The 122370-nt window shown below is 40.0% G+C and overlaps 5 protein-coding genes, 3 long non-coding RNA genes, 1 pseudogene and 1 gene segment (V, D, J or C); 4 read left to right on the forward strand and 6 right to left on the reverse strand.

Moving 5' to 3' along the window:
- Window positions 1-6806: 6806 nt before the first annotated feature.
- LOC125138960 lies at window positions 6807-9112 on the reverse strand. The segment is given in 4 exon segments: window positions 6807-7154; window positions 7375-7428; window positions 7581-7922; window positions 8011-9112. Coding segments are annotated over 4 exon segments (576 nt in total).
- Window positions 9113-13071: 3959 nt separating this feature from the next.
- Window positions 13072-13972, reverse strand: LOC125138972. The gene is made up of 2 exons (XR_007138059.1): window positions 13649-13972; window positions 13072-13362 (listed from the first exon to the last, which is right to left on the reverse strand). It is a non-coding gene; the product is annotated as an uncharacterized LOC125138972 (long non-coding RNA).
- Window positions 13973-15994: 2022 nt separating this feature from the next.
- On the reverse strand, window positions 15995-27866 carry LOC125138961. 3 transcript variants are annotated; one of them, XM_047801452.1, is made up of 6 exons: window positions 27557-27866; window positions 27124-27468; window positions 26916-26972; window positions 26687-26785; window positions 26553-26590; window positions 15995-16664 (listed from the first exon to the last, which is right to left on the reverse strand). In XM_047801452.1, exons 1-6 carry the CDS (start codon window positions 27606-27608, stop codon window positions 16545-16547), a joined length of 711 nt encoding a protein of 236 aa, XP_047657408.1. In that variant the 5' UTR covers window positions 27609-27866; the 3' UTR covers window positions 15995-16544. The 3 variants fall into 3 exon arrangements, with proteins under 3 accessions (XP_047657408.1, XP_047657409.1, XP_047657407.1); XM_047801453.1 differs by lacking the exon at window positions 15995-16664 and adding an exon at window positions 16689-16787 and having other exon boundaries at window positions 26513-26590; XM_047801451.1 differs by lacking the exon at window positions 15995-16664 and adding an exon at window positions 25701-26389 and having other exon boundaries at window positions 27557-27863.
- An 8435-nt stretch (window positions 27867-36301) lies between these two features.
- Window positions 36302-38096, reverse strand: LOC125138955 (vascular endothelial growth factor receptor 1-like). Its single transcript, XM_047801438.1, has 4 exons — window positions 37843-38096; window positions 37416-37733; window positions 36946-37287; window positions 36302-36854 (listed from the first exon to the last, which is right to left on the reverse strand). The coding sequence occupies exons 1-4, from the start codon at window positions 37880-37882 to the stop codon at window positions 36733-36735; spliced, it is 822 nt and encodes a 273-aa protein (XP_047657394.1). The 5' UTR covers window positions 37883-38096; the 3' UTR covers window positions 36302-36732.
- A 3202-nt stretch (window positions 38097-41298) lies between these two features.
- Window positions 41299-44241, reverse strand: LOC113656586. Its single transcript, XM_047801428.1, has 6 exons — window positions 44129-44241; window positions 43662-43991; window positions 43192-43533; window positions 43003-43098; window positions 42874-42908; window positions 41299-42494 (listed from the first exon to the last, which is right to left on the reverse strand). Exons 1-6 carry the CDS (start codon window positions 44166-44168, stop codon window positions 42375-42377), a joined length of 963 nt encoding a protein of 320 aa, XP_047657384.1. The 5' UTR covers window positions 44169-44241; the 3' UTR covers window positions 41299-42374.
- A 14960-nt stretch (window positions 44242-59201) lies between these two features.
- LOC125138450 lies at window positions 59202-84779 on the forward strand (annotated as a pseudogene).
- Window positions 78846-80545, forward strand: LOC113647998 (vascular endothelial growth factor receptor 1-like). The gene is made up of 4 exons (XM_047801440.1): window positions 78846-78953; window positions 79063-79380; window positions 79508-79849; window positions 79941-80545. Exons 1-4 carry the CDS (start codon window positions 78914-78916, stop codon window positions 80048-80050), a joined length of 810 nt encoding a protein of 269 aa, XP_047657396.1. The 5' UTR covers window positions 78846-78913; the 3' UTR covers window positions 80051-80545.
- Window positions 84780-101610: 16831 nt separating the features above from the next.
- Window positions 101611-101846, forward strand: LOC125138967. Its single transcript, XR_007138052.1, has 2 exons — window positions 101611-101671; window positions 101760-101846. It is a non-coding gene; the product is annotated as an uncharacterized LOC125138967 (long non-coding RNA).
- A 683-nt stretch (window positions 101847-102529) lies between these two features.
- LOC125138974 lies at window positions 102530-102971 on the forward strand. Its single transcript, XR_007138062.1, has 2 exons — window positions 102530-102672; window positions 102836-102971. It is a non-coding gene; the product is annotated as an uncharacterized LOC125138974 (long non-coding RNA).
- A 2387-nt stretch (window positions 102972-105358) lies between these two features.
- Window positions 105359-107354, reverse strand: LOC113647947. Its single transcript, XM_047801550.1, has 5 exons — window positions 107203-107354; window positions 106587-106688; window positions 106385-106453; window positions 105989-106069; window positions 105359-105856 (listed from the first exon to the last, which is right to left on the reverse strand). The coding sequence occupies exons 1-5, from the start codon at window positions 107352-107354 to the stop codon at window positions 105541-105543; spliced, it is 720 nt and encodes a 239-aa protein (XP_047657506.1). The 3' UTR covers window positions 105359-105540.
- Window positions 107355-122370: the final 15016 nt, after the last annotated feature.

A 122370-nucleotide genomic window follows, 5' to 3' on the forward strand; every position in this document is an offset into this window, starting at 1 on the left:
ACTCAACAGTATCACCACCAAGTTCCGCTGCCCCCTTCCCCTCGTACCAGCTATGTGACTGCAAGATCTTCACTAAGCTTGATCTAAAAGGTGTGTACAACCTGGTCAGAATCCACTCTGGTGATGAGTGGAAGACGGCATTCGTAACCCCGTCAGGCCCCTTCGAATATTTGGTGATGCCGTATGGCTTAGTGAACGTGCCATCTGTCTTCCAGGACTTTATGCACCATGTGTTCTGGGTATTCCTGAATCAGTTCATGATTGTCTATATCGACGATATCCTCATCTTTTTCAATTCTTTACCAGAACATATCCAACATGTCACTGCAGTCCCTCGGAAGCTCCGGTAACACTATTTGTATCTCAAAGCCAAAAAGTGTGAGTTCCATACCTCCCATATAGCCTTTCTAGGCTATGAGGTATCATCGCCTGGAATTTCTATAGATGAAGAGAAGGTAACAGCTGTTCAGAATTGGCCAATTCCCAACACCATCAAGGAGCTTCAGTGCTTCCTGGGATTTGCTACAGATGCTTCTACAGATGGTTTATCCACAACTTCAGCCTCATAGTCACACCCTTCACCTCACTCCTCCGAAGCAAACCGAAATCCCTGTGCTGGTCTGCCTTAGCTACGAAAGCATTCGAAGAGCTGAAAGAAGCCTTCACCCAAACTCCAGTTCTCATTCATCCCAATGCACAACTTCCCTTCACCGTAGAAGTTGTAACCTTGCTACATTATTAAGGCCCACACAAAAAAAATATATATACTTTTGCTTTTTGTTGTTAAAAAGAGGCAAAGTTTTATATATATATAAGATTTTATTTGTGTTTCAGCTGGTTTTGAGCTGGTGGTGTTTGAGTTTGTATGCCTTATATATTGTCTTCTGGTAAAGTAGGTTCCTGACTTTTGTATACTATCTGCTTAACTCACTTTGTTCTAGAATAGTGTGAATTGAATTTTTTTATATTCCATATTATTGTTGATTTTTATAGTGTTGCTCTTTTTTGTTCTCTCAGCTGATTAATCAGGAGTAGTTTCAGTCTCCCTTAAGGTGTGAATTGTGGGCAGGGCTTAGCCATTGAGGGTTCTCATTTGTAAGTATGCAAATATGTGACTGCAAATATGTGCGTCAAACCTATCTCTGTACTCAATTCTGTGGACATTAACTGTGGACAATCAACTGTCCTTTTCCTCTCATGTTGCTATTGTGACTCGCTCATGTCGGTTTCTTCTCTACAACATTAGAAGGATTCAGCCATTTTTGTCCTCACAGGCTGCTCAGGTACTTGTTTAGTCTCTTGTCATTTCTAGACTGGATTACTGCAACACACTGCTGGCAGGTCTGCCTATGAATGCAATCCGTCCTCTGCAAATGATCTAAAATGCTGCTGCACTGCTTGATTTCAACCTGCCAAAGTTTTCATTGCCACTGGTAGATCGGAGGATGCGGGGTGCAGTGCGAGGAGTGATGAGGGCTTTGATGTAAGTGGGAGCTGGTCCATTTTTTGGCTTTGTAGGCCAGCATCAGTGTTTTGAATCTGATGCGTGTAGCTACCGGAAGCCAGTGGAGGGATACGAGCCTGCGGCCTCTCACCGGAGCTCTACACACCCCACTCTTTTCACATCAGAGCCGTGACAACTGCAGCCTCGGTCACCACGATTCCCACCTTAAAAAGTCTGGGACGATGGTCCTCGTGCGGCATACAAATGGTACGTCCGTCCGGGAACTAAGGACATGTTAAATGCTCAAAATGCCATGGACCTCCTGATCATGTCTGTCATCCTAATGTGTGTTCCCTTCACTCTCTCTCTCTCTCCTGCTATTGCCTTCGCTCTCATTTCATGCCTCCGCTATGCATATTAGCTCCCAGCTCCAGAGTTCTCTATAGGGTGCGCTGCCCCTTCCGTCCACACTAGCTGGCAGTTATACACACGCCTTCGCCCCCGCTGCGGCAGGGATGCGTCAGTCCCTCTCACGATCCACCTTGGCAAACGGTCTCAGCAACATGCTCGCCGCCGCAAGCCTTTTCAGTATTATGATTTACCATTGTTCATGTTTGTATTGTAATTTCATGTTGTACACACAAAGTTTGACAAGAAATGTTTTCTTCCAGGTTTTTCCCAAAGTATGAATGAAGTCAACTATTTGAGTGAACAAAAATAATTAGTTCATGTTTCAGTTCATAGTTAAGAACACTGATACATTTTGTCAGGTTTATTTGGAGAATTCTGAGTCGCCCTGCTGTCGCCTTGCTATCGCTACCTCTGAGCTGAATTCAGGGAAAAGAGACACACTGTGTTTGTATAGTGAAGCTCTTCAAACATTACTGAGACCTACAGGGAGTATTTGTACAGAATAAAGGTGTAGTATTCGGGGTTAACGCATTTACTGATGTTGAGGAGCCTGTTATGAAATTTCTGGGTTTGGCTCATTTTTAACAGAACAGAAATAATGTCCAGATGAAGTCAAAGTACACCACAATCATAGACAAGGACAAAAAAGTAGGTCACAAACAAATGATATCATACAGTCTGTGGAGCGGAGTGTACAGAGCATGCCAATATATACTCATAATATATCAATGCCTGCTTACTTCTAAACGGAACCTGTGCATGCTCTTAAGGATCACCAAAGACAGTCTCACTGCTCACTGGGCCATCCCACAGCCCCAACCTCAAACAACAGTCACCCTTTAAGTCTGTGCATGCTAGAGATCAGAGGGTAGAACTAAGAACCATGACCTACTTTATCAAGTTGAGTCAGGCACCCACATAAATGTCGTTAGATATGGCAGATAAAATACAGTGAATCACACATGGTAACAACACTAAAAGACAAATCATTGACCTCTACTGCAGTATATTTCTCTATTGATAATGATGAGCACTGAGCACCAATAGACTCCTGAAGACGCGGAACGCCGCCTTCAGAGCTGGAGATGAGGTGGGCCTGAGGACAGCCAGGGCTCCTATCCCATGGCATTAGAGAGGCTAAAAGGCAGTACTCCAGGAGGATAGCCTATCAAATCAGTGACAGCAGAGACACTCGGAACCCGTGGCAGGGGATACAGACCATTACGGACTACAAATCTCCACCACGGACCTGTGACAGTAACATCTCTCTGCTGAATGAGCTGAACGCCTTCTTTGCTCGCTTTGAGAAGCAAAACAGCACCACTGCTCAGAAGACTCCACCTCCTCCCGGTGACCAGGTGATGATGCTGACCCCGGATAGTGTGAGGAGATCCTTCAGTAGGATCAATGTACGCAAAGCTCTGGGTCCTGACATTATTACTGGGCGTATACTGAGATACTGTGCAGTAGAATTCACAGACTTTTTTAACATCTCACTCAGTCAAGCTGTTGTCCCCACATGCTTCAAAGCTGCCACCATCATTCCAGTCCCGAAAAAGCCGTCTCCATCATACTTCAATGATTACCGTCCTGTTGCACTTACTCCTATCATCATGAAGCAGAGGTGGCAAAAGTACACACATCCTTTACTGAAGTACAGATACTCATTTTTTAAAAGACTCCAGTAAAAGTAGAAGTAGTGACTACACTCTTTTACTCAAGGTAAAGTAAAGAAGTATGGGCTCTGACATGTATTTAAGTAAAAAGTCACCGTTACTACTACCTGTTTAGTGTCATGCTGGTAACTGGACGTCATGTTATATATATATATATATATGTGTGTGTGTGTGTGTGTGTGTGTGTGTGTGTGTGTGTGTGTGTGTGTGTGTGATGTACTGATGTAGGTGAGGTAGGGTGGAGTCAGCGTTCACATTCATCCCAAAGGTGTTCAGTAGGGATGAGATCAGAAAACACTTTTGGAAAATACAATATATACCAAGTGTATCACCAAGGCCATATCCCAAACTGTAGGGAGATTCCAGCTCTGTCCTTGAAAACAACTCAAAATTATTGTGATGTTTTACAAATGACAAAATTAATGTTAATTAAATTAAGCACTTCGTGTTTTTTGGGTTGACACCAGGGGCGGTTCTAGGATTTCATCTTTAGGGGGTTTTAGCCCCCAGTGAGAATAATTTCATTGCTTTTGGTTGCCGTCTTTGCGTCTTTCCGCCGATTAACGTTATAGATAAACGCCTCCAGCTCTGACTGCGCGTGCACGCTGCGCGTACCTGTGCTTCTCCGTTCAAATAAAGCAGACAGCTGAAGACGCACTTTTGAAAGACTACAACACACTCGTGTAAAAGCAAAGTAAAAAATAAATCGCTCTTGGATCAAACTGATAAATAATTTTCTTTCCATTGACGACATGTCCTGCATTTTAACGTAATTTTTATTGTTTATTTATGAAAGTAAAAATTATCCTTATAGTTTTAGGGTGGCTGAGTTTACAGACAGGGGGCTGAAGCCACCCTAAAAAAGGGCTAGAACCGCCCCTGGTTGACACAATTCGCATTGCGTCAACTGATGATGCCATCTCAACTGCCCTCCATTCAGGACTCACTCATGTGGACAAAAAGGACTCGTACTTTAGAATGCAGTTCATAGACTTTAGTTCAGCATTCAACACTATCATCCCTCAACACATCCAGCACCATCATACTGAACACTGCCCCCCCCCCCCAAGAATGTGTGCTGAGCCCCCTTCTCTTCACCCTGCTGACCCATGACTGCACACCATCACACAACTCCAACCTCTTTATCAAGTTTGCAGATGACATGACTGTAGTGGGTCTCATTAGCTACAAAGATGAGACAAACTACAGGCATGAGGTGAGACGCCTGGCTGGGTGGTGCACTGACAACAATCTCTCTCTGAATGTGGAAAAGACAAAGGAGATTGTTGTCGACTTCAGGAGAGCACACACTCAGCATGCTCCTCTGACTATCAATGGTGCCACTGTAGAGAGTGTGAGTAGCACCAAGTCCTTGGGTGTGCACATCACAGAGGACCTCTCCTGGACTGAAAACACAGCAGCACTGGCAAAGAAATCACAGCAGCGTCTCTACTTCCTCCGCAAACTGGGAAGAGCCAGAGCCACACCACCCATCATGCACACCTTCTACAGAGGCACCATCGAGAACATACTATCGAGCTGCATCACTGTGTGGTACGGTGCTTGCAACGCATCCTGCCAGAAGACGCTACAGCATATAGTGAGAGCAGCTGAGAAGATTATTGGTGTCTCTCTCCCCTCCCTCCAGGACATTTACGAGACCCGTCTCACTTGCAAAGCCCTCTGCATTGCAGGTGATCCCACCCATTACACAGCTTCTTCAGTCTGCTGCCATCAGGGAGGAGACTGCGGAGTCTCCGGGCCAGGACCAACAGATTGAAGGACAGCTTCATTCATGTCAGGAAGCTGAACTCGCTCTCAAACTTGCCTCCACTTCTCTTTTCTGCCCCAGGCACCACAGATCTATGAACCCAACACACCCCTCCAGATCCCACATCCCCAGGTCCTTCCACTCCCCCCTCCGACTAACATACGGAAACCTGCACCAGTCACTTTGTGCAGCATTGGTCTGCTCATTTTTCACTTTATCTGCATACTGTATGCTTTAATTAAATTCCATTGTTAATATTTTGCCCCTTGGGACTGAGAGAAATACATTTTCAATTCTCTATGTTTGTACTGTACATGTGGAAGAGTTGACAATAAAGAAAAACTTGAACTTGAACTTGAATATGACAACAACACTAAAAGACAAATTATTGACCTCTACTGCAGTATATTTCTCTAGGGATAATGATGACCACTGACACCAATATGGTAACAGACCCAACTAAATGCTTTATGAATGTATGAACAAACTATGAGCAATTTCCAGGGAAAAAATTGGAACAAAAATACCATAACAATGGTTATACATTCAATTATTAGATATTGGATTAGACTGGTCACTTCCATGCATTCCTACAATATACAAAGACACAAAGACAATTAAGACACACAGACGACAGAGTTAGAGGAGCTTGTGCAGCACAAACAGCAGGACAAAGTCAAATTTATCTCTAACATATTCATGATCTTCTGTCATAGCAGAGAATGAGCAAACCTCCTGGTAAAACGAGGAACGAACAAATCTCCTGCTACTTAGTGAAGATTAACAACTAATCGACTCCTTTCAGTCACTTTTTACATGATTCAGATGATAGAAACACTGCAGTTTAAGAATATGTTATTTAACTGAGATAACAGATGATCACCACATGGTGGCAGATAGTAAGAAGAGGCCTTTATTTGCCACATACACATTACAGCACTGTGAAATTCTGTCTTCACGTGTCCCAACTTTAGATGTTAATGTCATTTAAAACCAGTCACGACGGGAAAAATACAGAAATCACAAAATGGCAAAAGGAACGTTTTTTTTCTGCCTATAACAGAAACATGTGAAATCTATATGTTAATATTAAATAAATGTATTGGATGTGGCAAGTGAAAGATTCAATTTTGCTGGTTTGGAACAGAAATGTGTTTAAGGGGTTCAATACTTTTTCATGCTGCAACAATTTGAATGATTTTCTTTGGACTTGACATCTTCCTACAATCATGTTAAGATAAAAAAAGAAAAAAATGATGATGACTCTGAAGATCTTATTAAAGTCTAATTTTATTGCATTGTTCATGAAACACTTCAGGTTCAGCAGAATCAAAGCAAACCCTGAACAATATCAGTTCAGACATTTGTTTTTAATCGACTTTTCTAGATCAATATAAATGAACATTCACTCTCACACACACACACACACACACACACACACACACACACACACACACACACACACACACACACACACACACACACACGTACGCACACACAGACACACGCACAAGCACACACACACACGGACGCACACACACACATGCACACACACTCAATCTAACACACACACATACACACTGGAGTAAAATAAAAAAAAAAAAAAATGTCATGTACTGGAAAATACAGTTAGAGCGACACAGACAACAGTTAAAAGACAATTATTATTAATTATATATTATTATATTCATTATATTATATATTATTATTAAACAAGATAATTATCAAGTTTGAGATCCTGACTTTAAAACCTTGTACCATATTGTAATTATAATAACTGTAACACTGAGAACTCCGATTCTTGAAATGGAGAGCCAGAAGAACAGACGCATGTTAGCAGTACAGCTCTCACCTACAGGGAGAAACACAATTATTGTTAGGAATCGTTCAGTTCTGGATTCTGATTGGTCAGAAGTTTGTTAAGTTTCTTTTTTTGTATTAAATTGTTTTATTGCACATTGACTTGTGTTGTTTTGTGTTGGTAAATTGCTGTCAAACAAAGAATAACTAATAAATCTGCAAAAATTTATCAAATTCATACATTAAATAAATGTAGATCTTAAAGTTCTTACTCATTTCATTGCACATGGGTGTTCCAAGTGTTGGACGGTGTGTCGTCTCTTTATCTTTACAGATACATCAGTAAAGGAGAAAATAAACAGAAATTATGCTAAATATAAATAAAGTGAAATATTCAACATTTAATACATATGTAGACATTAATTCTGGTTAAAGTGTTGATCTGGAATTAGCAGGTTATCAGAGTAAAACTGTTTACCTTCAAATTGCAGACGTGTTCCAGATGTGAACGTCACTGCACTTCCTTCCATTTCTCCACAGAAATATTCTCCTTTATCATCTTCTCTTGTTTTTTTAATATTGAGATCAAATTTATTGTCATTTACACTAATACTGAAACGAGCATCATTAAATCCATCACTAAATTTGTAGCCCGAATCGTCCTTGTATGGTTTTGCAATATACTGAGGTAATTTTCCTGAAATCTGTCTGTACCAAACTACTTCTTTCTTTTTGACACTGCTAATGCTACACTCCATAGTGACATCTTCTCCACGCTTTACTGTTATCACATCAATCTCCTTGATGTCAGAAGTTTTCACTGTAAAAATGTTTAATATTTAATGTCAGTAAATGAGTTAAATATAAAATATTATAGTTTTACATTAAAGTTTCAGAAAGTTACTCACCAGCTGTGAAGAGAGAAAAAAGAGCACAAAGAGCGACAAAGAGTCTGATCATCGTTCCTGTTCACACCAAGTGATCTAATGAACTTGTGTGTTCAGTACAAAACCAGGTCCAGACTCACACCTGATTGGATGATTTGAAGCTGTGGACTGATTTGATTGGTCCATTAGCTGTAATGAGGTGTGAAGCTCACAGTGAATTCTTGTCTATTCTGATGGTGTGACGAGTCACATGACTTTACAGATATGATACACTGGAGCTTTATCAGTCCTGTGTGCTGAAATCTCTCTGATAGAAGAAGTTTAATGAAGAGCAAAAAAGTTATTTCCTAATTATGTTTATCTTTTACTTTGAATCAAACTTAAGAACGCAACTTTACTTTAGAGCTTCCAGTTTAAGCTTAAGCTCCAGTTCCCAGTGACAAGCATTTAAAAACACACCACTGATACGTGTTAATAGCATTTTGTTTTCTTTGAAGTAAACACTAATAATAGCATAAAACATGTCCTTGTCATCTGAACCCATAGGTTCTTAACAAAGTCATGAGGATGTAGCCTGGACTTTTGCCATGTGCCTTTTGTTTACATTTTGTGTTCATGCATCTGCCCCATTCTTGTCTATTCCTTCCCACCTCAGCACACCTGTCCCTTATGTGTCTAACTGTCTTTCTTATTTATTTGTGCTGTGTTGCCTTTGGCAGGGCAGAATCTTTGTTTAATTTTATTTATGAAGACACCCCTGTTCTCTGACAGAAGGTTTTTTTTTTTTTTCGTTGGACATCACGCATCTGTTCTGGTGGAGGACGCCACCTCACTTCCTTTTTTCCCATGGAGGAAGCCGCCTCACTTCCTTTCTGCTGAGGATGTTGCAGGCCCATATGTTTTCCCTTTTTTGTTGTTTATTTTCTTTTGCGCCATGGCAGAGGATCTGGTTGCGGCTTGCCGGGGTTGCCGCTTGGTGCTTCTACTCGGCTGTGGATGTTGCTCGGCGCTTCCCTTGTCTATTCCTTTCTGCCGCAGTACACCTGTCTCTTATGTGTCTAATTGTCTTCCTTATATATTCATGCCTTATTCTGAATCGTCTTTATTTTATCTCTGTAATATATTTGTGGAACGGTAATATATTCCACAGCACTGGTATAGAAATGTACAGCACAGTAACAGTAGTGTAATCCAAATCATTGAAACAGTAATATTCTACACAGAACAGGAACAGTAATATTATCCACAGCACAAGAAGAAATAATTCACAGCACTGGAACACTAAAATTAAAAACAGTATAAAATCTGAGAAGCAAAGTCTTAAAACTGTCCAGGTCGACTGTTCGTCAAACAGCAGCAGCAAAGGAGATGCAGGAGCCTGACAGGGCTTATTGTACTGCAGACTTCAACAAACCCAAAGTCAGAACTCCAAAATACTTCCACACGTCACATGTAGAACATGTGGGGATGATTTTATATATATATATATTGTACATTTACTGCATTTGGGAGATGCCTAGAGCACACAGACAAACAATTACAAAAAATACTAGTTTAATGATTTTAGGAAGATGTAGGCCTTTACCTGTCATTTAACCAGTTTTGACATTTAAGGGAAGGTCATTTTACTGGCTAGGTGCCAGGAGAAGAGTTCTGATGGTTAACTACCTTGTACTCCGAGATATGGTTGGACCAATCCTGCACTGCTAAAGGTCAGAGAGAGCATGGTGCAGTGTGAGGAGGGATAAGAGCTCTGAGGTAAAATAGTTCTCATCCATTTTTGGCTTTGTTGGTAAGAATCAGTGTTTTAAACCTAATGCTTGCGCTACTGGAAGCCAGTGAGGGAGCACAGCAATGGGGTGGTGTATGAGAACTTTGGAAGGTTGAAAAATCCAAAGATCCTTTCAAAGGTCAAGTTGTGCTTAGATGTAAACCTGCCATCAGAGGGTTTCAGAGACTGAACAAGCACCTGAGTGGCTTAAAAAATATGGATAAAATTTGGATAAAAAATGGCTGATATCCTTCTGATGTTGTGAAAGAGAAATCAACAAGAACATGTAAAACTGGCAATGTGTGAAGAACAGGACATTTCCTTATTCATGGTTACTCCAAAGTTGAGTGCAATGGATAAAGGGGATATCAGGATATCATCCAGGGAGAGCACAAGATCCTGACATGGGGATCAATCACCTGGGATAAACAGCAGTTTGGTCTTGCTAGGATTGAGTTTCAGTTGATTAGCTGTCATTCATGATGATATGTCAGAAGATGATATGTAAGTGAAGAAAAGTCAGGGTGGGGGGTGGGAGGGAGTGGATGAGGACACATGACAGCTTGTGTGATCTAGCACCATGTAATGTTTCAGTGACAGACTTTAAACTCAACAACTAGAAAGGCAGCCATGTTCATAGTAGATTGTTTTCTTCTGGAATGCCTACAAATCCCAACCCTGCCCTTTCTTCCAATCAGATGACTCTTCCAAACTGCTCCTGCCCATTTACACCTGCCCTCAACACCACCCAATGCTAATTAAACAAATCGGGAATCTACGCCAAAAGACCAGATCACATTGACAGATCACATTAAGGTGGAGTTTTAATCTGATACCAAATATTCTTTCTTCAGGAAAGTGTTTATTTCCCTTCTTCCCTCTTCTTAATCCTCTTCTACCTGGTTGATATTTGCTGTTTTTAATGTTGACTGTTGACTCTGTTGTGTTACACTTTATAATATAATAACTGCATATTCATTTAAAAAAAGCTCTCATTTTGACCTCTGACCTTTTCTTACACAATGAGTTTATTTGGCACTTAATGTGTCAGTGTTACAGAAGAGTTGTCTTGTTGGGCAGGTGTAAGGTGTAAGTCAGGTGTAAGTCAAGTGTAAGGTGTAAGTCAGGTGTAAGGTGTAAGTCAGGTGTAAGTCAGGTGTAAGTCAGGTGTAATGTGTAAGTCAGGTGTAAGGTGTAAGTCAGTGCAAGGTGTAAGTCAGGTGTAAGGTGTAGGTCAGGTGTAGGTCAGGTGTAAGTCAGGTGTAAGGTGTAAGTCAGGTGTAAGTCAGGTGTAATGTGTAAGTCAGGTGTAAGGTGTAAGTCAGTGCAAGGTGTAAGTCAGGTGTAAGGTGTAAGTCAGGTGTAAGGTGTAAGTCAGGTGTAAGTCAGGTGTAAGGTGTAAGTCAGGTGTAAGGTGTAGGTAAGGTGTAAGTCAGATGTAAGGTGTAAGTCAGGTGTAAGGTGTAGGTAAGGTGTAAGGTGTAAGTCAGGTGTAAGGTGTAAGTCAGGTGTAAGTCAGGTGTAATGTGTAAGTCAGGTGTAAGTCAGGTGAAAGTCAGGTGTAAGGTGTAAATCAGGTGTAAGTCAGGTGTAAGTCAAGTGTAAGTCAGGTGTAAGGTGTAAGTCAGGTGTAAGGTGTAAGTCAGCTGTAAGGTGTAAGTCAGCTGTAAGGTGTGAGTCAGGTGTAAAGTGTAAGTCAGGTGTAAGGTCTAAGTCAGTTGTAAGATGTAAGTCAGGTGTAAGGTTTAAGTCAGGTGTAAGTCAGGTGTAAGGTGTAATTCAGGTGTAAGGTGTAGGTCAGGTGTAAGGTGTAGGTCAGGTGTAAGTCAGGTGTAAGGTGTAAATCAGGTGTAAGTCAGGTGTAAGGTGTAAGTCAGGTGTAAGGTGTAAGTCAGGTGTAAGGTGTAAGTCAGATGTAAGGTGTAAGTCAAGTGTAATGTGTAAGTCAAGTGTAATGTGTAAGTCAGGTGTAAGTTGTAAGTCAGGTGTCAGGTGTAAGTCAGGTGTAAGTTGTAAGTCAGGTGTAAGTTGTAAGTCAGGTGTAAGTTGTAAGTCAGGTGTCAGGTGTAAGTCAGGTGCAAGGTGTAAGTCAGGTGTAAGTCAGATGTAAGTTATCATTGTTTAATAGAGAACTTTTATTCTAGTGTGAATGTGTTGGTCACTACAACACCCTCATTACAAGAAAGATACTGACATGTCCATGTGTTGAAGTGATGAACTATATTAATTTTATCTTTAAAGTTTTCTCTCTCTACTTATTACTGAAGTTTCTCAATAATGAAGTGTGTCTCTGAGCTTCAACTTCTGTTCTAATGTTCTAATGGCGGCTTTATAAAAGTCTAACAATTCTTTGTGTCATTTGTTTGTATCTCTCAGATACAAAACCACAGAAATGTTTCCATTAACAGTCACACACACACACACACACACACACACACACACTATCTGGTGTGATGGAAAGTACAGCACAAACATCTCAAACAAACAGCAGCATGAGGCCATTAATGTTTTAACCACAAACAAAGGTGAGAAACTGCTGGACTTATAGACTGCAGCAGCACTTTGTCTAAACATTTTGCATAAATAACACTGAATATGTTTTATTCAGGTTAATCCTTAATTAAGTTATAAAGTCAAACCTTTTGTAAGATATGAATCATTTAATTCCAACTGTTTCTCTGTTGTTAAGTCCTTTAGGGTGGATAACAGGCCTTATATAGTTAGAGCACAGTTTCTAGCACAGTCTGAGTAAACAGTGCTCTTAGTATTCTACATGATATTTATTAAAGACTTTTTATTAATAAAGTCAAGCTTTTGTGTTTTAACCTGAGATTCTATTGTAAAGACATTTAGACTGTTAACATGACCCAAAATAGCTACAGTCTAAAACACTTTGAAACACTCGTCTCTGAAACTCAGAAACCACATGTTATTGCTGTTAAACTGAAACTACTGCATGGTGTGACAGAGAGCTGCTGCAGCTAATAACAATGACTGAACATATGACCTTTACCTTCACTTAATATTTATAAGTCCTGTTGATTATCACAAGGAGGTGAAAGCCAGTGTCAGGCTAAAAATGAACCTTAGACAGCCTTTCACTCAACCATCATGTTCTCCAATGTTTACTCCCTTAGATTACATCCAAGTCCAGCAGGTTACACACTGAGCTCCGGATGACATCATTCACCTACCAGACAGTGGAGGCTTACAAACTTCCTCCTGCTTTACTCTGACAGGCAGAAGTGCTTGTGTAATGGGTTTTCTTCTGCGTTTTGTATTTTTAGAATTAAAGAGATGTCACACCATGATGCAGTTGTCAAATGGTTTACTTTTGGCCTCTCGGGATCTCTCCTCTGTGTTACACACAACAGACAGCATCAGGCAGTAACAGGATTACGTCTGATCGAGAAGTGCCTCTCATCGCATTGAAATCCCGCGAAAGAGAGCATTAAAACAAAATATCAAACATACAATTGTAACATGAGAAATAAGAAAATCTAAGAATAGGAACGAACACTGAAATTATCTATTTACATACCTGTGTTACACACAACAGACAGCATCAGGCAGTAACAGGATTACGTCTGATCGAGAAGTGCCTGTCAATCATTACAGGTATATTTATATACGTGTAAATCTCTTGGATCATTAAGAATAAATACAACGTTATACAACAAAGTTTCAGCAGCCCACTGCACGTGTCATGGCAGCCATTACGTGAATTCGCACTTTACATTAAACATATTTTTACAATGTGCATAACTCAGATTAATAATGTCTTAACAAAAAAAAAGTACTAAACAATCACATTTTGTACAGAACGTACATAAACAGTAAATAATTAACTACTTTTGAACACTTTCTTGGGGAGCTGATAAAACATACCTCTCATCGCATTGAAATCCCGCGAAAGAGAGCGCACACCGGAAATTACGTCAGCTCCACCCTCACGCTTGCACATGACAACTTATACAATTCTTAATAAACATTTTTAAAAAGGTGAACAGTTTCAAAAAGGAGAGAAAACAAAACCAATAAAGAAATAATTATGTTTGTAGAAAAAGAAATAAAAATAATATTTTTCTAGTGGTCACGTGACCATTCATCACCGTGCCATCTCTTCTAACACGAACTTCAAAATAAAAGCCTTGTGTTAGTACAATTAATTAATAATAATTTAAATAATCTAGTGTAACAACATTACCCTCGCCACACTTGTACTAGGACCACATGTAGACAGAAGTAAGCTTTCTGATTCCACAGGAACCCTGGTCTTTGTTTCATCATGTGCAGCAGTAAAAGACCTTGGTGTGATTACTGACTCCTGTCTCTCTTTGCTGACTGTAGAGCAGTTGGACACTTTATGTCCCAGGAAGCCCCCATGTCTGTGTCACATCTTGGCTCTCACTTTTAATTATGATGTCATAGTCTTGCTGGAGTTCCTGCCTGCACTTTGCACATAATGTACATATTGTCTTTAACTATCAGATAATTACAAGCATAATCTATCTATCATTTGAAGACTTCAGCAGGAAGGAATTAGTGTTAAGTCTATAATGAACTCAGAAATTACCCTGACCTATTAGTTTCTCAGGAGGACTTGGTTGCAGAATTGGACTTGACTTCGAACTGTTGTAGTCACACAGTTGTATGAAGGCTCTGTGGGCACATATGCACTTTGTTAGGGGGATACGGAACGTCATCAGCCTCTCATTCATTGTAGTGGGTGTTTAATTAAAGCTGCGTAACAGTTTTATTATTAATTGCTAGTCCAACACCATACTGATATTAGCAACCAGGAGGTAGACTTTCCAGAAGAATGTATAAGCACCTCCCACTTCTTTCAGCGAACCTTTGCATAGGAGCCTTCACTGAGAGCAGCAATATCCATACTTTTCTATTAGAGTGTGCTCCCTTAGCCTTTGTCTCAGAAGTCTTACCTAGCAGGTTAGCAGGGCAGTGGCAGGCCATAAACAACCTCTGGGCACTACTGCAAAATGCCCTACCAAATGTAGCCTGGGGCATCAAAGCTCCCAGTTACAGCGTCTGGAAGCAGTGAGGGCTGGCAGGAGTCTTGTTGAAGATGTTATGTACTGGCAAGAGGAGGCTTACACTCAAGGCTGTTCCCCAATTCACCACAAGGGCTAGCCAATGGCAGCAGATTAGCAAGTTAGCAAGAAACCATGCCCTTTCACACTAGTTGCATCATGTCACCACACACACACACACACACACACACACACACACACACACACACACACACACACACACACACACACACACACATGCACCTACATTTCTCATTTAGTAACAGCTTTATTTCTGAGAAATGTAGATTTTTAGAACTCTGTTAGTAAAGACAGCAGGATAAAAAATCCATATCCAGACCATAGGGTGACAGCCATGAGAGAGAGTGACATCATTTCATTAGGGGAAAACTTTAGAATGAGAGCGTGAACTTCATTATTAAAGCCTAGACAGTGGAGCAAATAGGTGATGATTAGGTGACATAGCTGCAAAGCCAAAGCTAATGCTAAGGCTCACTTCACTGGAACTGAGAGGCTCAAAGCCGTTCCATCAGGACTTTGCCCCTGTACACAATATGAGCTCCATGGACACTCAAGTTCTTTCACTCAACCTTATCACACCGTGTCTTCATAGAGCTCACTTTGTGCACAGGGACATTGTCATGCTAGAACAGTGTTTGTCCTTAAAGTCTTACTTCCAGTGAAGTGGAATCTTAAACTACACCATTCATAGACATTCTAGACAAGTCTACACTTTCACCTTTGCTCTGTGTGCATGGTTTCTAGGGAAAGATGTCAACAGTAAGTTGTGAAAGTATGGTGTGAGTGGGTAAGCTAGCATCTCATGGTTTGGTTGTTAAATCCTTTTCACATGCTCCACTATTACCTGAGGTTTCTATTTTTGTGCTGTGACACTGGGGACAACAAAATGTTAACCGGTTCTACAAAATATAAAGGTTGCATTCGTATTTATTCAAAACTTGCACACAAACTGTTGCTGAACTTTAATACCTTTGGCTTAAAATAAAACCACACACTATCCTCATGCTGGTGTTTAGTTTGAGATCATCTCACACTAGACGATACATGGGAAAGTTAATAGAAACAACAAAGCTGCTAAAATGTGTTTAGTGCTTAAAATAGAGACCAGAGATTATTCTGTGTTTTTTGGGGCTATAAATGATGTCACAAGACAACTGTGGACTGAACTGTAAGATTTGTTTATTAATTCTCTACTAAACAGAAATTTTAATACAACCAGTGAAGTCATTTAGAGACATCTGTGGGAATGAACATGTTGCTAAAATTAGCTTAAATATGAACACAAAAAATACACTGTGGTATTTGTGAAATTTGTTAATGTAAATAGTCTGAAAACATTTAAAATAAAGCACTTCTTGGCACATCATCGGTCTCAACATATATTTTTAATCTGATTTAATGTTCAGTGTCTGAAATTTAATTTCAGGTTAAACAGCCACATCTCATCAGTAATGTTGGAATCTTTATATTCAGCTCTCTTTCACTTACAGGCTCTTAATATTTCTGGAAAAGTTAATGTTTTATTAATCTGAAATAACTTAAAAATGGACAAAAACTGTAGTTCACAAAAACAAAAGCTCAATTAAAAACCTTCAATATCAAAAACAATAATAATAGTTGGGTTTTTTTTTAATTTTAGAAATCATCTGAACTATTTCAAGAAAAAAATGCTAAGAAAAACTGAAGAAGACTTCAGTAAAAAAAAATTATTTCTATTTTATTTTAACTTGAGCGTAAACGTCTTCATGTCTTTTGGCTCTGGATGTTCTGGAGGATGAAGGTTTTTTAGCAAAACTCACAGCTGCATAGTTCAAGACATCATCATCAGCAGTCTGATGAAGAACAAGAGCTGTTTGTTAATCAGAGCAGATTAAAAGACTAAAATAATGACTACACTGATATTTAGGTGAATAGATGTCTATTAAAATTCTCTGTGCATTCAGATGTGGATTTATTTAACAGAACAGAATCCCAGTTAATAAAGGACTGGATTAAATAGAAGACAAAATGCAACGTTGTGATCATTGGAGACTCCATCGTGTGCCACATCCGTGCTACTGCAGCTAAAGGTAAGGTACACATTAGCTATTTACCTAGTGCTCGTGTTCTTGATGTCGCTGCACAGGTACCTGGGATCCTGAGCAATCAGACCGGAGCTGTGGTTCTTCATGCCGGCATGAACGACAACAGCCTGAGGCAGTCAGATCACCATTCACTCACTCCCCCACCCCCCATTGCCCCTACACTGAATAAATTGCGCTACCGGCATTGTTTTCATCTGTCAAGTAAAGTCACTTTTATTGTCACATCACCACAGCACATGTGCCTTGGTGAGTGAAATTCTTAGGACCAAACTCCAGAAATTGCAGAACAGTTGTACAGATATACCGATAAATATATAGGCAAAGAGTTGACAAGTGAAAATGTGCAATTTGCTCATACATATAGTTTTTTTTATAGTGCAATGTGTGTGTACAATATGTACAATTAACAAACATAATGAATTCAACAGGTGAAATGTGCAGTATGCTCATATACTGTATATAGCCGGCACAATGTGTGTACAATATGTACAATTAACAAACAGATAATGGAATCAGCAAATGAACATGTGCAATATGCTCATACGTGTCAGTACACACAGTGTGCTATTGGGCCTCCTTTCAGTAGCACTACACATTATATTCAGTATGCATTTATATATGTATATGTGTAAATATATGTAAATATATTATATATAAAATACTATAAGGTGCAAAACAGATTGTACAGGTACAGAAGTGTGCATCGGATGGTATCTAGTGGTAGCAGATGGATTATGGCATTGAATCCAGTGTTTATGTAAAGTCCAATGTGTCTAGTGCAGTGTTAGTGTATAGTCCAGTGGATAGTCCGAAGTTAAGGTGCAGTGTGTGGCATACCATATTGTAAAGTATGCTGTAGGGTGAATTAGTTGTGACTGTCTGATAGCCTGATGGAAAAAGCTATCCCATAGTCGACTGGTGCGGGATCGGATGCTGCGGAGACGTCTTCCTGAGGGGAGCAGAGAGAGCAGTCTGTGGAACGGGTGGCTGGTGTCACTGATGATCCTTCTGGCCTTTCTTATACATCGCCTTGTGTAGATATCCTGGAGGGAGGGAAGCTCACCTCCAACAATGTGGCTGGCAGTTCGCAAGACCCTTTTCAGAGCTTTACGGTTGCCAGCGGTGCTGTTTCCAAACCAGGCAGTGATGCAGCCCATCAGGATGCTCTCTATAGTGCAGGTGTAGCATGTTCTGAAGATGCTGGGGCTCATTCCAAAGTTCCTCAGCCCTCTCAGGAAGAAGAGGCGTTGATGTGCTTTCTTCTGTATGGCCCAGGTGAGATCCTCGCTGATGTTGACACCGAGAAACTTAAAGCTGCTCACACGCTCCACAGGTGTCTTGTTGATGGTGATGGGTTTGTATTCAATCCTCTGTCTTCTGAAATCCACCACCAGCTCCTTGGTCTTGTCAATGTTGAGTGAGAGGTGGTTCTCCTGACACCATGTAGTCAGGGTGCTCACCTCTTCTCTGTAGGCCGTCTCATCCTTGTCAGTGATCGGCCTGTCACCGTTGTGTCATCAGCGAATTTGAAGATGACTTTGGAGCTATGTGTGGCTGCACAGTCGTGTGTGTACAGGGAGTACAGGAGTGCGCTGAGGACACAGCCCTGAGGAGCACCGGTGTTGAGGATCAGCGGGGATGAAGTATTGCTGACCATTCTTACCACCTGACTCCTGCCTGTCAGGAAATCCAGAATCCAGCGGCACAGAGATCTGTTTAGTCCCAGAGTCTGGAGCTTCGCATAAATGTGGGAGGCACTATAGTGTTAAATGCTGAGCTGTAGTCCACAAACAGCATTCTCACATAGGTGTTCTTATTTTCCAGGTGGGAGAGAGCAGTATGAAGGGTGAAAGCGATAGCATCGTCTGTGGAAGGGTTGCTACAATATGCAAATTGTTTCTCTGATGAGTCTCTCAAAGCACTTGCTGAAGATGGGTGTGAGAGCAACTGGTCTCCAGTCATTTAGGCATTTTATTTATCTTTGGTATGGGCACAATGGTGGATTTTTTGAAGGATGATGGAACCACAGACAGACAAATGGAGAGGTTGAAAATGTCTGTGAACACACCGGCTAGTTGGGATGCGCATGTTCGGAGCACACGGCCTGGGATGCCATCAGGACCCGCAGCCTTGCGGATGTTTACTCGTCGAAAGGATCGGGTTACATCCGTGACAGAGACGGAGAGTGCACTCACATCTTCTGCAGCAGCTCTGTGTGGGTGGGGTTGTGAGCCTCAAAACGAGCGTAAAAGTTATTTAGCTCATCCGGTAGAGAGGCGGCAATGTCCACAGTCGCTGGTTTGTTCCCTTTAAAGTCCGTGATGTTGTTGATGCCCTGCCACAAGCTTCTTGCATCATTGGTGTTGAATTGTTCTTCAACTTTGTTTTTTTATATTGCCTTTTTGTAGAATTGATGGTTTTCCTGAGATCGTAGCTGGCTTGTTTGCGATCATCAGGATTCCCGGATTTAAAAGCAGACGTCCGAGCTGTGGCGGGCTGGTGTGGGCTTGCTCATAGCCCCCCAGCTCAGCAGCCATGTTTTGGAGTTCACCCCGGTGAACGAGAGGGTCGTTTCCCTGCGCCTTCGGGTCGGGGAGAGGTCTCTCACTGTTATTTGTGCTTATGGGCCAAATGGCAGTGTAGAGTACCCGACCTTCTTGGCGTCTCTGGGAGGGGTGCTAGAAAGTGCCCCGACTGGGGACTCCGTCGTTCTACTGGGGGACTTCAACGCTCACGTGGGCAGCGACAGTGACACCTGGAGGGGCGTGATTGGGAGGAACGCCCCCCCCCCGAACTGAACCCGAGTGGTGTTCTGTTATTGGACTTCTGTGCTAGTCACAGTTTGTCCATAACAAACACCATGTTCAAGCATAAGGGTGTCCATCAGTACACATGGCACCAGGACACCCTAGGTCGGAAGTCGATGATCAACTTTGTGGTTAGGTCTCCGGTGCCTGTCTCCGGTGCCTGTCGTGGCGGCAATCCTCGAACCCGGTGGTGGACCCCGGAAGTAAGGGATGCCGTCAAGCTGAAGAAGGAGTCCTATCGAGCCTGGTTGGCTCGGGGGACTCCGGAGGCAGCTGATAGTTACCAGAGGGCCAAGCGAGCTTCAGCCCGGGTGGTTGCAGAGGCAAAAACTCGGGTCTGGGAGGAGTTCGGTGAGGCCATGGAGAAGGACTATCGGTTGGCCTCGAAGAAATTCTGGCAAACCGTCCGGCGTCTCAGGAGGGGGAAGCAGTGCCCTGCTCACACTGTTTACAGTGGGAGTGGGAATCTGCTGACTTCGACTGGTGACATCCTGAGACGGTGGAAGGAGTACTTCGAGGATCTCCTCAACCCCACCAACATGTCTTCCATTGAGGAAGCAGAGGCGGAGGGCTCGGTAGTGGACTCGTCGATCCCCCAAGCTGAGGTCACTGAGGAAGTTGAGAAGCTCCTCAGTGGCAAGGCACCGGGGGTGGATGAGATCCGCCCTGAGTACCTTAAGTCTCTGGATGTTGTGGGGCTGTCTTGGCTGACACGCCTCTGCAACATCGCGTGGCGGTTGGGGACAGTGCCTCTGGACTGGCAGACTGGGGTGGTGGTCCCTCTGTTTAAGAAGGGGGACCGGAGGGAGTGTTCCAACTATAGGGGGATCACACTCCTCAGCCTCCCCGGAAAAGTCTATGCCAGGGTACTGGAGAGGAGAATTCGGCCGATAGTCGAACCTTGGATTCAGGAGGAACAATGCGGGTTTCGTCCTGGTCGTGGAACACTGGACCATCTCCATACCCTCACCAGGTTGTTGGAGGGTTCATGGGAGTTTGCCCAACCAGTCCACATGTGTTTTGTGGATCTGGAGAAGGCATTTGACTGTGTCCCTCGTGATGGCCTGTGGGGGGTGCTCTGGGAGTATGGGGTCCGGGGCCCTCTGTTAAGGGCTGTCCGGTCCCTATATGACCGGAGCAGGAGTTTGGTTCGCATTGCCGGGTGTAAGTCAGACTTGTTCCCGGTGCATGTCTCCGGCAGGGCTGCCCTTTGTCAACAGTCCTGTTCATTATTTATATGGACAGGATTTCTAGGCGCAGTTGGGGCCCGGAGGGAGTCAGGTTTGGAGACCACAGGATTTCGTCTCTGCTTTTTGCAGATGATGTTGTCCTGTTGGCTTCTTCAAATCAGGACCTTCAGCATGCACTGGGACGGTTTGCAGCCGAGTGTGAAGCGGCGGGGATGAGAATCAGCACCTCCAAGTCCGAGGCCATGGTTCTCAGCCGGAAAAGGGTGGCTTGCCCTCTTCAGGTTGGTGGAGAGTTCCTGCCCCAAGTGGAGGAGTTTAGATATCTTGGGGTCCTGTTCACGAGTGAGGGAAGGATGGAGCGGGAGATCGACAGGCGGATCGGTGTATCTTCCGCAGTGATGCGGTCGATATACCGATCTGTTGTGGTGAAGAAAGAGCTGAGCCGCAAGGCGAAGCTCTCTATTTACCAGTCGATCTACGTTCCTACCCTCACCTATGGCTATGAGCTTTGGGTCATGACCGAAAGGACAAGATCCCGGATACAGGCGGCCGAAATGAGTTTCCTCCGCAGAGTGGCTGGGCGCACCCTTAGAGATAGGGTGAGGAGCTCAGTCACTTGGGAGGAGCTCAGAGTAGAGCCGCTGCTCCTCCACATTGAGAGGGGTCAGCTGAGGTGGCTCGGGCATCTGTTTCGGATGCCTCCTGGACGCCTCCCTGGGGAGGTGTTCTGGGCATGTCCAACCGGGAGGAGGCCCCGGGGAAGACCTAGGACACGCTGGAGGGACTATGTCTCTCGGCTGGCCTGGGAACGCCTCGGTATTCCCCCGGAAGAGCTGGAGGAAGTGTCTGGGGAGAGGGAAGTCTGGGCATCCCTGCTTAGACTGCTGCCCCCGCGACCCGGCCCCGGATAAGCGGTAGAAAATGGATGGATGGATGGACGTCCGCGCTGACAAGGCCGCTTGAACATCGCTATTAATCCACGGTTTTTAGTTGGGGAAGCCTCTATGTCGTCATCATCAGACGCTGCCCGGAACATGTCCCAGTCCACGTGATCAAAAGAGTTCTGTAGTATAGCGTCTGATTGGTCCGACCAGCATTGGATTGTCCTGAGGGCAGGTGCTTCCCGTTTCACTTTCTGACTTCCTGACTCAGTGCTGTTGTTTTGTGCCCTACACAATGAACATATTTTGTGTTAATGTTTTTAAATAGAAACACAAAAAATGGTCACACTGTGGTATTTGTGTAATTTGTTAATAATTTTAAAATACTCTAAAAATCATTTAAAATAAAGGACTTAAACAAACATTTTTAATCTGATTCAATGTTCAGTGTCTGAAATATAATTTCAGGTTAAACAGCCACATGTCACAGAGTAACCAGGTCCTTCCCTCACTCACCAGCATTCACATCCACCTGAGTACTAATCAGCACCACCTATTCCGCATTCACCAATCGACACCCCCCTATATAAGCCACTCTCAGTCACTCGCTCATTGTCTGGTCTCTTATGTACTAATGTGATTTTCTCTGCAGTCATTCAAGCTCCAGACTCCCGTTTGTCTCACAGCTGTCGGCTACCCTTCCTTCGTGCTCACATTTGGAAAGGATTTGCTCCTATATATATATATATATATATATATATATATATATATATATATATATATATATATATATATATATATATATACTCCCTCAAGTTAAGGATTCAGTTACTATATCCCCTGCATGTGTGTTTGTGTGCTGCAATGTTTTGGTGCTTTCTACTTTCTTCCCTGATATACTGTATATGTTCATGGACTTCAATAAACCGCACTCTATTTTGCTTACCTTGGTCTGTAGGGATGGTCTGCCCTTGGTCTTTCCCTCCAAGGAAAGGCCCTCCAATGGGCAGATTTGTTGTGGCAACAAAACTCTCCGACAGTACAGTAATACAAACTCAAGTGTTATATCTTTTCTCCATCACTCTATTTCTATTTCAGCTCTCCTCAACTCCGGTTCAGCAGGTAACTTCATCTCCTTCAAACTATGTATCTCCCTTCAGATCCCCAAGATCACAGCTCAGTTTGTGCGTCACATGGCAAGTGAGCATCTCATGGTTTGGTTGCTAAATCCTTTTCACATGCTCCACTATTACCTGAGGTTTCTATTTTTCTGCTGTGACAATGGGGACAACAAAATGATAACCGTTTCTACAAAATATAAAGGTTGCATTCATATTTATTCAAAACTTGCACACAAACTGTTGCTGAACTTTAACACCTTGACGTGGTAAAAAAAAGCACACTGTCCTCATGCTGGTGTTTAGTTTGAGATCATCTCACACTAGACGCTACATGGGAAAGTTAATAGAAACAACAAAACTGCTAAAATTGTTTAGTGCTTAAAATAGAGACCAGGGGTCTCATTTATAAATCTGTGCTTAGGATCCCTACTAAAAGTTTACGTATGCCCAAAAGCCAAAAATGGCGTACGGCAAAAAAAATTGCAATTTATAAAACTGTGCGTACGCACACCTGTAAGCGATTTTCCCTTCATAAATAACAGATCACCCGCAGATACACGCCCATTTTTAACCATAAATAGTCAATGCAAATCACTGCTGTACCAACTGATGTACCAACTACCCATATTAAGTATACCATTCAAAACGACAGATATTATGGCACTCAGGGACGGCTGTAATATACCAGACCTATAGGGTGTGATGATAGATTCCAATAGAATTATTTCATATACGGAAAGGTTTTAGACACAAAGGATTACTTATAGGTTTATATGTATATATATATATAATTTACCTGGCTGCCAATTCCCGCTGGAAACAGCCGGTTGCCAAGAACCCCAGAGTGGTGAGGACTTGTATTTGGACTGGGATGGCATGGTTCCGGCATGTTGCCCTCTCTAATACTGGACCCAATTCAACACATAGATCTAAGAGCACAGCTCTAGGGAATCTAAATCGGCTTATTAGCCAGTCATCATCATGGGACAGGAAATCATCATGGTCCCTGAAAACTCGTTCTCTCCTTATTCTCCCATTGCGTAATCCTCCAACAGTGCCAGCAGTGCCATCATGTAGCATTACATACCCTGGTCACCGGAGGATTTATATGTTTCTAGCAATTAGACTGATCGTTAACACCTTGACAAAATCACAGAATTAATTTGTGGGAGAAAATTTAAGACGAAAATGTTATAGTGAACACTCTTCTTCAGGAAGGTTTTGTAATGCACACCGTAATAGTTAGGACCAATGATGAGCAGCGATTGTGCTTCATGACTGTATTTGCAGACATTTTATGATATATGTATGTAGTTTTTACACTGTGTTCTGCAGTTCTCTAATAAAAGGGTATTTCATGCTATTCTGTATCACATGAAGTCGCGCCATCTCCTCCTGCGCTCCCGTTGTGGACAATGTGACTGTAAGGCAGCGCTGATTATTCATTCATTTATTCATTGTGATGTGGCACACACAGTGTAAGTTAAATAAAGACCCAATAGAATTTGGCAAGTTCTTTATTTTGTTTGTTTTACTATTGAAGCAGTCACATGAAAGGTGCACATTCCATGTTGACTGCTAGTAACATCCAAAGTAAGGTAAAATCAATAAATGGTTGTATTAATGTGAATATTTGTCTTGCCGATTCAGGAAAGGCCTAAAAGGGAGTGACCCGCGAACAGGAAGCCAGTGTTATAGCATCCTGAAGGGGAGGAGTCATCTGATCAAGCATGCAAAGATTATAAATGTATTTATGTAGAGATTTCAGTGATTTTGTTAAATGATAATGCCTTTGATTACAGGTAGACTTCATTTTGGGTGTGACTTGTAAAGTGTTAAGATCTAGAAACATAGTGTTGCTAACAGATGGAGTGTTATGATTGGCCCGTTTGAATCTGAAGGGAGGGGACCAGGATGATTAAAAGACAAAGGAAATGCTGCAGAGGGAGAGGGGTGTTGGTTGGAACAGTAGCCAACAATTTAGTTATTCCCTTTTGTGTTTTGTTAAGTGTTGAGTTGTACTTTGAATAGTTTTTTTTTATTTGTTTATTTTTTGGTAAATTTTGATTTTTCAATGGAAATTTTGCTTTGGCTTCTTTCATACCTGTCTGAGAATGGTGGCTCACATAAATAAAAAGACACTTCACTGAATTTTTCGAGAGTTTTGCCATTTCTTTTGCTGCCAGTTTGCCACTGCACCGACCATCTTACCACATTCATCTTCTACCGCTTATCCAAACTACTCAGGTCATGGGGAGCCTGTGCCTATCCTCAGGCGTCTTTGGGCATCAAGGCAGGATACACCCTGGATGGAGTAGCGCTGATTATTATTATTTTTTATTTTTAATACATTTTGAATTACGTTTGAATTTTACTAGAATCATCTGCACAAATAACACTGTTGGATTTAATCCTCATGATAATGTGGATATAACGTATGAAATGGAGTGAAAATTGAATGTCATTTAATTCTATAATTATAATTTAATTCTTATAATCGTTCGTCTCACATGAATTTTCTACAATCTAACTTCAGTTCACGGAATCACCATCTGTGTCGCCAATTCCCTTTGTCTCCAGAATGTGCGTACGCACGTCTCAAGTTTGCTTAAAGGTGCGCATATTTTCCCGTCAAGTTTGTTTTTTATAGATCACAACCTTTGCGCGAAAACTGGCGTACGCACGTTTCCAGCCCCGTTTTGTGCATACGCACGCTTTATAAATGAGACCCCAGAGCTTATTCTGTGTTTTTTGGGGCTGTAAATGATGTCACAAGGCAACTGTGGACTGAACTGTAAGATCTGTTTATTAATTCTCTACTAAACAGAAATTTTAATACAACCAGTGAAGTCATTTAGAGACATCTGTGGGAATGAACATGTTGCTAAAATTAGCTTAAATAGGAACACAAAAAATACACTGTGGTATTTGTGAAATTTGTTAAAGTAAATAGTCTGAAAACATTTAAAATAAAGAACTTCTTGGCACATCATCGGTCTCAACATACATTTTTAATCTGATTTAATGTTCAGTGTCTGAAATTTAATTTCAGGTTAAACAGCCACATCTCATCAGTAATGTTGGAATCTTTATATTCAGCCCTCTTTCACTTACAGGCTCTTAATAATTCTGGAAAAGTTCATGTTTTAGTTAAAACAGAAACAAAAGTTTAAACAAAATGTGCACCAAGAACATTTTCTTGACAATTTAACCTTCAAAATCAAACAGTAATATTAGTTTTTCTACATTTTAGAAATCATCTGCACTATTTCAAAAAGAAATGCTGAGAAAAACTGAAGAACGCTTCAGTAGGAAAAAAAAAACACTAAATTAAAAAATATTATTTCTCTATTTTATTTTAACATGAGCGTAAACGTCTTCATGGGTATTTTTGGCTCTGGATGTTCTGGAGGATGAAGGTTTTTTAGCAAAACTCACAGCTGCATAGTTCAAGACATCATCAGCAGCAGCAGTCTGATGAAGAACAAGAGCCGTTTATTAATCAGAGCAGATTAAAAGACTAAAATAATGACTACACTGATATTTAGGTGAATAGATGTCTATTAAAATTCTCTGTGCATTCAGATGTGGATTTATTTAACAGAACAGAATCCCAGTTAATAGAAGACTGGATTACCTGATTGGTGGGAATTTGATGGTTGCTTGATGAAGCATCTGAACAATAAGACACACAAGTAAAGATGAAATTCACATCATACAACAACTTTATACAATAACTCTATAAATAACAACAAATAAAAATAAACAAACCTTTTCTGTGATTTTTATATAAAACTCCAAGCAGAAGTGTGATTACGATAACAGAGAATATATTGGAGGCTATTAAGGGATTAATCCAGTTGTATTTGCCTGGAATGTGGAAAATACACACAATGTATAAATCTACAACTTGTATAAATATTGTATGATTTATAAACAGTGAGAGGTTGTCACTATGGAACATTCTGTTATAGACAGTGAAAGGAAACCAAATTATTACCTGTTTCATTGCTGCTTTGTGTAATTTTAGTTGTATTACTGTGTGTCGTCTCTTTATCTTTACAGATAAATCAGAAAAGCAGCAAATAAACAGAAATTATACTAAATATAAATAAAGTGAAATATTCAACATTTAATACATATGTAGACATAATTCTGGTTAAAGTGTTGATCTGGAATTAGCAGGTTATCAGAGTAAAACTGTTTACCTTCAAATTGCAGACGTGTTCCAGATGTGAACTTCACTACAGTTCCTTCATTTTCTCCACAGAAATATTCTCCTTTATCATCTTCTCTTGTTTGTTTAATATTGAGATCAAATTTATTGTCATTTACACTAAAACTGAAACGAGTATCATTAAATCCATCAATAAATTTGTAGCCCAAATTGTTCGTGTATGGTTTTGCAATAAACTGAGGTAATTTTCCTGAAATCTGTCTGTACCAAAATGCCTTCTCTTTCTTTGTGTCACTGCTAATGCTACACTTCATAGTTACATTTTCTCCACGCTTTACTGTAATCACGTCAATCTCCTTGATGTCAGAAGTTTTCACTGTAAAAATGTTTAATATTTAATGTCAGTAAATGAGTTAAATATAAAATATTATAGTTTTACATTAAAGTTTCAGAAAGTTACTCACCAGCTGTGAAGAGAGAAAAAAGAGCACAAAGAGCGACAAAGAGTCTGATCATCGTTCCTGTTCACACCAAGTGATCTAATGAACTTGTGTGTTCAGTACAAAACCAGGTCCAGACTCACACCTGATTGGATGATTTGAAGCTGTGGACTGATTTGATTGGTCCATTAGCTGTAATGAGGTGTGAAGCTCACAGTGAATTCTTGTCTATTCTGATGGTGTGACGAGTCACATGACTTTACAGATATGATACACTGGAGCTTTATCAGTCCTGTGTGCTGAAATCTCTCTGATAGAAGAAGTTTAATGAAGAGCAAAAAATGTATTTTCTAAATATGTTTATCTTCTACTTTTAGTCAAACTAAAGAACACAGCTTTAATTAAGAGCTTCCAGGGGCAAGTCGTAATGGTTAGAGAGTCTGACTCGTAATCCTAAGGTTGTGGGTTACGAGTCTCGGGCCGGCCACGACTGAGGTGCCCTTGAGCAAGGCACTGAACCCCCCAACTGCTCCCCGGGCACCGCAGCATAAATGGCTGCCCACTGCTCCGGGTGTGTGTTCACTGCTGTGTGTGTGCACTTTGGATGGGTCAAATTCAATGAACGAATTCTGAGTATGGGTCACCATACTTAGACGTATGTCACTTTCAGCTTAAGCTCCAGTTTTGTACCTTCAATGACCTTAAATATTTATTTACTTTCATATTTTTGTAGCTAAATATACAAAAACTATCTCTTAATGGTTCCATCCCAGTGAAAGCATTTAAAAACACACCTCTGATACTTTTAATGGCATTTTGTTTTCTTTGAAGTAAACACTAATAATAGCATAAAACATGACCTGGTCATCTGAACCCATAGGTTCTTAACAAAGTCATGAACTTATGTAGGTTTGCATTTAACAAATGAACTACAACAGTTTAAGAAACCTTGTTCAGTCTCAGACACGTCTCAACGATCAGTTACAGTATGAACTGGTGTGATTTGGGGGATGTCAGGATGTAGCCTGGACTTTTGCCATGTTCCTTTTGATTATGTTTTGTGTTCATGTGTCTGCCCCACTCTTTTTTATTCCTCCCACCTCAGCACACCTGTCCCTTATGTGTCTAATGCCTCTTTTCCACCGGAAAGAGCCGGGTGCTGGTTCAGAGTCGGTTCCACTGGTGAACCTTCTAAGATCCGGTTTGCCTTTCCACCGGCTAGTGAGCCATCACAGCGCCGAGTGTGACGTCACTGTATACGTGTCACGTATCCCAGCAACGTTAGCGCAGCAGCGGCAAACACAAACACAACAACGATGGCGGATGTTGCTTTACTGTTAATGCTCATGGCTTTGTGAAACCTACATTGGCATCCAAACGCGGCGAATAAAACGTGTACGTGCGGCTCCGTGTAATCTGTATAAACGGAGGTTGTAATCGAAAAAGTACATAACGTTATTTTATCATTAACACAGAAAAAAATATAGCCTTAGCATGTAGCTACCTACTATCATGTGTGCTGATAATGTATCATATCGCGGTAAAGTAAAAGTGTATTAAACATTAGTATACTTAAGGTACATTATCAAATGCGCTAACAGTAGCCCCGCCCCCAGCTCCCGCCCCAAGCGGTTCTTAAGTCTAGACCAGCAACGTTTTGGTGCTACTTAAGAACCACTTTTCCTGCTTCGGAGCCGGTGCTTTGGCGGTCGAAACAGAAAGAACTGGTTCTAAATTAGGCTCTGGCTCCGAACCAGCACTCGAACTGCCTCGGTGGAAAAGGGGCATAACTGTCTTTCTTATTCACTTGTGCTGTGTTGCCGTTGGCAGTGCAGAATCTTTGTTTTATCTCTGTAATGTCTTCGTCTTTTGTGTCTTGTTTTTTGAATCTGTCTTACACAAAAAAAACCCTGTTCTCTGACAGAAGGATTCCGCAGGATAGTGTCTAGCAGGATGGCGTCTAGCCTGGCATTGGATAATTATGGGAGCATTTCTTTGGATTATTCTTTCTGCCCTTTACTTTTTTGGTTTGTTCACTGAAGTTTTGGGTTATTTTATTTATTTATGTTTTTTATTTTTTTTTTCGGTGGACATCACACATCTGTTCTGTTGGAGGATGTCGCTTCACTTCCTGTTTTCCCGTGGAGGACGCCGCCTCACTTCTTGTCTGGCTGCGGCTTGCCGAGGTTGTCTCTCTGTTCCTCTGCTCGGCTGTGGACATCACTCGGGCCTCTGCTTGGCTGTGGATGTCACTTGGTGCTTCCACTTGGTTGTGGACGTCACTCGCCTCTTCCCTTGTCTATTCATTCCCGCCTCAGCACACCTGTCACACCTGTCTCTTAAACTCAAGAAAGGCGGCGATGTTCAGAGTGGATTTTTTTCTTCTGGAATGCCTACAAATCCCAACCCTGCCCTTTCTTCCAATCAGATGACTCTTCCAACCTGCTCCTACCCATTTACACCTGCCCTCAACACCACCCAATGCTAATTAATCAAATCAGAAATCTAAGTAAAAGACCAGATCACAATGACAGATCACATTAAGGTGGAGTTTTAATCTGATACCAAATATTCTTTCTTCAGGAAAGTGTTTTTCCCTTCTTCCCTCTTCTTAATCCTCTTCTACCTGGTTGATATTTGCTGTTTTTAATGTTGACTGTTGACTCTGTTGTGTTACACTTTATAATATAATAACTGCATATTCATTTAAAAAATTTCTCATGTTGACCTTTGACCTTTTCTTACACACTGAGTTTATTTGGCACTTAATGTGTCAGTGTTACAGAAGAGTTGTCTTGTTGGTCAAGTGTAAGGTGTAAGTCAGGTGTAAGTCAGGTGTAAGGTGTAAGTCAGATGTAAGTCAGGTGTAAGGTGTAGGTCAGGTGTAAGGTGTAAGTCAGGTGTAAGGTGTAAGTCAGGTGTAAGGTGTAAGTCAGGTGTAAAGTACAGGTCTTCCCGGGCCTAAAGAAATGTACCCGACCAGAAGTGACCCGAATCACTTTTTACCCCTAACATGACGTGCGTATTTTATTATTTTTTTAAAGAAAGACCCGACCCGAGACAAACCCGAAAAAATTAGACCCATGTCCAACTTGACCCGTGTGCAATTTTTTTTAACCTGATTGGACCCGAACGTTGCATAACTCTACATTAAAATAACCGCTACAGCATGGATTAAAAATTGATTGACAGGTCTGTTTCAACGAAAATTAGCTTACCACCAGCCACACGTCACCAGCCACATGTTGCAAGCGGTCTTGGCAAACAGAGGAGAGGTTGGAAAAGGACTCAATACACAAGCGAGATACAATAGTTCGGGTCTACTCGGGTCCGTTCGGTAAAAACACATTAATTTTAAATTACCCTAGACCCGATGCCGTGCAACGTTTAGACCCGAACCCGCTCAGGTCTCGGGTCGGACCTCAGGTTTTCGGATCTAAGTGGACCCGTGAAGACCTCTAGTGTAAAGTGTAAGTCAGGTGTAAGGTGTAAGCCAGGTGTAAGGTGTAAGTCAGGTGTAAAGTGTAAGTCAGGTGTAAGGTGTAAGTCAGGTGTAAGGTGTAAGTCAGGTGTAAGGTGTAAGTCAGGTGTAAGTCAGGTGTAAGGTGTAAGTCAGGTGTAAGGTGTAAGTCAGGTGTAAAGTGTAAGTCAGGTGTAAGGTGTAAGTCAGGTGTAAGGTGTAAGTCAGGTGTAAGGTGTAAGTCAGGTGTAAGTCAGGTGTAAGTCAGGTGTAAGGTGTAAGTAAGATGCAAGTTATCATTGTTTAATAGAGAACTTTTATTCTAGTGTGAATGTGTTGGTCACTACAACACCCTCATTACAAGAAAGATACTGACATGTCCATGTGTTGAAGTGATGAACTATATTAATTTTATCTTTAAAGTTTTCTCTCTCTACTTATTACTGAAGTTTCTCAATAATGAAACGTGTCTCTGAGCTTCAACTTCTGTTCTAATGTTCTAATGGCGGCTTTATAAAAGTCTAACAATTCTTTGTGTCATTTGTTTGTATCTCTCAGATACAAAACCACAGAAATGTTTCCATTAACAGTCACACACACACACACACACACACACACACACACACACACACACACACACACACACACACACACACACACACACACACACACACACACACACACACACACACACACACACACACACACACACTCGCACTATCTGGTGTGATGGAAAGTACAGCACAAACATGTCAAACAAACAGCAGCATGAGGCCATTAAGGTTTTAACCACAAACAAAGGTGTGAAACTGCTGGACTTATAGACTGCAGCAGCACTTTGTCTAAACATTTTGCATAAATAACACTGTATATGTTTTATTCAGGTTAATCCTTAATTGAGTTATAAAGTCAAACCTTTTGGAAGATATGAATCATTTAATTCCAACTGTTTCTCTGTTGTTAAGTCCTTTAGGGTGGATAACAGGCCTTATATAGTTAGAGCACAGTTTCTAGCACAGTCTGAGTAAACAGTGCTCTTAGTATTCTACATGATATTTATTAAAGACTTTTTATTAATAAAGTTAAGCTTTTGTGTTTTAACCTGAGATTCTATTGTAAAGACATTTAGACTGTTAACATGACCCAAAATAGCTACAGTCTAAAACACTTTGAAACACTCGTCTCTGAAACTCAGAAACCACATGTTATTGCTGTTAAACTGAAACTACTGCATGGTGTGACAGAGAGCTGCTGCAGCTAATAACAATGACTGAACATATGACCTTTACCTTCACTTAATATTTATAAGTCCTGTTGATTATCACAAGGAGGTGAAAGCCAGTGCCAGGCTAAAAATGAACCTTAGACAGCCTTTCACTCAACCATCATGTTCTCCAATGTTTACTCCCTTAGATTACATCCAAGTCCAGCAGGTTACACAGCATGAGTTTAGAAACTGCTGTGTCTTTGCACAGAGACGTGGCTCAGTGACAGAGCTCCGGATGACATCATTCACCAATATGGGCTCAGCTGTTTTAATGCAGAGAGGAATGCACCTCTGTATGGTAAGCACATGGAAGTGGCTTGTATGTTTACCTCCTGACTGAATGGTGCAAGAACTTGGTGCTAGTTTTATAGTTACTGCCCATTGCAGCTACCAGCCTCCATCTGGACTGGATATTCTACTTGATGTACTCAAAAATGTTGGTGTTAAAAGGACAGCCCTCTCCTGGCCCAGGCCTTATTTGACTGACCGTTATCAGCTCGTAGATCTAAATGGTGATTTATTTACGCATGATATGGTTATGATCTGTGTTCCACAAGGTTCTGTTTCAAGCCCACTGCTTTTCTCCTTGTATATGCTTTCCCTTCATACAATGATTTATAAACTTGGGATTAGCTTCAGTTATGTCAGATGTGAGTCACTAGCTTAATAAGATTGAAGATTATGTGAAGGACATCAGACAGTGGAGGCTTACAAACTCCTCCTGCTTTACTCTGACAGGCAGAAGTGCTTGTACTAGGACCACATGTAGTCAGATGTAAGCTGTCTGATTCCAGAGGAACCCTGGTCTTTGTTTCATCATGTGCAGCAGTAAAAGACCTTGGTGTGATTACTGACTCCTGTCTAAGCTATATGTGTAAGCTATATATGTTTGCAATGACAATAAAAGCTACTTGACTTGACTCAGTGTTTTATTTGGGCTTATCACAATTATTCATATGTTTACAAAATTGTCAGTTTATACTTTACTCTGTTGTTGAGTCCTTTAGGCTGGATATCAGGCCTTACACAGTTAGAGCACGGTTTCTAGCTCAGTCTGAATAGTGCTCTTAACATACATGTTATTTATTAAAGATATTTTTAATGTATGAATTCCAGCTTTTGTGTTTTGGCCTGAGATTCTAACATAAAGACATTTAGACAATTAACGTGACCCAGAATAAGTGTGTGTGAGCTGCTGGCTAAAACACCCAGCCTCTGAAACTCAGAAACCACAATGCTATTTCATTTAAACTGAGACTACAGCGTAGTGTGAGAGAGATCGCTGCTGCAGCCAGTAACACTTCTACACATGTGTTAAGAGTATTTTCAGACATGGCTTGAACACTTCAGTCTACTCTCATGACTGTTTCTAGGCTTGTTAGGAGCTTCTGCAAATAATCCCAGGTTTATTCTCACACGATTATTTCTACTGGACGATCTTTTAAAGTAAAATATTACAAGGACATCCTTCTAGCTCTTTATAGCGCTTTGTGCACAGGTTTGTATTAAATAAATATGGGCATGTTTTATACAGTTACTTATTAAATGATTCATATTTATGAAAAAGGATATGAGACTATTATATCACATTTATAAAGGCTTCATAGAGTTGTAACACATTCTTGCTGTTCATTCAAGCTGTGTAATATCCAAGCCTGATTGCATCATGTTCAAACCCTTGTCTAGTGTCTCTGGTTTACCGTTTGACCTTTTTTATTGCTTGTAGCCTGTAAACCAACACTAATGTATAGAAAAATAAACAATGTATGATTCCTCATGTGACAAGCACTTTTGCGGTGACAGCCATCTTGGACAGAGCAATTCTGGAGCTGACTGCCATTTTGTATGCCTCTGCATTATTTAAGGACACCGTCTCTCTTCTGTTTTTGAGTATCACACCTTGGTCCTGTGTTTCTCTGCTTGTTTTTGACCCCAGTTTCTTCCCGTTTTCCTGCTATAGCCACGCTTTTGATGCCCTCTTTGTCGATTACACTGTCTACTGTTTACAAGTTTGGAGTAGCTTAGGATTTGTTTGCCCTGGACTATTTACCCCACTCTACCTGAGCTTGGATATTTGCCACTGTTTAACCTGTGCGATGGTTTTTTCATGAGTTCTGCCTGGAAAATGTATTTTTACTGCTGTTTTACCTGCCATAGCTGTAGTAATATGTTTTTGTGCACACCATTGTCTACCATTTGCTGTGACTGTTTTCCTGAACACTGTTTGAAAGTTCTGTTTCTGTTGGTTGTTAATCTGCCATAGAGCTCATTAAAGACTGTGAGGTTTTACGTCTGTCTCACATTTGGGTCAGCTGTCCTTCCTGACACAAAGGTGTAAGTAAGAAATTTTAAGAAGGGCCAAACTGTGATGACTAGATAACGAGGCCAGAGCATCTCCAAAATGACAAATCTTGTGGGGATTTCCCTAGTATGCAGTACTTAGTACTAAATGTGGTGTTACCACTTGTGGTCTGACACAGTTATGGTCACCCAAGGCTTGTTTATGTGCATGAAGAGTGAAGGCTAACCCTTGTGGTCTGATCCCACAAAAGACCAACTGTAGTCAAATTGCTCTAAAGGTTAATGGTGACTATGATAGAAAGGTGGCAGAACACACAGTGCATTGCAGTTTGCTGTACATGGCACTGCATAACGTCAGACAGGTCAGAGTACCCAGGCTGACCCCTGTTTATTGTCAGATGTGCCAACAATTATCATGCTCTGGGCCAAAGCCCCTGTGAATGCCTCCATGTTTCTCCCGTTTTTCATTTTTTCAAGTGTTTTCTTTAGGATCCACTGAATTATGCCATTTAAATTGCAGCCTCTTCACAGTTTAATACAAATACAATGCGTTAAATTGTTAGTTACTTGCAATGAAGGTAACCCTGGAGGAGTGGAGGGATTAATTATTAATTGTTTAGTCTGACTTCAGTTTGTGAATAATATCCAGACTGAATAAGTTGGTCTTCATCCTTCGTTTGAAAATACGTTCTTACCAGCCATACTGAATGCCCTGTTCCTTCAACCTCTTGATGCTATGACTGAAGTTGATGGTAGTTCTTGCGTTCGTGTAGTTCTTGAGTTCTGATACCATCTACCCTCCTTCAAGCATGGAGGCCTTCATGTGGGAGTTTGAGCTCTCCTGACCTCTGCCTCAGTGCATCTAACTCGATCAAACCTACTGGTCCCCCTGGTCATTTGTTTGTCAACGATTACCTGCTGCTTCCCCAGGTCCACCAGTAGGCTTCCTGGTTCACCTGACACACCAATTCCAGTAGCACTCTGGGCCACGGACCATGAAACAAAACTCAGAACCAAAAGAAACATGAAAATAATGGCTGGCAATTTTGCATAACAGTGAGCAAAAAGTGGTGAAACTGCAACTGATCCACAGTTGAGAAAGAATTCACACAAGAGATGAATCTCCTTGATGAAGATGATGTACAACCTGTGTCTCTGCTAGAGTGTGCATAAATGTCTATGAGGACTTGTCCTCCTTAACTGGTCTAATAAATAAAGGGTAATAATTAATGAAAGCTCTCACACTATGTGATCACTAAAGAATTAAACTGTAAAACACATCTTGACTTATGCTCGCAAAACCTTTAGACAGAGTGATGCTGCAGTCTACGAGTCCGGCAGCTTCATCACCTTTAATGTGGTTAAAACCTTAATGGCCTCACGCTTCTGTTTGGTTTGAGCTGATTGTGCTCTGGTTTCCATCACACCAGAGAATGTGTCAGTGTTAGTGGAAACAGCTCTGTGGTTTAAAGTGGTATAAAGTAAAAAATTGATTCTTTCTTTATCAGGGCATTAAGAAATGTTCATAAAATAAAATACAAACAAATGTCCTGACATGTATTCATGATTCTACATTAAGAAGGTTAAATATAAAATAAATAAATTAATAAATAGATAAATAGATTAAGAAAGAAAGAAAGAAAGAAAGAAAGAAAGAAAGAAAGAAAGAAAGAAAGAAAGAAAGATACATTTAAATCATGTATTGAATAACAATTTATTTTTCAGTACAGTTGAGTTAGTATTTATTCAGTACATTCATTGCAGCTCTACATGACAGTGAAGCATCTGAGACTTTCATCATTTAAAAATATATTAAAGCCAAAATACAAAACTACAAGCAAAATGTAAATGAAATCACAGACCAAGATGGGATATTAAGATCTCAGAAATAAAGAGGACTTTTTATATTCAATATAAATATTAGTCAATTATCTGAATAAAATTAAAAAAAAAATTAGGTAGAAAAACCACATCATGGATCAATGTGTTTGCTCTGATCAGGGACTCAAACTGTGTCTGACACTTAAGAAGTAGGCTGTGATGTCTGCAACTTTATTATTGTGATTTTTCTCGCTATACAATTATGAAAACTGAGTTTTATTATGTCGAGATCACAAGAAAACAAGAAAGACAATATGTAATAATGCATGTGAAAGTACAGCAAAAGTGAAACTAACAATTTTTTCTATTTCTTTTTACAAAAAAAATGATTGTAAAGATAATAACCAGAAAGGCAAGAACTCCAACTCTAAACATGGAAAGATAGATCATCACCTGAATCTGGAAACAACAACCTGTATGGAAAAATACAGATGTTTTAAAACACTTATTTTTGAAGATAATGAAAGTTTAAAGTTAAACTTGTTTATGAAGAAGAGGTCTTACTTTTCTCTGCAGCTTTATTTCCATTCCTGAAGAGGATTTGTCCACACTCAGCCACAGCACAGTAGAGCGTTTCTTTACCAGAGGTTGTGAGCTTCCTCTTGGGGAGAGTGTAGACACAGCTCTGTGGAGGAGAACCAGCCTCAGAGCTCTTCTTACACTCATCACTGGTGTTTCCATGAGTGTAAATGATTCCTGGATCAGATTCTCCTGAGCCGTGTCTGAACCAGTACACGCTCGGTTCTTCACAGCTTGAAGTAATGGCTTGTACTGAACACTGGAGTGTGAGCGACTCTCCGTTCTCCAACACAGTTACAGCTGGAGGAGATCGTTTCCTCTCCAAATCTTTAACGTAGTAAAAATATTACTATAAATAACGAGTGGTGTGAAATTACAGAGAATTCTACATAAAGTCTTGATCTGGAGCTAGTTATTAGTTATAGTTAGCAGGTTATCAGAGTAAAACTGTTTACCTTCAACAACCAAAAGGGTTCCAGATGTAAAGTCTGGTGAAGTGTTCAGCATTTCTACACAGAAGTATGTTCCTGTATCCTCTTCTGTCACATTTGTAATGTTGAGATTAAACAATTTTACATCACTAACACTGAAGCGTTTATCATTAGGTCTGAAATCTTTCCCCACTGTTCTCCCTAACAACTGAGGAACCTTTCCAAAACTCTGTTTGAACCAAAAAAAGTTATCTTTGTCACTGGACACGCCGCATTTTATAGTAACATCTTCTCCACTCTTTATTGTTTTAACTTGAATCTCCTTGATGTTAGAAGGTTTCACTGGGAAACAAAACACATTGTTTAATTTTTAGTAATAAAGTCAAATTTGTCATGAATTTTTTTAGTTTTATAAAATTCATTTCTATAAAAATATAAAAATGTAACTCACCTGATGTTAAGAGGCAAAGAGCAACAAAGAGTGTGATCATCGTTCTTGTACAAACAAAGTGATAGTGATGTTAGGAACTCAGACAGTTCAGTAGAAAACCAAGTTTAGAGTCAGCCCCTGATTGGATGATTTGAAGCTGTGGTCTGATTTGATTGGTCCAGTGGCTGTAATGAGATCTCAGTAAAAAACAGACTGAAAAAAACCTATTTACCTAGTAAAGTTTATACTCTCAAGATTTTCTTAAGCCCACACACAAAGCATAATATGATTCATAGCCGTCATACTATTTGAAAAAATTTTGGAGAAAACTAACGTAGGTGGCGCTAGACCGGTTTTTCCCTTACATTTAGACGCTTCCCTTTCTTCACTGGGGTAATATATTCCAAAACAAATATTCCACAAAAATCCACACAGGTCCAAGGAACTGGAATCTGTAAGCCTTTTAATCCAAAACACTTTGGTCGCCTCGCAAAAAACTGGAAACAGTAGTGCGCCACCATCTGGTTTTTCGGCTCTAACTTCTCATCGGGGTATTCAAAAATTCTAAATGTATGTCATATTTATAGCCCAGGGCCTAACGAATCAAACAAGCCCTCACTTGAGCCAATCGGTGCTTGTATTGCAGAGATAGACGGCTGAGAAGCCAATGATGTCATGACATCATTTTTTGGGAACCCTCATTTGACTGACAATTACTCCTTCCAATAGCAATGAAATGGGCCGGGACCTATACAGCTCTTTAGCCAATAAGGAGACGATTCCAACGATATGCAACATCCCCCATCTCCGCTGCCTGGATCTGCGTGAACAAGCTGCGCAGAAGAATTCTTGCGTAATCCCTGACATTTTGTCACTCTCACAGCTCAGGGTGTCAAGTTACAGGCCTGTTTTCACAGCAGACTTGTAGACAGAGAGTCTCTGCCTGTTTTAGGCCTTTTAAACTGAGCATGCAGCCTTTTAATTCAAAGTTATACAGTAAACAAGTTCACAAAAACACATGACCGGACGGACATGTCCGAAGAAAAATATTTTTATTGAAGCCATTTTTGGGTCTTTTGACTTTTTTGGTGAAAGCCAAGACATGTGGCTATGACCCTCAGTTGTTATTTGGTCCCTAACATGTTCCAGAAAAATAAGATTAATCAGTTTATCAGGTAAACAACTCAGACGGAAATGAAAAACTTCCATTCTAGCCTCTGTAACTTTGTAAGGCCTAGAATCAAGCTGACACTTGTATCTGAAACTAGAGAATCTCTTCTTTCCAATGAAACCAGGCTCCTGTGTGTCAAAGTATGTGGGAGCTGTACCACTTTTTGTTGGGTAGGTCATGTAGGCGAAAACCTGCAAAAAGGGGGCGAGGTCCTGAAGAGGTTAAAGTTAACTACATTTCAGCTCCATGTGAATTTATCTACATTGAGCTACATCAGTGTTTTTGATCCATGCGGTGATTTTGTTCTCAGAGTTTTTACAATTTGTCCAGTTTGACTTTTAGTGTAATAATAATAATAATAAAAATTATAAAAATAAAAATAATATAATATAAAAATAATCAGGATATTTTGTGTTTGTCTTTCATTCATGAGAATTTATTTTATTTCACTATATTAATATTTATTTCACTACATTATAAACAAATTCATGTTGTTGTTTTTTTTTAAATAACATTAAGATATGCATTTTGCATAGGGAGCGGAAAGCCATGCTGGAAGCTTCCCGGTCAGTCGCTCACCTGTCTCAGGTTAATTCCCGGTGTGAAAATAAGTCCTCCCTCCACCTCTACTCCATCTATTTCTCTGGCCCAACGGAACGCAACGCTGTGATCATCGGAGACTCCATTGTTCACCACGTCCATGCTGCTGTGGCTAAATGTAAGGCTCGCACTCACTGCTTACCTAGTGCTCATGTTCTTGATGTCGCTGCACAGGTACCTGGGATCGTGAGCAGGAACACCGGAGCTGTGGTTCTTCATGCCGGCACAAACGACACCAGCCTAAGGCAGTCGGAGGTCCTGAAGAGGCTATTTACTTTAAATAAATGGTTACAGTCATGGTGTCAGGCTCAGAATTTACTCTTTATTGATAACTGGAATGTTTCTGGGAGCGTCCTAGGCATTTCTGTGACGATTGTCTGCACCCCAGCAGAGTTGGAGTGGAGATCCTCTCGCATCACATCTCCAGGGCGCTGAACACCTTCTGACTGGTAAACTACGATTTAAATCTAAATTTCAATAGCCATCCTTCATCTCATCACATTGACACAAATGCACATACTGTATAGCTCATCCTATAGAAACTGTGTCTGTTCCCCGAAGTTCTCTAAATAATCTTATCGTAATTACACCAGAAAAATACCAAAGAAACAAACAAAAACAGTTCCTAAAGTTTGGGCTTCTGAACATTAGATCATTTGCAGATCTTTTGTTCTATGTTTATGTTCTGTAAAGCTGCTTTGAGACAATATCAATTGTAAAAAGCGCTATACAAACATATTTCTAATGTTCTTTGCAGGAGACAAATAGTGCTGTACTTGGTGTATTGGGAGAGATCCAGGCTGGAGGAGTGAACGCAGGTCTTTCATTCTAGACCCCTTCCTCATTCACAGAGCCCACCCAGATGGACACGTGAGCATAACAAATATATATACAGTATTTTCCGCACTATAAGGCGCAGTCTCAGTTATGGGTCTATTTCTGTACTTAACCCATACATAAGGCGCACCGGATTATTAGGCGCACGTCCGATTTTTGAGAAAATTTAGGGCTTTTAGGTGCACCTTATACTGCGGAAAATACTGTATATATACAATTATTATATAATTGATTGATTATATGTTAGCTTTATGAGTTTGAATTATGATAAAAGTTCTTGATTATATTGATTATGTTGTATTGCTGTTTTTGCTAAGCCCTTGCTCTTATAATGTTGCTTTGTATATAAGTGGAGTTCTATGTTAAGAGTCCTTAAGCTTACTAAACCTATGAGCTGAACATTGTTATGATCTCAGTCTGTCCCTGTCCAGACTGGGCTTGCACGCACATGCATATTTTAAGCCTTAGTTTCTCTATTTCCACTAAAGGTCAGGTTCCCCTTAGACCCTCAATCTCAGATTCAGCCGGTCTGTCCATCTGGTCGCCTGATTCAGCTGTCTCGCCCTTCTCCCTACATGACGCCTGTTTCAGCTGAACTCTTGACTTTCACTTCCTCACACATTGTTGATCAGAGAGCTCAGACTGACGAGGCCTGACAGCACTGAGTCTGGTTACTTTTACTAAGTTTATGATTACAATAAACATCTTTTCTTCTTTACATCTGGCCTACAACATCGCCTACATATGTCCTATGACACAAAATGTAATATTTTGCAAGGCTTAATACTTTACTTTGGTTATAATATTGTAAGGAATAATACCTCAATTATTTTTGCTAAATAAAAATACAACAGTCACCGACTCATTTCTTTTTAACATGATTTATTTTTAAAAATTGTTTAAACTATACAGCAATATATATGACGATACAGAGTACATGTCTGAGGCTCTGAGGCTTCTGAGGATTCACTAAAACATTTTTACTAAATCTAACCAGGACATGATTACAAGAGAAATGGAACAATTCTAATATTTCTTGGTTTGAGTAAAATTACTGAACGATAATTTAAATGACTCCCCACATATTTCCCCACATTACATCATCACATGTTTAACACATTCACACTTAATTCTTCAGTGAGACTTCAGGGAAGCGTGTTAGATACAGTGATAATTGTTATGTTCCTAAAGATTTATTTACTATTTAAATCTGAGTCTTAACTCATCACACCGTACAATATTTAATAGATTTAATAGAAATGTCATGAAAGTAAAATCTGTATTAAAATGTAATTGGAATTGAATTTCAGGTTCAGCAGTAATAAGTAACACAGTAAACACTAATATCACTAACATTAATATTCAGATTTATTTCACTTTAAAGTCATTAATATTTATGGAAATCTGTGTGGGTTAAACATCATAATGTGCATTATATTTACTTATAAACTGCCTACAGCTGGGAAATGTGATTTAGCTCATTTACAGTAATTACATTATCCACAGATTTATTTATCCTCTCACATCTGACATGTTTTAAAGAAGAATAAAGGCCTGATGTGAGACCTGAACGGTCATGAAGGTAGCTTTTAAAATCAAACTATGGGTTTTCTTGCAATTCTAGAAATCAGGTTCACTATTTTAAGAGAAAATGCTAAGAAAACATTCCAAATGTAAGGATTTTATAAATTTAGGAAATACATTTATGAATATAATTTAAAGACCAACTGATCAAATCCTAATAAATACAAATGAGAAGATTACACAGTCTGTAATGGTGAAAGAACAGAACTTTAGACCACAAATAAGAAGCTTTAGTCTTAAACAATTAAAGCAAACTAGTACATTCATGGTTTAAAAATCTGTCTAGTTTTAGTTAAGAATTAAAAATTAGGGAAGAATTACATTTTGGTTGTGTTTTAATTCTGAATTAATTTCTCTTTCTTTATTTTACTTTAACTTGAGCATAAACATCTTCATGGCTCTTGGCTCTGGATGTTCTAGAGGATGAAGGTTTCTTATCAAAACCCACAGCTGCATAGTTCAAGACCTCTTCAGCAGCGACCTGATAAAGAACAAGAACTGTTTATAAAATTTCTTTGATTTACAAAAAAGTTATATGTTGTATTTTCTAAGGTGACGTCAGTGTACACTTTCTGACACTGATCCATATTCATAATACTTTTTAATATTTTCTTTCCTTTGCTACTGTAAAAGTGATTCGATTCCTATTTTTCTTTTTAATATTTTCTATTAGTGTTTTTTTTTTTTTACATTGACAGTCAAAACATTTCACTGCATGTCATAATGTATCTGATTGTGTGTGTGTGTGTGTGTGTGTGTGTGTGTGTGTGTGTGTGTGTGTGTGTGTGTGTGTGTGTGTGTGTGTGTGTGTCCAAAAATGTGACAAAAATGTTAATATTGATGATAAAACACGGGATTACCTGATTTATGTTATTTGGTTGGTCGTTTGAAGCCCCTTTATACAACAGTAATAAACATAAGGATTAATTACCATAATTGTTTGTGATACTGATAAATTAATTTTAAAAACACAATAAAAGTAAACAAACCTTTTTGTAGTTTAAGTAAACGTCCGAGCAGAGCAATGATCACGATAACACATATTACATTGGAGATTGTTAAGACAACAATCCACTGCCTATTTGCTGAGAAGATTAAAAACAAAAGAAATTTGAATCAGTATCACTGTAAGTGTCTCTGACTAATCAACAGGAACATAAATGTTCTCCAAGTCTTACTTTTTTCTGGAGGTATATTTCCATTCCTGAAGAGGATTTGTCCACACTCAGCCACAGCACAGTAGAGCGTTTCTTTACCAGAGGTTGTGAGGTTCCTCTTGGGGAGAGTGTAGACACAGCTCTGTGGAGGAGAACCAGCCTCAGAGCTCTTCTTACACTCATCACTGGTGTTTCCATGAGTGTAAATGATTCCTGGATCAGATTCTCCTGAGCCGTGTCTGAACCAGTACACGCTCGGTTCTTCACAGCTTGAAGTAATGGCTTGTACTGAACACTGGAGTGTGAGCGACTCTCCGTTCTCCAACACCGTTACAGCTCGAGGAATTTGTTTTGTCTCCCCATCTTTAATTTAGTAAAAATATTACTATAAATAACGAGTGGTGTAAAATTACAGAGAATTCTACATAAAGTCTTGATCTGGAGCTAGTTATTAGTTATAGTTAGCAGGTTATCAGAGTAAAACTGTTTACCTTCAACAACCAAAAGGGTTCCAGATGTAAAGTCTGGTGAAGTGTTCAGCATTTCTACACAGAAGTATGTTCCTGTATCCTCTTCTGTCACATTTTTAATGTTGAGATTAAACAATTTATCATCCCTAACACTGAAGCGTCCATCATTAAATTCTGCATCAAGTCTGAAATCTTTCCCCACTGCTCTCCCTACCAACTGAGGAACCTTTCCAAAACTATGTTTTAACCAAACAAGTTTAGTTTTGTCATTAAACACGCCACATTTCATAGTAACATCTTCTCCACTCTTTACTTTTTTAACATGAATCTCCTTGATGTTAGAAGGTTTCACTGGAAAAAAACAAAACAAAAAAAAAAACACATTGTTTAATGGTTTTTTAGTAATAAAGTCAAATGTGTCATAATGTTTTTTTTTTAATATAATTTTATAAAATTCTTTAATATAAAAATATAAAAATGTAACTCACCTGATGTTAAGAGGCAAAGAGCAACAAAGAGTGTGATCATCGTTCTTGTACAAACAAAGTGATAGTGATGTTAGGAACTCAGACAGTTCAGTAGAAAACCAAGTTTAGAGACAACCCCTGATTGGATGATTTGAAGCTGTGGTCTGATTTGATTGGTCCATTGGCTGTAATGAGATCTGTTTGTGGAGTTTATACCCAGATATGACACGATCTCATACATGCAAATATTTTACTAAACTGACAAATCTTCCCATGTGGCTGTTTTCTCTGACTCCAGTGATCATAGAACTCTATCCAGATAATCACAGTGCACTGGAAAGTCCGAGATGACCTGCAAAGCTGAACTCAGCAGTTATTGGCTTAGTTTATGTATTAATACATTTTTTTCTAACTTACTTTAAAGCCATAATCACAAATAAATGTGAACAATACAAAAAGAGTGATGAGATCTCCACTAGAGGTGTGAACATGTGTGTAATTCCCATTCCACCTGCTCCAGAAGAATTCATCGAAAAATGATCACAAAGACTAATAATAAGTGTAAAATATTTGACATGATCAAGATTGAGTTTGTTTACTGTGTTGAGTGCAGGATTGTTATGTTTCCCAAGGCTCAGGTAGGAATAAGGAGATGGGAGGCTGGCTTGGGACAACTGAAGGAATCTTTTTTTTTTGATATTTTTTAATTTACTTTTAAAAACTGTTATGTATTTTCTACTAGAATATGATTGAATTTCATTGGTTTCATGTTTCCTCCTGGTTCCATGCTGTATGCCAGTGCACCCAGTTACCATGTGTGGAATCAGAGAGAGTTTGTGTGTGCCATCTTGGTGAAGATGTTATATACTGGGAAGGGGAGGCTTACACACAAGTCTGTTTCCCAATTCACCACAAGGACTAGCCAGCAGAAGCAGGCTGTAAATGAGAAGATTAGCAAAAAAGCATGAACATTACTGCACTAATACACTAGTCACATCACATCATCCTGTGGTCAAAGCTCTATGGAGGCTTGAGTTCTTTCACTCAAACTTCACACAGCATGTCTATGATCCAATTAAGTGGAATCTACATCATTCAAAGACATTCTAGACATTTCTGTACTTTCACCTTTCACTGTTTCTAGAGGAAGATGTCAAAGTATGGTGTGAGTGGGTAATCTAGCGTCTCATGGTTTGGTCACTAAATAAATCCTTTTCACTATTATAGCCTGACATTTCTATTATTTTCCTGGGACACTGGAGACAACATAATGTTAACCATTTCTACAAAAGATAAGGGTTACATTCTTATTCATGTAAAACTTGCACACAAACTGCTGCTGCATTTTAACACCTTTTATGTGGTATAAACCACACGCCGTCCTCATGCTGGTGTTTGGTTTAAGAACATCTCACACTAGACAATACATGTTAAAGTTAATGGAAACATCACACCTGCTTAAACTGTTTCAAATCTGAGGAAGTGTTTAGTTGTTAAAATTACAACTATAGTTTATTATTTTTTCATTGGGGCTGTAAGTGTTGGCACAAGTCAACCCTGAACTGACCTGGAAGATTTGTTTATTAGTTATATAGTTTTAAAAAGTAATAATGAATTTTGAATAAAGATGAACATTTTATTCATGTCTGGACCATTTCCCATGTACCAATGAGGAATCGAGAGGTTCAGTAGACTTTAAATGAATGGTAATGGTAATGTTAATGGTGACCTCAATCTTCCTAAGGCTTCCTGGGCTAAATTCTGCTGAAGCATCTCTCTCTCTCTCTCTCTCTCTAACCATTCACTCACTCCCTCACCCCCATTACTTCTACACTGAATAAATTGTGCTACCGGCATTGTTTTTATCTCACAAGAGACGAAATCCCGTGGTCCCCAAACCAGACTCCCTCCGGCCCCCGACTACACCTAGAAATCCTGTCCATATAAATAATGAACAGGAAAGGGCAGCCCAGCCGGTGTCCAACATGGACCGGGAACAAGTCTGACTTACTGTGGGCTATGCGAACCAAACTCCTGCTCCGGGCATATAGGGATCGAACAGCCCTTAGCAGGGCCCCGGACCCTATACTCCCAGAGCACCCCCACAGGTCACCATGAGGGACACAGTTGAATGCCTTCTCCAGATCCACAAAGCACATGTTGACAGTTTGGGCAAACTCTCATGAACCCTCAAAAAACCTGGCGAGGCTACAGAAATGGTCCAATGTTCCACGACCGGGACGAAACCCGCATTGTTCCTATTCCGTGTCCAGGGATTGGGTTGCTGAGGTCCCCGCCTTCCACTGCCACCAAAGCCACAATGTACCGACCCCTTACGGTTCCTCCTGCAGGTGGTGGGCCCATGGGAGTTTGGCCCCACGTCGCTCCTTCGGGCAAGACCCGGCCACCAGGCGCTTGCATGCAAGCCCCAACCCTGGGCCTGGCTCCAGGGTGGGGCCCCGGTTGCGCCATACCGGGCAACATCACGGACCTTGATTTTGATTTCTTCATAAGGGGGTATTTGAACCACTCTTTGGAGGGGTAATGAATTAAAAATACTCTAAAAATCATTTAAAATAAAGGAGTTTAACAAACATTTTTAATCTGATGTAATGCTCAGTGTCTGAAATATAATTTCAGCTTAAACAACCACGCCATGGAGTAACCAGGCCCTTCCCTCACTCACCAGCCTTCACATGCACCTGAGTACTAATCAGCACCACCTATTCCACATTCACCAATCAACACACACCCTATATAAGCCACTCTCAGTCACTCACTCATTGTCTGGTTTTGTAAGTATTAACGTGATTTTCTCTGCAGTCATTCAAGCTCCAGATTCCTTTTTGTCTCACAGCAATCGGCTACCCTTAATTCGTCCTCGCTTTAGGACAGGATTCGCTCCTATATATACTTCCTCAAGTTAAGGATTCAGTTACTCGGATTCCTGTGATATCCCCTGTATGTGTGTTTGTGTGTGTTGCAACATTTTGGTGCTTCGTACTTTCTTTCCTGATAGATATGTTCATGGACTTCAATAAACCTCACTCTGTTTTGCTTACCTTGGTCTGTAGTGTCTGTGTATCATTACAGAAGGCCAAACGTAGTACCAGAAGTAAGCTAAATGTTCGAGCATCGGATCCCATTTGCGAACTAGTGGATCTTCTTTGCTCATCGCTACAATCCAGCACCTGTCACGGAACTGTCCTCCTCTGCCCCTGTATTCACATCCCCCATGGCCAGCCCGGCACCCTACTCTGGTTCAGCAGAGAATTTCACCAGATTTTTCCTGCAATGATCACTCATGTCCGAGATGCAGCCGCAGCAATACCGCACCAAACGCTCCAAAATAACTTTCATCAAATCACATTTCCAAGGGAGGTTCAAGAAAGTTTTTCATATTTCTGATGCTGATTCCTTGGCACGTGACAAATTGTATCACTTACAACAAGGAAAGATGAATGTGACTGACAATGCCTTGAAGTTTCGCACCCTAGCACAATGGATTGAATCTTTCATTACGGATACATCTCGTCTTTTATGATGATCTAATGGGATTGGAGAGATTCATTCAACTGTCCATTTGCACGGATCATGGCCACTAGGTTGTCTGACGATGGAAAATTCACCACCCGTTTGAGCCGACCAGAGTTCGCTCCTCCATAATTTACAAACATGCAGGTGGACTCTACTCATCTCTCATTGTCAGAGCATCAGCAGAGAATTAATCGAGGATTGTGTCTTTACTGTGAAGCTTCAGAGCATACTATTACCTCATGCTCCATCCACCCACCATGACACCCGGTGAGTGTTATCCAGTCTGAGCCATCCCTTCACTCACCATTGCAAACTCATGTGTTATATTTTTTCTCCATTACTCTATTTTTATTTCAGCTCTCCTCGGTTCAGCCGGTAACTTCATCTCCTCGAAACTATGTAACTCCCTTAAGATCCCCAAGATCAGAGTTCCTAAGGCACTCCAAGCCCAATCCATCACCGGAAAACCATTAAACAGAGCCAACAAACACCATAGTGCAGGACCCGTGGCGCTGACAGTGGGAGCACTGCATGTGGAGAATATCACCCTTCTGGTCCTGGAGAATTCCACCTCGGATATCATCTTTGTGCATCCGTGGCTTATACAGCACCACCCGAAGCTCTCTTGGTAAACCGGTGAGGTAAAGAGGTGGAGTTCTCACCGGTTGTCGACCTGTTTTCCTCAACTGCCTTTACGACGTAGTCCATTGATATTCAAAGTCTGAGTATGTACTACTTCTATTGAAAGACCTCACCAGAATATTCTCTCCAGGATTCCAGTCAAATATCAGGAGTATGTCAACATATTCTGTCCCAAGTGAGCTTCGCAGCTACCACCTCATAGGCCATGGGATTGCGCAAATGATCTTCTACCAGGTGAACCAGTGCCCAGGGGAAGGATCCACCCGCTATCTATGCCCGAACAAAAGGCCATGGAGGAGTACATTCGAGAAGCTCTCGCTGAAGGTACATTTACCTCTCCAGCTGCATCCACCTTCTTCTTTGTATCTAAGAAGGACGGAGGCCTCCGACCATTTATTGACTACCGGTCACTCAACAGTATCACCACCAAGTTCCGCTGCCCCCTTCCCCTCGTACCAGCTATGTGACTGCAAGATCTTCACTAAGCTTGATCTAAAAGGTGTGTACAACCTGGTCAGAATCCACTCTGGTGATGAGTGGAAGACGGCATTCGTAACCCCGTCAGGCCCCTTCGAGAGGAAGTTTGGAATGAGCCCCAGCATCTTCAGAACATGCTACACCTGCACTATAGAGAGCATCCTGATGGGTTGCATCACTGCCTGGTTTGGAAACAGCACCGCTGGCAACCGTAAAGCTCTGAAAAGGGTTGTGCGAACTGCCAGCCACATTGTTGGAGGTGAGCTTCCCTCCCTCCAGGATATCTACACAAGGCGATGTATAAGAAAGGCCAGAAGGATCATCAGTGACACCAGCCACCCGTTCCACAGACTGCTCTCTCTGCTCCCCTCAGGAAGACGTCTCCGCAGCATCCGATCCCGCACCAGTCGACTATGGGATAGCTTTTTCCATCAGGCTATCAGACAGTCACAACTAATTCACCCTACAGCATACTTTACAATATGGTATGCCACACACTGCACCTTAACTTCGGACTATCCACTGGACTATACACTAACACTGCACTAGACACATTGGACTTTACATAAACACTGGATTCAATGCCATAATCCATCTGCTACCACTAGATACCATCCGATGCACACTTCTGTACCTGTACAATCTGTTTTGCACCTTATAGTATTTTATATATAATATATTTACATATATTTACACATATACATATATAAATGCATACTGAATATAATGTGTAGTGCTACTGAAAGGAGGCCCAATAGCACACTGTGTGTACTGACACGTATGAGCATATTGCACATGTTCATTTGCTGATTCCATTATCTGTTTGTTAATTGTACATATTGTACACACATTGTGCCGGCTATATACAGTATATGAGCATACTGCACATTTCACCTGTTGAATTCATTATGTTTGTTAATTGTACATATTGTACACACACATTGCACTATAAAAAAAACTATATGTATGAGCAAATTGCACATTTTCACTTGTCAACTCTTTGCCTATATATTTATCGGTATATCTGTACAACTGTTCTGCAATTTCTGGAGTTTGGTCCTAAGAATTTCACTCACCAAGGCACATGTGCTGTGGTGATGTGACAATAAAAGTGACTTTACTTGACAGATGAAAACAATGCTGGTAACGCAATTTATTCAGTGTAGGGGCAATGGGGGGTGGGGGAGTGAGTGAATGGTGATCTGACTGCCTCAGGCTGGTGTCGTTCATGCCGGCATGAAGAACCACAGCTCCGGTGTGCTTGCTCAGGATCCCAGGTACCTGTGCAGTGACATCAAGAACACGAGCACTAGGTAAACAGTGAATGTGTACCTTACCTTTAGCTGCAGTAGCATGGATGTGGCACACGATGGAGTCTCCAATGATCACAATGTTGCATTTTGTCTTCTATTTAATCCATTCTTTTATAAACTGGGATTCTGTTCTGTTAAATAAATCCACTTCTGAATGCACAGATAATTTTAATAGACATCTATTCACCTAAATATCAGTGTAGTCATTAGGTTAGACTTTTAATCTGCTCTGATTAATGAACAGCTCTTGTTCTTCATCAGACTGCTGATGATGATGTCTTGAACTATGCAGCTGTGAGTTTTGCTAAAAAACCTTCATCCTCCAGAACATCCAGAGCCAAAAGACATGAAGACGTTTACGCTCAAGTTAAAATAAAATAGAAATAATTTTTTTTTACTGAAGTCTTCTTCAGTTTTTCTTAGCATTTTTTTCTTGAAATAGTTCAGATGATTTCTAAAATTAAAAAAAAACCCAACTATTATTATTGTTTTTGATATTGAAGGTTTTTAATTGAGCTTTTGTTTTTGTGAACTACAGTTTTTGTCCATTTTTAAGTTATTTCAGATTAATAAAACATTAACTTTTCCAGAAATATTAAGAGCCTGTAAGTGAAAGAGAGCTGAATATAAAGATTCCAACATTACTGATGAGATGTGGCTGTTTAACCTGAAATTAAATTTCAGACACTGAACATTAAATCAGATTAAAAATATATGTTGAGACCGATGATGTGCCAAGAAGTGCTTTATTTTAAATGTTTTCAGACTATTTACATTAACAAATTTCACAAATACCACAGTGTATTTTTTGTGTTCATATTTAAGCTAATTTTAGCAACATGTTCATTCCCACAGATGTCTCTAAATGACTTCACTGGTTGTATTAAAATTTCTGTTTAGTAGAGAATTAATAAACAAATCTTACAGTTCAGTCCACAGTTGTCTTGTGACATCATTTATAGCCCCAAAAAACACAGAATAATCTCTGGTCTCTATTTTAAGCACTAAACACATTTTAGCAGCTTTGTTGTTTCTATTAACTTTCCCATGTATCGTCTAGTGTGAGATGATCTCAAACTAAACACCAGCATGAGGATAGTGTGTGGTTTTATTTTAAGCCAAAGGTATTAAAGTTCAGCAACAGTTTGTGTGCAAGTTTTGAATAAATACGAATGCAACCTTTATATTTTGTAGAACCGGTTAACATTTTGTTGTCCCCAGTGTCACAGCACAAAAATAGAAACCTCAGGTAATAGTGGAGCATGTGAAAAGGATTTAACAACCAAACCATGAGATGCTAGCTTACCCACTCACACCATACTTTCACAACTTACTGTTGACATCTTTCCCTAGAAACCATGCACACAGAGCAAAGGTGAAAGTGTAGACTTGTCTAGAATGTCTATGAATGGTGTAGTTTAAGATTCCACTTCACTGGAAGTAAGACTTTAAGGACAAACACTGTTCTAGCATGACAATGTCCCTGTGCACAAAGTGAGCTCTATGAAGACACGGTGTGATAAGGTTGAGTGAAAGAACTTGAGTGTCCATGGAGCTCATATTGTGTACAGGGGCAAAGTCCTGATGGAACGGCTTTGAGCCTCTCAGTTCCAGTGAAGTGAGCCTTAGCATTAGCTTTGGCTTTGCAGCTATGTCACCTAATCATCACCTATTTGCTCCACTGTCTAGGCTTTAATAATGAAGTTCACGCTCTCATTCTAAAGTTTTCCCCTAATGAAATGATGTCACTCTCTCTCATGGCTGTCACCCTATGGTCTGGATATGGATTTTTTATCCTGCTGTCTTTACTAACAGAGTTCTAAAAATCTACATTTCTCAGAAATAAAGCTGTTACTAAATGAGAAATGTAGGTGCATGTGTGTGTGTGTGTATGTGTGTGTGTGTGTGTGTGTGTGTGTGTGTGTGTGTGTGTGTGTGTGTGTGTGTGTGTGGTGACATGATGCAACTAGTGTGAAAGGGCATGGTTTCTTGCTAACTTGCTAATCTGCTGCCATTGGCTAGCCCTTGTGGTGAATTGGGGAACAGCCTTGAGTGTAAGCCTCTTCTTGCCAGTACATAACATCATCAACAAGACTCCTGCCAGCCCTCACTGCTTCCAGACACTGTAACTGGGAGCTTTGATGCCCTATGCTACATTTGGTAGGGCATTTTGCAGTAGTGCCCAGAGGTTGTTTATGGCCTGCCACTGCCCTGTTAACCTGCTAGGTAAGACTTCTGAGACAAAGGCTAAGGGAGCACACTTTAATAGAAAAGTATGGATATTGCTGCTCTCAGTGAAGGCTACTATGCAAAGGTTCTCTGAAAGAAGTGGGAGGTGCTTATACATTCTTCTGGAGAGGCTACCTCCTGGTTGCTAATATCAGTAGGGTGTTGGACTAGCAATTAATAATAAAACTGTTATGCAGCTTTAATTAAACACCCACTACAATGAATGAGAGGCTGATGACGTTCCGTATCCCCCTAACAAAGTGTATATGTGCCCACAGAGCCTTCATACAACTGTGTGACTACAACAGTTCGAAGTCAAGTCCAATTCTGCAACCAAGTCCTCCTGAGAAACTAATAGGTCAGGGTAATTTCTGAGTTCATTATAGACTTAACACTAATTCCTTCCTGCTGAAGTCTTCAAATGATAGATAGATTATGCTTGTAATTATCTGATAGTTAAAGACAATATGTACATTATGTGCAAAGTGCAGGCAGGAACTCCAGCAAGACTATGACATCATAATTAAAAGTGAGAGCCAAGATGTGACACAGACATGGGGGCTTCCTGGGACATAAAGTGTCCAACTGCTCTACAGTCAGCAAAGAGAGACAGGAGTCAGTAATCACACCAAGGTCTTTTACTGCTGCACATGATGAAACAAAGACCAGGGTTCCTCTGGAATCAGAAAGCTTACTTCTGTCTACATGTGGTCCTAGTACAAGTGTGGCGAGGGTAATGTTGTTACACTAGATTATTTAAATTATTATTAATTAATTGTACTAACACAAGGCTTTTATTTTGAAGTTCGTGTTAGAAGAGATGGCACGGTGATGAATGGTCACGTGACCACTAGAAAAATATTATTTTTATTTCTTTTTCTACAAACATAATTATTTCTTTATTGGTTTTGTTTTCTCTCCTTTTTGAAACTGTTCACCTTTTTAAAAATGTTTATTAAGAATTGTATAAGTTGTCATGTGCAAGCGTGAGGGTGGAGCTGACGTAATTTCCGGTGTGCGCTCTCTTTCGCGGGATTTCAATGCGATGAGAGGTATGTTTTATCAGCTCCCCAAGAAAGTGTTCAAAAGTAGTTAATTATTTACTGTTTATGTACGTTCTGTACAAAATGTGATTGTTTAGTACTTTTTTTTTGTTAAGACATTATTAATCTGAGTTATGCACATTGTAAAAATATGTTTAATGTAAAGTGCGAATTCACGTAATGGCTGCCATGACACGTGCAGTGGGCTGCTGAAACTTTGTTGTATAACGTTGTATTTATTCTTAATGATCCAAGAGATTTACACGTATATAAATATACCTGTAATGATTGACAGGCACTTCTGGATCAGACGTAATCCTGTTACTGCCTGATGCTGTCTGTTGTGTGTAACACAGGTATGTAAATAGATAATTTCAGTGTTCGTTCCTATTCTTAGATTTTCTTATTTCTCATGTTACAATTGTATGTTTGATATTTTGTTTTAATGCGCTCTTTCGCGGGATTTCAATGCGATGAGAGGCACTTCTCGATCAGACGTAATCCTGTTACTGCCTGATGCTGTCTGTTGTGTGTAACACAGAGGAGAGATCCCGAGAGGCCAAAAGTAAACCATTTGACAACTGCATCATGGTGTGACATCTCTTTAATTCTAAAAATACACAACGCAGAAGAAAACCCACTACACAAGCACTTCTGCCTGTCAGAGTAAAGCAGGAGGAAGTTTGTAAGCCTCCACTGTCTGGTAGGTGAATGATGTCATCTGGAGCTCAGTGTGTAACCTGCTGGACTTGGATGTAATCTAAGGGAGTAAACATTGGAGAACATGATGGTTGAGTGAAAGGCTGTCTAAGGTTCATTTTAGCCTGGCACAGGCTTTCACCTCCTTGTGATAATCAACAGGACTTATAAATATTAAGTGATGGTAAAGGTCATATGTTCAGTCATTGTTATTAGCTGCTGCAGCTCTCTGTCACACCATGCAGTAGTTTCAGTTTAACAGCAATAACATGTGGTTTCTGAGTTTCAGAGACGAGTGTTTCAAAGTGTTTTAGACTGTAGCTATTTTGGGTCATGTTAACAGTCTAAATGTCTTTACAATAGAATCTCAGGTTAAAACACAAAAGCTTAACTTTATTAATAAAAAGTCTTTAATAAATATCATGTAGAATACTAAGAGCACTGTTTACTCAGACTGTGCTAGAAACTGTGCTCTAACTATATAAGGCCTGTTATCCACCCTAAAGGACTTAACAACAGAGAAACAGTTGGAATTAAATGATTCATATCTTCCAAAAGGTTTGACTTTATAACTCAGTTAAGGATTAACCTGAATAAAACATATACAGTGTTATTTATGCAAAATGTTTAGACAAAGTGCTGCTGCAGTCTATAAGTCCGGCAGTTTCACACCTTTGTTTGTGGTTAAAACATTAATGGCCTCATGCTGCTGTTTGTTTGAGATGTTTGTGCTGTACTTTCCATCACACCAGATAGTGTGTATCTGAGAGATACAAACAAATGACACAAATAATTGTTAGATTTTTATAAAGCCGCCATTAGAACATTAGAACAGAAGTTGAAGCTCAGAGACACGTTTCATTATTGAGAAACTTCAGTAATAAGTAGAGAGAGAAAACTTTAAAGATAAAATTAATATAGTTCATCACTTCAACACATGGACATGTCAGTATCTTTCTTGTAATGAGTGTGTTGTAGTGACCAACACATTCACACTAGAATAAAAGTTCTCTATTAAACAATGATAACTTACACCTGACTTACACCTTACACCTGACTTACACCTGACTTACACTTGACTTACACCTTGCACCTGACTTACACCTGACACCTGACTTACAACTTACACCTGACTTACACCTGACACCTGACTTACAACTTACACCTGACTTACACATTACACTTGACTTACACCTGACTTAGACCTGACTTACACTTTACACCTGACTTACACCTTACACCTGACTTACAACTTACACCTGACTTACACCTTACACCTGACTTACACCTTACACCTGACTTACACCTGACTTACACCTGATTTACACCTTACACCTGACTTATACCTTACACCTGACTTACACTTTACACCTGACTTACACTTTACACCTGACTTACACCTTACACCTGACTTACACCTTACACCTGACCTACACCTTACACCTGACTTACACCTGACTTAAACCTTACACCTGACTTACATCTTACAACTGACTTAGACCTTACACCTGACTTACACTTTACACCTGACTTACACCTTACAGCTGACTTACACCTTACAGCTGACTTACACCTTACACCTGACTTACACCTTACACCTGACTTACACTTGACTTACACCTGACTTACACCTGACCTACACCTTACACCTGACCTACACCTTACATCTGACTTACACCTTACACCTGACCTACACCTTACACCTGACTTACACCTGACTTAAACTTTACACCTGACTTAGACCTTACAACTGACTTAGACCTTACACCTGACTTACACTTTATCTGTGATTTCATTGACATTTTGCTTGTAGTTTTGTATTTTGGCTTTAATATATTTTTAAATGATGAAAGTCTCAGATGCTTCACTGTCATGTAGAGCTGCAATGAATGTACTGAATAAATACTAACTCAACTGTACTGAAAAATAAATTGTTATTCAATACATGATTTAAATGTATCTTTCTTTCTTTCTTTCTTTCTTTCTTTCTTTCTTTCTTTCTTTCTTTCTATTTATTAATTTCTTTATTTTATATTTAACCTTCTTAATGTAGAATCATGAATACATGTCAGGACATTTCTTTGTATTTTATTTTCTGAACATTTCTTAATGCCCTGATAAAGAAAGAATCAACATTTTACTTTATACCACTTTAAACCACAGAGCTGTTACCACTAACACTGACACGTTCTCTGGTGTGATGGAAACCAGAGCACAATCAGCTCAAACCAAACAGAAGCGTGAGGCCATTAAGGTTTTAACCACATTAAAGGTGATGAAGCTGCCGGACTCGTAGACTGCAGCAACACTCTGTCTAAAGGTTTTGCGAGCATAAGTCAAGATGTGTTTTACAGTTTAATTCTTTAGTGATCACATAGTGTGAGAGCATTCATTAATTAATACCCTTTATTTATTAGACCAGTTAAGGAGGACAAGTCCTCATAGACATTTATGCACACTCTAGCAGAGACACAGGTTGTACATCATCTTCATCAAGGAGATTCATCTCTTGTGTCAATTCCTTCTGAACTGTGGATCAGTTGCAGTTTCACCACTTTTTGCTCACTGTTATGCAAAATTGCAGCCATTATTTTCATGTTTCTTCTTCTAAAGTGATGAACAGCACATTTTAGAAGGATGGCATGTCACATGCATCAAAACCTGCAAAAGACAAGTCAAGAGGTTTTTAGCCATGGAAACTGCTCCAGTGCAGAGACAAAGGACTGAGTGTCCTTTGCGGGTTCCATGGTTGGCCACCAAAAGTGTGACCTCAGCAGGCCCAGAGTGCTACTGGAGGTGGGGTGTCAGGTGAACCAGGAAGCCTAGTGGTGGGCCTGAGAAAGCAGCAGGTAATCATTGACAAACAAATGACCAGGTGGATCATTAGGTTTGATCGAGGTAGATGCACTGAGGCAGGGATCAGGAGAGCTCAAACTCCCACATGAAGGCCTCCATGCCTGAAGGAGGTTAGATGGCATCAGAACCCAAGAACTACACGATCCCAAGAAATATCATCAACAACAGTCATAGCATCAAGAGGTTGAAAGAACAGGGCATTCAGTATGGATGGTACAGTAAGAACTTAAACACTGGCTAAGTTGAAGACCAACAGTCTGAATATTTTTCACCAACTGTAGTCAGTCTAAAGAATAAATAGCGTCTTAGCTTCCATGAGCTGGTGCGTCCACTCCTCCAGGTCTCCCTTCATTGCTAGTGACTAACAATTTAACGCATTGTATTTGTATAAAACTGGGGAGAGGCTGCAATGAAAATGGCATAATTCAGTGGATCCTAAATGAACATGAGGGTGAGGAAGCACTTCATGAGGTCATCCACATAAGTTTGAGAGTCAAGAAAACACTTGGAAAAATGAAAAAGGGGAGAAACTTGAAGATATCCATACCATAGAATCCATAGAAACAGAACGTTCAAACAGTGTTCAGGACAACAGTCACAGCAAATGGTAGGCAATGGTGTGCACAAAAATAAATTATTAAAGCTATGGCAGGTAAAACAGCAGTAAAAATACATATTCCAGGCAGAACTCACGAGGGTTAAACAGTCCTTGCTCTGTCCAAGATGGCTGTCACCGCAAAAGTGCTTGTCACATGAGGAATCGTACTTTGTTTATTTTTCTATACATTAGTGTTGGTTTACAGGCTACAAGCAATAAAAAAGGTCAAACTGTAAACCAGAGACACCAGGCAAGGGTTTGAACATGATGCAATCAGGCTTGGATATTACACAGCTTGAATGAACAGCAAGAATGTGTTACAACTCTATGAAGCCTTTATAAATGTGATATAATAGTCTCATATAATTTTTCATGAATATGAATCATTTAATAAGTAACTGTATAAAACATGCCCATATTTATTTATTCCAAACCTGTGCACAAAGAGCTATAAAGAGCTAGAAGGATGTCCTTGTAATATTAACTTTTACTTTAAAAGATTGTCCAGTAGAAATAATCCATAGTTTAGAATTAATTTCTGTGTGAAAACAAACCTGGGATTATGAACCAAAGCTCCTAACAAGCCTAGAAACACTCATGAGAGTAGACTGAAGTGTTCAAGCCATGTCTGAAAATACTCTTAACACATGTGTAGAAGTGTTACTGGCTGCAGCAGCGATCTCTCTCACACTACGCTGTAGTCTCAGTTTAAATGAAATAGCATTGTGGTTTCTGAGTTTCAGAGGCTGGGTGTTTTAGCCAGCAGCTCACACACACACACTTATTCTGGGTCACGTTAACGGTCTAAATGTCTTTATGTTAGAATCTCAGGCCAAAACACAAAAGCTGGAATTCATTCATTAAAAATATCTTTAATAAATAACATGTATGTTAAGAGCACTATTCAGACTGAGCTAGAAACCGTGCTCTAACTGTGTAAGGCCTGATATCCAGCCTAAAGGACTCAACAACAGAGTAAAGTATAAACTGACAATTTTGTAAACATATGAATAATTATGATAAGCCCAAATAAAACACTGAGTCAAGTCAAGAAGCTTTTATTGTCATTTCAAACATATATAGCTGCATGAGTCTATGGGTTTGACAGTTTCACACCTTAACGGCCTCATGTAGCTGTTAGTTTGAGATATTTGTGTTCCATCTCTGTGTGTGTGTGTGTGTGTGTGTGTGTGTGTGTGTGTGTGTGTGTGTGTGTGTGTGTGTGTGTGTGTGTGTGTGTCAGAAACCAATCCGACTTTAGAAAGAATACTGATGAGGTAGAACACAACAAGACAACAGTTCTGTAACACTGACATATTTAGTGGCAAAAAAAAGGTCAAAGGTCAAAATGAAGGCTTTTTTAAATGAATTTGCAGTAATTATAAAAACCGAGTCAACAGTCAGCAATAAAAACAACAAATATCAGCCAGAGGAAAAGAAAAAGAAAGAACAAAAGAGAACAAGGGAAAAAACACTTTCCTAATGGAACTTTATGGTATCTGAGTAAAGCTCCATCACCAAAGTCAGACCCAGACATGTCCTAGTCCACGCAATCTAAACTGTCCTGTAGCGTAGAATCTAAACTGTACCACCAGCATTGTTTGGTTCTGAGGGCGGGTTTAAGTTTGCACGAGCAGGAGGGAAGCGTGATCTGATTTGAAGACAGGGCGGGGGGTGGGATTTGTAGGCATCCCAGAAGAAGTCCACTATGAACATCGCTGACTCTCTAGTGGTCGAGTTTAATAGCTGTTACTGAGAAACTACATGCTGCTAGATCAGCCAAGCTGTCATCTGTCCTCATCCTACTCGACCTTTCAGCAGCGTTTAACACAAGACTTCAGACTTGGAATTCATCGAGCAGCATGGCAATGATCTGAGTCTGGACCTGGTTTTGTACTGAACACACAAGTTCATTAGATCACTTGGTGTGAACAGGAACGATGATCAGACTCTTTGTCGCTCTTTGTGCTCTTTTTTCTCTCTTCACAGCTGGTGAGTAACTTTCTGAAACTTTAATGTAAAACTATAATATTTTATATTTAACTCATTTACTGACATTAAATATTAAACATTTTTACAGTGAAAACTTCTGACATCAAGGAGATTGACGTGATAACAGTAAAGCGTGGAGAAGATGTAACTATGAAGTGTAACATTAGCAGTGACACAAAGAAAGAGAATGTAGTTTGGTACAGACAGATTTCAGGAAAATTACCTCAGTTTATTGCAAACCATACAAGAGCGATTTGGGCTACAGATTTAGTGAAGGATTTAATGATGATCGTTTCAGTTTTAGTGTAAATGACAAAAAATTTGATCTCAGTATTAATAACACAAGAGAAGATGATGAAGGAGAATATTTCTGTGGAGAAATGGAAGGAAGTGCAGTGAAGTTCACATCTGGAACACGTCTGCAATTTAAAGGTAAACAGTTTTACTCTGATAACCTGCTAATTCCAGATCAACACTTTAACCAGAATTATGTCTACATATGTATTAAATGTTGAATATTTCACTTTATTTATGTTTAGTATGATTTCTGTTTATTTTCTTCTTTACTGATGTACTTGTAAAAAATAAAGACACGACACACCGTCCAACATCTGGAACAAAACACGGAGATTCACACAGCAGCACAAAAACAAGTAATAATTTGGCTTCCTTTAATTTTGATGGCAAACAATTATTTACTGTTTCATATAATGTATATTTAGGATCATATCTTTTTATTTGCTGCTTTTCTGATGTATCTGTAAAGATAAAGACACGACACACAGTAATACACCTGGAACTACACACAGCGATTCACCCAACAGCACAGAAACAGGTAATAATTTGGTTTCCTTTCACTGTCTATAACAGAATGTTCCATAGTGACAACCTCTCACTGTTCATAAATCATACAATATTTATACAAGTTGTAGATTTATACATTGTGTGTATTTTCATCATTCCAGGTGAACAGAAGTGGATTAATCCCTTAATAGCCTCCAATATATTCTCTGTTATCGTAATCACACTTCTGCTTGGAGTTTTATATAAAAATCACAGAAAAGGTTTGTTTATTTTTATTTGTTGTTATTTATAGAGTTATTGTATAAAGTTGTTGTATGATGTGAATTTCATCTTTACTTGTGTGTCTTATTGTTCAGATGCTTCATCAAGCAACCATCAAATTCCCACCAATCAGGTAATCCAGTCTTCTATTAACTGGGATTCTGTTCTGTTAAATAAATCCACATCTGAATGCACAGAGAATTTTAATAGACATCTATTCACCTAAATATCAGTGTAGTCATTATTTTAGTCTTTTAATCCGCTCTGATTAATAAACAGCTCTTGTTCTTCATCAGACTGCTGCTGATGATGATGATGTCTTGAACTATGCAGCTGTGAGTTTTGCTAAAAAACCTTCATCCTCCAGAACATCCAGAGCCAAGAGCCATGAAGACGTTTACGCTCAAGTTAAAATAAAATAGAGAAATTATTTTTCCATAAATATTAAGAGCCTGTAAGTGAAAGAGAGCTGAATATAAAGATTCCAACATTACTGATGAGATGTGGCTGTTTAACCTGAAATTACATTTCAGACACTGAACATTAAATCAGATTAAAAATGTATGTTGAGACCGATGATGTGCCAAGAAGTGCTTTATTTTAAATGTTTTCAGACTATTTACATTAACAAATTTTACAAATACCACAGTGTATTTTTTGTGTTCATATTTAAGCTAATTTTAGCAACATGTTCATTCCCACAGATGTCTCTAAATGACTTCACTGGTTGTATTAAAATTTCTGTTTAGTAGAGAATTAATAAACAAATCTTACAGGTCAGTCTACAGTTGCCTTGTGACATCATTTATAGCCCCAAAAAACACAGAATAAGCTCTGGGGTCTCATTTATAAAGCGTGCGTATGCACAAAACGGGGCTGGAAACGTGCGTACGCCAGTTTTCGCGTAAAGGTTGTGATCTATAAAAAACAAACTTGACGGGAAAATGTGCGCACCTTTAAGCAAACTTTGAGACGTGCGTACGCACATTCTGGAGACAAAGGGAATTGGCGACACAGATGGTGAGGTCGTGAACTGAAGTTAGATTGTAGAAAATTCATGTGAGAAGAACGATTATAAGAATTAATGACATTAAATTTTCACTCCATTTCATATGTTATATCCACATTATCATGAGGATTAAATCCAACAGTGTTATTTGTGCTGATGATTCTAGTAAAATCCAAACGTAATTCAAAATGTATTAAAAATAAAATAATAATAATAATAATCAGCGCTACTCCGTACAGGATGTATCCTGCCTTGATGCCCAAAGACGCCTGAGGTAAGGCTCCCTGTGACCCGAGTAGTTCGGATAAGCGGTAGAAGATGAATAAATGAAGGAATAATCAGCGCTGCCTTACAGTCACATTGTCCACAACGGGAGCGCAGAAGGAGATGGAACGACTACATGTGATACAGAATAGCATGAAATACCCTTTTATTAGAGAACTGCAGAACACAGTGTAAAAACTACATACATATATCATAAAATGTCAAAGTCTGCAAATACAGTCATGAAGCACAATCGCTGCTCATCATCGGTCCTAACTATTACGGTGTTCATTACAAAACCGTCATGAAGACGAGTGTTCACTATAACATTTTCGTCTTAAATTTTCGCACACAAATTAATTCTGTGATTTTGTCAAGGTGTTAACGATCAGTCTAATTGCTAGAAACATATAAATCCTCCGGTGACACGGGTATGTAATGCTTCATGATGGCACTGCTGGCACTGTTGGAGGATTACGCCAATGGCAGAATAAGGAGAGAACGAGTTTTCAGGGACCATGATGATTTCCTGTCCCATGATGATGACTGGCTAATAAGCCGATTTAGATTCCCTAGAGCTGTGCTCTTAGATCTATGTGTTGAATTGGGTCCAGTATTAGAGAGGGCAACACACCGGAACCATGCCATCCCAGTCCAAATACAAGTCCTCACCACTCTGGGGTTCTTGGCAACCGGCTGTTTCCAGCGGGAATTGGCAGCCAGGTAAATTATATATATATATTAAAAACATATAAGTAATCCTTAACTTTGTGTCTAAAACCTTTCCGTATATGAAATAATTCTATTGGAATCTATCATTTCACCCTATAGGTCTGGTATATCACAGCCGTCCCTGAGTGCCATAATATCTGTCGTTTTGAATGGAATACTTAATATGGGTAGTCGGTACATCAGGTTCCCCTACAGTGTGTGAGATACATCAGGTTCCCCTACAGTGTGCGAGAACAGGCCGAAATTACAATGAAATTTTGCATCAATGTCTGGTTTCCCAAATGTAATCGGCGCTTTTGACTGCACTCATGTTGCTTTAAGGGCACCATCTGAAAATGAATTTGCTTATGTTAATAGAAAGCATGTGCATTCTATTAATGTGTAAATCATATGTGACTCCAACACGACCCTCACAAACATTGTGGCACGCTGGCCTGGTTCAACACATGATTCCTTTATCTTGACACATAACAGTGTAGGGAACAGACTAAATGCAGGCGCAGTACGTGATGTAAGTTTAACAATATTAAAAAGTAGAAAATGTAACAATTTTGTTTTTAATATATTTATAACAATGTTGTTTTTAATATAATTATGACCTGCAGGCGACAGTGGCTACCACTGAGATGTTGGCTCCTCACCCCATTTTTAAACACACAGAGCGCAGAGGAAACTCATTATAACGAGGTCCACTCTCGTGCCCGCGCAGTCATTTGCATTGATGATTTATGGTTAAAAATGGGCGTGTACAGGGCGGGATTTGAGGCTGGTTCACGTACGCACATCTGCGGGTGATCTGTGATTTATAAAGGGAACATTGCTTACACGAGTGCATATGCACGGTTTTATAAATCGGAATTTTTTTTGCGTACGCCTTTTTTGGCTTTTGGGCGTACGTAAACTTTTAGTAGGGATCCTAAGCACAGATTTATAAATGAGACCCCTGGTCTCTATTTTAAACACTAAACAATTTTAGCAGTTTTGTTGTTTCTATTAACTTTCCCATGTATCGTCTTGTGTGAGATGATCTCAAACTAAACACCAGCATGAGGACAGTGTGGTTTTTTTTACCACGTCAAGGTGTTAAAGTTCAGCAACAGTTTGTGTGCAAGTTTTGAATAAATACAAATGCAACCTTTATATTTTTTAGAACCGGTTAATATTTTGTTGTCCCCAGTGTCACAGCACAAAAATAGAAACCTCAGGTAATAGTGGAGCATGTGAAAAGGATTTAACAACCAAACCATGAGATGCTCGCTTACCCACTCACACCATACTTTCACAACTTACTGTTGATATCTCTCCCTAGAAACCGTGCACACAGAGCAAAGGTGAATGTGTAGACTTGTCTAGAATGTCTATGAATGGTGTAGTTTAAGATTCCACTTCACTGGAAGTAAGACTTTAAGGACAAACACTGTTCTATCATGACAATGTCCCTGTGCACAAAGTGAGCTCTATGAAGACACGGTGTGATAAGGTTGAGTGAAAGAACTTGAGTGTCCATGGAGCTCATATTGTGTAGACGGGGCAAAGTCCTGATGGAACGGCTTTGAGCCTCTCAGTTCCAGTGAAGTGAGCCTTAGCATTAGCTTTGGCTTTGCAGCTATGTCACCTAATCATCACCTATTTGCTCCACTGTCTAGGCTTTAATACTGAAGTTGTGGTTCACGCTCTCATTCTAAAGTTTTCCCCTAATGAAATGATGTCACTCACTCTCATGGCTGTCACCCTATGGTCTGGATATGGATCTTTTATCCTGCTGTCTTTGCTAATAGAGTTCTAAAAATCTACGTTTCTCAGAAATAAAGCTGTTACTAAATGAGAAATGTAGTTGCATGTGTGTGTGTGTGTGTGTGTGTGTGTGTGTAGGTATGTGTGTATGTGTGTGTGTGTGTGTGTGTGTGTGTGTGTGTGTGTGTGTGTGTGTGTGTGTGTGTGTGTGTGTGTGTATGGTGACATGATGCAACTGGTGTGGAAGTGCAGTAAGTCTTCATTTGCCTGAAGAAGACCCAACAGGGTCGAAACGTTGCTTTTTAATTAATAAAGATGGGAGTTTAAAAAGTGTTGTGGACATTACAATTTTTTTACTTTAACAGTTTCTTTTGTCCTGCACCTGCCAGAAGGTGGGATGTGCACACAGTTACTGATTTAACAGAAGTGCAGTAAGTAGACATTGCATGCTTTCTTGCTAACTTGCTAATCTGCTGCCATTGGCTAGCCCTTGTGGTGAATTGGGGAACTGCCTTGAGTGTAAGCCTCTTCATCAACAAGACTCCTGCCAGCCCTCACTGCTTCCAGACACTGTAACTGGGAGCTTTGATGCCCCATGCTACATTTGGTAGGGCATTTTGCAGTAGTGCCCAGAGGTTGTTTATGGCCTGCCACTGCCCTGCTAAGCTGCTAGGTAAGACTTCTGAGACAAAAGTATGGATATTGCTGTTCTCAGTGAAGGCTCCTATGCAAAGGTTCTTTGAAAGAAGTGGGAGGTGCTTATACATTCTTCTGGAAAGTCTACCTCCTGGTGGCTAATATCATTATGGTGTTGGACTAACAATTAATAATTAAACTTTTTACTGAGCTTTAATTAAACACCCACTACAATGAATGAGAGGCTGATGATGTTCCGTATCCCCCTAACAAAGTGCATATGTGCCCACAGAGCCATCATACAACTGTGTGACTACAACAGTTTGAAGTCAAGTCGAATTCTGCAACCAAGTCCTCCTGAGAAACTAATATGTCAGGGTAATGTCTGAGTTCATTATAGACTTAACACTAATTCCTTCCTGCTGAAGTCTTCAAATGATAGATTAGGTATGCTTGTAATTATCTGATAGTTAAAGACAATATGTACATTATGTGCAAAGTGCGGGCAGGAACTCCAGCAAGTCATCATAATTAAAAGTGAGAGCCAAGATGTGACACAGACATGGGGGCTTCCTGGGACATAAAGTGTCCAACTGCTCTACAGTCAGCAAAGAGAGACAGGACTGAGTAATCACACCAAGGTCTTTTACTGCTGCACATGATGAAACAAAGACCAGGGTTCCTCTGGAATCAGAAAGCTTACATCTGACTGCATGTGGTCCTAGTACAAGCACCTCTGTTTGTCAGAGTAAAGCAGGAGGTAGTTTGTAAGCCTCCACTGTCTGGTAGGTGAATGATGTCATCCGGAGCTCAGTGTGTAACCTGCTGGACTTGGATGTAATCTAAGGGAGTAAACATTGGAGAACATGATGGTTGAGTGAAAGGCTGTCTAAGGTTCATTTTTAGCCTGGCACAGGCTTTCACCTCCTTGTGATGATCAACAGGACTTATAAATATTAAGTGAAGGTAAAGGTCATATGTTCAGTCATTGTTATTAGCTGCAGCAGCTCTCTGTCACACCATGCAGTAGTTTCAGTTTAACAGCAATAACATGTGGTTTCTGAGTTTCAGAGACGAGTGTTTCAAAGTGTTTTAGACTGTAGCTATTTTGGGTCATGTTAACAGTCTAAATGTCTTTACAATAGAATCTCAGGTTAAAACACAAAAGCTTAACTTTATTAATAAAAAGTCTTTAATAAATATCATGTAGAATACTAAGAGCACTGTTTACTCAGACTGTGCTAGAAACTGCTCTAACTATATAAGGCCTGTTATCCACCCTAAAGGACTTAACAACAGAGACACAGTTGGAATTAAATGATTCATATCTTCCCAAAGGTTTGACTTTATAACTAAATTAAGGATGAACCTGAATAAAACATATACAGTGTTATTTATGCAAAATGTTTAGACAAAGTGCTGCTGCAGTCTATAAGTCCAGCAGTTTCACACCTTTGTTTGTGGTTAAAACGTTAATGGCCTCATGCTGCTGTTTGTTTGAGATGTTTGTGCTGTACTTTCCATCACACCAGATAGTGTGTGTGTGTGTGTGTGTGTGTGTGTGTGTGTGTGTGTGTGTGTGTGTGTGTGTGTGTGTGTGTGTGACTGTTAATAGAAACATTTCTGTGGTTTTGTATCTGAGAGATACAAACAAATGACACAAAGAATTGTTAGACTTTTATAAAGCCGCCATTAGAACATTAGAACAGAAGTTGAAGCTCAGAGACACGTTTCATTATTGAGAAACTTCAGTAATAAGTAGAGAGAGAAAACTTTAAAGATAAAATTAATATAGTTCATCACTTCAACACATGGACATGTCAGTATCTTTCTTGTAATGAGGGTGTTGTAGTGACCAACACATTCACACTAGGATAAAAGTTCTCTATTAAACAATGATAACTTACACCTGACTTACACCTGACTTACAACTGACTTACACCTTACACCTGACTTACACCTTACACCTGACTTACACTTTACACCTTACACCTGACTTACACCTTACACCTGACTTACACCTTACACCTGACTTACACTTTACACTAGAGGTCTTCACGGTCCACTTAGATCCGAAAACCTGAGGTCCGACCCGAGACCTGAGCGGGTTCGGGTCTAAAAGTTGCACGGCATCGGGTCTAGGGTAATTTAAAATGAATGTGTTTTTACCGAACGGACCCGAGAAGACCCGAACTATTGTATCTTGCGTGTTTATCGAGTCCTTTTCCAACCTCTCCTCTGTTTGCCAAGACCGCTTGCAACATGTGGCTGGTGACGTGTGGCTGGTGGTAAGCTAATTTTCGTTGAAACAGACCTGTCAATCAATTTTTAATCCATGCTGTAGCGGTTATTTTAATGTAGAGTTATGCAACGTTCGGGTCCAGTCAGATTAAAAAAAATTGCACACGGGTCAAGTTGGACATGGGTCTAATTTTTTCGGGTTTGTCTCGGGTCGGGTCTTTCTTTAAAAAAATAATAAAATACGCACGTCATGTTAGGGGTAAAAAGTGATTCGGGTCACTTCTGGTCGGGTACATTTCTTTAGGCCCGGGAAGGCCTGTACTTTACACCTGACTTACACCTTACACCTGACTTACACCTTACACCTGACTTACACCTGACTTACACCTTACACCTGACCAACAAGACAACTCTTCTGTAACATTGACACATTAAGTGGTAAATAAACTCAGTGTGTTAGAAAAGGTCAAAGGTCAACATGAGAGATTTTTTAAATGAATATGCAGTTATTATATTATAAAGTGTAACACAACAGAGTCAACAGTCAACATTAAAAACAGCAAATATCAACCAGGTGGAAGAGGATTAAGAAGAGGGAAGAAGGAAAAAACACTTTCCTGAAGAAAGAATATTTGGTATCAGATTAAAACTCCACCTTAATGTGATCTGTCATTGTGATCTGGTCTTTTACTTAGATTTCTGATTTGATTAATTAGCATTGGGTGGTGTTGAGGGCAGGTGTAAATGGGTAGGAGCAGGTTGGAATAGTCATCTGATTGGAAGAAAGGGCAGGGTTGGGATTTGTAGGCATTCCAGAAGAAAAAAATCCACTCTGAACATCGCTGCCTTTCTTGAGTTAAAGAGACAGGTGTGACAGGTGTGCTGAGGCGGGAATGAATAGACAAGGGAAGAGGCGAGTGACGTCCACAACCAAGTGGAAGCACCAAGTGAAATCCACAGCCAAGCAGAGGCCCGAGTGATGTCCACAGCCGAGCAGAGGAACAGAGAGACAACCTCGGCAAGCCGCAGCCAGACAAAAAGTGAGGCGGCGTCCTCCACGGGAAAACAGGAAGTGAAGCGACATCCTCCAACAGAACAGATGTGTGATGTCCACCGAAAAAAAAAAAAAAAAAACATAAATAAATAAAATAACCCAAAACTTCAGTGAACAAACCAAAAAAGTAAAGGGCAGAAAGAATAATCCAAAGAAATGCTCCCATAATTATCCAATGCCAGGCTAGACGCCATCCTGCTAGACACTATCCTGCGGAATCCTTCTGTCAGAGAACAGGGTTTTTTTTTGTGTAAGACAGATTCAAAAAACAAGACACAACAGACGAAGACATTACAGAGATAAAACAAAGATTTTGCACTGCCAATGGCAACACAGCACAAGTGAATAAGAAAGACAGTTATGCCCCTTTTCCACCGAGGCAGTTCGAGTGCTGGTTCGGAGCCAGAGCCTAATTTAGAACCAGTTCTTTCTGTTTCGACCGCCAAAGCACCGGCTCCGAACCAGGAAAAGTGGTTCTTAAGTAGCACCAAAACGTTGCTGGTCTAGACTTAAGAACCGCTTGGGGCGGGGCTGTGGGCGGGGCTACTGTTAGCGCATTTGATAATGTACCTTAAGTATACTAATGTTTAATACACTTTTACTTTACTGCGATATGATACATTATCAGCACACATGATAGTAGGTAGCTACATGCTAAGGCTATATTTTTTTCTGTGTTAATGATAAAATAACGTTATGTACTTTTTCGATTACAACCTCCGTTTATACAGATTACACGGAGCCGCACGTACACGTTTTATTCGCCGCGTTTGGATGCCAATGTAGGTTTCACAAAGCCATGAGCATTAACAGTAAAGCAACATCCGCCATCGTTGTTGTGTTTGTGTTTGCCGCTGCTGCGCTAACGTTGCTGGGATACGTGACACGTATACAGTGACGTCACACTCGGCGCTGTGATGGCTCACTAGCCGGTGGAAAGGCAAACCGGATCTTAGAAGGTTCACCAGTGGAACCAACTCTGAACCAGCACCCGGCTCTATCCGGTGGAAAAGAGGCATTAGACACATAAGGGACAGGTGTGCTGAGGTGGGAGGAATAAAAAAGAGTGGGGCAGACACATGAACACAAAACATAATCAAAAGGAACATGGCAAAAGTCCAGGCTACATCCTGACATCCCCAAATCACACCAGTTCATACTGTAACTGATCGTTGAGACGTGTCTGAGACTGAACAAGGGTTCTTAAACTGTTGTAGTTCATTTGTTAAATGCAAACCTACATGAGTTCATGACTTTTGTTAGGAACCTATGGGTTCAGATGACCAGGTCATGTTTTATGCTATTATTAGTGTTTACTTCAAAGAAAACAAAATGCCATTAAAAGTATCAGAGGTGTGTTTTTAAATGCATTCACTGGGATGGAACCATTAAGAGATAGTTATTGTATATTTAGCTACAAAAATATGAAAGTAAATAAATATTTAAGGTCATTGAAGGTACAAAACTGGAGCTTAAGCTGAAAGTGACATACGTCTAAGTATGGTGACCCATACTCAGAATTCGTTCATTGCATTTGACCCATCCAAAGTGCACACACACAGCAGTGAACACACACCCGGAGCAGTGGGCAGCCATTTATGCTGCGGCGCCCGGGGAGCAGTTGGGGGGTTCAGTGCCTTGCTCAAGGGCACCTCAGTCGTGGCCGGCCCGAGACTCGAACCCACAACCTTAGGATTACGAGTCAGACTCTCTAACCATTAGGACTTGCCCCTGGAAGCTCATAATTAAAGCTGTGTTCTTTAGTTTGACTAAAAGTAAAAGATAAACATATTTAGAGAATACATTTTTTTGTTCTTCATTAAACTTCTTCTATCAGAGAGATTTCAGCACACAGGACTGATAAAGCTCCAGTGTATCATATCTGTAAAGTCATGTGACTCGTCACACCATCAGAATAGACAAGAATTCACTGTGAGCTTCACACCTCATTACAGCTAATGGACCAATCAAATCAGTCCACAGCTTCAAATCATCCAATCAGGTGTGAGTCTGGACCTGGTTTTGTACTGAACACACAAGTTCATTAGATCACTTGGTGTGAACAGGAACGATGATCAGACTCTTTGTCGCTCTTTGTGCTCTTTTTTCTCTCTTCACAGCTGGTGAGTAACTTTCTGACACTTTAATGTAAAACTATAATATTTTATATTTAACTCATTTACTGACATTAAATATTAAACATTTTTACAGTGAAAACTTCTGACATCAAGGAGATTGATGTGATAACAGTAAAGCGTGGAGAAGATGTAACTATGAAGTGTAGCATTAGCAGTGACACAAAGAAAGATAGTGTAGTTTGGTACAGACAGATTTCAGGAAAATTACCTCAGTATTTTGCAAAATCATACAATAAAGAATCGGGCTACAGATTTACTGATGGATTTAATGATGCTCGTTTCAGTATTAGTGTAAATGACAATAAATTTGATCTCAATATTAAAAAAACAAGAGAAGATGATGAAGGAGAATATTTCTGTGGAGAAATGGAAGGAAGTGTAGTGAAGTTCACATCTGGAACACGTCTGCAATTTGAAGGTAAACAGTTTTACTCTGATAACCTGCTAATTCCAGATCAACACTTTAACCAGAATTATGTCTACATATGTATTAAATGTTGAATATTTCACTTTATTTATGTTTAGTATCATTTCTGTTTATTTTCTCCTTTTCTGATGTATCTGTAAAAATAAAGACACGACACACCGTCCAACATCTGGAACAACACACAGAGATTCATCCAGCAGCACAGAAACAAGTAAGAATTTGTCTTCCTTTCATTTTGAAGGTAAACAAATATTTACTGTTTCACATTATGTATATTTAGGATCATATCTGTTTATTTGCTGCATTTCTGATGTATCTGTAAAGATAAAGACACGACACACAGTAATACATCTGGAACTACACACAGCGATTCACCCAACAGCACAGAAACAAGTAATAATTTGGTTTCCTTTCACTGTCTATAACAGAATGTTCCATAGTGACAACCTCTCACTGTTCATAAATCATACAATATTTATACAAGTTGTAGATTTATACATTGTGTGTATTTTCATCATTCCAGGCAAATACAACTTGATTCTTGCCTTAACAGCCTCCAATATATTCTCTGTTATCGTAATCACACTTCTGCTTGGAGTTTTATATAAAAATCACAGAAAAGGTTTGTTTATTTTTATTTGTTGTTATTTATAGAGTTATTGTATAAAGTTGTTGTATGATGTGAATTTCATCTTTACTTGTGTGTCTTATTGTTCAGATGCTTCATCAAGCAACCATCAAATTCCCACCAATCAGGTAATCCAGTCTTCTATTAACTGGGATTCTGTTCTGTTAAATAAATCCACATCTGAATGCACAGAGAATTTTAATAGACATCTATTCACCTAAATATCAGTGTAGTCATTATTTTAGTCTTTTAATCCGCTCTGATTAATAAACAGCTCTTGTTCTTCATCAGACTGCTGATGATGATGATGTCTTGAACTATGCAGCTGTGAGTTTTGCTAAAAAACCTTCATCCTCCAGAACATCCAGAGCCAAAAATACCCATGAAGACGTTTACGCTCAAGTTAAAATAAAATAAACAAATGATATTTTTTCTGAAGCCTTCTTCAGTTTTTCTCAGCATTTTTTTCTTGAAATAGTTCAGATTATTTCTAAGATGCAAAAAAACTAATATTATTGTTTTTGATATTGAAGGTCTTTAATTAAGTTTTGTTTTTGTGGGCCACTGTTTTTGTCCATTTTTAAGTTGTTTCAAATTAATAAAACATTAACTTTTCCAGAAATATTAAGAGCCTGTAAGTGAAAGAGGGCTGAATATAAAGATTCCAACATTACTGATGAGATGTGGCTGTTTAACCTGAAATTAAATTTCAGACACTGAACATTAAATCAGATTAAAAATGTATGTTGAGACCGATGATGTGCCAAGAAGTGCTTTATTTTAAATGTTTTCAGACTATTTACATTAACAAATTTCACAAATACCACAGTGTATTTTTTGTGTTCCTATTTAAGCTAATTTTAGCAACATGTTCATTCCCACAGATGTCTCTAAATGACTTCACTGGTTGTATTAAAATTTCTGTTTAGTAGAGAATTAATAAACAAATCTTACAGTTCAGTCCACAGTTGCCTTGTGACATCATTTATAGCCCCAAAAAACACAGAATAATCTCTGGTCTTTATTTTAAGCACTAAACAATTTTAGCACGTTTGTTGTTTCTATTAACTTCCCCATGTATCGTCTAGTGTGAGATGATCTCAAACTAAACACCAGCATGAGGACAGTGTGTTTTTTTTACCACGTCAAAGGTGTTAAAGTTCAGCAACAGTTTGTGTGCAAGTTTTGCATTAAAACAAATGCAACCTTTATATTTTATAGATATGGTTAACATTTTGTTGTCCCCAGTGTCACAGCACAAAAATAGAAACCTCAGGTAATAGTGGAGCATGTGAAAAGGATTTAACAACCAAACCATGAGATGCTCGCTTGCCAAGTGACGCACAAACTGAGCTGTGATCTTGGGGATCTGAAGGGAGATACATAGTTTGAAGGAGATGAAGTTACCTGCTGAACCGGAGTTGAGGAGAGCTGAAATAGAAATAGAGTGATGGAGAAAAGATATAACACTTGAGTTTGTATGACTGTACTGTCGGAGAGTTTTGTTGCCACAACAAATCTGCCCATTGGAGGGCCTTTCCTTGGAAATGTGAATTGATGAAAGCTATTTTGGAGCCTTCGGTGGGGTATTGCTGCGGCTGCATCTCAAACACGAGTGAATATTGAAGCAAAAATACGGTGCGATTCTCTGTCGAACCAGAGTAGGGCGCCAGGCTGGCCATGGGGGATGCGACTACGGTAGCAGTCGAAGTTGGTGCTGTGTGGTGACAGGTGTGGTGGTGCTGGATTGTAGCGATGAGTGAAGAAGATCCACTAGTTCGCGAATGGGATCCGATGCTGGAACATACATCTTGCTTACGGTACTAGGTCACACGCTACAGACCAAGGTAAGCAAAACAGAGTGCGGTTTATTGAAGAGTCCATGAACATATATATCAGGGAAGAAAGTAGAAAGCTACTCTTGGATATTGGGTTTTTGTGATCATAGCAGGACGTTTGGGAATCTAGTGCATGGACGCTTTTCTCCTGGGACTTCTACAGAACGTTGAAGATGGCTGCCTTGGTTTCGTCATTCCACAGACACAAGAATCCTTTACAGCCAAAACTGTACATTTTTTTTTAGCCGACTGCTGTGAGACAAATGGGAGTCTGGAGCTTGAATGACTGCAGAGAAAATCATGTTAGTACATACGAGACCAGACAATGAGTGAGTGACTGAGAGTGGCTTATATAGGGGGGGTGTCGATTGGTGAATGCGGAATAGGTGGTGCTGATTAGTACTCAGGTGGATGTGAATGCTGGTGAGTGAGGGAAGGACCTGGTTACTCTGTGACATGTGGCTGTTTAACCTGAAATTATATTTCAGACACTGAACATTGAATCAGATTAAAAATGTTTGTTTAAGTCCTTTATTTTAAATGATTTTTAGAGTATTTTAAATTTATTAACAAATTACACAAATACCACAGGTTGACCATTTTATGTGTTTCTATTTAAAAACATTAACACAAAATATGTTCATTGTGTAGGGCACAAAACAACAGCACTGAGTCAGGAAGTCAGAAACTGAAACGGGAAGCACCTGCCCTCAGGACAATCCAATGCTGCTCGGACCAATCAGACGCTATACTACAGAACTCTTTTGATCACGTGGACTGGGACATGTTCCGGGCAGCGTCTGATGATGACGACATAGAGGCTACCCCAACTGAAAACCGTGGATTAATAGTGATGTTCAAGCGGCCTTGTCAGCGTGGACATCTGCTTTTAAATCCGGGAATCCTGATGATCGCAAACAAGCCAGCTACGATCTCAGGAAAACCATCAAAGCTACAAAAAGGCAATATAAAAACAAAGTTGAAGAACAATTCAACACCAATGATGCAAGAAGCTTGTGGCAGGGCATCAACAACATCACGGACTTTAAAGGGAACAAACCAGCGACTGTGAACATTGCCGCCTCTCTACCGGATGAGCTAAATAACTTTTCGTTTCGAGGCTCACAACCCCACCCACACAGAGCTGCTGCAGAAGATGTGAGTGCACTCTCCGTCTCTGTCACGGATGTAACCCGATCCTTTCGGCGAGTAAACATCCGCAAGGCTGCGGGTCCTGATGGCATCCCAGGCCGTGTGCTCCGAACATGCACATCCCAACTAGCCAGTGTGTTCACAGACATTTTCAACCTCTCCTTTTGTCTGTCTGTGGTTCCATCGTCCTTCAAAAAATCCACCATTGTGCCCATACCAAAGAAAAATAAAATGCCTAAATGACTGGAGACCAGTTGCTCTCACACCCATCTTCAGCAAGTGCTTTGAGAGACTCATCAGAGAAACAATTTGCATATCGTAGCAACCCTTCCACAGACGATTCTATCGCTTTCACCCTTCATACTGCTCTCTCCCACCTGGAAAATAAGAACACCTATGTGAGAATGCTCTTTCTTGACTACAGCTCCGCATTTAACACTATAGTGCCTGCCACACTTGTTGTGAAGCTCCAGACTCTGGGACTAACAGATCTCTGTGCAGCTGGATTCTGTATTTCCTGACAGGCAGGAGTCAGGTGATAAGAATGGGCAGCAATACTTCATCCCCGCTGATCCTCAACACTGGTGCTCCTCAGGGCTGTGTCCTCAGCCCACTCCTGTACTCCCTGTACACACACGACTGTGCAGCCACACATAGCTCCAAAGTCATCGTCAAATTCGCTGATGACACAACGGTGATAGGCCTGATCACTGACAACGATGAGACGGCCTACAGAGAAGAGGTGAGCACCCTGACTACATGGTGTCAGGAGAACCACCTCTCACTCAACATTGACAAGACCAAGGAGCTGGTGGTGGATTTCAGGAGACAGAGGATTAAATACAAACCCATCACCATCAACAAGACACCTGTGGAGCGTGTGAGCAGCTTTAAGTTTCTCGGCGTCAACATCAGCGAGGATCTCACCTGGGCCATACACACTGATGCAGTACTGAAGAAGGTACATCAACGCCTCTTCTTCCTGTGACGGCTGAGGAAGTTTGGAATGAGCCCCAGCATCTTCAGAACATGCTACACCTGCACTATAGCGAGCATCCTGATGGGCTGCATCACTGCCTGGTTTGGAAACAGCACCGCTGGCAACCGTAAAGCTCTGAAAAGGGTCGTGCGAACTGCCAGCCACATTGTTGGAGGTGAGCTTCCCTCCCTCCAGGATATCTACACAAGGCGATGTATAAGAAAGGCCCGAAGGATCATCAGTGATTCCAGCCACCCGTCCCACAGACTGCTCTCTCTGCTCCCCTCAGGAAGACGTCTCCGCACCATCCGATCCCGCACCAGTCGACTATGGGATAGCTTTTTCCCTCAGGCTATCAGACAGTCACAACTAATTCACCCTACAGCATACTTTACAATATGGTAAGCCACACACTGCACCTTAACTTCGGACTATCCACTGGACTATACACTCACACTGCACTAGACACACTGGACTTTACATACACACTGCACCTTAATGCCATAATCCATCTGCTACCACTAGATACCATCCGATGCACACTTCTGTACCTGTACAATCTGTTTTGCACCTTATAGTATTTTATATATAATATATTTACATATACAATCTGTACCTGTACAATCTGTTTTGCACGTTATAGTATTTTATATATAATATATTTACATATATTTACACATATACATATATAAATGTAGTGCTACTGAAAGGAGGCCCAATAGCACACTGTGTGTACTGACACGTATGAGCATATTGCACATGTTCATTTGCTGATTCCATTATCTGTTTGTTAATTGTACATATTGTACACACATTGTGCCAGCTATATACAGTATATGAGCATACTGCACATTTCACCTGTTGAATTCATTATGTTTGTTAATTGTACATATTGTACACACACATTGCACTATAAAAAAACTATATGTATGAGCAAATTGCACATTTTCACTTGTCAACTCATTACCTATATATTTATCAGTATATCTGTACAACTGTTCTGCAATTTCTGGAGTTTCCTCCTAAGAAGTTCACTCACCAAGGCACATGTGCTGTGGTGATGTGACAATAAAAGTGACTTGACTTGACAGATGAAAACAATGCCGGTAGCGCAATTTATTCAGTGTAGGGGCAATGGGGGGTGGGGGAGTGAGTGAATGGTGATCTGACTGCCTCAGGCTGGTGTCGTTCATGCCGGCATGAAGAACCACAGCTCCGGTGTGCTTGCTCAGGATCCCAGGTACCTGTGCAGCGACATCAAGAACACGAGCACTAGGTAAATAGCGAATGTGTACCTTACCTTTAGCTGCAGTAGCATGGATGTGGCACACGATGGAGTCTCCAATGATCACAGCGTTGCATTTTGTCTTCTATTTAATCCAGTCCTTTATTAACTGGGATTCTGTTCTGTTAAATAAATCCACATCTGAATGCACAGAGAATTTTAATAGACATCTATTCACCTAAATATCAGTGTAGTCATTATTTTAGTCTTTTAATCTGCCCTGATTAATGAACAGCTCTTGTTCTTCATCAGACTGCTGATGATGATGTCTTGAACTATGCAGCTGTGAGTTTTGCTTCATCCTCCAGAACATCCAGAGCCAAGAGCCATGAAGACGTTTATGCTCAAGTTAAAATAAAAACTGTAAACCAGTGCTCTCAGCATTTTTTCTTGAAATTCTTCAAATTATTTCTAGAATATAAAAGCCTATACATTTTGTTTGATTTTGAAGGTTAAAATATCAAGAAATGGCTGTTGGTACAAAATTTGCTTAAGTTTTTGTGGACCACTTGAATTTTGGTATTTTCCACTTTTCCAGAAATTTTAAAAGCCTGTAAGTCATTTATTAAAGTCAAGATTCACCATCAAATTCCACAAATACCACAGAGTGACATCATTTTCTTAATTTCTTATATATTACCTAATGAAGAAAATTAGAAACATGTTCATTGGAACAGATGTCTGTAAAGGGCCTCACTGATTATATTCAAAATGTATATGAATGAAATGTATATAAGCACTAAACACTTAAGCAGTTTTGAAACAATCAGGTTTAAGCAGGTTTGTGTTTCCATTAACTTTAACATTATTGTCTAATGTGAGTTGTTCTCAATGAATGTTTTTATTTTAACAACTAAACACTTCCTCAGATTTGAAACAGTTTAAGCAGGTGTGATGTTTCCATTAACTTTCACATGTATTGTCTAGTGTGAGATGTTCTTAAACCAAACCCCAGCATGAGGACGGCGTGTGGTTTATACCACATAAAAGGTGTTAAAATGCAGCAGCAGTTTGTGTGCAGGTTTTGCATGAATAAGAATGTAACCCTTATCTTTTGTAGAAATGGTTAACATTATGTTGTCTCCAGTGTCCCAGGAAAATAATAGAACTTTCAGGCTATAATAGTGAAAAGGATTTATTTAGTGACCAAACCATGAGACGCTAGATTACCCACTCACACCATACTTTGACATCTTCCTCTAGAAACAGTGAAAGGTGAAAGTGTAGAAATGTCTAGAATGTCTTTGAATGATGTAGATTCCACTTAATTGGATCATAGACATGGTGTGTGAAGTTTGAGTGAAAGAACTCAAGCGTCCATGGAGCTTTGACCACAGGATGATGTGATGAGACTAGTGTATTAGTGCAGTAACTTTAATGCTTTTTTACTAATCTTCTCATCTGCAGCCTGCTTCTGCTGCTAGTCCTTGTGGTGAATTGGGAAACAGACTTGTGTGTAAGCCTCCCCTTCCCAGTATATAACATCTTCACCAAGATGCCCGCCAAACCTCCCTGATTCCTCTCTGATGAAATTCAATCATGTGCTAATAGAAAAGACATTTTTTAAAGATAAATTATAAAAAAAAATTAAATAAAAATAAAGGATTTATTTAGTTGTCCCAAGCCTGCCTCCCATCTCCTTATTCCTACCCGAGCCTTGGGAAACATAACAATCCTGCACTCAACACAGTAAACAAACTCAATCTTGACCATTTCGAATATTTTACACTTATTAGTCTTTGTGATCGTTTTTCCATGAATTCTTCTGCAGCAGGTGGAATGGGAATTACACACATGTTCACACCTCTAGTGGAGATCTCATCACTCTTTTTGTATTGTTCACATTTTTTTGTATTCATTGATTTAAAGTCAGTTAGAAAAAAATAATAATATACATATATATATATACATAAACTAATCCAATAACTGCTGAGTTCAGCTTTGCAGGTCATCTCAGACTTTCCAGTGCACTGTGATTATCTGGATAGAGTTCTATGATCACTGCAGTCAGAGAAAACAGCCACATGGGAAGATTTGTCAGTTTAGTAAAATATTTGCTTGTATGAGATCGTGTTATATCTGGGTATAAACTCCACCATCAGATCTCATTACAGCCACTGGACCAATCAAATCAGACCACAGCTTCAAATCATCCAATCAGGGGTTGTCTCTAAACTTGGTTTTCTACTGAACTGTCTGAGTTCCTAACATCACTATCACTTTGTTTGTACAAGAACGATGATCACACTCTTTGTTGCTCTTTGCCTCTTAACATCAGGTGAGTTACATTTTTATATTTTTATAGAAATCTTATAAAATTATAAAAATACAATTCATGACATTTGACTTTATTACTAAAAACCATTAAACAATGATTTTTTTTCCAGTGAAACCTTCTAACATCAAGGAGATTCAAGTTAAAAAAATAAAGATTGGAGAAGATGTTACTATAAAATGCGGCGTGTCCAGTGACAAAGATAACCTTTTTTGGTTCAAACAGAGTTTTGGAAAGGTTCCTCAGTTGTTAGGGAGAACAGTGGGGAAAGATTTCAGACCTAATGATAAACGCTTCAGTGTTAGTGATGTAAAATTGTTTAATCTCAACATTACAAATGTGACAGAAGAGGATACAGGAACATACTTCTGTGTAGAAATGCTGAACACTTCACCAGACTTTACATCTGGAACCCTTTTGGTTGTTGAAGGTAAACAGTTTTACTCTGATAACCTGCTAACTATAACTAATAACTAGCTCCAGATCAAGCCTTTATGTAGAATTCTCTGTAATTTCACACCACTCATTATTTATAGTAATATTTTACTAAATTAAAGATGAGGAGAGGAAACGATCTCCTCCAGCTGTAACGGTGTTGGAGAACGGAGAGTCGCTCACACTCCAGTGTTCAGTACAAGCCATTACTTCAAGCTGTGAAGAACCGAGCGTGTACTGGTTCAGACACGGCTCAGGAGAATCTGATCCAGGAATCATTTACACTCATGGAAACACCAGTGATGAGTGTAAGAAGAGCTCTGAGGCTGGTTCTCCTCCACAGAGCTGTGTCTACACTCTCCCCAAGAGGAAGCTCACAACCTCTGGTAAAGAAACGCTCTACTGTGCTGTGGCTGAGTGTGGACAAATCCTCTTCAGGAATGGAATTATACCTTCAGAGAAAAGTAAGACCTCTTCTTCATAAACAAATTTAACTTTAAACTTTCATTATCCTCAAAAATAAGTGTTTTAAAACATCTGTATTTTTCCATACAGGTTGTTGTTTCCAGAATCAGGTGATGATCTATCTTTCCATGTTTAGAGTTGGAGTTCTTGCCTTTCTGGTTATTATCTTTACAATCATTTTTTGTTGTAAAAAGAAATAAAAAGAATTGTTAGTTTCACTTTTGCTGTAATTTACCATGCATTATTATATATTGTCTTTCTTGTTTTCTTGTGATCTCGACATAATAAAACTCAGTTTTCGTAATTGTATAGCGAGAAAAATCACAATAATAAAGTTACAGACATCACAGCCTACTTCTTAAGTGTCAGACACTTATGTGGAAGTTGTCAATCACTGACAGACAGAGAGCTGTTTCAGTTTGAGTCCCTGATCAGAGCAAACACATTGATCCATGATGCTGCATTACTGAGCTTTGCTAACTCTAGAAAGTTTTTTTTTTGCAAAAATCACGAAAAAATTAAGTCACAATAACGATAAAACAAGAAAGAAAAAAACAATAAAGTCCTCTTTATTTCTGAGATCTTAATATTCCATCTTGGTCTGTGATTACATTGACATTTTGCTTGTAGTTTTGTATTTTGGCTTTAATATATTTTAAATAAAAAAGTCTCAGATGTTTCACTGTCATGTAGAGCTGCAATGAATGTACTGAAAAAATACTAACTCAACAGTACGGAAAAATAAATTGTTATTCAATACATGATTTAAATGTATCTTTCTTTCTTTCTTTCTTTCTTTCTTTCTTTCTTTCTTTCTTTCTTTCTTTTTTCTCTCTATTTATTAATTTATTTATTTTATATTTAAGCTTCTTAATGTAGAATCATGAATACATGTCAGGACATTTGTTTTTATTTTATTTTATGAACATTTCTTAATGCCCTAATAAAGATAGAATCAACGTTTTACTTTATAACACTTTAAACCACAGAGCTGTTACCACTAACAGAGCTCTACGGCACATAAACAATCCATAGAAACAGAACGTTCAAACAGTGTTTCAGAAAACAGTCACAGCAAATGGTAGGCAATGGTGTGCACAAAAACAAATTATTATAGCTATGGCAGGTAAAACAGCAGTAAAAATACATATTCCAGGCAGAACTCATGAGGGTTAAACAGTCCTTGCTCTGTCCAAGATGGCTGTCACCCCAAAAGTGCTTGTCACATGAGGAATCGTACTTTGTTAATTTGTCTATACATTAGTGTTGGTTTACAGGCTACAAGCAATAAAAAAGGTCAAACTGTAAACCAGAGACACCAGGCAAGGGTTTGAACATGATGCAATCAGGCTTGGATATTACACAGCTTGAATGAAAAGCAAGAATGTGTATCTATGAAGCCTTTATAAATGCGATATAATAGTCTCATATCCTTTTTCATGAATATGAATCATTTAATAAGTAACTGTATAAAACATGCCCATATTTATTTATTTCAAACCAAAGATCTATAAAGAGCTAGAAGGATGTCCTTGTAATATTAACTTTTACTTTAAAATATTGTACAGTAGAAATAATCCATAGTTTAGAATTAATTTGTGTGTGAAAACAAACCTGGGATTATGAGCCAAAGCTCCTAACAAGCCTAGAAACAGTCATGAGAGTAGACTGAAGTGTTCAAGCCATGTCTGAAAATACTCTTAACACATGTGTAGAAGTGTTACTGGCTGCAGCAGCGATCTCTCTCACACTACGCTGTAGTCTCAGTTTAAATGAAATAGCATTGTGGTTTCTGAGTTTCAGAGGCTGGGTGTTTTAGCCAGCAGCTCACACACACACTTATTCTGGGTCACGTTAACGGTCTAAATGTCTTTATGTTAGAATCTCAGGCCAAAACACAAAAGCTGGAATTCATACATTAAAAATATCTTTAATAAATAACATGTATGTTAAGAGCACTATTCAGACTGAGCTAGAAACCGTGCTCTAACTGTGTAAGGCCTGATATCCAGCCTAAAGGACTCAACAACAGAGTAAAGTATAAACTGACAATTTTGTAAACATATGAATAATTATGATAAGCCCAAATAAAACACTGAGTCAAGTCAAGAAGCTATTATTGTCATTTCAAACATATATAGCTGCATGAGTCTATGTGTTTGACAGTTTCTGTGTGTCTATGTGTTTGACTTAATGGCCTCATGTTGCTGTTAGTTTGAGATATTTGTGTTCCATCTTTGTGTGTGTGTGTGTGTGTGTGTGTGTGTGTGTGTGTGTGTGTGTGTGTGTGTGTGTGTGTGTGTGTGTGTCAGAAACCATGTCCGACTTTAGAAAGAATACTGATGTTGTTGAACACAACAAGACAACAGTTCTGTAACACTGACATATTAAGTGGCGAAAAAAAGGTCAAAGGTCAAAATGAAGGCTTTTTTAAATGAATTTGCAGTAATTATAAAAACCGAGTCAACAGTCAGCAATAAAAACAACAAATATCAGCCAGAGGAAAAGAAAAAGAAAGAACAAAAGAGAACAAGTGAAAAAACACTTTTCTAATGGAACTTTATGGTATCTGAGTAAAGCTCCATCACCAAAGTCAGACCCAGACATGTCCTAGTCCACGCAATCTAAACTGTCCTGTAGCGTAGAATCTAAACTGTACCACCAGCATTGTTTGGTTCTGAGGGCGGGTTTAAGTTTGCACGAGCAGGAGGGAAGCGTGATCTGATTTGAAGACAGTGCGGGGGGTGGGATTTGTAGGCATTCCAGATGAAGTCCACTATGAACATCGCTGACTCTCTAGTGGTCGAGTTTAATAGCTGTTACTGAGAAACGACATGCTGCTAGATCAGCCAAGCTGTCATCTGTCCTCATCCTACTCGACCTGTCAGCAGCGTTTAACACAAGACTTCAGACTTGGAATTCATCGAGCAGCATGGCAATGATCTGAGTCTGGACCTGGTTTTGTACTGAACACACAAGTTCATTAGATCACTTGGTGTGAACAGGAACGATGATCAGACTCTTTGTCGCTCTTTGTGCTCTTTTTTCTCTCTTCACAGCTGGTGAGTAACTTTCTGAAACTTTAATGTAAAACTATAATATTTTATATTTAACTCATTTACTGACATTAAATATTAAACATTTTTACAGTGAAAACTTCTGACATCAAGGAGATTGATGTGATAACAGTAAAGCGTGGAGAAGATGTAACTATGAAGTGTAGCATTAGCAGTGACACAAAGAAAGAAGTAGTTTGGTACAGACAGATTTCAGGAAAATTACCTCAGTTTATTGCAAAATCATACAATAAAGAACTGGGCTACAAATTTATTGAAGGATTTAATGATGCTCGTTTCAGTATTAGTGTAAATGACAATAAATTTGACATCAATATTAAAAAAACAAGAGAAGATGATAAAGGAGAATATTTCTGTGGAGAAATGGAAGGAAGTGTAGTGAAGTTCACATCTGGAACACGTCTGCAATTTGAAGGTAAACAGTTTTACTCTGATAACCTGCTAATTCCAGATCAACACTTTAACCAGAATTATGCCTACATATGTATTAAATGTTGAATATTTCACTTTAATTATATTTAGTATCATTTATGTTTATTTGCTGTTTTTCGGATTTATCTGTAAAGATAAAGAGATGACACACAGTAATACAACTAAAACCCCAAAAAGCAGCAATGAAACAGGTAATAATTAGATTTCCTTTCACTGTCTATAACAGAATGTTCCATAGTGACAACCTCTCACTGTTCATAAATCATATAATCACTGTCTATAACAGAATGTACTATAACCTCTCTGATCAAACTTAAACCAAAGCTAGCTATATATCTGAATTGGGGGGTTTCACATAAGTGATGATCCAGACATTATTTCTGTTTATTTTCTCCCTTTCTGATGTATTTGAAAGATAAAGACACGACACACCGTCCAACATCTGGAACAACACACAGAGATTCATCCAGCAGTGGAGAAACAAGTAATAATTTTTCTTCCTTTCCTTTTGAAGGTAAACAAATATTTACTGTTTCACATTATTTATATTTAGTCTCATTTCTTTTTATTTGCTGCTTTTCTGATTTATCTGTAAAGATAAAGACACGACACACAGTAATACATCTGGAAGTACAAACAATGGTTCACACAGCAGCAATGAAACAAGTAATAATTTGGCTTCCTTTCACTGTCTATAACAGAATGTTCCATAGTGACAACCTCTCACTGTTCATAAATCATACAATATTTATACAAGTTGTAGATTTATACATTGTGTGTATTTTCATCATTCCAGGTGAACACGACTGGATTAATCCCTTAATAGCCTCCAATATATTCTCTGTTATCGTAATCACACTTCTGCTTGGAGTTTTATATAAAAATCACAGAAAAGGTTTGTTTATTTTTATTTGTTGTTATTTATAGAGTTATTGTATAAAGTTGTTGTATGATGTGAATTTCATCTTTACTTGTGTGTCTTATTGTTCAGATGCTTCATCAAGCAACCATCAAATTCCCACCAATCAGGTAATCCAGTCTTCTATTAACTGGGATTCTGTTCTGTTAAATAAATCCACATCTGAATGCACAGAGAATTTTAATAGACATCTATTCACCTAAATATCAGTGTAGTCATTATTTTAGTCTTTTAATCCGCTCTGATTAATAAACAGCTCTTGTTCTTCATCAGACTGCTGATGATGATGATGTCTTGAACTATGCAGCTGTGAGTTTTGCTAAAAAACCTTCATCCTCCAGAACATCCAGAGCCAAAAATACCCATGAAGACGTTTACGCTCAAGTTAAAATATAATAGAGAAATTATATTTCTAATTTAAAGCACCAGACAGTAGAAACATTGCTGTAAGTTAAATTTTAATAGCTTTTGCATTTTAAGGAGTCAATTTATTTTTTTCAAACATTTAATATTGTTACATTTTTCTATATAATTATTTTTATATTATTAGTCTGTGTTTATCTGCATATTGTTGTGAATTTTATGTGCATATATTTTTAAATAAATAAACCAAACTATAAAAAGAAATCTTCATAATACATTATATGTAAATACAGTATATTAAAAAAAAACATTGATAATTTCAATGTTTCCAACATTTAATAAATTCAACTACCTGGAATAAATTGGAGTTAAAGCCTCGGGTTGTTTCTGTAAAGATGTTACTAGGTTACAGAGCGCTGGTTGTTCTTGTGGTCATTCGGTGCCTTAATTCTGTTCCACATGAGCTGTTCTAAAGTCCTTATATTGTGTTTGCATTTCTTTAAGTTTCCTCTCCTTCCATAAGCAGTTTCTGCATGCTGTTGTTTAGATGTGACTTATGCTTAGAAAAATGACAGTAATTCAATGAGTAGAGGTCATTGTGTCTCAAATTTCCATGTGAAACTGATCCCAGTCAGTGTAGCAGACAGTCTTGCAGCATTGAGGTAGCATCCACAGGTCATTGTGAACTATATATATCTAATAATAATCTTGAATGTTTTATTCTGTCAATTCTTTTTCTTTTATTATTCATTATTTCCTTTATCATTCCTTATGTTTACCTTCTGCTCTATGTTTATGTTCTGTAAAGCTGCTTTGAGACATTGTCTATTGTAAAAAGCGCTATACAAATAAACTGAATTTGATTTTGAAATTTTGAATTTGAAATTGAATTGAATTGAATACGTCCATGGCTGTACACAATCCTCCTCTTCTGCTCTTTCCCAGAGTCTCTGCTCCTGTCCGCTCTGTCGATAGCGCCATCGTAACTAGATTAGTAACATTATCTGTATTTAGTGTAATTTGTATGTTGCTTATGAATATAAAAATTGTAGGAATAAATAAAGTTTCTCTTCACACACACAAAAACCCGGTTAAAAACTGCAAAGGCATGACTTCTAATGATCTGACATTATTTATAGCTCTGACAAAGGAAGCATAAAGAGGATATACAGCAGACTGGGGATATTAAAGGCTCAAACTACAAACCTCATCAATTTCATTTCCCCATAAGTTCATTACTTCCATCTTTCACTATGAGTCGTATTAAAAATGAGAGCAAACAAGGAAAAGACCAGCATGAGACCCTCCAGTGGTCATTATTTCCTGTTGACTGAGATGCAGGAAGACACAGTGTGAAAAACAGCTTTTAATGTGTGAAGTACAAACGTCTTTAACACCTTTCAGTTTGAACTCTACACAATTTAGAAACAGTTACAAACTATTCTGCTCAGTTGTATATTATAAAATATATTTTGTGTCTTAAAGTCTGTCTACATCGAGCAATTTATTTTAACATCCTGTATGGTGAAGGGATTCAGAGTGACATGTAATTCATCAGGAAGGATTTACAAATTTGGTCTATTTCAGTGAGAAGCTTTATTGTAATAATCCATGTTTAATTCATGACTTCATTCCAATCACTGACTAGCAGGGTTTTATAACACTGATGAAATCTGAGAGAAAAGGAGTTTTTCCCCTTTAAATGCTGTGGGATTTAATGAGTAATGTAATGTAGGTGTAGGTCATGATGTGTGTGTGTGTAGATGGTGAAGAGGCTCCTCAGTGTTCAGTGATCCAGCAGGGGGCAGTATTAATGAGCAGGTTTGTCTTGTAATAACATCTATCATCTAAAATCTGATTTTAATCAGAGGTCTAAATGAGAAGGTCACAGAACAACATTTTAGGACTTTTTAAAAAACCGAACCACATAAACCCGAATTGAGGTGAAATTAGATTTTATGTGGTTGTTTTTTTTTAAAGTCCTAAAATGTTATTTGTCTCTCCACATTCAGAGACATGAACAAATCAAACAAAATGTCCTCCATAACAGAGGAATCTTTCTGGAAAGGAACAAATAAACTTTTTGTCTTACTTTCTTTCACATTCCCAGGCCATGCCTCAAATCCCTTTTCATTTTAGGTTCTTTTCCAATTATTTTTCTCATTCTTATCATTTTGTTTGTTCTACTCTCACCTTGTACCCGACACACTGTACAGGTCACATCTCTAACAAGGAGCTGCTTTATATGATGCTCTTAAGTGTCCTGTTCTGCACGTGCATGTAATTCCTTTTAATCAGCTTAATTCTGTGTAATTGTCTTACACTCTCACGCATGCATGTGTCTGTGTAACAAACTCTTATAGTTGATCTTGTGTTTTTAAAACTAACCTGTGCAATCTAGGACACATTCCTTAGTGGGATTGTGGAAGGGTTTCCTACACAATCCAAAAACATGTGTCACTAAGTGTGTGTGTTCTGTGTGTGTTCTGTGTGTTTCTGTGTGTGTGTGTGTGTGTGTGTGTGTGTGTGTGTGTGTGTGTGTGTGTGTGTGTGTGTGTGTGTGTGTGTGTGTGTGTGTGTGAATGTCAGTCACAACCGGCTCAAGTCATGACAAATAAGGAGGACGCAGTGAAAACCAAAATACCATTTAATCTTTTATTTAGGATGTGAATAATTAGTCTGAACTTTGATAGAAAGTTTTTAGCAGTTTAAACCTGACAATGTATTTGAGAACACAAATGAAAAACAATACTTACAAAATAAGGAAGAAACAAAACAGGAAAACAACCCCAAACAAAACCAAAGCGGAAAAAATCCCCCCGAACACAATCAACACCAAACTTAAATAAGGAGAGATAACAAGCAATGTAATAAATAAATAAAAATAAATAAATAAATAAATAAATAAATAAATAAATAAATAAATAAAGTTTATATATCAAACAGTTCACTAAATGTTCAACATTTTTATTTTACTGTAATTTTGTCTCTGTTTAATATTAACTCTATTTATTAATTTATTTGTTTGTTGTTTTTGTTTAATCGCTTTTTGAAATGTTCCTTTGTTTCTAATGTCCTTCTCTTCTTTTTTATATCTTTACACTTTTCTCTCTCACTCGATTGTGTGTGTGTGTGTGTGTGTGTGTGTGTGTGTGTGTGTGTGTCTGTGTCTGTGCATGTGTGTGTGCATCTCCACGAGTGTGTGCACGCGTCTCCATGAGTGTGTGTGTGTGTGTGTGTGTGTGTGTGTGTGTGTGTGTGCATCTCCATGAGTGTGTGTGTGTGCGTCTCCATGAGTGTGTGTGTCTCCATGTGTGTGTCTCCGTGTGTATGTGTGTGTCTCCATGAGTGTGTGTGTCTCCATGTGTGTGTCTCTGTGTGTGTGTGTGTCTCCATGAGTGTGTGTGACTCTGCATGCGTGTGTGTGTCCCTGTCTTCACTGTGTCAATTCAATTGGTTATGCTGACAGATAGAGAGTTTCCCATCCCATTATTCTTCACAGACTGTCACAGAAAGTCTCTGTGTTCAATCTGAGCAAAAAATAATAGAAGTGAAAAAGAATTTTTTTTTTTAAGAAATCAAGCAAATGTAACACACACACACACACACACACACACACACACACACACACACACACACACACACACACACACACACACACACACACACACATTCTCTCTCTCACACACACACGTTCCACTAAACGGAGTCAAACAGAGTCCAGTCTATTTACATTATGACCAATTACATTTAAGTAATTAATTATATTCTCTGCTCACTTTATTAGGAACACCTGCACATCCGTCGGTCAGGTGACAGATCCAGGTCAGCTGTCTGAGACTGGACACTTATTAACACTGTTAAAGACTGAAGACTGGGCTCTGTGCCTTACAGTAAGTCACCATGTGTTCATGAAGCTGCTAGGTATACAGATGCATCTTCAGGCTGGAACAGTGTTGGGCCTCTTAGTTCCAGTGAGAAGAAACCAGCATCTCTACAGTGTGCAGAGACATTTTACACAACTGTGTGGTTTAAACTTTGTGAAACATGTATAAGCGTCATCTGTGTGTGTGTGTGTGTGTGTGTGTGTGTGTGTGTGTGTGTGTGTGTGTGTGTGTGTGTGTGTGTGTGTGTGTGTGTGTGTGTGTGTGTGTGTGAGTTCTGGTGGTATTACAGTTTATCACCCAAATCGCACCAGTTCAAACTGAGACGTGTCTGAGACTGAAGGTCTGAACAAGGTTCAGGTGACCAGGTCATGTTTCATGCTATTGTTAGTGTTTATTATAAAATACACAAAATAAACAAAATGTCAATAACAAATATTAGAGGTGTTTTAATGTATTTTTCTGTCACTGGGATGGAATTATTGAGAGATTTTTAAAAAAAATTTTATATTAATCAACAATAATATGGAAGTAAATAAATATTTAAGGTTGTTTAATGTACAAAACTGGAGCTTAAGCTTTAACTAGAAGGTCTAAAGATGGCAGAAACCATGTTTGTCCTGTATTGTTTATGTTTAAAAAGGCATTTCTTTTAAATATTATTTTTAACCATGGAATTTCAACATATGGATTTTTAAAGTAATCGAGTGGATTACTGTATTTCGACGTGCAGTTTACTCACTGTTTTTGGTATTTTTGGGCCTTTGGATCTCTGCACTAGTGACTTACATCTTGTATCTTTCTTTGGAATTGTAAGAGGTATATCACCACTACATTCTGTGTGTTTTAGCCTCGGATGGGTGAAAGAAACCCCAAAAAGTCTTTGATATTGAGGCACAGTACTGTGTTTCATTGGTGGATGTTTTCAAACTGGATACTCATAGCTGCTAACAGCTAACTACCATTAGCTGTAGTTACAGCTTTTACGGCTTGTTGCCACCAGCTACTGCCTCTACCACCAAGCTGTTGTTTGCCTAAATCTCACTTATTGGGCATTTGCCTACTTTACTTGTGGCCTTTACATCCACACTATCGTCGTCTCAGTGGGTTTACCTACTACGGACTTTATTTTTATTTATTAAATTTTATTTCTAAATTGAATTACACACTAAATTTGATATAGAACACAAAGATAAATAGGAAAAGGAAGAAATATTGAGTTGCCACTTAAACTAAAGACGGTCTTAGTTTTAAAAGATTTAAAAGCAATAACACTTAAAGAGAGCTTAAGGAAGGCTAATAACATTTCATGATAAGAAAAACTCAGAGCCCAGTTTAAGTGTCGTTCCATTTATTCAGTAGTCTCATTGTTGTTTTATTGACCATCGTTGTTTTTTTGTTTCTCCATTTTACCTGAAAGAGTAACAGTGAATTAATTCATTTTATTTATTATTTTCATTATATAAAACTTTCAACAAAAATTCAGTCTTACTTGTGTTGGCTGTCTGTTCTTTCAATCTCTCACCACTGCTCCTTATGAACCTAGAAATACTGGTCCACTTTTCCTCTAGTTTAACTCACCTGGGTGTCCATTTAGCCGCGGTATCCTGGTGACCTGAAGGAGGCGCTACATTAGCTCTGTTCATTTCATCAGTTATCGTCTGCTGTAGCCTTAGCAGCTACAGCTGTTTTACATCAGACTGTTACCGGTTGCAGCCTCGGCTACCTCCAACTCTGGGCTGTCGTCTGTTGCAGTCTCGGTCGAGTCTTCTGCTGTTGGACTTGTTTGAAAGGAAAAGATAAAGTTTAGTTTGGTCTTGTTTGTCTTTCTGATTCCCCTTGCTAGTGGGGCTGTCCATTTGCAGTTAGAAAATGAGTTTATGCTTATGCAGTTCCCTTATGTAGTCTTAAGGCCTGAAACATTTTCCAAGGCCCAATTTAAATCACAGGGGCCAAGTCACTCATTTATGAAAATGAAAAGACTAGTTTAAATCGAGCCACAGCGCCATCTGCTGTTTTGACAGAGGCAGTTGCTCAGCTGCTTTAAAATCTGCTTTGACGCATTTGTGAGAAAATCAAGACGAGAAAATATAAATTTTGTATTTGTTCAGATATTTGTATTATAGATGATACTTTTCCCCTTATATTGTCTTTTGTATTAGACAATTGCTTTCTGTTTATTTGAGAATTAACTTTTCCTTTACAAAAAAGATTGTGTTTGCAAAATAGTTTCTTTAGTTTTGGCACAAATTTATCTCTCAATAGTCTTTTTTTTTTTTTGCTTTCATTTGAATCTTTATATTATGAGGTTTATTTTTTGTTGTTCTATTTGCTTTTGTAAAGCGCTTTGAGATGTATTATTATTATTATTATTATTATTATTATTATTATTATTATTATTGTGAGAATTGTATAAAACAATCTTTTCTGGTAATGTTATAGACTGTCTGTAAAGAGCACATTGTTCTCTCACACACACACATATACCCCCCCCCCCCACACACACACACACACACAGACAGACAGACACACTCTTGTCCCTACCATAATTAGCCTTACCACAGATGGCCCTGCTATAATCATTCTTTATGTTACCAACCATGGGAACTAAGGGAAGTATAGGTTCACTTCCCTGATAAGATGTGACTTCATTGGGGTAACTGAGAGGTCACCTAAACACAGATGCACACACATATACCAACACACACACACTCACTACACCCTCCCTCTTGTTGTACGACTATATATTCCTGCTTTTCCTAATAAACTTTGGAATTTCTCTTTGAGAGACTGACTCGTGTGTGTTTCATTGAGACTTCCCCAAGGCCTTGTGGAGAACTGAAACCGAGCAGAGGAACGAGAGGCTGAATTTTAGGTTATCCTGCCCAGGCGGCAGATGAAAGAGGGTTAACCTGTCCAAGCGACGGATGAGAATTCCTTACAGTTCTTTGGGGGCTCATCCGGGTTGTGTCAATTGTGGTGTCAATTGTGTTGTGTTGTTTGTGTGTAATAATATTGGTTGTACCTATAGTTGTACATGGGCAATTCAGGAACAAAATATCCTAAGCCAGACCATGAGGAAACTATTTGGCATCTGCTTACATTCAAATTTATGACGGCTTTGGGGATCCTGATTGGGGTTATCAGTACATGACAGACGGTTATAAGAAATGGCTAGAAATGAAACTGATCTGGGATAAATAGCACTCTATTCCAAACTCAAAAAAAAAAAAAAGTATTAAAATCTCTGAATCTCTGCCGAAGTTTGATCCTCAAACTAAACCTAAATCGCTAATCCTTTGTTCCTCACAACCTTCATGCATAATTGTAGATTTGAGGTGCAAAAGGTTCTTAAATATCAGCTCACAGATCGTAGCAATATGACAGTTAAAACTCTAGGGGAGAGACCATGGAAGGCGATGGTATTTTAGAATGTAGAAAAGTAGTATGCCTCGCTGTGGCTGAAAAAAAATTATATAATGGTGACTCAGCCCGAGGGAGGGCGTTCCCGTAGGTCCCCTTCCAGCACTGCCTCCCCAACCACTACAGGCTGCACCCTGCCCTTTCACCGGTATGCAGGCAAATCCTTATCACGCATAGGGATGCCAACAGAGCAGGACCCAAACCATGCTACATTGTACATATGAATCACATCAGGTAAATGAAATGCCTTTTCTTGAGTTATGCATAAGTGACACAGTATATTCTTTCCTCTTTGATACAGGAGCTACAATGTCAGTAATTGGGAAGCAATATGAGGGTCCTCTTTGGGGGGGATCCGTTAGCTCTGTGGGAATAGAAGGGGTCACAAAAGAAATGCCTTTTACTCCAGCCCTCCTCGTCTCATGATCCTAACATTTTTTTTATATCACTGATTTGTTTATATGTCAGAGTGTCCTTTTAATCTTTTTGGGGAGGGATCTCATGAGCAGGCTACACGTTTCTATTAGCTTCTCTGGCTCTAAACTTGTCATTTCTGTTCCTGAGTCTGCTCCACTGTCACATTTATCTGATATGACGTTTAACGACTGTTTTCTCTCTTCCACACAAATCACCATCCCCATTTTTTGCTTTACTAGACACTCTACCACCCTCATTGTGGGCTGATCATAAGAATGACGTGGGTCTCGTGCAGTGTACACCCTATGAGGCTAAGTTAAAACATTTAGACCCTGTGTTTGTTAAACAATATCCTTTGTCTGTATGGAATAAAAACACTGTCAATAATAAACGTACGTAATTCAAAGCATTTGTGTGTAAATTGTAATTTTGCGGAGTTGGATCCCAAAATTTACGGCAACGACAGTTTACAGATACGAGATTTTGTGTTTGTTCAAATACGACTCCAAAATGTACGACTATGACAGTTTACACACACAATGCTTGTCTTCACAACACCTCTTTTTCACACACGAAAACGGTCTGCGAAAAAACTGTCAAAAATACGTCATCACGTTCACAGGCATTACTATCCGAGGGAAGATGAATCGATTCCACGAAGTGCACATGTGCCCCGCCCTCTTTTAAACCACTGGCGCTGAAATGGGGGATAAGCAGCCAAGCGTTCACTCATCGTCGGTGTTGTATTAAGTAGTAGAAAGCAAAAGTATCATACTAGAAAAAGACTTTGGTAGAAGTGAAAGTCACCTTTTAGAATATTACTCAAGTAAAAGTCTTAAAGTATCTGATATTTACTGTACTTAAGTGTCAAAAGTCATTTTCTGATATTTAATGTACTTAAGAATTTGAAGTAGAAGTAAAAAGTAAAATTTCAGTGATTTTCAGTAGGTATAATATCAGGGGCAGTTCTAGGGTTTCATCTTTAGGGGTTTTATCCCTCAGTGAGAATTTAAAACAAGAAGAGTTTTATATTATATATTATATGACTACACAGTAAGCCAAAAGTTATGGTGTTATTAAATGGCAAAAGTGGACACCAAAATTTTATGCATGATGTAATGATGTCAGTCTTGAATCAGATCAGTTCATGTATGTGTGTATTCTCTACAAACAGTGTGTCCGATGAATGACGTCATTAATAAACTAATATTCACAAGACAAAGACCAAATCATCAAATGTTATTTTTATTTAGTATTGTATGGATTGTTTGCATTAATATTTTGTTTGTGCTACAACTCTGGTAATAAGAATAGTGACATTTCACTGCTTTTCACTGCGTATTTGCAGCTTTCCGATTAACGTTATACATTAACGCCTCCAGTTCTGACTGCGCGTGCACGCTGCGCGTACCTGTGCTTCTCCGTACAGCGTGCGGAGCGTAATGCAATCTAGGAGCAGTGATTCACCAAACCTCCCTTATTACAGTCACACACATTTCTGCTGATTTTATTCAGTAGTAACGAAGATGCTTAGTGGAAATATAACTGAGTAAAAGTATACATTTTATCTAGGAAATGTTGTGGAGTAAAAGTGAAAGTTGACAAATTTAAATAGCGAAGTAAAGTACAGATACGTGACATTTCTACTTAAGTAACAAAGTATTTTTACTCCATTACATTACAACACTGCTCATCGTCTCAGGTAAGTTGGTTTTTCCTTCCAAATTCGGACATGTTTAAGGGTTAGTTATCACTAATAACAGAGAGGAGTAATATTACAGATATAGCGGCACCCTATAACCGCTGAGAGGCGAAGTAGCAGGAAGAAGCATTGCTGACGCTTTCCACTTGATCACTTTATTGAATGCACGATATACATGTTGTACAGACTGATGAAAATGCTAACTCAAACAAAAAAGCATACAATGATGCAAGACACTAAAGACACAATTGTTGATTAATTATGTAGAAGTCTATAATATGAAAGCCACATTAAAATACATCCATAAAGTTTTACGGTCAACAGAAAGTAAGCTTTCCCAATTACTTCCCCCCTCTTCCCATACACACTGACAAGCAGGAAATGGAGTGAGATTTATACCCTTGAACCCCAATGACCCGGAAATGCATTCCCAAAAAATACAAAATAAAAGTCCAGCCTATAGTGCACTTACAACAGATATATGTTAACTATAGTAAATAAGATTAGCTCTCAGATTAAGGTTACATTAGGTGCTTAAAGAATGATGAGATAGGCCTACATAAAAGAATTAGCAATTTTAAGTGTTAACTTACTAACAGCTGTGTACATGCACTGGAATACACAGGTCATGTAATATGTGTTCACTGCTTAAGTGTTAAAGTCATATTTTATTGTTTATCAGGTTCCATTAGGTGACATCTTGCACTCAGCCCAGAATCTGGTGTCGATGTTGACCGACACCTTAAGTGCTGGACAACAGAAAATGGGGAACCAGTCCAATATCAGTGGACAGTCAGCACAAGAAAGAAGGTCCAAGTCAAATGGGCAGTCAGTGCAGCAGGAAATGGCTAGGTGTGAGGTGTGTGTGTGTGTGTGTGTGTGTGTGTGTGTGTTTTATGTAGGCCTATCTCATCACGCTACAGACTGCAGTGATGACCTCCTAAACAGCTGTATTCTTTAAGCACCTAATGTAACCTTACTCTGAGAGCTAATCTTACTATAGTTAACCTATCTCTGTAATATTACTCCTCTCTGTTATTAGTGATAACTAACCCTTAAACATGTCCGAATTTGGAAGGAAAAACCAACTTACCTGAGACGATAAGTGAGCGCTTGGCTGCTGATCCGCCATTTCGGCACCAGTGGTTTAAAAGAGGGCGGGACGCATGCGGACTTCGTGGAATCATGTTTCCTCGGATAGTAATGCCTGTGAACGTGATGACATATTTTTGGCAGTTGTTTCGCAGACCATTTTCGTGTGTGAAAAAGAGGTGTTGTGAAAACAAGCGTTGTGTGTGTAAACTGTCATAGTCGTACATTTTGGAGTTGTATTTGAACAAACACGCAAAATCTCGTATCTGTAATCTGTCATGGCCGTAAGTTTTGGGATCGAACTCCACAAAAATAAAATTTACACACAAATGCTTTGAATTACGTACGATTATTATTGACAGTGTTTTTATTCCATTGTCTGCAGCTAAATTGCAGGGCGTGGATAGAGTTTTACAATCTCTTCTACAACAGGGGGTAGTCAAATCATGTGTAAGTTCAAACAACACTCCTGTTAATCCTGTCCCTAAACCGGATGGTTCCTGGTGCTTCACACAAGATTTGAGTAAAATAAATGACATCATCATCATCCCTGTGGCACCTGTTGTGCCTCAATTCTCACCTCAATTCCATGTTAACATACTTTCTTTTCTGTTATTGACTTATGTTCTGCCATTTTCAGTGTTCCTGTCGAAGAGCAGATGCAGCCTCTCTTTGCCTTCACACACAGGAGGCGGCAGTATACGTGGACACGCCTACCACAAGGTACGCAGATGACCTCTTAGTCTCTGTAGCCTCTGAAAAACTCTGTGAACAAGCCTCCCTCTGCCGCCTGCACTATCTAGCTGTGTGTGTGTGTGTGTGTGTGTGTGTGTGTGTGTGTGTGTGTGTGTGTGTGTGTGTGTGTGTGTGTGTGTGTGTGTGTGTGTGTGTGTGTGTGTGTGTGTGTGTGTGTGTGTGTGTGTGTGTGTGTGTGTGCATTTTGGGTGGGTTAAACGCAGAGAACAAATTCTGAGTATGGGTCACCGTACTTAGCCGTATGTCACGTCACTTTAAAACCGTTGAGGTGGTATGTATCTATATTCAGAGTGTATTTTAATGTTAAACACTAATAGGAAATACATATTTAATAACATGAACTTACTCTTTTGCAAGTACAAGCATTTCTTACAGCCACATGATCTCAGAATGTCAGCAACACCAACTAGCTGGTTGTGGATTTCAATAAGAGGCAGCAGCAGAACTAAACCATGCTCTTGATGGGACAATAGTTCAAAGCAGTCTTACCTGAGAAGAAAGAAAATCTCCCTAACCACGCCCAAAGAAAAAGGTCAGCCACACCCCTAGTGTCAGGGAAATAAGAGAACAAAATCTACAGTGATCTATATATCTAATATGTGTATAATATCAGGGCATGCATGCTAGGCTAAGTGCAAGCTGGTAATAATCTGACCTGTTACTATCACAGATTGTAACAATAGCCAGTCGCCGGTAGGATGTCTAAATGGAAAGAGCTTTTGTTTGGTTACTTGGGTTGGAGCTTTAATATTCAAGCTAAACTAAAGTTATGTTTTGTTCTTTTCTGTTGTTCTCGCTCACATCCGTTTTCCCTTGGGTTGTGTTGTGAGACCCAGTGTGGCAGGTCCAGGATGGAGTCACAGGAATCGTCCTAGGCTCTAATACTGGTTCTGTGCCAATAAACTTAAATAAATGCAAAGATACACCACAACCAAATTATTAACTTATCCATTAGAAGACAGACAGGAATAGATAGTACAAAGAGAAGGAAAGATAGAGAAAGAAAAGAGAAACATAAGGTAAATAAACAAAGGAAAATTGATGTAAAAATACAAAAGGTTGAAGAGTTGGTTGGATTTGAATATGAGGGACTAAAAGAAGACAACAAGGGATCAGACGCTGTACCTAGACAGCTGGAAGACGATTCCAAAAGAAAAGAAGATTATAATGCATTATGTTCTATTTTCAGACATTCATGAGAACTCTGAATTGCTTCTTTTTCTTATGTTCATGTGTTCTCCTATAATAGACTTTGACTGTACATAATTTGACTGTAAACTTAGATGATTTTCTAAGATGATTTTTTAAGTAAAATCTTAAAAGCCCACTGTGCATTCGTGGGGAGAAATCTGAACGCGAAGTTCTATTCGATGCCGAGACAAAGTTTCAGTCATATATATTCACAGCTTGGCAGTTGCATGGAGTTAACTGCAGCCATACAACCATATATACAATTGTTAACCTTAAAGACTGAACTTCTGGGGTCACGGGGAGCCTGTGCCTATCTCAGGCGTCATCGGGCATCGAGGCAGGATACACCCTGGATGGATTGCCAACCCATCACAGGGCACACACACACTCTCATTCATTCACACACACACACACACACACACACTACGGACAATTTTCCAGAGATGCCAATCAACCTACCATGCATGTCTTTGGACCGGGGGGAGGAAACCGGAGTACCCGAAGGAAACCCCAGAGGCACGAGGAGAACATGCAAACTCCACACACACAAGGCAGAGGTGGGAATCGAACCCCCAACCCTGGAGGTGTGAGGCGAACATGCTAACCACTAACCACCATGCCCCCAGGAAAAAACATAAATAAAAATATGTGGAAGACGAGATTTGATGTTGGCTGTAGAAAAAGCCCAAGGGGGCCCAGACTCGACAGCGAAATCCAACTTAGTAATAGTAATGAGACAGAATTTATAAAAGCTCGTCTTGAGTTACATTGTGTGTGCATTCTAGTGTTGACAAGCTCAGTGCATGTTATACTCTGTGTGTATCAGAAAATAAATGCAAGCTTACACTTGGAGAATGTTTCTTGGTTTGTTATAATCTTTGCATTTTAATTACTTTTATTTATTCTAATACTGTTTGATTATTTGAAGGAGATTTTATTTGTAATTTTATATTATTTTACATATATTACACACATTTATCTGTATTACCCATTGTGAGGATCCTGAAAAGTCAAAAAGGTCTAAGTCTGACTCCTTCATTTAAAGATTCAAACAATAGCTTAGGTGGAAGAACTTCAAGAGGATCCTTTATTAGAAGACCAAGGGACTTCGAAGGACACCTACGTTCAAGGTAAGACCAACTCTGATAGGTGATCTTGTGTTTTCAAAACTAACCTGTGCAAACTAGAACACATTCCTTAGTGGGATTTTGGAAGGGTTTCCTACACAATCTGAAAACATCATCATTATTTTCCTTATCATTATTTGCTTGACTCGATCCACACATGCTCAAACTATTATATTTTAAATATTGCACTCGGCCCCACCCCCCACCACACCACACCCAATATTGTAGCTTGTGTCATAAACGGTTTAAAATTAGTTCTGCAATGTGAAACTGAAGTGTTCAGACCAAACCTAAAATGCTCTTAACACATTTGTAGAAGTGTTACTGGCTGCAGCAGATCTCTCTCACACCAGGCTCTGGTCACAGAAATAACATTGTGGTTTCTGAGTTTCAGAGGCTGGGTGTTTTAGCCAGCAGCTCAGACACACACTTATTCTGGGTCATGTTAACAGTCTAAATGTCTTTATGTTTGAATTTCAGACCAAAATACAAAAGCTGGCTAGAAACCATGCTCTAACTGTGTAAGGCCTGATATCCAGCTTCAGAACTACAATGTTGGGGACGTGTGAATAATTTTATGAAAACAAATAAAACATTCCCACTTTAATGGCCTCATGTCGCTGTTAGTTTGAGATGATTGTGTTCCATCATACCTGTGTGTTTGTGTGTGTGTGTGTGTGTGTGTGTGTGTGTGTGTGTGTGTGTGTGTGTGTGTGTGTGTGTGTGTGTGTGTGTGTGTGTGTGTGTGGAAATACTTCTGTGGTTTAGAGACTTAACAACAGAAAGAGATGTTAGACTTTTATAAAGCCAGGGATTAAAACATTAGAACAGAAGTTGAAGCTCAGAGATACATTTCATTATCGAGAAACTTCAGCAATTATTAAAGAGAGAATATTTAAATATCCAGAATTAATACAGTTCATCACCTCGACACAGTGAACGTTAGCATCTTAATCTAAGTTCATTTGTGTAATGAGTGTGTTGTAGTGACCAGGACATTCACAGGCCAGTAAAATCCACCTTCTGCAGGATTTGTTTATTCTTGAGCTCCTCTATGACTTTTATTCCTCTGTAATCTACCATTAAGACAGTTAACTATCTAATCTAAAGCCCATGTGACTGCGTCTCTGAGATCACGCACTGCTCACTCTTAACACTTTAATCAACACAAGGTGGACTTCTGAGAACATGGTTCCATTAGGTCACACATCCTATCTGGTCAGACTGTGTGTGTAACTCCAGAGAAACTGAACTGAGTAATGTTTAAGATTGTAGTAATGTCTGTGGTCAGAATTCTGTAGAAGTGTTTGTTATTTTGTCAGCAGCCAGTGTAGAGTATCGGACATAAAGTAGTTTGTGTCAGTGTGCTGTTATTGGTTGGTGCATCACTGCAGGATTTGATGCTGTGTTACCGTCTGCCTGATGAGTCTCTTGCCTGCACCACCTGGTGTAGATGTACTGGAAGATGAAGCTCACCTCAGATGATGTCTGCACTATCTCTGCACAGCTTTGCAGTTCAGGATGGTGCTGTTTCCCGGTGGGAGAGAAAAAGCAGTTTGTGAATGGAGCAGTAGTAACGGTAAAGCATCTGCAGTGGGTCGAGCGAGAGAGGCAGCAGTGAACAGATGGAGTCTCTGATGAGCCTTTCAAAGTATTTAGTGATAATGGTGGTCAGGGGTTGGATTTATTTATTTATTTATTTATTTATTTATTTATTTATTTATTTATTTATTTTTACTGCTTTCGTGGTTTGCAGTAATTAAAAGCAGATGTTTGTGTGATTATGACACTGTGACTGTGATCAAAACTGTCCTGGTACAGTAGAATCTGATGGGTTTGACCAACACCGGGTGGTTCTGAGGCTGGGTGTAAGCAGGCAGGAGCAGGACGAGGAGTGATTTGATGTGTGAAAGTATTTTGGAGTTACTGTTCTGAGGTTGGGTTTGTTGATGTTTGTTAAACTCAGCCTCAGTGTAATATTCCAATCACACCACAAGTTGTTGACCTTAAAAATACCCCCCTCCAAAGACTCCATAGACTGTGTTTCAGTGAGGTAGAAGAAGAAAAAAAGAAAAAGAATGTTACATTGTAAATGATGTGTAAAAGGTTGTGAGAAAAGGTTTTATTATATTATTATAATAGTTGTATTTTATTAACATCTTTTACACCAACATGTATTTTTGATGAAGAGTTTTGAGGGTGTATAACTGAATGTCCACACACACACACACACACACACACACACACACACACACACACACACACACACACACACACACACACACACACACAAACACAGGTCCCACTAAACCGTGCCAAACAGAGTCCAGTCTAGTCATAGACATGTAAGTATTAATTATATTCTCTGCTCACTTTATTAGGAACACCTGCACATCCGTCGGTCAGGTGGCAGATCCAGGTCAGCTGTCTGAGACTGGACACTTATTAACACTGTTAAAGACTGAAGACTGAGCTCTGTGCCTTAAGTCACCATGTCTACATGAAGCTGCTTTGTGCACAGATGCATTGTCAGGCTGGAACAGTGTTGGGCCTCTTAGTTCCAGTGAGAAGAAACCAGCATCTCTACAGTGTGCAGAGACATTTACACAACTGTGTGGTTTAAACTTTGTGAAACATGTATAAACGTCATCTGTGTGTGTGTGTGTGTGTGTGTGTGTGTGTGTGTGTGTGTGTGTGTGTGTGTGTGTGCGTGCGTGCGTGCGTGCGTGCGTGCGTGCGTGCGTGCGTGCGTGCGTGCGTGCGTGCGTGCGTGCGTGCGTGCGTGCGTGTGTGTGTGAGTTCTGGTGGTATGACAGTTCATCACCCAAATCGCACCAGTTCAAACTGAGACGTGTCTGAGACTGAAGGTCTGAACAAGGTTCAGGTGACCAGGTCATGTTTCATGCTATTGTTAGTGTTTATTATAAAATACACAAAATAAACAAAATGTAAATAACAAATATCAGAGGTGTTTTAATTTATTTTTCTGTCACTGGGATGGAATCATTGAGAGATTGTGTTTGTATATTAATCAACAAAAATATGAAAGTAAATAAATATTTATGGTCGTTGAAGGTACAAAAGGAGCTCAAGCTTTAACTAGAAGCTCTAAAGTTAGTTTGATTGTTAGCAAAGTAGAAGATAAACTCAACATAGATTTCAGCACACAGGACTGATAAAGCTCCAGTGTATCATATCTGTAAAGTCATGTGACTCGTCACACCATCAGAATAGACAAGAATTCACTGTGAGCTTCACACCTCATTACAGCTAATGGACCAATCAAATCAGTCCACAGCTTCAAATCATCCAATCACGTGTGAGTCTGGACCTGGTTTTGTACTGAACACACAAGTTCATTAGATCACTTGGTGTGAACAGGAACGATGATCAGACTCTTTGTCGCTCTTTGTGCTCTTTTTTCTCTCTTCACAGCTGGTGAGTAACTTTCTGAAACTTTAATGTAAAACTATAATATTTTATATTTAACTTATTTACTGACATTAAATATTAAACATTTTTACAGTGAAAACTTCTGACATCAAGGAGATTGACGTGATAACAGTAAAGCGTGGAGAAGATGTAACTATGAAGTGTAGCATTAGCAGTGTCACAAAGAAAGAAGTAGTTTGGTACAGACAGATTTCAGGAAAATTACCTCAGTTTTTTGCAAAACCATACAAGGACGATTCGGGCTACAGATTTAGAGATGGATTTAATGATGCTCGTTTCAGTATTAGTGTAAATGACAATAAATTTGATCTTAATATTAAAAAAACAAGAGAAGATGATGAAGGAGAATATTTCTGTGGAAAAATGGAAGGAAGTGTAGTGAAGTTCACATCTGGAACACGTCTGCAATTTGCAGGTAAACAGTTTTACTCTGATAACCTGCTAATTCCAGATCAACACTTTAACCAGAATTATGTCTACATATGTATTAAATGTTGAATATTTCACTGTGTTTATATTTGGCATCATATCTGTTTATTTGCTGCTTTTCTGATTTATCTGTAAAGATAAAGAGACGACACACAGTAATACAACTAAAACTACACAAAGCAGCAATGAAACAGGTAATAATTTGGTTTCCTTTCACTGTCTATAACAGAATGTACCATAGTGACAACCTCTCACTGTTTATAAATCATACAATATTTATACAAGTTGTAGATTTATACATTGTGTGTATTTTCATCATTCCAGGTGAAGACAACTGGATTCTTGCCTTAACAGCCTCCAATATATTCTCTGTTATCGTAATCACACTTCTGCTTGGAGTTTTATATAAAAATCACAGAAAAGGTTTGTTTATTTTTATTTGTTGTTATTTATAGAGTTATTGTATAAAGTTGTTGTATGATGTGAATTTCATCTTTACTTGTGTGTCTTATTGTTCAGATGCTTCATCAAGCAACCATCAAATTCCCACCAATCAGGTAATCCAGTCTTCTATTAACTGGGATTCTGTTCTGTTAAATAAATCCACATCTGAATGCACAGAGAATTTTAATAGACATCTATTCACCTAAATATCAGTGTAGTCATTATTTTAGTCTTTTAATCCGCTCTGATTAATAAACAGCTCTTGTTCTTCATCAGACTGCTGCTGATGATGATGTCTTGAACTATGCAGCTGTGAGTTTTGCTAAAAAACCTTCATCCTCCAGAACATCCAGAGCCAAAAATACCCATGAAGACGTTTATGCTCAAGTTAAAATAAAATAGAGAAATCATATTTCTAATTTAAAGCACCAGACAGTAGAGACTTTGCTGTAAGTTAAATTTTAATAGCTTTTGCATTGTAATGTGTAAAGTTTTTTTTTCAGACATTAAATATTGTTACATTTTTCTGAATATAATTATTATGACTTATGCTTAGAAAAATGACAGTAATTCAATGAGTAGAGGTCAGTGTGTCTCAAATTTCCATGCGAAACTGATCCCAGTCAGTGTAGCAGACAGTCTTGCAGCATTGAGGTAGCATCCACAGGTCATTGTGAACTATATATATATCTAATAATAATCTTGAATGTTTTATTCTGTCAATTCTTTTTCTTTTATTATTCATTATTTCCTTTATCATTCCTTATGTTTACCTTCTGCTCTATGTTTATGTTCTGTAAAGCTGCTTTGAGACAATGTCTATTGTAAAAAGCGCTATACAAATAAACTTGAATTGAATTGAATTGAATACATCCATGGCTGTACACAATCCTCCTCGTCTGCTCTTTCCCAGAGTCTCTGCTCCTGTCCGCTCTGTCGATAGCGCCATCGTAACTAGATTAGTAACATTATCTGTATTTAGTGTAATTTGTATGTTGCTTATGAATATAAAAGTTGTAGAAATAAATAAAGTTTCTCTTCACACACACAAAAACCCGGTTAAAAAACTGCAAAGGCATGACTTCTAATGATCTGACATTATTTATAGCTCTGACAAAGGAAGCATAAAGAGGATATACAGCAGACTGGGGATATTAAAGGCTCAAACTACAAACCTCATCAATTTAATTTCCCCATAAGTTCATTACTTCCATCTTTCACTACGAGTCGTATTAAAAATGAGAGCAAACAAGGACAAAGACCAGCATGAGTCCCTCCAGTGGTCATTATTTCCTGTTGACTGAGATGCAGGAAGACACAGTGTGAAAAACAGCTTTTAATATGTGAAGTACAAACGTCTTTAACACCTTTCAGTTTGAACTCTACACAATTTAGAAACAGTTACAAACTATTCTGCTCAGTTGTATATTATAAAATATATTTTGTGTCTTAAACTCTGTCTACGTCGAGCAATTTATTTTAACATCCTGTATGGTGAAGGGATTCATAGTGACATGTAATTCATCAGGAAGGATTTACAGATTCTGTCTATTTCAGTGAGAAGCTTTATTGTAATAATCCATGTTTAACCCTCTGGGGTCTGACCATTTTGGGACTCTGGCAGAGGTTCTGACATGCTCTTACATTTGGTCTTTTTTCAGTTATTTCAAAACATATTAATGGCTAATATCACATAACATTGTATTCAGCACAAACTGGGCTACAATATTATGTAAGTAAAATGTATGTACATGTTTGTATTTTTAAGTAAATGATGTTTATGCATGGGTAGTAAAAAAAGAAAAAGAAAAGATGCTGAAATAAGGCCAGGAAACACATACTAAACATTTGTTCACACACAATAAAGTTCTCTACTCTTGTAGAGTTGATAATTTGCTACAAAAAGATGTGAAAACCATTTTACCCACTCATTCACATGAAACAATACATTGATTTAACTTTTGTAAGACAGTTTTTGTTGTGTAAAGGCAATATGCAAGGGAGGGTCAATGGTCATGAATATTGATGATTCACACCTGACGAAGCCCAAACCCCTAATGGCTTAGTCTGGATTGTGTTGACAAAAGAATGAATGTGGGGAGACTTAAAGAGAAAATCTTTTGCTTGTAGTGTAATAAAATAGTGTACAATGAAGTACAAAAGACTTAAGATTTTTTTATATCTCTACTTGACAAAATAAGACTTGTATTTTACCAATGTTAAAAAACATGAACAATACAATAGAGTCAAGAGTCAAGAAGCTTTATTGTATGCAATGATTCAAAATGTCAGCTGTAAATGTACAGTTTGGTTTTACATATAAATTAAATACTTATATAAATATAAATTTGTTAAATGTTTTCATGCCATTGTTCAAAACAGTTCCTATTTAACTGAACACACAAGGGAACATTACATGTTTTGCATTTCCAAGGTGTGTCCATGCACTGTCTTGCAGCGCACACATTTCCGGCGACCAACAGTGGCAATATTTCTTACATTGGTGGTCGGCCGAGATACCGGAACTGGCACATGTTTACTCCTGGTCTGTTTTGGTTCTGCTTTATCTGTTATGCCACAGATCTCTACAACTAGCTGTTCCATGAACTGTTTGTGGGTCATGTTACCATATAGCTCCTTGTGCATAATCAAGGCATTGGTGGCAGTAATGTCCAAGAAGTGTAACAAGATCTTTCTGTACCACTTCATTGTCTTGTGCTGTGCAGTGTAGTACTGTACCACCTGATCAGAAAGGTCAACACCCCCATGTGTTGATTGTAGGCAGTCACAGGTGCAGGACATGGACATGGAAAAATGGGTTACTCATGTGCTGATTCCATGAAATAGTGCGGTATCTATCTCTTGACATTACTTTGGCAGGAAAAGGCACAGAGAAAACATTGTCCTGTCTCCAGTAGTCCCTGATGGAGATCAACTTTACCATGGCCATATAAAATATTAGTCCGATGTAGCGGTACATCTCAGTGGTGCTGACATCTTTCCATTTGTACTTGCAACCCTTTGCTGTTGCCCTGGCCAGCCTGAGCGTTGGTGTTATGACTTAGAGTTGATACTGCATTCTCATGGAAAAACATTTTGAAGAGACTCAGGGGTGTGTGTGCATCTGCAGGACTCAGCTGTGGTCCAGGTTCCCGTGCAGGAAAGAAACTCAAAGTGTGTGGAACCACATCAATATCAGTCTCTGTTTTCCATGACAGAACGGACTGCCTGCTGCTTGCCTGGATGTTGGTCTTGAGTCTCTTTGCAACAGGTGCATTATCACTGTCAGTGTTAAATCTGTAAACAAACAAACAAATAAATAAATAAATGGTTAGGGTTTTAAAAATTTTGAATATAAAATAAAATATAAAATAAAATGATTACGCAGTATTTTACTGTAGCAGTGACACTTTAATAAACTGTACTTACACATTAGTCTCAGTTGCTTTGAGAACTGAAAGAGACCTACGGCGTGTGTTAGTAGCAGGTAAAGGTGATGCAGACACATTCCTAAAAAAAAAAATCAGAATTAGTCTCATCATGTATTTTAGAAAGTAGTAAACAACACATTAGTATTAATAATATATAACTAATATATACTAATATAAAATATAAATGAAAAATGGGTACAAGAGTGGACATACTACTTTTTTTGTTCCCAGTTGCGTTGCTGCGTGCCCTCGTGCGAGTGTCAGACGTAGGTGAACGTGTTGCAGCCACATTCCTAAAAAAATATCATAATTAGTATCATGTATTTCCAAAGTACAAAGCAACACACCAGTATTACTAATACTGAGAACATAAAAATTGGTAAATGTGGCTTACACAGGATGAATGTCGGTCGCGTTGCTGCGTGCCCTCGTGCGAGTGTCAGACGAAGTTGAAGCCACATTCCTAAAAAGAATCATAATTAGTATCATGTATTTTTCAAAGTATTTACAAAACAATTAATATAGTGTATTTTCCACATCAGTAATACAAATATTCTGCACGCATAATAGAAAAAAATGGTTACACGTGGACATACTCTTTATTGTTCTCGTTGCTGCGTGCCCCCGTGCGAGCATCAAATGGAGGTGAAAGTGTTGCAGCCGGTGCAGGTGAAGACAAGAGTGATGCAGCCACATTCCTACAAAAGTTTTTAATAATTAATATAATGTATTCGAGACAGTAACAAACTTATCAAGCAATAACTAAGGCAGTCAAGCATAGCTGAGATAAAATAATTGGGTACAGAGATGCGCTGTATATGTTTGTTAACGATCCATTAACAGACATATTTATGTCTAAACATTTTAATTTAACACATGACATATCTCCGGGCACATTTACATCTCATCGACACCACATCGATACATTTACACCCGAACAGATAGTCACGTAAACAAGACTACTTGAGACATAAACACTAGTCAAAATATATTCTAAATAGTGACATTGCTATATAAAATATTGTATATTCACATTACATTAATCAGCTTATTGCTTAATAAGAACTAACATTTTAAGGTAAATAAAAGTTGCCAATTACGAGACGTTTCTATAAAGTCGCTCTGAATATCTGCTTGCAAATAGTCTGTATACCGTACAGTATATATAATTTTACATCACACAAGATTTCAACAAATGTAAGTAAAACTTACTCTTCAGAAATTATATCCTCAGCTGGATCAAGTCGCTCTTCAAAATACAAATGTTCTTCGTCGGAGTCCTGCTCTTCATCTGAGGAAACGGTGAACTCTTCCTCGCTGTCCAGGAGCATCTGTAGAGCTTCCTCAGCTGTAAAGAGTTTCATCTCCTCAGCATGTCGATAAGTGAATGAATGAAATAATTTTTTTGCTCTTATACCATTGTGTGGGGGCGTTGATCTTGTTTGCATAGCCCGCGTCAGGTCATTTCCATATGAATGGCGCACGCGGTAGGTGGGATCACATTAAGCGCTAATGAGGTCGAGCCAGAAAAACTGAACCTCTCTTAACTTACATATAGATTGCACAAAAAGACAATATTTGCTTTCGATTTTAAATTAATTAGACATTTCAGGCTTTCATTAGACATATGTATCATGTTGGTGTGATAAGTATTGGCGGAGTTATTAGTTCATGTTTGTAACGTGTTTCAGGAAGATGGTCAAGCACACAGAGATGTCTGAATGCACACCCTGGTTATTTTCTTTATTTGCCAAAAGCACAGCGTTTTGTTGTTATTATGAAGGCAGTCAAATAAAAGTAGACACTTCACAGTTTCGAATGATGTATTACATGTGTGTATGATTATGAATGATGGAGTATTTTAAGTGGATTTCACATTGAAGAGGAAAAAAGCACCAAAAACACGCCAGCGAGCCCGTCGACCCCAGAGGGTTAACTCATGACTTCATTCCAATCACTGACTAGCAGGGTTTTATAACACTGACGAAATCCGAGAGAAAAGGAGTTTTTCCCCTTTAAATGTTGTGGGATTTAATGAGTAATGTAAAGTAGGTGTAGGTCATGGTGTGTGTGTTGTAGCGATTTTGGCTCGCGAAGCAAGGTAAATATTTATGAGTAATTATAATGCGTTATAGTGACTTCTAAATATTTTAACCTAAGTTGAAATTAACGGTAATGGAATTAACGTTACACTTATTTGGTCTGTTTGTCCGGCAAACAGTCCGTGTAACCTTTATTAATTCTATGAAGGCGGTATCTTCCCGGCCAAGAAAGATTCGCTTCCCTTTTACTTTATACCGTAATTTAAATTAAATTAACTTAATACAGCATGTAGTTCAGACCAGATGTTGCAGGTACCTTAATTTGTGGGCGATACTCAGAGACAATCACTTGTGGCACAAAAATATGGCATTTACTGAATGAGACAAACACAAGATAAAACTAACTACACAAACAAACAAAAGAAATAGGGAAAACGAAGATGAAAATAAAATAACACAAAGAAATTAAAATTGGGGAAAGAGAGGAAGAGACTGGAAAGAAGAAATTAGAGAAAGGAAGGAAAGGAATGGCAAGCTTAAACTTCAAAATTAATCACACCCTAACTGGGAAATCGTCACCGGAAACTTAAATTCACCTGAAGACACAATACAAGGTTCATACTTAAAATACGCATCTAAATTGGTTGGTAAAGGAAACGGTTACTTGCATTGGCTTACTGCACAAGAGTCCGGATGTAACAGAGAAATCTCTGAAGTCAGTTAGGGTGGGGTCAGACGTTCTTCCAAGTTCTCCTGAAGATCAGAGCAGTTGTCGTTCTTGGAAGTGAAGCTTGCTGGAACTTCTTTGAAGGAAGATGGAGTCGTCTCCAAGCTGTTCCGAAAGTCTGACCACGGATTAGTGGTGTTTGTGACAATTTAAAGGTCGCGAACTCCACCCATCTTTGGGGAGATGACCAATACTTCGGTCAAGATTTTTGGAGGGAAAAACTCCCTTTGTTTAAGGTGTCTGTGGGCGTGGTTTAGCTATCAAACTTTTAGATGAGTTTAAAGTTTTATCCAAGGTGTATTAAGACGGTATGGCGCCTTTCGTGCTCAAATAAAATACATTGTTTGAAAAACGAGTAACCGATAATTTTGTGGTCATTTGGATACTAAACATGAAGGGTAATGACGGTATAAAGGCAGCGGTACATTACATACACACATCAGTAATCGAAGGGTAACTGATGTTAATACGATATTGTGTTCTTATAAAGGCAAAGAAACAAAAATTAAACATAAAACAAAATCCACTTTCATTAGGGAAGTAAAAAGAAAACGATAGCTTCGTATACATTCTGACATCAGACCGGGGCATACAGCATTAGAACAGGTATACATTAACATGCCATGATCAGTAATTAGAGTATAACTGATGTTAAATACAATGTTGTTTCTGACACATGAATAACATACACCCTTGTCAGGAAAGTAAGGAGCAAATAATTTTAAGTCAGGCAAGCCTTAAAAGAAGAAACACATTACAACAGGGTTATAAGAATAAGAATCTTAGAGTATCTTATCTACTTGTTTTATTAGTTAAAGGAATGTCTCATTGTGTTGTTTGTGTGTTTGTGTTTGTGTGTGTGTGTTCTGCTTGAGGGGCCCCTATGAGTTCAATCAGAGAAGCCACATAAGGTTTTCTGGTCTTTTTGTGGGCTCCAGTCATTCTGGAGCCAGTTGTGTGTGTGTGTAAAACTGGGTTGCTCATTGGTTGATTGAAGATTAGATGCCGAAGTTTAGGGTGCCTGGGACCTGGAATCTAAATGACCTGTACCAGACGCTACAGTGTGTAGATGGTGAAATAGGCTCCACAGTGTTCAGTGATCCAGCAGGGGGCAGTATGGATGAGCAGGTTTGTCTTGTAATAACATTTATCATCTAAAAATCTGATTTTAATCAGAGGTCTAAATGAGAAGGTCACAGAACAACATTTTAGGACTTTTTAAAAAACCGAACCACATAAACCCGAATTGAGGTGAAATTACAGTTTATGTGGTTGTTGTTGTTTTTTTTAAAGTCCTAAAATGTTATTTGTCTCTCCACATTCAGAGACATGAACAAATCAAACAAAATGTCCTCCATAACAGAGGAATCTTTCTCAAAAGGAACAAATAAAATGTACTTTCTTTCACATTCCCAGGCAATGCCTCAAATCCCTTTTCATTTTAGGTTCTTTTCCAATTCTTTCTCATTCTTAGCATTTTGTTTATGCTAACGTTTATGTTCAAGTTAAAATAAAATAGAGAAATTATATTTTTTAATTTTGTGTTTTTTCTACTGAAGCGTTCTTCTTCTTCTATATTAAGAGCCTGTAAGTGAAAGAGAGCTGAATATAAAGATACCAACATTACTGATGAGATGTGGCTGTTTAACCTGAAATTACATTTCAGACACTGAACATTAAATCAGATTAAAAATGTATGTTGAGACCGATGATGTGCCAAGAAGTGCTTTATTTTAAATGTTTTCAGACTATTTACATTAACAAATTTCACAAATACCACAGTGTATTTTTTGTGTTCATATTTAAGCTAATTTTAGCAACATGTTCATTCCCACAGATGTCTCTAAATGACTTCACTTGTTGTATTAAAATTTCTGTTTAGTAGAGAATTAATAAACAAATCTTACAGTTCAGTCCACAGTTGCCTTGTGACATCATTTATAGCCACAAAAAACACAGAATAAGCTTTTGTTTCTATTTTAAGCACTAAACAATTTTAGTAGGTTTGTTGTTTCTATTAACTTTCCCATGTATCGTCTAGTGTGAGATGATCTCAAACTAAACACCAGCATGAGGACAGTGTGTTTTTTTTACCAAGTCAAAGGTGTTAAAGTTCAGCAACAGTTTGTGTGCAAGTTTTGCATTAATATGAATGCAACCTTTATATTTTATAGAAACAGTTAACATTTTGTTGTCCCCAGTGTCACAGCAGAAAAATAGAAACCTCAGGTATTAGTGGAGCATGTGAAAAGGATTTAACAACCAAACCATGAGATGCTAGCTTACCCACTCACACCATACTTTCACAACTTACTGTTGACATCTTTCCCTAGAAACCGTGCACACAGAGCAAAGGTGAAAGTGTAGACTTGTCTAGAATGTCTATGAATGGTGTAGTTTAAGATTCCACTTCACTGGAAGTAAGACATTAAGGACAAACACTGTTCTAGCATGACAATGTCCCTGTGCACAAAGTGAGCTCTATGAAGACATGGCGTGATAAGGTTGAGTGAAAGAACTTGAGTGTCCATGGAGCTCATTTTGTGTACAGGGGCAAAGTCCTGATGGAACTGTTTTGAGCCTCTCAGTTCCAGTGAAGTGAACCTTAGCATTAGCTTTGGCTTTGCAGCTATGACACCTAATCATCACCTATTTGCTCCACTGTGTAAGCTTTAATACTGAAGTTGTGGTTCACGCTCTCATTCTAAAGTTTTCCCCTAATGAAATGATGTCACTCTCTTTCATGGCTGTCACCCTATGGTCTGGATATGGATTTTTTATCCTGCTGTCTTTTCTAACCGAGTTCTAAAAATCTATGTTTCTCAGAAATAAAGCTGTTATTACATGAGAAATGTAGGTGTGTGTGTGTGTGGTGATGCAACTGATATGGAAGTGCAGTAAGTAGACATTGCATGCTTTCTTGCTAACTTGCTAATCTGCTTCCATTGGCTAGCCCTTGTAAGCCTCCTCTTGCCAGTACATAACATCTTTAATAAGACTCCTGCCAGCCCTCACTCTTCCAGACACTTTAACTGGGTGCTTTGCAGCCCCAGGCTACATGTTGAAGTGTATTTTGCAGTAGTGCCCAGTTTTGCTAGCCACTGCCCTGCTAACCTGAGGGATCACACTCTAATAGAAAATTATGGATATTGCTGCTCTCAGTGAAGGCTCCTAAGTTTCTGTGAAAGTGGGAGGTGCTTATACATTCTTCTGGAGAGGCTACCTCCTGGTTGCTAATATCAGTATGGTGTGGGACTAGCAATTAATAATATACTTTTACACAGCTTAATTAAAAAACTACTAGAATGAATGAGAGGCTGATGATGTTCTGTATCCCCCTAACAAAGTGCATATGTGCCCACAGTGCCATCATACAACTGTGTGACTACAACAGTTTGAAGTCAAGTCCAATTCTGCAACCAAGTACTCCTGAGAAACTAATAGGTCAGGGTAATGTCTGTGTTCATTATAGACTTAACACTAATTCCTTCCTGCTGAAGTTTTCAAATGATAGATTAGGTATGCTTGTAATGATCTGATGGTTAAAGACAATATGTACATTATGTGCAAAGTGCAGGCAGGAACTCCAGGAAGACTATGACATCATAATTAAAAGTGAGAGCCAAGATGTGACACAGACATGGAGGCTTCAGCAAACACAGCAAACATTGGAGAACATGATGGTTGAGTGAACGGCTGTCTAAGGTTCATTTTTAGCCTGGCACTGGCTTTCACCTCTTTGTGATAATCAACAGGACTTATAAATATTAAGTGATGGTAAAGGTCATATGTTCAGTCATTGTTATTAGCTGCAGCAGCTCTCTGTCACACCATGCAGTAGTTTCAGTTTAACAGAAATAACATGTGGTTTCTGAGTTTCAGAGACGAGTGTTTCAAAGTGTTTTAGACTGTAGCTATTTTGGGTCATGTTAACAGTCTAAATGTCTTTACAATAGAATCTCAGGTTAAAACACAAAAGTTTAACTTTATTAATAAAAAGTCTTTAATAAATATCATGTAGAATACTAAGAGCACTGTTTACTCAGACTGTGCTAGAAACTGTGCTCTAACTATATAAGGCCTGTTATCCACCCTAAAGGACTTAACAACAGAGACACAGTTGGAATTAAATGATTCATATCTTCCAAAAGGTTTGACTTTATAACTCAATTAAGGATTAACCTGAATAAAACATATCTACACCAGGTTACGTATGTAACCCGGTTCCCTGAGAGGGGAACGAGACGCTGCGTCAGTGCTGACGCTATGGGAATGCTTCTTTGAGGAAGTTGTGTCTGAAGCTCTGTGTGCACACACGCCATTTAATGGCTCGGAAAGGACACGTGACGGAGTTAATTACTCGCCAGTAAGTCCATATAAGGGCATCTACGTCACGCTGCTCCAGCTCTCTTTGTCTGAAGGAAGCGCGAACGGATGCCTGGGGCGTGGCCAGCAACGCAGCGTCTCGTTCCCCTCTCAGGGAACCGGGTTACATACGTAACCTGGTGTAGTTCCCTTTCGAGGGAACTCGACGCTGCGTCAGTGCTGACGCTATGGGAATGCCAATACCCACGCCGCCACGCACCAGTCGATGACTGCGCCAGAGGCCGTGAGAGAGCACGAGCAGACTGGGAACAGCACATCATAGGCCCCGCAGTACCTGGGACCCTGGAGTGGGGTCCAAGTCCAGGTCATAGAATCTGATAAAAGGTGTGCGGAGAGGACCATCCTGCCGCAGCACAAATATCTTCAATGGGGACGCCCCTGGCCAAGGCACTGGATGAGGCGATACCCCTAGTGGAGTGGGCCCTGATGCCAAGAGGTGAGGCATGACCGCGCACCTCATAGGCCTGAGTAATGGCCTCCACCACCCAGTGCGCCAGGCGCTGTTTGGAAACTGGATTACCCCTATTCCGGCCCCCAAAACAGACAAAAAGGGCAGAGGAGTTACGCCACGAGCTAGAGCGGTGGACGTAAGTCCTCAGGGCCCTTACCGGGCAAAGCAAGTGCAGCCTCTCCTGCTCCGCCTACTCATGGGGCGGGGGACAGTAGGCTTGCAGGATGATTGGACATCCCGCCATCCTGGGCACCTTAGGGACATATCCTGGCCTGGGGTGCAGGATAGCCTTGGACATACCGGGGGCAAACTCTAGGCAGGCGGGGGCGATCGACAAAGCCTGCAAATCCCCGACTCTCCTGAGAGAGGCCAAGGCAAGAAGCAGAGCAGACTTCAGGGTCAGAAACTTCTCAGAGGCTGACTCCAAGGGCTCAAAGGGGGCTTCCAACAGCCCCTCCAGGACCACGGAGAGGTCCCAGGAAGGAAGGCGTGGCCTAGAGGAAGGCCTCAGCCGCCTGACACCACGCAGAAAGCGAGAGACCAAAGGGTGCCTACCCAAGGAGGCCCCAAGGACAGGTTCGTGGTTCGCGGCAACTGCGGCCACGTACACCTTTAGAGTAGAAGGGGACAGGACCCGAGAAAAGCAAGACTGCAGGAACTCCAGCACTGTACCAACCGGGCAGTGAACTGGATCCTGAGAGTGCTCGTCACACCAGAGGCGGAAAAGCCTCCACTTCAGAGCATACAGTTTCCTAGTGGAGGGAGCCCTAGCATTCAGCAGAGTCTCTGTCACCTCAGTTGAGAGACCTGCATCTAGGAGCTGGTCCCCCTCAGGGGCCAGACCCAAAGCTTCCACATCTCGGGGCGGGGGTGATGAATTGCCCCCTGCGCCTGAGAGAGGAGATCCCTCCTGACGGGAACCTCCCATGGAGTGCCGTAAAGGAGGGAGACTAGGTCCGTGAACCAAACCCGAGAGGGCCAACGGGGGGCAACTAGGAGAAGGTTGACCCGCTCGTGGCGCACTCTGGCTAGGACTTGCGGGAGCAGAGCTACCGGGGGAAAGGCGTACAGATGGAGCCTCGGCCACGTCCATACCAGGGCATCCAGGCCCAACGGGGCCGGGTGAGAGAGGGAGAACCACAGCGGACAGTGGGTCAACTCCTCTGAGGCGAACAAATCCACTTCCGCCCGGCCGAAAATCTGCCAGATTCACTTCACCACGTGAGGGTGAAGACGCCACTCCCCGGGCCTCAGCACCTGCCTCGACAGGAAGTCTGCCTCCCGATTTACACGCCCTGGGATAAAAACCGCTCTTAGCGAAAGAAACCTGGTCTCTGCCCAGAGCAGAATCTGCCACGCCAACCTGAACAGGGGGCGTGAACGCAGACCGCCCTGATGGTTGATATAGGACACCACCGCGGTGCTGTCTGTTCGCACTAGGATATGACAGCCCTCCAGGTGCGGGAGAAAGTGTTGCAACGCTAGGAACACAGCCCTCATCTCCAGGCAATTTATGTGCCATGAGAGACAGGGGCTCTCCCATAGACCCTGGGCCGGGCGGCCATCTAAGGCTGCGCCCCAGCCCGAAAGCGAGGCGTCCGTCGAAAGAGTCCTGCGACGGTGACACGCCCCTAGAATGGGACCCAAGGCCAAGAACCGGGGTCTTTTCCACATAAGGAGGGTACGAAGCCCATGGCGCATAACCCGTATAAGCCTGAGGGGATGCCTGCGAGGATGAAAGCCCGCCCCCTTGAGCCAGAGCTGGAATGGCCTCATGTGAAGCAGACCCAAAGGAATAACGTTGGCTGCTGCTGACATGAGTCCGAGCACCCTCTGTGCCTCGGCAACAGAGAGGCTGCGGCCTAGCCGAATAGCTTTCACCGCCGACAAGATGGAGGCCACCCGGGTGGGAGACAGATGTGCCCGCATCGTGGTGGAGTCCCAAACCACCCCCAGAAAGGTGGTTCTCTGAGAAGGAGAAAGCACACACTTTCCTGGGTTCAGCCTGAGTCCTAAGGACCTCATGTGGGCAAGCACAGCATCTCGATGCCTGGCTGCCATAGCCTCCGACTGGGCAAGAATGAGCCAGTCGTCCAGGTAGTTCAGTACACGGATACCCTGGAGACGCAATGGTGCCAGGGCAGCATCTATGCACTTCGTGAACGTGCGTGGTGAAAGGGCTAGGCCAAAAGGAAGGACACGATACTGGTACGCTTCGCCCCCGAAAGCGAACCTGAGGAACTTCCTGTGCTCCGGCAGAATGCTTATGTGGAAATAAGCATCCTTGAGGTCGATCGTGACAAACCAGTCCTCGGATCTGATCTGGGACATGATCATTTTGAGCGTGAGCATCTTGAACTTGTAAGTCTTCAGAGTACAGTTCAGAGCCCGCAGGTCCAGAATCGGACGCAGCCCCCCGTCCTTCTTGGGAACAACAAAATATCGGCTGTAAAAGCCGAAGTCCCGCTCTGGGAGGGGAACATGCTCTATGGCCCCTTTCTCCAGAAGTGAGAGGAGTTCCTCCCGGAGGAACGCCGCCTGGTGCCCGCCCACATTTGTGGGCAACACACCCTGGAAACACGGAGGACGTGAGGAAAACTGGATCCTGTACCCTCTTTCCACAGTATTCAGGACCCACTGAGACACCCCTGGCAGAAGTTTCCACGCTGCCAGGCTGCCTGACAGTGGCGTCAAACTTGTGCAGACCTCCCGGGCGCCCTGAAACAGCGCACCGGCAGGCGCGAACCCGGGAAGATCTGCACAAGAAAGGGGAGCCGACACAGGCCCCACTGCCCTCCGAAACGACAAAGGCGGCGGGGCTGGCAGTAGGGGGAACGTCTCTGAATAGGGCGCTCCCAGGAGCCCCTGCCCTCGGGCATCAGGACTCCTTCATGGCCCGCTTGGCTGAGAGGACAGACCTAAGGTCCTCTCTCACCGGACGGGTCCGGGTCCGGGCATGTGAACCGGCCTCCCTAGTTTTAGACGGGGGGGCTCGGGCCGCCACACTAGCTCTTCTCACTGCCCTGAGTGAGCTAGAAGGGGGGGGGCGGCTAGATGATGGCCCAGGCTGCTCCCCGCGACGAGGGAGAAACTCCTTGAACGCCGCTGACTGGCGTTTCACCTCCTGATGCCTGTCGACGACAGTACTAACTGCGTCGCCGAACAAGCCCTGAGGTGAAACTGGGGCGTCCAGGAGAAAGGACTTATCCTTCTCCCTTATGCCTGTCAAATTAAGCCACAAGTGCCTCTCTGCGGCAACCAGCGCAGCCATAGTACGGCCTATAGAGCGGGCCGTCTGCTTCGTGGCACGGAGCGCGAGATCAGTGGCGCGGCGGAGCTCGGACACCGCCTGAGGTCCCAGCCCTTCACCGCCATCCAGCTCTGCTAGCAGATCAGCCTGGTAGGCCTGCAAGACCGCCATGGTGTGCAGCGCTGCACCCGCTTGACCCTCTGCCTCATAGGCCTTACCCACAATGGCCGAGGTGGTCCTACATGGCTTGGATGGAAGGGCAGGTTTTCTCCATGCGGGCGATGCAGTGGAGAGATAACTGGCTAGCGTCTCTTCAACCCTCGGCATCGTCCTATACCCATGGTCTTCAAGCCCATTAATGGCTGAATAGTCTGACATGGCTGGAGAAAATACACGCACCGAAAAGGGATTTTTCCAAGACCTCGATACCTCAGTATGGAGGTCTGGAAGAAATGGCAGACGCCTGCGTGCAGGTGGCTGACGGCCTGAAGTGAGAAAGCGGTCGTCCAGCTTAGAATGGGCGACACCAACTACCTCCTCAGGCCAATCTAAATTCAGCTTCTCAACAGCCCGAGTTATTACCTCGAGGAGCTCCTCGAACGCGACTGATTGCGTCGGCTGTTCTGAGGTGGAAAGCCCCTCCCCTTCGACATCGAGCTCCTCAGAGCCGGATGCGGAAAGCAGCATGCTCTCTTCCGGGTTGGGAGAAATCGCAGCGCGAGCTCCCGAACGCGAAACCGAGCGATCGGAGTCAGGGGAGAGGGCAAGAGAAAGGGGAACACCCGTCTCTTGCTCCGCCTCCGCTAACTCAACCTGGGAACCCCATGATTGAAGCCGCCGCGCTGCCTCGGCAGACGCAGGACCCGAACCACGAGGCGCAGCCGAAGCTGAAAACACAGCCAGGCGGGATCGGAGCGTGCGGAGAGGGAATCCCTCACAATGCACGCAGCCGGCTCCCTCGAGAGCCGACCGGGCATGCTCCTCTCCCAAACACACCACACAAAGAGAATGCGCGTCGTCCGCCGTGATAAAGCGGGGGCAAGGATGCACGCATCTCTTAAAGTGCTTAGACTGCAACATTTTGCCTAGTCTTTCCCTATTTTTTTTCTTTCCCTGCACTTGACAGACAGACAAACGACACACATACACAGAGCGCTTCCTGAAGACAAAGAAAGCTGGAGCAGCGTGACGTAGATGCCCTTATATGGACTTAGTGGCGAGTAATTAACTCCGTCACGTGTCCTTTCCGAGCCATTAAATGGCGTGTGTGCACACAGAGCTTCAGACACAACTTCCTCAAAGAAGCATTCCCATAGCGTCAGCACTGACGCAGCATCGAGTTCCCTCGAAAGGGAAACAGTGTTAGTTATGCAAAATGTTTGGACAAAGAGCTGCTGCAGTCTATAAATCTGGCAGTTTCTCACCTTTGTTTGTGGTTAAAACATTAATGGCCTCATGCTGCTGTTTGTTTGAGATGTTTGTGCTGTACTTTCCATCACACCAGTGTGTGTGTGTGTGTGTGTGTGTGTGTGTGTGTGTGCGTGTTTGGGTGGGTGGGTGTGTTTGTGTGTGTTTGTGTTATAACCTCTCTGATCAAACTTAACTCAAAGCTAGCTATATATCTGAATGGGGGGGGGGGGGTTCCACATAAGTGATGATCCAGACCACTCATTAAAATAAGGCAGCCAGAAAACGATCTCTTTGCTTAGAGTTATTTATATGAACTCTCATTTACTTTACCCTCATTGCATATGATACCACAGTACACATTACAATGTGACACAAGTCATTGAACAACATATCTTAGAAATTCCAACTGTAAAACAAAACCAGTCTTATCTAGGGTAGATGTCCAGTTTTAAAGAGGCTCACAACACTGAAGACGAAAACAAAAGGGTTCTTGCAAGGAATTGTTAAGCTTATCCGTATTGTGTTGTCTTCTGAGTGCTTTACGGCATATCCATCACCACCTCCTCAAATAAGGTAGCTGCATTCTCCAGTCACCGTTTTAATCCATTGTCCATGTTATACTTTTAAGTATGCAATGGGGGTGACACAAGAGGCCCTTCTATAAATACAAAATTAACTCAATTACAAGTTTGCATTCATTAAGAGTACACTACAAACAGTGCCAGAGATATAACAGTCATTCATATAAAGTCAAAACATTGCAGTAAATATACTCACAATGGCAATAGAAACAACTGTTTCCCATTAAGAGGCCTTTCACTGAAGCCAACACAAACCCTGATAAACCTAGACTCGGGTGGAAGCCATTTTCTTTTCCTTTACTAGTATATCCCCTTATAAACATTCAACATCAAGGTTGCCCTCTATAGGTAAGGAATAGAACAACTAGTAACAGGCTAGACCTGTTACAGTGTGTGTGACTGTTAATGAAAACATTTCTGTGGTTTTATATCTGAGAGAAACAAATAAATGACACAAAGAATTGTTAGACTTTTATAAAGCCGGCCATTCTTTGTGCAGATTGTTTTAGGCTATATACATCCAGTAAAATCCAAACGTAATTCAAAATGTATTAAAAAAAAAATAACAATAATAATAATCAGCACTGCCTTACAGTCACATTGTCCACAACGGGAGCGCAGGAGGAGATGGCGCGACTACATGTGACACAGAATAGCATGAAATACCCTTTTTTTGGAGAACTGCAGAACAAAGTGTAAAAACAAAATATTTTCCTTAATGTACATATATCATAAAATGTCAAAGTCTGCAAATACAGTCATGAAGCACAATAGCTACTCATCATACTATTACGGTGCTCATTACAAAACCGTCATGAAGAAGTATGTGTTCACTATAACATTTTCGTCTTAAATTTTCGCCCACAAATTAATTCTGTGATTTTGTCAAGATGACCCGGGTATGTAATGCTTCATGATGGCACTGCTGGCACTGTTGGAGGATTACGCCAATGGGAGAATAAGGAGAGAACGGGTTTTCAGGGACCATGATGATTTCCTGGCCCATTATGATGACTGGCTAATAAGCTGATTTAGATTCCCTAAAGCTGTGCTCTTGGATCTATGTGCTGAATTGGGTCCAGTATTAGAGAGGGCAACACGCCGGAACCATGCCATGCCAGTCCAAATACAAGTCCTCACCAATGAACACACACCCAGAGCAGTGGGCAGCCATTTATGCTGCGGCGCCCGGGGAGCAGTTGGGGGGTTCGGTGCCTTGCTCAAGGGCACATCAGTCGTGGCCGGCCCGAGACTCCAACCCACAACCTTAGGATTACGAGTCAGACTCTCTAACCATTAGACCAAGACTTGCCCCAGGTGTGCGTACGCACAGTTTTATAAATCAGAATTTTTTTTGCTGTACGCCATTTTTGGCTTTTGGCTATACGTAAACTTTTAGTAGGGATCCTACACATAGTTTTATAAATGAGACCCCCTGGTCTTTTTGCTTAGATTCCAAGTTTGTTTAATTAGCATTGGGTGGTTTTGAGGGCAAATGTAAATGGGCAGGTGCAGGTTGGAAGAGTTATCTGATTGGAAGAAAGGGCAAGGTTGGGATTTGTAGGCATTCCAGAAGAAAACTATCCACTATGAACATCGCTGCCTTTCTACAGGTGTGGCCTTTTAAAAAGCCCGCCTCCGGCAGAAGAATGCCTCGAGGACTTCCGGCATTCTGCGAGAGCCAATCGAAGGGGGGTCAAATGTTCGGCGAGGGAAATTCAAAAACCTGTAGAGGGCAGTTGTGTTTCATGTAGGCTGAAGAGTCGACAATACTGTATGTGTTATTTTCTTTTGCCGGTTACATAAACAGTCACATCTGTGACCATCTCCGCTGTCACGGCTGGCTTATTGGTACCGCTCGATGCTACTTTGGATTTCATCGTGTTTAAGTCATTATTTATATATTTTATAAAATACAATGTTACCTAGATACAATATGTGATGCTGAGGTTTTTTTTTTTGTTTAGTTTTTTTTTTTACAAAAAATAAGCTCCTGTTCATGTTCTCTGAACAATAAACACTGTTTAACACATGATTATTTGCATTGAGCATATCACAATATAGAGGTTGTTCTCATGTAGTTATGTACTGGGGAATTAGACTCGTTTGCACTAACAACAGGGCCTGGAGACAATAGCCTGAGCTGGAAAGGGGCAGACTGATTCATAGTGTGTGGCTGGAAATTGTAGTCAGTAGTAACTGGGGTTGATACCGCGAGTGAAATGCAAAAAAAGGAATTTTTGAACAAGCTTTTTCGCATAAGAATGGGGTAGCTCAGTGTTTAAGGTGTTGGGCTACTGATCAAAAGGTAGCTCAGTGTTTAAGGTGTTGGGCTACTGATCGCAGGGTCCCTGAGCCGGTTAACCCTCAGTTGCTCAGTTGTAAGTCACTCTGGATAAGGGTGTCTGCTAAATTCTGTGAATGTAAATAAGACCAATTTGCTCCACTGGTGATGCCATTCTGTGAGGAATGTGTCACTGATAGCTCTTGAAACCCATATTCACTAATCTCACTGTTTTGTATGCTGTGCTCTTCGGCTTTATATTGCACAAAATCACTGTACTTTAATCACTGAGCTGCTGGAAGCATTAACGTGGTGGCTTGTGCGGAGTTAAAGCGGGTATTATCCAGCGGAGGTGGAACTGGTATGGGCTGGACGACGTTGTCGCTGTTTTTTGGAAACCAGGTATCTCCACCTTCTTCCTTGGCCACTGCCTCGAGGACCTCTGCTTCAGCATTGGCAGCTGCAGCTGCACTCTGTAGACACAGTTTGAGGAGGTCAGGTCGAGCTCTGTATTCTTTTTTATCACCTCTGCTTCTCTTTCAGTGTATGATGCCTGTGATTGAGCAGCAGCTGCTTTAGCACGTGCTTTTGCTGCCAAAACGCTTGCGTTGGACCATTGACTGGAACGTGACCGCTGATTGGCACGTGAGATGTTGGAACAGTCCGATCTTGTTTCCCACCGGTCACCAACATTGCTGACTGTAAAACTGTAACATACAGAAACAAAGAGAATGCATATTACAATATAAATATAAAATAAGGAGCTTAGAAATAACTAAAACCCTCAAAAAAAAAAGTTCTTATTAGCGAGCGATTAGCATGATGCTAATATACATGGAAAATGCCTTAAGGAAGCTAACAGTAGTAGCGCCACATATTTTCTAATAAATTACAAATAGAAAACATGGTAAAATGACTAAATTTTGTATCTAATGGAAGCTCAGATCACTATCAAACAAATACTTACAGACAGATATGTTTAGGGTCCAAAACATTAGTTTACAGACTTTAACACTCTGGAGTATGACTTGTAGGAATGTTAAGAGAATACCTGAACTACGGTAGCTCTGTGTGGACAAAACACAAGAAACTCAAAACACAAATAACTCTTCCCACAAGGGGTCAGTACAAGACTAGTGTATTATAGTGAAAGCATAGAAATGTCTAGAATGTCTTTGAATAATGTAGATTCCACTTAATTGGATCATAGACATGGTGTGTGAAGTTTGAGTGAAAGAACTCAAGCGTC

The sequence above is a fragment of the Tachysurus fulvidraco genome, chromosome 16, assembly GCF_022655615.1.
Source record: "Tachysurus fulvidraco isolate hzauxx_2018 chromosome 16, HZAU_PFXX_2.0, whole genome shotgun sequence".
In the NCBI taxonomy this organism is placed as follows: Eukaryota; Metazoa; Chordata; class Actinopteri; order Siluriformes; family Bagridae; genus Tachysurus; species Tachysurus fulvidraco.

Bases quoted from the DNA above. Each gene is read 5' to 3' on its own strand.
- LOC125138961 (XM_047801451.1), bottom strand. From the start codon at position 27,608: ATGATCAGACTCTTTGTCGCTCTTTGTGCTCTTTTTTCTCTCTTCACA. The intron at 26,786-26,915 runs GTAATAATTTGG...TCCACATTCCAG, and splicing joins ACAAAGCAGCAATGAAACAG to GCAAATACAACTGGATTAAT. The intron at 26,390-26,552 runs GTAATCCAGTCT...GTTCTTCATCAG, and splicing joins ATCAAATTCCCACCAATCAG to ACTGCTGCTGCTGATGATGT.
- LOC125138955 (XM_047801438.1), bottom strand. From the start codon at position 37,882: ATGATCACACTCTTTGTTGCTCTTTGCCTCTTAACATCAG. The intron at 37,288-37,415 runs GTAAACAGTTTT...ACTACGTTAAAG, and splicing joins AACCCTTTTGGTTGTTGAAG to ATTTGGAGAGGAAACGATCT. The intron at 36,855-36,945 runs GTAAGACCTCTT...TTTTCCATACAG, and splicing joins AAATAAAGCTGCAGAGAAAA to GTTGTTGTTTCCAGATTCAG.
- LOC113656586 (XM_047801428.1), bottom strand. From the start codon at position 44,168: ATGATCACACTCTTTGTTGCTCTTTGCCTCTTAACATCAG. The intron at 43,992-44,128 runs GTGAGTTACATT...GTTTTTTTCCAG, and splicing joins TCTTTGCCTCTTAACATCAG to TGAAACCTTCTAACATCAAG. The intron at 42,495-42,873 runs GTAATCCCGTGT...GTTCTTTATCAG, and splicing joins AACCAAATAACATAAATCAG to GTCGCTGCTGAAGAGGTCTT.
- LOC113647998 (XM_047801440.1), top strand. From the start codon at position 78,914: ATGATCACACTCTTTGTTGCTCTTTGCCTCTTAACATCAG. The intron at 79,381-79,507 runs GTAAACAGTTTT...ACTAAATTAAAG, and splicing joins AACCCTTTTGGTTGTTGAAG to ATGAGGAGAGGAAACGATCT. The intron at 79,850-79,940 runs GTAAGACCTCTT...TTTTCCATACAG, and splicing joins AATTATACCTTCAGAGAAAA to GTTGTTGTTTCCAGAATCAG.
- LOC113647947 (XM_047801550.1), bottom strand. From the start codon at position 107,354: ATGAAACTCTTTACAGCTGAGGAAGCTCTACAGATGCTCCTGGACAGC. The intron at 106,689-107,202 runs GTAAGTTTTACT...AAACTTTTGTAG, and splicing joins GAGGATATAATTTCTGAAGA to GAATGTGGCTGCATCACTCT. The intron at 106,070-106,384 runs GTAAGCCACATT...TTTTTTTTTTAG, and splicing joins GCGACCGACATTCATCCTGT to GAATGTGTCTGCATCACCTT.